This window comes from Bufo bufo, chromosome 5 (assembly GCF_905171765.1).
Source record: "Bufo bufo chromosome 5, aBufBuf1.1, whole genome shotgun sequence".
NCBI lineage: Eukaryota > Metazoa > Chordata > Amphibia > Anura > Bufonidae > Bufo > Bufo bufo.
In genome coordinates this window covers 317,004,205-317,126,100 of record NC_053393.1, presented here as the reverse complement: position 1 = coordinate 317,126,100, position 121,896 = coordinate 317,004,205, and the positions used below count along the sequence as shown (strand labels likewise).

The 121,896-nt window shown below is 43.7% G+C and overlaps 1 protein-coding gene across 1 annotated transcript; it reads left to right on the top strand.

The window, feature by feature from the left end:
- The first annotated feature begins 2,078 nt into the window (after positions 1–2,078).
- TNFRSF11A (TNF receptor superfamily member 11a) lies at positions 2,079–79,543 on the top strand. The gene is made up of 10 exons (XM_040432175.1): positions 2,079–2,234; positions 54,245–54,314; positions 59,232–59,357; positions 69,931–70,074; positions 70,156–70,249; positions 71,726–71,811; positions 73,667–73,771; positions 75,478–75,530; positions 75,795–76,341; positions 78,797–79,543. Exons 1-10 carry the CDS (start codon positions 2,121–2,123, stop codon positions 79,165–79,167), a joined length of 1,710 nt encoding a protein of 569 aa, XP_040288109.1. The 5' UTR covers positions 2,079–2,120; the 3' UTR covers positions 79,168–79,543.
- The last annotated feature ends 42,353 nt before the right edge of the window (positions 79,544–121,896 follow it).

Sequence of the window (121,896 nt, the reverse complement as noted above, 5' to 3'; positions counted from 1 at the left end):
GAAACCTTAGGGTTTAGCAAACCAAACCGTTAGTTTGGCAGAGTGGTTCCACACCCCGCTGCCTATTATATATTCAGGAGCAGTCACATGCGGGATAGACGTGGGGTAGACTTACTACTCCTGAGTGTAGAGAGTATAAGACAGTCTGAAGATTTATCCCAGTGGCTCACAACAATCGATAAACGAATTTAATGAAGGGCTTGACACTTTTGTTTAAATTTACACCACGTATTGGTAGTCTGCGACAGAATTTTGGCACAAAGGGGTAGATTTATTAAAACTGGTGTAAAGAAAAACTGTCTTAGTTGCCCATAGCAACCAATAATTTTCCACCTTTCACTTTTTAGAGCTCCTTTGGAAAATGGAATCTGATTGATTGCTATGGGCAACTAAGACAGTTTTCCTTTACTCCAGTTTGATAAATCTACCCCAAAATGTTGCTTCTTAGGCCATACCCTTATTCCACTAAGCTACACCACCTTGGTGAGCCAGGTGTACTTGACCTTTCTAAAACTTTAAAACAACATATATAGCTGCTTAAAAAAGCTATTAAAATCAGCAAAAAACTGAAAAAATTGCAAATAAGCCCCATAAAACCATTGGGGGAATTTATTGATGATTTTGTATAGTTTTTGGCATTAAAAAAAGCAAATTTATGGGAAAGGTACATTTTGCTCAGAAATGTGTGACTTTTACCCCCTTTATGCCAGGCTGCCCACTTTTTCTAAATACGTGGGCAGGGCATAGGCAGGAAGGATCGGTAACATACCAGAAAACCGATTTCAACTTCTGCCACATGGACCTCCCTCAGCGCACCATAATAATCAAGAGGAGTGTGCCTCTCAATACTTAAACTCCAGTTTTAGTAAATTTCCCCAGAATGTAAAGCCAACCTAACATTTGAATTGAGAGAGAAATGAAAGCGATAGACGCTGACTGCGGACACCTTATAGAATCCAACAATCTGACAGAGGACCTGAGATTCCTGAAAATCACTTCATGACTCCCTATACAAGAGCACATTGCAATTTAAGATCACGGTTGCTATAGGCGATGGCGCTAATTCGGACGTCTTCTATCATCCGACATAGGAATTGAATAATCGAAGCATCTATAACCGGATTATAAGGCTTTGTTCACACAGCAGATTTCAGCAGGGATTCTGCACCAAATAGCATCTGCTCCCATTGTGTTGATGCGGATGCAGATTATTTGTGTGATTATCCAGTCCTGTCCATTCTTGTCACATTTTCCACACGGACCGCACAGGAAAACGTGGCAGGAGTCTGCCTCTGATCTGGCTCCGTTCAGTGGGACTAAACTGCGACCGGGTCCCATTGCAGAAACTGTGGAGCTTTCTGCTGCGGAATACGCATCGGATTTTGATCCTCCGAGTGACTATTGCCTAAAATGGACATACGGAAGCAATTTTCCAGAGTGGTTCCCTAAGGTTTCACGCACACGACCGTCTGTATTTTGCAGTCCGCAAAAAAACGGATCAACAAAAAATACGGATGACGTCAGTGTGCATTCCGCATTTTGCGGAACGAAACAGCTCGGCCATAATAGAACAGTCCTATCCTTGTCCATTATGCGGACAATAATAGGACATTCGGACATAAGAAAACGGAATGCACACGTTTTTTTTTGCCGACTCATTGAAGTGAATGGTTCCGCATACGGTCTGCAAAGAAAACCGGAACGGACACGGAGAGAAAATACGCTTGTGTGCATGAGACCTAAGGTGAGACTCTTCACAGACTCAGTGGCAATGCTTTATAGGAGATGTGTGGCAAATCCCAAATTTGGAGGGTCCAGGGATAGTCATAAAGCAAGGTCAGGGGGCACAGCTGTCAGTAGCAGTGACGCTCATGGTGTCCGGCTCCCGACTGGCTGATGCCAGATTGGACTATTTATTGGGGTCTGCCATACAGAGGGGTCCCAGAACACGCCGCCTGCCTGTGCCTCCGGAGTGCGGGGGCCGGGGTGAGGCGGGGACGGGAGGATGAGGAGGGAGAAGGAAGTGGCCGGAGCTGAGCGCACTCCACACAGCTCCACACGAGCGGCGGCTGCTCCGGGGGAGGCCGGCCACATGTCATGGGCGACGGCGGCCGCCCTCAATGTCACTGCTAATGGTGGGGCGGACAAGGGGAGCAGGACGGAAGATGGAGAGCCTGGTCACCGCTGCCCTGCTGATGGTCGGGGCGCTGTGCTGGGCGCTGCCAGTCAGACAGGTAAGACCCCCGTGCCTGGGTGTGCCCCCCACACTTGTCCTCACCAAGAGCAGGGCTTAGAGCCTCAAGGATCCAGATGATGAGGAGCCAACACAGATCTGCAGGCACTGGCCACCACACATCAGATCAGATATCAGACCAATCTGTCCTACATGGACCACTGCAAGTCAGGTGGCTGGTCTTCTGTCCAATGCTGTCAGGGTGTCCTGGGCGGAAGCCCCTCTCTATCTTCTCAGGGTGGTCTAACTGGACCTTTCACAAAATGAAATCTATAGGGAGAGATTGCAAAAGTAATAGATCCCTATGGTTGTAATGACTTCTTATACAGTGGTGTGTATTCTGTACTGTACCAAGGCTGCCCATTGATAGAATGCCAGGGTGGGAAATGAAACCCCTCGCAGCCCCCTTAGGGGGTCCGGCGTAGCGCCCTGTCAGGGTAACGCAAACTGTGCAGTTCCAGGTTATATAATGGCAGAATGAAGATTAGACACATGTTTTACAAGAAAGCTCAGGCTGCGGAAACTCCCTACATCCTACCATTGTGCAAGGAGCAGGATCTGGCACTTCACGTGTCACCGTGTATACTGTATACTCTACAATTCCCTGTCTGCCCCCACCGTTTTCTAAGAAATGGGAGCCATGGTTTCAGGTTCCCCCTTTTTTGCCGTATTATGACATAACACATCAACTACAGGAGAAGGGTGAGAGCTGTGATGAAACAAAAAGTACCCAAATTATTGTCAGGCAAGTTTCCTTTTAGCATATTAGTCATGGTCCTGCCTTGGTGGCAGCTGGTCTATGGCTTGGTCCGGTGGTGGCTTCTTATGTGTTATGTGCGGTATAGAGGGGTCATGTATCTAGAACATTTGTGCTGCAGATAACCGTACATGTACTGTATGTACATATGTAAGTAAAAAGCATATATAAACTACATACAGGGGATATAAAAAGTCTACACACCCCTGATAAAATGTCAGGTTTCTGTGATGTAAATAAATGAGACAAAGATAAAGCATTTCAGAACTTTTTCCACCTTTAATGTGACCTATAAACTGTACAACTGAATTGAAAAACAAACTGAAATCTTTAAGGTAGAGGGAAGAATTTTTTTAAAAAAATAAAATAATATGGTTGCATAAGTGTGCACACCCTTAAACTAATACTTTGTTGAAGCACCTTTTGATTTTACTTTACTTTTTGGGTATGAGTCTATCAGCATGGCACATTTTGACTTGGCAAGATTTGCCCACTCTTCTTTGCAAAAACACTCCAAATCTGTCAGATTGCGAGGGCATCTCCTGTGCACAGCCCTCTTCAGATCACCCCACAGATTTTCAATCGGATTCAGGTCTGGGCTCTGGCTGGGCCATTCCAAAACGTTAATCTTCTTCTGGTGAAGCCATTCCTTTGTTGATTTGGATGTATGCTTTGGGTCGTTGTCATGCTGAAAGATGAAGTTCCTCTTCATGTTCAGCTTTCTAGCAGAAGCCTGAAGGTTTTGTGCCAATATTGACTGGTATTTGGAACTGTTCATAATTCCCTCTAGCTTAACTAAGGCCCCAGTTCCAGCTGAAGAAAAACAGCCCCTTGGCATGATGCTGCCACCACCATGCTTCACTGTGGGTATGGTGTTCTTATGGTGATGTGCAGTGTTGTTTTTGCGCCAAACATATCTTTTAGAATTATGGCCAAAAAGTTCAACCTTGGTTTCATCATTCCATAACACCTTTTCCCACATGCTTTTGGGAGACTTCAGATGTGTTTTTTCAAAATGTAGCCTGGCTTGGATGTTTTTCTTCGTTAGAAAAGGCTTCCGTCTTGCTACTCTACCCCATAACCCAGACATATGAAGAATACGGCAGATTGTTGTCACATGTACCACACAGCCAGTACTTGCCAGATATTCCTGCTGCTCCTTTATTGTTGCTGTAGGCCTCTTGGTAGCCTCCAGACCAGTTTTCTTCTCATCTTTTTATCAATTTTGGAGGGACGTCCAGTTCTTGGTAATGTCACTGTTGTGCCATATTTTCTCCAGTTGATGATGACTGTCTTCACTGTAGGGATCGACCGATATTGATTTTTTAGGGCCGATACCGATAATTTGTGAACTTTCAGGCCGATAGCCGATAATTTATACCGATATTCTGGGAATTTTCATTTTTGCGGAAAAAAAAAATTCCTACACAAATCTGCTGAAAATTAATATGTTTATTGTTAATGTGTATTTTTTTTGTTTATTGTTAATGTGTATTTTTTTTTTTTTCTTTTTACTAACTTTTAGCCCCCTTAGGGACTAGAACCCTTGTCCTATTCCCCCTGATAGATCTCTATCAGGGTGAATAGGATCTCACACTGTCCCTGCTGCTCTGTGCTTTGTGCACACAGCAGCATGGAGTTTACCATGGCAGCCAGGGCTTCAATAGCATCCTGGCTGCCATGGTAACCGATCGGAGCCCCAGGATTACACTGCTGGGGCTCCAATTGGAGGAGCAGGGGAGAGGGGATCCTGTGGCCACTGCCACCAATGAGTAATACTGGGTGGGGGGGGGGGGCGCACTGCGCCACCAATGTTTTTACTATTGGGATTGGGGTAGGGGGCGCACTGCGCCACCAATGATTACTACTGGGGGGCTTGGGGGGGGGGCGCACTGAGGATGAGCGGTGGCTGCGATCCGTGGCACCTGAGGGGTTAACCACCGCGGACCGCAGCTACCGCTCATAGAGGTCGGGAGCCGGCTATGTGATTCTGCAGCCAGCTCCCGCCTCCTGTATATGAATGAATGAATAAAAGGCTTATCTTCATTGGTGGCGCAGCGGCCACAGCCCCTCCCCTCCTCTTATGTTCTCTCCTCTCATTGGCAGCAGCAGCAGCACAGGGGGAGGGAGACACTGCTTCCTTCTCCCCTGTGCTGCGGAGGGAACACCGAGAGTGCTGAGAGCAGCGCGTTCTGTGTTCCCAATACGTTATCGGTATATCGGCAAAATAGATGCAGATACCGATAACGTTCAAAATCCTCAATATCGGCCGATAATATCGGCCAAACCGATAATCGGTCGATCCCTACTTCACTGTGTTCCATGGTATATCTAATGCCTTGGGAATTCTTTTGTACCCTTCTCCTGACTGATACCTTTAACAATGAGATCCCTCTGATGCTTCGGAAGCTCTCTGTGGACCATGGCTTTTGCTGTGGGATGCGACTAAGAATATTTCAGGAAAGGCCAACTAGAGCAGCTGAACTTTATTGGGGGTTAATCAGAGGCACTTTAAATGATGGCAGGTGTATGCTGACTCCTATTTAACATGATTTTGAATGTGATTGCTTAATTCTGAACACAGCTACATCCCCAGTTATAAGGGGTGCAACCACATTATTTTATTTTTATGCAACCACATTATTTTTTTTTATATTTTTTCTTCCCTCTACCTAAAAGATTTCAGTTTGTTTTTCAATTGAGTGGTACAGTTTATAGGTCACATTGAAGGTGGAAAAAGTTCTGAAATGATTTATCTTTGTCTAATTTTTTTACACCACAGAAACCTGACATTTTAACAGGGGTGTGTAGACTTTTTATATCCACTGTATGTATACATATATATAGATCTGCTAATGCAGATATTCCCAGTATATAAAGCTCAGTTTCGTAGGTATATTGGGCTCTGACAGCAGGAAATGCTCCTACCTACCTGTCCTGGCCGAATTAATATTTATTGCTATGTATGTCGCTGCTGTCCCTTAGGCCCCTTTCACACGAGCGAGTATTCCGCGCGGATGCGATGCGGGAGGTGAACGCATTGCACCCGCACTGAATACTGACCCATTCATTTCTATGGGGCTGTGCACACGAGCGGTGATTTTCACGCATCACTTTTGCGTTGCGTGAAAATCGCAGCATGCTCCTCTTTGTGCGTTTTTCACGTAACGCAGGCCCCATAGAAATGAATGGGGTTGCGTGAAAATCGCAAGCATCCGCAAGCAAGTGCGGATGCGGTGCGATTTTCACGCACGGTTGCTAGGAGACGATCGGGATGGAGACCCGAACCTTATTATTTTCCCTTATAACATGGTTATAAGGGAAAATAATAGCATTCTGAATACAGAATGCATAGTAAAACAGGGCTGGAGGGGTTAAAAAAAAATAAAAAGTCATTTAACTCACCTTTATCCACTTGCTCGCGTAGCCGGCATCTCCGTCTGACTCTTTTACTGTCTAGGACCTGTGGAGAGCATTAACTATAGTTTAAGGACCTGGGATGACGTCACTCCGGTCATCACATGGTACGTCACATGATCTTTTACCATGGTGATTCACCATGGTAAAAGATCATGTGACGTACCATGTGATGACCAGAGTGACGTCATCCCAGGTCCTTAAACTATAGTTAATGCTCTCCACAGGTCCTAGACAGTAAAAGAGTCAGACGGAGATGCCCGGCATCGCGAGCAAGTGGATTAAGGTGAGTTAAATGATTTTTTATTTTTTTTAACCCCCTCCAGCCCTGTTTTACTTAGCATTCTGTATTCAGAATGCTATTATTTTCCCTTATAACCATGTTTAAGGGAAAAATAATACTATTTACAGAACACCGATCCCAAGCCCGAACTTCTGTGAAGAAGTTCGGGTTTGGGTACCAAACACGCACGATTTTTCTCACGCGAGTGCAAAACGCATTACAATGTATTGCACTCGCGCGGAAAAATCGCGGGTGTTCCCGCAACGCACCCGCGCATTTTTCAGCAACGCCCGTGTGAAAGAGGCCTTATAGAGTTTTTGAAGCCAAAGCCAGATATGGATCCTAAAGGGAGCATAAGGGCAGATACTGCCTCACCTCTTATTTTAATCCACTCCCGGTTTTGGCTTCAAAAATGGCATCAGAAAACTGAAATGTGGACACCCAGCCTCCAACCATTGACAGGTGAAGTGAGCAACATTGCTTAGATCATTACAGAGATACCTAATCAAGGGGTTGGATCATTAGGGAGCAGGTACAGTCAGTCTTTGATGGTTGGAAGACAACAATTGGACAGGTGTAAGGATCTGAGCAACAAGGGCTAGGTTTTGATGGAAAGACTAATGGGTAAGAACATCTCCAAAATGGCAGGTCCTGTTGGGGATTCTTGGTGTGCTGTGGTTAGCACCTACCAGAAAGGGTTCAAGAAAGGACAACCAGTGCACTGTCAACAGGGTCGTGGACAGCCTAGGCACAAGTGCACTTGGGGAGAGGAGACTGCCAATGTGGCAAAATTCTCTACTGGCAGTGCCCTCTTTAAGGAGGATAATGTGCACCGGCCACCAGGGTTGACAACCGTTTAGAAATTTCTGGACAGTCCGTAAAAATATGTAACTTTTTTCCTGTGTCTGTGAAAAAAAAAATTGTTGTTTCCGTGATTTTTTGAGGCTGGTGGTACATGGCTAGATTTGTTTTAGTTTTAGTGTAGTATTAATCTATATCATTCATCATGGTTTTCCAATTTGTAAACACATTTGTAAAAATTGTCTGTGATTTTGAGATAATTTGTCCCAAAAAAACGCAACCCTGCCGGCCACACAGCAAACATTTTCCGATTGACTTGTCGTTCATGGTGGGTGTGTTGTTGTTTTGGAGGATAATGCCATCAGTTAAAATGACAATTTTCCGTGATCTCTGGTGTAGTCTGGGCTTCGGGCTGCTGATCTGGAATTCAGCATTAAATGATTTTTCAAATATCCAACATTGACTGAAAAAATCTTACCTCGATCAACATTTGTTGTGTTCGTTCTTGTGACCAGAAAGTCACCAATGGTTGAAAAAAAAAAGGGGCTGAGGGCTCATACACATTGCCATAGCCGTTTCTGCGGTCTGCAATTTGCGGATCCGCAAAACACAGATACCAGCCATTTTGCGGAACGGAACGTCCTGCCACCTATAGAACAGTCCTATCCTTGTCTATAAAGCGGACAAGAATAGGACATGTTCATACATACATACTTTTGCAGCCCCATTGAAGTGAATGCAAAAAATGTGGATTGGATGGGGGCAAAAAGCACAGCCCTAGTTCTGACTTTTCAACCATCTGAAATCTCCAGTGCATGGCCAGCTCTAAGCTGCTCTACAAAGGGGATGACTTTCCATATAAAAGCTTTCTACAGTACAACATAGCAAGGGGTTAACTGTGATCACACCTGATTTTTTCCAGTTTTTGAGCTGAGGTAGGCATTACGTTTTCTTTCCAGTTCATGAACTTAATGGGCAGTATGCCAGTTAATCAGTTTCCATTGTTTATGAAAGGAGGGAACTTGCAGTTGGGTACATCCGGAAGGCTGGGATTTTGGGATTATATCATTTAGTTTATTGAGAAGTGTGTAAATATTAAAGAAGATTTTTCCAGCAGGCATTGGGCAGAGAACATTGTATATTCCCAGTTGTATTGTGGATTACTTAGATTGAAGGTTCACGTATAACTTATTAAGTAAGGGTTAGGAATCAATTAGTGTAGAATTTCGTGATAACATATTTTCTATGCGTGAAGCTTCCTCTGACTTTGACGGCCATATGTTCATCTTCACCGGAGGTTCTAACATCTGAGCCCACGGATTAGTTGCTGCTGTGTCGATGAGATGTTCACATAACTTTTTTACTTTTGAAAAGCGGACAGGACTTAAAAGTTGTGTATGTGACGCGGTGTACCTTGATGAAAATCACAAAGTATGAATACAGAGGTGATTCTCCAGCGCCCTTCCATAAATTTAAAACTGGAAACCATCAAAAATTTCATACCCCCTGTACCGACGGAGGATGCTCTTATTTATGAGAAGAACTGGCATGAATTCTGATAAATCTGCGCCCACTCACACCATGCCCCCATTTCAGAAAGTGGTGAGGGTGGTAGTAAAATGGCATTTGTCCACAAATTGTTGCAGAAATTGTTTTTTTTTTTAAATTTACACCATTTTTGTGGGATGATAAGTCAGATCAAGTGAAGATTTTGTCCCCGTGGATTATGTATTTTATTCACTAAATTTCCTAATAAAATATAAAACAAGCAATAACTATGGATATCAATCATTAAGCAGGTGGTGAAATACAGGGGGGCTTGATCTTCACTGGATCCGATAACTCTGCCCTAGAGTGTGCACAACTCGCAGAAATCGCGTATGCGTTTCGAACCCGAATGGATTCTTAATCATAACATACTGTATAGGAAACACGCTGAACATAGTATTATTTAGGCTAGTTTCACATTGGCGATACAGGTCTCCGGCAGGCTGTTACGGCAGAGAACAGCCTATCGGAGTTCTCTGGATTCGGCATTGCCAGATGTTACCGGAATGCCGTCAGCCCCGTCGACTATAATGGGGTCCCGTGGAGATCCGGACGCTACTCAGCAAATATGGCAGGATTCAATCAGAAAAAGAAAATGCAGCTAATTCTCGGCATTCTATGCTAGAGCAGCCTGCCTGAGAGATGTCCCGCAAATGTGAACGTAGCTTAAAATGATCACAGAGATAGGAAATCCCCTGGGAACACCCCTTCAGGAAATTCGAATTAAATCTGGTGGGCTGGGCAAATACCAGATATAGTAGGATAAAGGCGCGTTCACATCACCGTTAACCCTTGCGTTCTACTGATTTGTCAGAAACATAGAAACATAGAAACATAGAATGTGTCGGCAGATAAGAACCATTTGGCCCATCTAGTCTGCCCAATATACTGAATACTATGGATAGCCCCCGGCCCTATCTTATATGAAGGATGGCCTTATGCCTATCCCATGCATGCTTAAACCCCTTCACTGTATTTGCAGCTACCACTTCTGCAGGAAGGCTATTCCATGCATCCACTACTCTCTCAGTAAAGTAATACTTCCTTATATTACTTTAAACCTTTGCCCCTCTAATTTAAAACTGTGTCCTCTTGTGGTAGTTTTTCTTCTTTTAAATATGCTCTCTTCCTTTACCGAGTTGATTCCCTTTATGTATTTAAAAGTTTCTATCATATCCCCTCTGTCTCTTCTTTCTTCCAAGCTATACATATTAAGGTCCTTTAACCTTTCCTGGTAAGTTTTATCCTGCAATCCATGTACTAGTTTAGTAGCTCTTCTCTGAACTCTCTCTAGAGTATCTATATCCTTCTGGAGATATGGCCTCCAGTACTGCGCACAATACTCCAAGTGAGGTCTCACCAGTGTTCTGTACAGCGGCATAAGCACTTCACTCTTTCTACTGCTTATACCTCTCCCTATACATCCAAGCATTCTGCTGGCATTTCGTGCTGCTCTATTACATTGTCTTCCCACCTTTAAGTCTTCTGAAATAATTACTCCTAAATCCCTTTCCTCAGATACTGAGGTCAGGACTGTGTCAAATATTCTATATTCTGCCCTTGGGTTTTTACGCCCCAGGTGCATTATCTTGCACTTATCCACATTAAATTTCAGTTGCCAGAGTTCTGACCATTCTTCTAGTTTTCCTAAATCCTTTTCCATTTGGCGTTTCCCTCCAGGAACATCAACCCTGTTACATATCTTTGTGTCATCAGCAAAAAGACAAACCTTACCAGCGAGGCCTTTTGCAATATCAGAAGAACAGACAACAAAACAGATCCATTATTTTGAGCATCAGTTATGATCTCTTATGATCAGTTTGGTGTCACTTCCGTCAGAGATCAGTTATTTTTGACTGAAGGAAAAGTCCTGAAAAAAGTACTTTTTCTTCTATTAAAAATAACTGATATCTGACAGACGTGACAAAAACTGATCATAACTGATGCTTAAAATAACGGATCTGTTTTAGGCCTCATGCACACGACCGTTTTTTTTGCGGTCTGCAAAAACGGGTTCCTTTTTTCTGTGATTTTTGTCCGTGGGTCTTCCTTGATTTTTGGAGGATCCACGGACATGAAAAAAAAGTCGTTTTGGTGTCCGCCTGGCCGTGCGGAGCCAAACGGATCCGTCCTGAATTACAATGCAAGTCAATGGGGACGGATCCGTTTGACGTTGACACAATATGGTGCAATTTCAAACGGATCCGTCCCCCATTGACTTTCAATGTAAAGTCAGGAGTTAATATACCATAGGATCAGAGTTTTCTCCAATCCGATGGTATATTTTAACTTGAAGCGTCCCCATCACCATGGGAACGCCTCTATGTTAGAATATACCATCGGATTTGAGTTACATCGTGAAACTCAGATCTGACAGTATATTCTAACACAGAGGCGTTCCCATAGTGATGGGGATGCTTCTAGTTAGAATATACTACAAACTGTGTACATGACTGCCGCCTGCTGCCTGGCAGCACCCGATCTTTTACAGGGGGCTGTGATCAGCGCAATTAACCCTTCAGGTGCCGCACCTGAAGGGGTTAATTGTGCGTATCATAGCCCCCTGTAAGAGATCAGGGGCTGCCAGGCAGCAGGGGGCAGACCCCCCTCCCTCCCCAGTTTGAATATCATTGGTGGCCAGTGTGCGGCCCCCCCCCCTCTATTGTAATATCATTGGTGGCCAGTGTGCGCCCCCCCCCGGCCCCCCCCTCTATTGTAATATCATTGGTGGCCAGTGTGCGGCCTCCGTCGGCCCCCCTCCCCCCCCCTCTATTGTAATTTCAATGGTGGCCAGTGTGCGGCCTCCGTCGGCCCCCCTCCCCCCCTCTATTGTAATTTCAATGGTGGCCAGTGTGCGGCCTCCGTCGGCCCCCCTCCCCCCCTCTATTGTAATTTCATTGGTGGCCAGTGTGCGGCCTCCGTCGGCCCCCCTCCCCACTCTATTGTAATTTCATTGGTGGCCAGTGTGCGGCCCCCCCCGGCCCCCCCTCTATTGTATTAATATCATTGGTGGCCAGTGTGCGCCCCCCCCCCCCTCCGATCATTGGTGGCAGCGGAGATTCCGATCGGAGTCCCAGTTTAATTGCTCTGGGGCTCCGATCGGTAACCATGGCAACCAGGAAGCTACTGCAGGCCTGGTTGCCATGGTTACTTAGCAATATTACAATATTAGAAGCATCATACTTCCTGCTGGCTGCTGCGCTGTCTGTGTCCGGCTGGGAGCTCCTCCTACTGGTAAGTGACAGATCATTAAGCAATGCGCCGCACAGACCTGTCACTTACCAGTAGGAGGAGCTCCCGGCCGGACACAGACAGCGCGCAGCAAGCAGGTAAGTATGATGCTTCTAATATTGTAATATTGCTAAGTAACCATGGCAACCAGGCCTGCAGTAGCGTCCTGGTTGCCATGGTTACCGATCGGAGCCCCAGAGCGATTAAACTGGGACTCCGATCGGAATCTCCGCTGCCACCAATGATCGGGGGGGGGGGGGGAGGCCGCACACTGGCCACCAATGATATTAATACAATAGAGGTGGGGCCGGGGGGGGGGGGGGGGGGCGCATACTGGCCACCAATGATATTACAATAGAGGGAGGGGGGGTGGCCGGGGGAGAGAAGGTGTGTCCAAACTTTTGGTCTGTACTGTATATATATACAGTATATATAGGCATCTAAGCTTCTTTCTCCAAACTCCTTCCCTCATTGGACTTTTGACTTTTCCTATGGCCATTACCTTGAATGAGGCAATATCTAAAGTGTTTTGACACTTACTGTGCGGGTGTCATGCCCTGCTCAGACGATGTGTGGAGGTCTGCCAGATTAGCAGCACGTGTCTAGTCATTTGTTTTGTTTTGGAGTCATAGTAACATAGTACATTCGGCCTGTTATCCTGCAAGTTGATCCAGAGGAAGGCAAAAAAAAAACTGTGAGGTAGAAGCCAATTTTCCTCACTTTAGGGGAATAAAAAATTCCTTCCCGACTCCAATCAGGCAATCAGAATAACTCCCTGGATCAACGACCCCTCTCTAGTAGCTATAGCCTGTAATATTATTACGCTCCAGAAATACATCCAGGCCCCTCTTGAATTCCTTTATTGTACTCACCATCACCACCTCCTCAGGCAGAGAGTTCCATAGTCTCACTGCTCTTACCGTAAAGAATCCTTTTCTATGTTTGTGTACAAACCTTCTTTCCTCCAAACGCAGAGGATGTCCCCTCGTCACAGTCACAGTCCTGGGGATAAATAGATGATGGGATAGATCTCTGTACTGACCCCTGATATATTTATACATAGTAATTAGATCTCCCCTCAGTCGTCTTTTTTCTAACGTGAATAACCCTAATTTTGATAATCTTTCAGGGTACTGTAGTTGCCCCATTCCAGTTATTACTTTAGTTGCCCTCCTCTGGACCCTCTCCAGCTCTGCTATGTCTGCCTTGTTCACTGGAGCCCAGAACTGTACACAGTACTCCATGTGTGGTCTGACTAGCGATTTGTAAAGTAGTAGGAATATGTTCTCATCACGGGCATCTATGCCCCTTTTGATGCAACCCATTATCTTATTGGCCTTGGCAGCAGCTGCCTGACACTGGTTTCTACTGCTTAGTTTGCTGTTTATTAAAATTCCTAGATCCTTTTCCATGTCAGTGTTACCCAGTGTTTTACCATTTAGTATGTACGGGTGACTTGCATTATTCCTTCCCATGTGCATAACCTTACATTTGTCAGTGTTAAACCTCATCTGCCACTTATCTGCCCAAGCCTCCAATCTATCCAGATCCCTCTGTAGCAGTATACTGTCCTCATCAGTGTAAATTACTTTACACAGTTTAGTGTCATCTGCGAAAATTGATATTTTACTATGCAAGCCTTCTACAAGATCATTAATAAATATATTGAAGAGAATAGGGCCCAATACTGACCCCTGAGGTACCCCACTAGTGACAGTGACCCAATCTGAGTATGTACCGTTAATAACCACCCTCTGTTTTCTATCATTGAGTCGTGCTAGATCCGCCTCCCTTCAGGTGCTCTGGGTGGGGAGGTTCGTGGTAGTTTACTTGGATGACATTTTAATTTACTCTCCTGATCTGAAGACCCATCAGGATCATGTGAGACAGGTTTTGACGATTCTTCGGGAGAATAAATTATATGCCAAATTGGAGAAATGTGTGTTTTCTGTGCAGGAGCTTCCGTTTTTGGGATATCTGCTTTCTGACTCTGGTTTTAGTATGGACCCCGAAAAGGTCCGGGCGGTTCTGGAATGGGACCGACCAGAGATTCAGAAAGCTTTGATGCGGTTTTTGGGGTTTACTAATTATTATAGAAAATTTATTTTGAACTATTCTACCATTGTAAGACCTCTGACTGATATGACTAAGAAGGGCGCCGACGTCTCTGTCTGGTCGGATGAGGCATTGCAGGCCTTTTCGACTATTAAGGAGTGTTTTGCGTCTGCTCCCATTCTGGTGCAGCCCGATGTGTCTCAGCCATTCGTGGTGGAGGTTGATGCATCAGAAGTGGGGGTTGGAGCGGTGCTGTCGCAAGTGGGTCCCGTGTGCTTTTTTTTCCAAGAAGCTCTCGGTCGCCGAGAAGAATTAGGATGTGGGAGATAGAGAGTTGCTGGCCATCAAGTTGGCCTTTGAGGAATGGCGTCACTGGTTGGAGGGGGCATCTCACCCTGTTACAGTATATACGGATCATAAGAACTTGGCTTACCTGCAATCTGCCAAGCGTCTGAACCCTAGACAGGCCAGATAGTCACTGTTTTTTACCAGGTTCAATTTTGTGGTTACTTTTCGCTAGGGATTGACCGATATAGATTTTTTAGGGCCGATACCGATAATTTGTGAACTTTCAGGCCGATAGCCGATAATTTATACCGATATTCTGGGTATTTTTATTTTTGAGAAAAAAAAAATTTTCCTACACAAATCTGCTGAAAATTTATATGTTTATTGTTAACGTGTATTATTATTTTTTTTTGTAAATCTTTTTCATTTATACTTAATATATATATATTTTTTTACTAACTTTTAGCCCCCTTAGGGACTAGAATCCTTGTCCTATTCACCCTGATAGAGCTCTATCAGGGTGAATAGGAGCTCACACTGTCCCTGCTGCTCTGTGCTCTGTGTACACAGCAGCATGGAGCTGAACATGGCAGCCAGGGCTTCAATAGCGTCCTGGCTGCCATGGTAACCGATCGGAGGAGCAAGGGAGAGGGGATCCTGTGGCCACTGCCACCAATGATTAATACTGGGGGGGGGGGGCTTGGGTGGGGGGGCGCACTGCACCACCAACGTTTTTACTATTGGGATTGGGATGGGGGTGGGGGGCGCACTGCGCCACCAATGTTTTTACTATTGGGATGGGGGTGGGTTGGCGCACTGCGCCACCAATGAAGATAAGTCTTTCATTAATTCATATACAGGAGGCGGGAGCTGGCTGCAGAATCACATAGCCGGCTCCCGACCTCTCTGAGCGGTAGCTGCGATCCGCGGCACCTAAGGGGTTAACTACCGCGGATCGCAGCTACCGTTCATAGAGGTCGGGAGCCGGCTATGTGATTCTGCAGCCAGCTCCCGCCTCCTGTAAATGAATTAATGAAAGACTTATCTTCATTGGTGGAGCGGTGGCCACAGCCCCGCCTCTCCTCTTGTCCTCTCTCCTCTAATTGGCGGCAGCGGCAGCAGCAGCACAGGGGGAGGGAGACACTGCTTCCTTCTCCTCTGTGCTGCGGAGGGAACACAGAGAGCGCTGAGAGCAGCGCGTTCTGTGTTCCCAATATGTTATCGGTATATCGGCAAAATAGATGCCGATACCGATAACGGTCAAAATCCTCAATATCGGCCGATAATATCGGTAAAACCGATAATCGGTCGATCCCTACTTTTCGCTCTGGGTTTTAAAAACGTCAAGGCGGATGCGTTGTCTCGCAGTTTTCCTGCGGGATGTGATTCAGAGGATCCTGCTCCGATTTTGGCTGATGGGGTGGTGGTCTCCGCTCTGTTCCCCGAATTGGAGATGGAGGTGTTGGGAGCCCAGGAGGGGGCTCCTGGTTCTTGTCCCCCAGGGAGGTTGTTTGTTCCTGAAGGACTGCAATACAAGGTATTCAAGGAACATCACGATACTGTCCCTGCTGGACATCCTGGTGGTAAGTCCACCTGTGACCTTGTGTCCCGGAGGTTCTGGTGGCCCGGGTTACGTAAGAGCATTGAGGATTACGTGGCAGCTTGTGAAACCTGTGCACGGTCAAAGGTTGCTCATACTCGACCGCCTGGTTCACTCCTTCCTTTGTCTATTCCGTCTCGTCCTTGGACGCACTTGTCTATGGACTTTATTACGGATCTGCCGAGTTCCTCCGGGAAAACAGTAATTTTGGTGGTAGTTGACCATTTTAGTAAAATGGCTCACTTTATATCGTTAACTAGTCTGCCTAATGCCAAGACTCTTGCACAGATTTTTGTTGATAATATCGTGAAATTGCATGGTATTCCTTCGGATGTGGTTTCTGATAGGGGCACGCAGTTTGTCTCCAGGTTTTGGAGGGCGTTCTGCTCTCGGCTTGGCATTAAACTTTCGTTCTCTTCGGCTTTTCATCCGCAGTCGAATGGACAGACAGAGCATACTAATCAAAACCTGGAGACCTACTTGAGGTGCTTTGTGGCTGAGAATCAGGAAGACTGGTCCTCATTCTTGTCCCTAGCAGACTTTGCTTTGAATAACCGTAGGCAGGAGTCCACGGGTAAGGCGCCATTTTTTGCCGTATACGGTTTTCATCCTCAGTTTGGTACCTTTTCTGGGACTAGTTCCTCTGGGATGCCAGAGGAGGAGAGATTTTCTTCTGCCTTGTCTTCTATCTGGCGGAGGATCCAAGTGAATTTGGAGAAGATGGGTGAGAGGTATAAGCGAATGGCTGACAAGAGACGTGTGACTGGTCCGGACCTGTGTGTGGGTGATCTGGTGTGGTTGTCCACTAAAAATATTAAACTGAGAGTGCCTTCTTGGAAACTGGGTCCAAGATTTATTGGTCCGTACAAAATATCTGCGGTGATCAATCCAGTAGCGTTTTGGCTGGATCTTCCGCAGACTTGGAGGATCCATGATGTATTCCACAGGTCTTTATTGAAAAAATATGTGAAACCGGTGGAACCATCGCCATTGTTCCCTCCTCCTGTTCTGGTCGATGGAAATTTAGAGTTCGAGATCTCCAGGGTTCTTGACTCTAGAGTTCTTCGGGGTTCCCTTCAGTACCTGGTACACTGGAGGGGATACGGCCCTGAGGAATGGATGTGGGTTCCGGTGCGGGATGTCAGTGCCAGCCGACTGGTTAGGGCTTTTCACAGATCCCACCCGGATAAGGTTGGCCCGGGGTGTCCGGAGGTCACCCGTAGAAGGGGGGGTACTGTCATGCCCTGCTCAGACGATGTGCGGAGGTCTGCCACATTAGCAGCACATGTCTAGTCATTTGTTTTGTTTTGGAGTTGTGCTAGATCCGCCTCCCTTCAGGTGCTCTGGGTGGGGTCGTTGGTTTAAATTACTCTCACTCCCAGGGTTCCGTGCGGGTTATAGCTTCTGTCAGGCTGTGGAAGCAAGGAAGGAAGGATTGGCTGTTCCTGCTATGATAAGATAAGTTGGTTTCTGATTTCTTTAGTTTGCTGTCTAGGCTGTTTGAGTGACGTCTGTCCCCTCCTGGTTCTGAGGGAGCAGGCTGCCCCTTTTCCCCTTTCACCATTTCAGGGATTCTAGGGTATTTTCAGCTCAGGCACGAGGACACATTATTCCCACCATAAGGGTCTGAATGTGGGCTTAGCAGTATAGGGAGAGCTGTTGGGTATTTGCTAGGAGGTGACCTTATCCCCAGCTTCTCGCCTAGAAACTTGTTTGTTTAGTTATCTGTGTATCTTAGATCCTGTCCGCCGTGACAGCGGGTTTGTTCCTTGGATATCTTCTCCCACCCTAATTTTCCATTCACTGATAGTGCACCCTATGTGTGTCACTTTTTTTTTAAATGGATTTCTAATAAAGACATCTGGTTCTAACCTTATGGAGAAGAGTGCTGGAGAACCATGTTCATTACCTCAGGCTTTTATGATGGCCTGCATACTCTATGTACATTAAACCGGTAAGATGCATTTTCATCCTGACAAATAACTCTATCATCATCAAACCTGCTTTCTATCCATGTAATGAGAAATGTGTCCAAAATGTCTACATACATGTGTGCACTGAAGTAAGGATAGCCGTCTTCCCCGGTCCAGGCATACAACCCCTATAGCAGAAATGAGTGTTTTCTTCAGGCAGTTTCCTCAATATGTTTTATAAGATTGGCCCCAGACAAATGTTCCAGCATCATCTTCTTGACCAAGGCAGATGATTTATTACTGAATGTTCATCCACACTCCATGTGATGTCCCAGGAAAAATATTCTACAGTAAAATGTACATTCAGTAAAATGTATCTGTATAGCGCCACCTGCTGTTTGCTGTTTTTCTATTTTCCCTCTCCACCTCAATTAAGTGGACGCACATGCTCAGTTCTATCCTTTATTTGCCACTAGCTGGAGCAGAAAGGGCACACCCTGTGAGAAAGGAAACGTTCCTTGAGCTGTCAGCTGGATATAAATCTAGCAGAGCAATAACTGGGGAGATCTCTGGATCCATGTGAGGTACAGGGCTGGTTCTACCTTTGTTTGAGACAGATTGTCATGTACTATATGATTTATTATTTTCATTTTTTACATTAATCATAAGATAATCCCTTTAAGAGGAGGACGCTTTCTAATAAATGTGTTGCAGCTTGGACTGTGCATGCACCACAAAATGAAATCTTAGGAGGGGGTTTATCAAAATTGGTGTAAAGGAAAACTGGATCAGTTGCCCATAGCAACCAATCATACGGCACCTTTTCCTCCTTTGGGAGATGAAAGGTGGAATCTGAGTGGTTGCTAAGGGCAACTGAGCCAGTTCCTTTACACCAGTTTTGATAAATCTCCCTATATGCCAGCTATGGGATTGCATAGATTTTAGCTATAATTCATGTCAGTTTTCGGGTGTAAATATGATAAATGTGTTGCGTCAAGGACCTTGTAAATTCCCATAAAAAAGCAAAAATTTTATCAAAATTACCTTTGTACTCCAGTTTTGTTGTGCAACTTTTTATAATTTGCCACCATTGACTTCTGTTTCCGTCCATTTTTTTTTTTTTATTAGTTTTGATGTGCACTTTGTATTTTGAAGGCATGATGCCTTGACTTATTGATTCTGAAGTCTTCCTTTATCTGGGAAAAAACTCTCTTCTTGGGGCCATGTCTTCGTTCAGTTAGCCACGTCTAACGGCTCAGTAAGGGTCTATATGTACTCCTGTCTAACATGCAGGCTCATTCTCATTTTTAGACTTGTGCCGGTGGTTTATTAACGCAAATTACTCATCTACAATGAGTGATTCTAGTCATTCAAGGTCTTCATCTACAGTGAGTGATTCTATGATTTTTTCATGTACAGGATCAGAAATAAATATACCATTAGTTAAAACGAAATACACTAACGTGTATGGGGGCCTTAACCCCTTCAGCCACCGTGTCGTACCTGTACCTCATAGTGGCTGAGAGAATGTATGGAGCGGGCTGCTGCTCTGAGCCTGCTCCATACACAGTGGGTGCCAGCTGTATAATATAGCAGGCACTGGGCTGCAATGACCAGAATCTGCGATGACACTGAAACCAGTCATTTAACCCCTTAAATGCCACATTTAATAGTGATTGCGGCATCTGTGAGGTTAGGCAGAGGGATGGGGCTCCCTCTGCCTTCCGATCGGAACCCCCGCTGTGAAATTGTCAGGCTTCGATTGGTTACCGTGACAGCCTTTGGCCTGCTGAAGGTTCCTAGGCCTGACATGGTAATTTTCCTGCTAAGCTGTGCACGAGGCACACCTCAGCAGGTAGAGCGTCAGAATCCCATAAAGCGGTTGTTGCACCTCAGCAAGTGCCATTTATTATGTAGATTTATTATGTACCCTGCAATCCAGCAGCAGTGGCCGTGCTTGTACACTATAGGAAAAAGTACCGGCTTATGTGCACTCCCGCCGTCTCGGCCACCAGAGAGGCTGATGCTTCATCCTATAGTGTGCAAGTACAGCCACCACTTCTGGATTGCAGGGTGGTTGTAACCCCAGCAAATGAGCAGTGTATAATGTGATTGGAAAATGAATCCAGCCAGCAAAGGAGACAATATGGACAATCACAATACATTAGTAAGTGCCTTGTATTTACTTTCTCTACGTGATTATTTGTTGAAGTGTGACAACCCGTTAAAGAGTTGATTGTGATCAGGCCAACTTTTCCATGAAGTCTGTATGTTCCCCTTTGAGTACTCATGGTTCGCAGTATACAGCCCAACCATACTGAAGGTGAATTGGCTTTAGCAGAATTTAGAAGAGGTTCTCAAAACTAGGGCAAAGGAAAAACAGCCATCTCTCATAGTTGGCCCTAGTGTGCATGAGATAACATTATTCGATTTAGTCCGCAATTGCTTTGTTAGTGGTTTATTTCACACTGTAACAATCTGTAATCCTTTCTCATACTGAAACGCTGGAGGAGGAGAAGCGTAATCCCTGGTGTGCCTATTCTGGTAATGTTCAACTACGACCTCCTGGGAAACTGGCAGTGTCTCTCCCGTCATGTCCTTGGCACACGTCTCCGAACCAACATTCTAATACTCCTGAACAGTTTTCAGGCTTGTTTCTTATAAAAGGTAAAATGTCTGGCGTGCGTGGGTGTGAGACCGCTGAGTGCATAGTTCTTAGGAAAACATACATTGTTGCATTTGGGAAGCAATCAAGTAAGCGAGGCAGATGTTTTTTTTCCTGCCCAGGGAACACGTTTTCCTGTTTCCCTGCCACCTATGAACTTCAGCATTTCTTTGGGTGGAGTGCACAATCCTAAAGCTAATGAGCAGATGAGATGTCTTGTGTGATACTAGTGAGCACATAACTAAATGAAATTCTCAGAGATATATGTTATAGGCCTGTGACAGAAAACACTGGTCTAAGTCTAAGGCCTCATGCACACGGCCGTTGTTTTGGTCCGCATCCAAGCCGCAGTTTTGGCGGCCCGGATGCGGACCCGTTCACTTCATGTGCTGTCCGCATCCGTTGCTCCGTTCCGTGGCCCCGCAAAAAAAAAAAAAACATGTCCTATTCTTGTCCGCGCTTTGCGTACAAGAATAGGCAGTTATATTAAAGGCTGTCCGTGCCGTTCTGTAAATTGCGGAACGCACACGGACGCCGTAAATTGCGGACCGCAAAACACACCGGCCGTGTGCATGTAGCCTAAGGCTCTGATCTATGTGACTAATGTTTATGACAGATGCTACGACATTCTGCTAGATCCATCTTGATGGATCACAGTGACTTATACACTGCGTGCAGAATTATTAGGCAAATGAGTATTTTGACCACATCATCCTCTTTATGCATGTTGTCTTACTCCAAGCTGTATAGGCTCGAAAGCCTACTACCAATTAAGCATATTAGGTGATGTGCATCTCTGTAATGAGAAGGGGTGTGGTCTAATGACATCAACACCCTATATTAGGTGTGCATAATTATTAGGCAACTTCCTTTCCTTTGGCAAAATGGGTCAAAAGAAGGACTTGACAGGCTCAGAAAAGTCAAAAATAGTGAGATATCTTGCAGAGGGATGCAGCACTCTTAAAATTGCAAAGCTTCTGAAGCGTGATCATCGAACAATCAAGTGTTTCATTCAAAATAGTCAACAGGGTCGCAAGAAGCGTGTGGAAAAACCAAGGCGCAAAATAACTGCCCATGAACTGAGAAAAGTCAAGCGTGCAGCTGCCAAGATGCCACTTGCCACCAGTTTGGCCATATTTCAGAGCTGCAACATCACTGGAGTGCCCAAAAGCACAAGGTGTGCAAAGCTCAGAGACATGGCCAAGGTAAGAAAGGCTGAAAGACGACCACCACTGAACAAGACACACAAGCTGAAATGTCAAGACTGGGCCAAGAAATATCTCAAGACTGATTTTTCTAAGGTTTTATGGACTGATGAAATGAGAGTGAGTCTTGATGGGCCAGATGGATGGGCCCGTGGCTGGATTGGTAAAGGGCAGAGAGCTCCAGTCCGACTCAGACGCCAGCAAGGTGGAGGTGGAGTACTGGTTTGGGCTGGTATCATGAAAGATGAGCTTGTGGGGCCTTTTCGGATTGAGGATGGAGTCAAGCTCAACTCCCAGTCCTACTGCCAGTTTCTGGAAGACACCTTCTTCAAGCAGTGGTACAGGAAGAAGTCTGCATCCTTCAAGAAAAACATGATTTTCATGCAGGACAATGCTCCATCATACGCGTCCAAGTACTCCACAGCGTGGCTGGCAAGAAAGGGTATAAAAGAAGAAAATCTAATGACATGGCCTCCTTGTTCACCTGATCTGAACCCCATTGAGAACCTGTGGTCCATCATCAAATGTGAGATTTACAAGGAGGGAAAGCAGTACACCTCTCTGAACAGTGTCTGGGAGGCTGTGGTTGCTGCTGCACGCAATGTTGATGGTGAACAGATCAAAACACTGACAGAATCCATGGATGGCAGGCTTTTGAGTGTCCTTGCAAAGAAAGGTGGCTATATTGGTCACTGATTTGTTTTTGTTTTGTTTTTGAATGTCAGAAATGTATATTTGTGAATGTTGAGATGTTATATTGGTTTCACTGGTAAAAATAAATAATTGAAATGGGTATATATTTGTTTTTTGTTAAGTTGCCTAATAATTATGCACAGTAATAGTCACCTGCACACACAGATATCCCCCTAAAATAGCTAAAACTAAAAACAAACTAAAAACTACTTCCAAAAATATTCAGCTTTGATATTAATGAGTTTTTTGGGTTCATTGAGAACATGGTTGTTGTTCAATAATAAAATTAATCCTCAAAAATACAACTTGCCTAATAATTCTGCACTCCCTGTAACAGAGCCTGTGTTGATTATTCTTTCCAGTTTGATGCGTGCTGGCGGTATGTGTTGTACATATGACAGATTTAGAACCGCATAGACGGAAACCGTATCTCAAAGTGAACAGAAACTTGTTGGATAAGAAGAAAATTAAAGTGTGAATGAACGTACTATGAACTTGAACTAAAGCGCAGCATTTCTCAGCATTGAGGACATCATTAGGGTCCATTCACACGTCCGTTTTTTCTTTCCTGATCTGTTCCGTTTTTTCTGGAACAGATCTGGACCCATTCATTTTCAATGGGTCCTGGAAAAAAACGGACAGCACAATGTGTGCTGTCCGTTTCCGTTGTTCCGTTCCGCATGTCCGTTTAAATATAAAACATGTCCTATTCTTTTCCTGAAAAATCGGATCCTGGTACAATACAAAGTCAATGGATCCGCAAAAAACGGATGACATACGGATGTCATTCCGTATGTCATCCGTTTTATACGGAATCCGTTCCTGGAAATTACATTTTAATATTTTTTTTTTATTTTTTTTTTAAAGAAATCCAAACAACTTTATTTGCTTATTGAAATTTATACATGTTTCCGTTTTTTGCGGATCCGCAAAAAACGGATGACATACGGATGACATACGGAAACATTTTCAGGAACAACGGATCCGCAAAAAACGGACAGAAAATCGGATTATAGAAAAATACTGACGTGTGAATGTAGCCTTAAAGGGGTTATACAAACCTGAAAACACCACTCACAATGCCCGGGACCCTCATACAGAGAGTACTTACCTGGTCCCTGACGCCTGTGTCCTCCATGCCTGTCCCTGCATCTCCCCGGCGTGCAGATCACAACATCAGCAGGCCACGATGGTGACCTGCCTCCTCGCGTCATGTGTAACATCATATTGGGAGCCATAATTTTCTAGATAGGGCAGTTCTCAGAGGTGGCATATCAGAGCAATATGTCATCAATGTCACAGATGGGCCAACCTCTTTAAACCTTATGAAGCCAAGTCAGTTTGTGAGCCTGGACTGAGAACATTCATTATAAACTTGAATTACACTGGTTCCTTCAGAATAGTCTTGCTTTTTGAAAGGTGTTGTATCAAACTAAACTTTTACTTCTTTGCACTTTATTCTAGAAGGTTTTTTTTCAGTTACGTCTCCTTTTTGGTGCTTGCAAAACAAATAAGAGGGAATTCTGATGATGTCATATAAAATTGATCTTACAAATGCTGTTTATGTGTCACACAATAAAAGGGGTTATCCAAGGTTTGTAAAAAGTGGGTGTCGATATTTTACATAAGACTAATAGAATATGACCCAGGAAGAGAAGATAACTATATTTGTAAATGATAGCTTGACATGGAACTCCTTCTAGAGCTAGATAAGTATGGTCATGATATGATCTAAACTGTGTTGTATTACTTTAACTATTTTATATACTCCTTGAGGAGAAGAAAATGTATTCTGTACTGACCACTGATGGGTTAGGGTGTCTGTGAAGATGATGTCTTATAATGACTATTGTCTCCCGAAATACAGCAGGATTAGCAGCATGCAGCAAACACTACAGACTACCGTTTCTGTCCATGAACATCAGTGTTCTTCTCCTAAATTAGTAAGCTTCACTGACAGCGATGAAAAGTTATAAAGTAATTGCTGTGCAGTCATGTCCATATTGTATCACGTTTAATTATACTGCTGTGATAAAGACATGTAACTGCTTGTCCATGGTATGAGGGCTTCCTCAGATTTGAGGTCATATGTGTGCCTAAGGGCTCATGCACACAAACGTATTTTTTGTCCATGTCCATTCCATTTTTTTTTAGGTCCGTATGCAGAACCATTCACTTCAATGAGGCCACTATGTCCGTTACGCCAAAAAATTGAATGTATCCTATTGTTGTCCATATTAGGGACAAGGATAGGCCTCATATATTATGGGCTAGCTGTTCCATTCTGCAAAATGCGGAACGCACACGACCAGTATCCGTGTTTTGCGGATCCGCAATTTGTGGTCAACAAAGCAACAACAGTCGTGTGCATGAGCCCTAATGACTCTACCACATCTGCTATTTGTATGATATCTAATAATTGGGTTAGTTGTTTATTGAATCCTATTTTAATGATATACAGTGGGGCAAAAAAGTATTTAGTCAGCCACCAATTGTGCAAGTTCTCCCACTTAAAAAGATGAGAGGCCTGTAATTTTCATCATAGGTATACCTCAACTATGAGAGACATAATGAGAAAAAAAAATCCAGAGAATCACATTGTCTGATTTTTTAAGAATTTATTAGCAAATTATGGTGCAAAATAAGTATTTGGTCAATAACAAAAGTTCATCTCAATACTTTGCTATATACCCTTTGTTGGCAATGACAGAGGTCAAACGTTTTCTGTAAGTCTTCACAAGGTTTTCGCACACTGTTGCTGGTATTTTGTCCCATTCCTCCATGCAGATCTCCTCTAGAGCAGTCATGTTTTGGGGCTGTCGCTGGACAACACGGACTTTCAACTCCCTCCAAAGGTTTTCTATGGGGTTGAGATCAGGATCTTGAAATGCTTCTTACGAAGCCACTCCTTCGTTGCCTGGGCGGTGTGTTTGGGATCATTGTCATACTGAAAGACCCAGCCACGTTTCATCTTCAATGCCCTTGCTGATGGAAGGAGGTTTTCACTCAAAATCTCACGATACATGGCCCCATTCATTCTTTCCTTTACACGGATCAGTCGTCCTGGTCCCTTTGCAGAAAAACAGCCCCAAAGCATGATGTTTCCACCCCCATGCTTCACAGTAGGTATGGTGTTCTTTGGATGCAACTCAGCATTCTTTCTCCTCCAAACACGACGAGTTGAGTTTTTACCAAAAAGTTCTACTTTGGTTTTATCTGACCATATGACATTCTCCCAATCCTCTTCTGGATCATCCAAATGCTCTCTAGCAAACTTCAGACGGGCCCGGACATGTACTAGCTTAAGTAGGGGGACATGTCTGGCACTGCAGGATTTGAGTCCCTGGCGGCGTAATGTGTTACTGATGGTAGCCTTTGTTACTTTGGTCCCAACTCTCTGCAGGTCATTCACTAGGTCTCCCCATGTGGTTCTGGGATTTTTGCTCACCGTTCTTGTGATCATTTTGACCCCACGGGGTGAGATCTTGCGTGGAGCCCCAGATCCAGGGATATTATCAGTGGTCTTGTATGTCTTCCATTTTCTAATAATTGCTCCCACAGTTGATTTCTTCACACCAAGCTGCTTGCCTATTGCAGATTCAGTCTTCCCAGCCTGGTGCAGGTCTACAATTTTGTTTCTGGTGTCCTTCGACAGCTCTTTGGTCTTGGCCATAGTGAAGTTTGGAGTGTGACCGATTGAGGTTGTGGATAGGTGTCTCTTATACTGATAACAAGTTCAAACAGGTGCCATTAAGGCTACTTTCACACCTGCGTTCGGGTGTCCGCTCGTGAGCTCTGTTTGAAGGGGCTCACAAGCGGCCCCGAACGCATCCGTCTGGCCCTAATGCATTCTGAGTGGACGCGGATCCGCTCAGAATGCATCAGTCTCGCGGCGTTCAGCCTCCGCTCCGCTCAGCAAACGGACACCTGAACGCTGCTTGCAGCGTTCGGGTGTCCGCCTGGCCGTGTGGAGGCAAACGGATCCGTCCAGACTTACAATGTAAGTCAATGGGGACGGATCCGTTTGAAGATGACACAATATGGCTCAATCTTCAAACGGATCCGCCCCCATTGACTTTCACTGTAAAGTCTGGACGGATCCGTTCAGGCTACTTTCACACTTAGAATTTTTTCTAAGTTATAATGCAGACGGATCCGTTCTGAACGGATACAAACGTCTGCATTATAGGAGCGGATCCGTTGTTCCGTTTTTTTGTTTCCGTTGTGTTTCCGTTGTGTTTTTCCGTATGGCATATACAGTATACAGTAATTACATAGAAAAAATTGGGCTGGGCATAACATTTTCAATAGATGGTTCCGCAAAAAAGGGAACGGATACGGAAGACATACGGATGCATTTCCGTATGTGTTCAGTTTTTTTTGCGGACCCATTGACTTGAATGGAGCCACGGAACGTGGTTTGCAGGCAATAATAGGACATGTTCTATCTTTCAACGAAACGGAAATACGGAAACAGAATGCATATGGAGTACATTCCGTTTTTTTGGCGTAACCATTGAAATGAATGGTTCCATATACAGACCGTATACGGAACACAAAAAATGGCCCGCAAAATGAAAAAAAAAAAAAAACGGTAGTGTGAAAGAGGCCTAATTCATTAGAAATCCTACAATGTGATTTCCTGTATTCTTTCCCCCCATTCTGTCTCTCATAGTTGAGGTATACCTATGATGAAAATTACAGGCCTCTCTCATCTTTTTAAGTGGGAGAACTTGCACAATTGGTGGCTGACTAAATACTTTTTTGCCCCACTGTATATACAGTATCTATACTGTATATAGTAATATCCCAGCTTTTGAACCTTCTGGATACACACATCTCTCTTAAAACTGGTTAGAGCAGTGTAGGTTTATCACAAGTAGTCCATCTGGCCAAACACCATCAGCATCTCAAAGGCAATAAATATTTGTTAAAGGGGTTTTCAGAGATGTTTATACTGATGACCTATCCTCAGGATAGGTCATTAGTATCTGGTCTGTGAGGGTCCAACACCAATGCACTTGCATTGGAGTCTATTAGGATTTTACTACTTTCCCTATGGAGCCCTAGGAGCTCCATAGGAAAGACTGGGCAGCAGCCTCGTGTCATAGCGGAGGTGGCACACCAGCATTGCGTATTGTTTTTCTGGTTGCTTTAATCTTATTTTGTTTTTTCCTGGTGTATTGTGGATCTACTACTCGAATCATGCTGCACATGTCAGGGATTTATGTACCTGCTTACTTTCATATGGATGGACTTATGTTTGCCTAGATTGATGTACGGAGGAGTTTGGGTTCCTACTTGTTTGTAGGTCTCAACCCCGCTATAATCAATGACACGTGCAGCTGTGATGAGGACCATGAATAGGAAGACAACTTAGAAAGTTTGGGTGTGTATTCTTTTATCACCCTTTTTTTATATATATAAACTGACCGGTGTTGCTGTTGACGACCTCCTGGTTGCCACATATGGAATCCATTTAAAAAAAATGTATATTGTGAATTATTGTCATATATGTTTTAATGAGATTTCAATAAAGATATTTGTTTTTAATATTAAGTGGAGGTGTGGCTTAGTGGTGTTAAGCCTCGTGTCATAGTCAATCTAGGGGCTGCTGCACACAAGCTCCAGCTCCTCCGATCGCCGTACAGGGGAGCCGGAGCATAACCAGTTTTCAGCGTGCTCAGATGCTGTGGTCAGGCTTGGCCATGGCATCTGAGGGGTTAAATGTCCGCAATTGGCATTACCGCCAGTCGCGGACATTAGCCGCGCGTGTCTGCTGTAGGCAGGCACTGGGTTGCTATGGCGCCACTCCGCTTGGGAGCGGGCGCCATCTTTAAAGACCTGACGTGACCTAATAGTACGTCACATGTCGGGAAGGGGTTAAAGAGGACCTTTCACGGGTCCGGACATTATCATATAACTAGAGGGTGTGTAGGGCATACTGATGGCATGTTACAGCACTTACTAGTTTCTCTATGCACCATTCCATTCACCTGCTGTGCCCCCGTATTGGTTTCCAGCCTGGTATGTAAATTCATACCATCGGTCCAGAGAGGAGGGGACGGCCATGTTTCTCAAGGGGCATCTCCCTCTCCCTTAGTTAGTTTTTTTTTCTCCTTGGATGTGATGCTGTCCACTGAGATTAGGCAGCGTTTTAGTCTACCAATGAGAAACTATTATCATTTGATAGAAAATGACCAGGAAGATATTTCACATCCATCGCCCGGTTTCATTGAACATGTACAGTATGAGCAGTTTGACCAACTGTAACAACCAATATGGACTAAAATGTGTATGTCCGTGTCTTTTCAGCAGAGGATTGTTTCAACTTTTATCTATTGTGCATGACCAACTTAAAGGGGTTTTCCGAGATTTTAATACTGATGACCTACAGTGCCTTGCAAAAGTATTCACCCCCCTTGACTTATTTTGGTGGCTCACAACCTGGAATTAACATGGATTGTTTGAGGATTTGCATCATTTAATTTACAGAACATGCCCACAACTTTGAAGATGTTTTTTTTTTTATTGTGAAGCAAACAACAAATAGGACAAAATAACAGAAAAAGTAAATGTGCATAACTATTCACCCCCCTAAAGTCAATACTTTGTAGAGCCACCTTTTGCGGCAATCACAGCGCCAAGTCGCTTTGGCTAAGTCTCTATGAGCTTGCCACATCTTACCGCTGGGATTTTTGCCCATTCCTCCTTGCAAAACTGTTCCAGCTCCTTCAAGTTGGATGGTTTGCGCTTGTGAACAGCAATCTTTAAGTCTGACCTAGGGTTGGGCGATATCAAAAATATTCCAACGATAACGATATTAAGAAATTTATTGTGATAACGATATATATTGCGATAACTGCCCATTTAGAAAAAAAAACACTCAAAACATGTACTTGTGTTTCCTTGTTGCCCCCATACATTATAATGTCTCGTTGATGCCCCCATGCAGTAATATCTCTTAGTTGCCCACCAAGAAAGGGGTCACCGTTCCCACCAAATCTGATGGAGCAGCCGTGCCCCCTGCTGCTCCATTCATTCTCTATGGGAGTGCTGGAGATAGCAGCATCAGCCATCTTCACCGCTCCCACAGAAAATGGGACATCCTAGCGGAAAACCCTGATAAGTGGGTTGTTCAGAGCAGTGGCGGATCCAGAGCCTGGTCTCGGGAGGGGCACTTTCAGATTATTTTCTGTCCGCCGCCACAAAACAATGGTGCTTATAGAACAGACTACACAGTGTAAAGTATACTGTATATTGTGTGGCACAGTGTAGCGGTATACTGTATATTGTGTGGCACAGTGTAGGCTATATGTGTATAACAAACATATTCCACATGAAAATTTACAATTACTTGGCTTGGCCCTTGGGGATCTCGGACACCACTTCCACACTTTGGCCAGGGGCTCGGCGGAGCTGATGTGTTTTATCCTAAAGAGAAAGATTTCATAATAAGGATTTGGAGAAGGGGCAGAGGAATAGCAGAGCAGGGAGAGGCTGGTGCTGCTACTAGGGGGTCATACCATGGGGGAGTAATAAAGCCCACCATAATGCCCCCCCAGTAGTAATAATTCTCCTTATAATGTGACAGTGCAAAAAATACCCCCTTGTAATGCCCCCAGGTGAGCTAATGTCCCCATAGAGCCCCCATAATGTGCCAGTATAAAATACCCCTATATACACCCTGTACAGAATTATTAGGCAAATTAGTATTTTGACCACATCATCCTCTTTATGCATGTTGTCTTACTCCAAGCTGTATAGTCTCGAAAGCCTACTACCAATTAAGCATATTAGGTGATGTGCATCTCTGTAATGAGAAGGGGTGTGGTCTAATGACATCAACACCCTATATCAGGTGTACATAATTATTAGGCAACTTCCTTTCCTTTGGCAAAATGGGTCAAAAGAAGGACTTGACAGGCTCAGAAAAGTCAAAAATAGTGAGATATCTTGCAGAGCGATGCAGCACTCTTAAAATTGCAAAGCTTCTGAAGCGTGATCATCGAACAATCAAGCGTTTCATTCAAAATAGTCAACAGGGTCGCAAGAAGCGTGTGGAAAAACCAAGGCGCAAAATAACTGCCCATGAACTGAGAAAAGTCAAGCGTGCAGCTGTCAAGATGCCACTTGCCACCAGTTTGGCCATATTTCAGAGCTGCAACATCACTGGAGTGCCCAAAAGCACAAGGTGTGCAATACTCAGAGACATGGCCAAGGTAAGAAAGGCTGAAAGACGACCACCACTGAACAAGACACACAAGCTGAAACGTCAAGACTGGGCCAAGAAATATCTCAAGACTGATTTTTCTAAGGTTTTATGGACTGATGAAATGAGAGTGAGTCTTGATGGGCCAGATGGATGGGCCCGTGGCTGGATTGGTAAAGGGCAGAGAGCTCCAGTCCGACTCAGACGCCAGCAAGGTGGAGGTGGAGTACTGGTTTGGGCTGGTATCATCAAAGATGAGCTTGTGGGGCCTTTTCGGGTTGAGGATGGAGTCAAGCTCAACTCCCAGTCCTACTGCCAGTTTCTGGAAGACACCTTCTTCAAGCAGTGGTACAGGAAGAAGTCTGCATCCTTCAAGAAAAACATGATTTTCATGCAGGACAATGCTCCATCACACGCGTCCAAGTACTCCACATCGTGGCTGGCAAGAAAGGGTATAAAAGAAGAAAATCTAATGACATGGCCTCCTTGTTCACCTGATCTGAACCCCATTGAGAACCTGTGGTCCATCATCAAATGTGAGATTTACAAGGAGGGAAAACAGTACACCTCTCTGAACAGTGTCTGGGAGGCTGTGGTTGCTGCTGCACGCAACGTTGATGGTGAACAGATCAAAACACTGACAGAATCCATGGATGGCAGGCTTTTGAGTGTCCTTGCAAAGAAAGGTGGCTATATTGGTCACTGATTTGTTTTTGTTTTGTTTTTGAATGTCAGAAATGTATATTTGTGAATGTTGAGATGTTATATTGGTTTCACTGGTAAAAATAAATAATTGAAATGGGTATATATTAGTTTTTTGTTAAGTTGCGTAATAATTATGCACAGTAATAGTCACCTGCACACACAGATATCCCCCTAAAATAGCTAAAACTAAAAACAAACTAAAAACTACTTCCAAAAATATTCAGCTTTGATATTAATGAGTTTTTTGGGTTCATTGAGAACATGGTTGTTGTTCAATAATAAAATTAATCCTCAAAAATACAACTTTCCTAATAATTCTGCACTCCCTGTAGTGCCCCTAGTAAATGCCCCCATAGTGCTCTACACCCTCCTTCCTCCTAGTGCCCCCCATAATGTACCAGTATAAAATGCTCCAGTAGATGCCCTCAGTGTCCCCCATAATTTGCAAGTATAAAATACCCCTTCTTAGTGCCCCCCGTAGATGACCCCATAGTACTCCTCTCCCCCCTTCCCCATAGTACCCACCATAATGTGTCCCAGTATAAAATTCTACTGTACAGAGCCGCCCATATAAAACACCCCTTCTTTGTGGCCTCAGTAGATGCCCCTATAGTGCCACCAATCATGTGCCAGTATTAACAGCCACCCCATGTGCCAGTATTAACAACAGCCCCCCATGTGCCAGTAATAATAACAGCCCCCCATGTGCCAGTATTAATAACAGCCCCCCATGTGCCAGTATTAATAACAGCCCCCCATGTGCCAGTATTAATAACAGCCCCCCGTGCCAGTATTAATAACAGCCCCCCCTGTGCCAGTATTAATAACAGCCCCCCCGTGCCAGTATTAATAACAGCCCCCCCGTGCCAGTAATAACAGCCCCCCCTGTGCCAGTAATAACAGCCCTCCCCCTGTGCCAGCAATAACAGCCCCCCCTGTGCCAGCAATAACAGCCCCCTCCCCCCCTGTGCCAGTAATAACAGCCCTCCTGTGCCAGTAATAACAGCCCCCCCTCCCCCCCTGTGCCAGTAATAACAGCCCCCCTCCCCCTTTGCCAGTAATAACAGCTCCCCTGTGCGAGTAATAACAGCCCTCTCCCTGTGCCAGTAATAACAACCCCCCTACCCCCCTGTGCCAGTGATAACAGCCCCCCCTCCCCCCCTGTGCCAGTAATAACAGCCCCCCCTCCCCATGTGCCAGTAATAACTGTTCTCAGCCCCGGCCTCTCTGTGCAGCAGCCCACAGAATGCAGTGACTGTTCTCAGCCCCGGCCTTTCTGTGCAGCAACCCCCAGAATGCAGCGACTGTTCTCAGCCCTGACCTCTCTGTGCAGCAGCCCCCAGAGTGCAGTGACTGTTCTCAGCCCTGACCTCTCTGTGCAGCAGCCCACAGAATGCAGTGACTGTTCTCAGCCCCGGCCTTTCTGTGCAGCAACCCCCAGAATGCAGCGACTGTTCTCAGCCCTGACCTCTCTGTGCAGCAGCCCCCAGAGTGCAGTGACTGTTCTCAGCCCTGGCCTTTCTGTGCAGCAGCCCCCAGAATGCAGCGGCTGTTCTCAGCCCCGGCCTCTCTGTGCAGCAGCCCCCAGAGCGCAGCGACTGTTCTCAGCCCTGGCCTGTCTGTGTAGCAGCCCCCAGAGCGCAGTGACTGTTCTCAGCCCCGGCCTCTTTGTCCAGCAGCCCCCAGAGTACAGCGACTTTTCTCAGCCCCCGTCTGTCTGTGTAGCAGCCCCCAGAGCGCAGCAACTGTTCTCAGCCCCAGCCTCTCTGTGCAGCAGCCCCCAGAGTGCAGCGACTGTTCTCAGCCCCGGCCTCTTTGTGCAGCAGTCCCCAGAGTGCAGCGACTGTTCTCAGCCCGGCCTCTCTGTGCAGCAGCCCCCAGAGTGCAGCGACTGTTCTCAGCCCCAGCCTCTCTGTGCAGCAGCCCCCAGAGTGCAGCGACTGTCCTCAGCCCCGGCCTCTCTGTGCAGTAGCCCCCAGAGTGCAGCGACTGTTCTCAACCCCGGCCTCTCTGTGCAGCAGCCACCAGAGTGCAGCGACTGTTATCCAGCGCCGGTCTCCTGGCTCTGGGGGTTTACAGCCACTAGATGCCATTTCTTTGTGACCTAAAAGACTTATACCCCTTGACTAGAGTTGTCACAATATTCAATTTTGGTCCCATAAAAAAGCAATGCAATACTCAATATCACACAAAAGAAAAATTAAATGCCAAAAAAAGTGTGCATTCCGCAATTTATGGAACGTGCGGCCCATAATAGAACAGTCCCATCCTATTTTTTAGGGGAGAAGGAGACTTAAAAAATGGAGATTCGTGTGTACATTTTTTTCCGGTAACAGCGTTAACCACATATTTTTCAATACTTTAATAGTTTGGACTTTTTCGGACATGGCGATACCTAATATATATATATATTTTTAACTTATATATTGTTTTATGTAAATTGCGAAAGGGGGTGATTTAAAATTGTCATGTTTTGCTTTTTTTTTACTTTTTAAAAAAAACTATTAGTCCCCTTATGGGGCTAGAACCTGGGATCTTTTCATCCCTTGTCCTATGCACCCTAATAGAGCTCTGTTAGGGTGAATAGGATATCACATTGTCCCTGCTGCCCTGGGCTTTGTGCACACGGCATCATGGAGATTACCATGGCAGCCATGGATGGCTTCAGTGGCGTCCTGGCTGCCATGGTAACCGATCGGAGCCCTGAGATTTCACTGCTGGGGCTCTGATCAGAAGCTACCACTTCACCACCAATAAGGAGGGGAGGGGACCCTGTGGCCACTGCTACCAATGATTATAATACTGGGGGGCTTGGGTGCACTGCGCCACCAATGATTATATTTTATAATACTGCGGTATGGGGGGTGCACTGCACCACCAATGAATGAAATTAACCCCATAATACAAATATAGACTGTGGGTACCAGCCATATCACACAGCCAGCACTCGGCCTCAATGACAGGGATCCCACCGAACCATGCCAGTTAACCCCTCAGGTGCCACATTTGAGGGGTAAATTGCCTCAGTTCGCGGGATCGCCACTTCCTGTCATTGAGACCGGGTGCCAGGTATGTGATACGGCCGGCACCCGCAGTCTATATTTGTATTGAGGGTAATTCTCATTGATGGCGCAGCGGCCACAGACCCACCCCTCGCCCTCACTATTACCTTCTCATCAGCAGTCTCAGCAGCAGCCGGATCAAAGTGCGTCCTTCTCCACTGTGCCGGCTCTAATGTGCGTCGGAAGTTTTAGAGGCATTCATCCCTGTGACGTGTGTCTGCCCCTATGACGTGACAAAAATAACGGCCATATTGCCGTTTCTTAATACCGCAGTATATCGTTAATACCGGTTTATTATAGATTTTCTATTGGATTGAGATCTGGGCTTTGGCTAGGCCATTCCAACACGTTTACATGTTTCCCCTTAAACCACTCAAGTGTTGCTTTAGCAGTGTGTTTGGGGTCATTGTGCTGCTGGAAGGTGAACCTCCGTCCAAGCCTCAAATCACGCACAGAGTGGGACAGGTTTTGCTCAAGAATATCCCTGTATTTAGCACCATCCTTCTTGCCCTCAACTCTGACCAGTTTCCCAGTCCCGGTGTCACAGATGATGTTGCAGATAGCTGGAACTTATGAATAAACGTCCGGCTGGCTTGATCCCAAACTAAGGAGCATATAGGTGAGCCCTATAAAACCCTAAGAGCTCTCCCTGACTGCTATGCCCATGCAAGGGTCTCAATGGTAGACGATTGCATGCCCACGTACCTAAGACTGTGCGACACCTAAAAACCCTATAATAGTGAGGGGACACGACCACCGGCTCCCTGCACTTAATACGGACAGAGTCAGGGTCACCTAGAATCAAGCCAGCAAGGAAACACAATACATGAAAAGACTTATCTGAGTAAACAGCAGCAGCAACCTCCAGCAGTGAACATTTCATCCAGGAAGTAGTATAAACCGCCAAGTGAGGCAGTATGGGAGGGAATATAAAGGGAGACGATTAGTCTAAATAGGTGACACCTGGGAGAAGGAAAGGAGATGACAAAGTGAAACCAAAACAAAGAACATCATGCAAGAGGTAGAGAAGGACGTCTGCCAGACCTTCTCACAGAACTAGCGGTGACACCCGGCTGCTGAAAAACATCCCCACAGCATGATGCTGCCACCACCTTGTTTCACTGTGGGAATGGTGTTCTTTGGGTAATGTGATATGTTGGGTTTGCGCCAAACATAGCGTTTTCTTTGATGGCCGAAAAGTTCAATTTTAGTCTCATCAGACCAGAGCACCTTCCTCCATACAATTTGGGAGTCTCCCACATGCCTTTTCGCAAACTCACAACGTGCCTTTTTGTTTTTAGCTGAATGTAATGGCTTTCTTCTGGCCACTCTGCCATAAAGCCCAACTCTATGGAGCGTACGGCTTATTGTCATCCTATGTACAGATACTCCAGTCTCTGCTGTGGAACTCTGCAGCTCCTTCAGGGTTACCTTAGGTCTCTGTGCTGCCTCTCTGATTAATGCCCTCCTTGCCCGGTCCGTGAGTTTTGGTGGGCGGCCGTCTCTTGGCAGGTTTGCTGTTGTGCCATGTTCTTTCCATTTGGTTATAATTTGATGGTGCTCCTGGGGATCATCAAAGATTTGGATATTTTTTTATAACCTAACCCTGGCTTGTACTTCTCAACAACATTGTGCCTTACTTGTTTGGAGGGTTCCTTGGTCTTCATGGCAGTGTTTGGTTAGTGATGCCCCTTGCTTAGGTGTTGCAGCCTCTGGGGCCTTTCAAAAAAGGTGTGTATATGTAATGACAGATCATGTGACACTTAGATTGCACACAGGTGGACATCATTTCACTAATTATGTGACTTCTGAAGGTAACTGTTTGCGCCAGAGCTTTTTATGGGCTTCCTAACAAAGGGGGTGAATACATACGCACATGCCAATTTTCTGTTTTCTATTTCTAAACAAGTTTTATTTATATATTTTTCTCATTTCACTTCACCAACTTAGACTATTGTGTTCTGATCCATCACATACAATTCTGATTAACAAAACATTGAACTTAAGGCTGTAATGTAACAAAACACAAAAAAAAGTCAAGGGAGGTGAATACTTTTGCAAGGCACCGTATTCTCTGGATATATCATCAGTATCTGATCGGTGGGGGTCCGACACCCAGGACCCCCGACGATCAGCTGTTTGAGAAGGCAGTAGTGCTGCGTCATTCTCTCTACTTTTCCTAGGCTGAGTAAAGACACCTTCATGTGTCACGTGGCCAAGTTGCAGCTTAGCCTCTTAGAAGTGAATGGGGCTGAGCGTGATACCAAGCACAACCCGCTATACCATATACAACGCTGTGCTTGGTGAGCTGTGAGCCCCACCGATCACATACTGATGACTTATCCTGAGGATAGGTCTTCAGTATAAAAATCTCAGAAAACCCTTTTATGTGTGCACAAAGAACACTGCTCCATCTAAAACTGGAATGTTCCCCACAAAAATGTATCTGATCACTCCTTTAGGGTTCATGCACATGACCGTATGTATTTTGCGGTCCGCAAAAACTGGTCTGCAAAAAATACGGATGACGTCCGTGTGCATTCCGTATTTTGCGGAACAGAACAGCTGGCCCCTAATAGAACAGTCCTATCCTTGTCCGTAATGCGGACAATAATAGGACATGTTCTATTTTTTTGCGGAACGGAAAATCGGACATGCGGAAACGGAATGCACACGGAGTAACTTCCGTTTTTTTTTGCGGAATCATTCAAATGAATGGTTCCACATACGGTCTGACAAAAAAAACGGAATCAGGCACGGAAAAAAAATACGTTCGTGTGCATGAGCCGTTACTCTTAGGACCTGCACTAGTTTTCTTACATGAGGCACATTCTGCCCATTCCCATATTGTTAACTGAGGTTTCACCCCCAGTGTTTACAATGTAAATGATGGTAAATGTGACTGACAGCTTTTCTCTAGCATTGTACACTGTCAGCACAATACCTTTTCAACATTACGGTATGAAGCATATTCAGCAGGTGAGGACTGGTTACAAACGTAGGCCTCATCCACATTTCTGTGCCATTTTAAAATCTGTGAAAAAAATATATCCTTGTTTCATCCGTGAAGATGTCCGTGAAGGATCGGTGCTTGGTCCGTGTGTCCGTTATTAGCCTCCTTGTCATCTGTAATCCACGGATGTTGCTCAGCTGAAAATTAATTTCCAGAGCACAGAGGTCGCAATAACGCACAAGTGTCATAGATGCACAGACACGATTATTCTTTGAAACTTTCACTGCACATTAAGAGCGCCTGCGCGCTATATAGTTTTTGGGAGCGAAGTTCCTGTATTTGACCAGCAGAGGGAGCTGTGCAGCTGGAGATGGGATGTTTGGCGCATTTTTCCAGACAGCACATGTGCAGTGACTTCTTGTAGGCTTTGCTGCGGTCGGTCCCTATGTACAAGTAGCCACTCCTCTTGTATGTTCTCTGCCTGTAATCTCACCTGCATGTTCTCAGTTGATCCATGTTGGAAGTGAAATGATGGCTGTCGAATACATGTGAGTGAGCAGTCACATGTCCTTATTATGACCACATGCAATGTTATATAGGGAGTCTGCAGGCCATTATGTGTGCACATAGGGCATAGTTGCTTGCTCTAGTGAGGCAACTAAAAGGGGGCCTTTAAACTTGGACTGTGTATCACTACAGCTTGGTTATAGTATTTTGTTAACAGTGGGGGTTTTCTAGAACCCTGACAAATCACAAAAAATGAGGCTGTGGTGCAGATCTGCGACTCCTTCAAAGCGTTACTGTACACTCTGGTTTGGGCATTATGTCTAATACTGAACCCCTTAGAGTGCAGTGCCCTGCTTTCTCATCATTAGTAGGGTCCCAATGACTGAACCCTATTGATCCCACAGTTATTTAGTATTATATTTATTTTTATAGCGCTTACATATTGCGCAGCGCCGTACAGACATTGCCGTCTCTCACATCACTGCTTGTTTCCAATTTTTTGTGTGTTGGGGAACTGGAGTACCTGGAGGAAAGCCACACAAATACGAGGGGTAGCATCATGCTTGCCAACTCTCCTAGAATGTCCGAGAAGCTCCCTGAAACAGTGAAGACCTCCCAGATTCACAGATGATTTGACAAATCTCCCAATGGCAGAAGAGTCTCCCAGCACCACCCAGTGACCGACCCTAATTGTGTGTGGCACTGTTATGGAAGTCCTGTGTATGGCTGTGTTATGGCGGCACTGTTATGGAAGCCTTGTTTATGGTGGCACTTTTATGGGAGCCCTGTATATAGCTGTTTCATGGCGGCACTGTTAGGGAAGCCCTGTGTATAGCGGCACTGTTAGGGAAGCCCTGTTTTTGGGGGCACTGTTAGGGAAGTGCTGTGTATAGCGGCACTGTTAGGGAAGCCCTGTGTATAGCAGCACTGTTAGGGAAGCCCTGTGTATGGGGGCACTGTTAGGGAAGCCCTGTGTATAGCAGCACTGTTTGGGAAGCCCTGTGTATAGCGGCACTGTTAGGGAAGCCCTGTTTTTGGGGGCACTGTTAGGGAAGTGCTGTGTATAGCAGCACTGTTAGGGAAGCCCTGTGTATAGCAGCACTGTTAGGGAAGCCCTGTGTATGGGGGCACTGTTAGGGAAGCCCTGTGTATAGCAGCACTGTTAGGGAAGCCCTGTGTATAGCGGCACTGTTAGGGAAGCCCTGTGTATGGGGGCACTGTTAGGGAAGCCCTGTGTATAGCAGCACTGTTAGGGAAGCCCTGTGTATAGCGGCACTGTTAGGGAAGCCCTGTTTTTGGGGGCACTGTTAGGGAAGCTTTGTGTATGGGGGCACTGTTAGGGAAGCCCTGTGTATAGCGGCACTGTTAGGGAAGCCCTGTGTTTGGGGGCACTGTTAGGGAAGCTTTGTGTATGGGGGCACTGTTAGGGAAGCCCTGTGTATAGCGGCACTGTTAGGGAAGCTTTGTGTATGGGGGCACTGTTAGGGAAGCCCTGTGTATAGCGGCACTGTTAGAGAAGCCCTGTGTATAGCGGCACTGTTAGGGAAGCCCTGTGTATGGGGGCACTGTTAGAGAAGCCCTGTGTATAGCGGCACTGTTAGGGAAGCCCTGTGTATAGCGGCACTGTTAGAGAAGCCCTGTGTATAGCGGCACTGTTAGGGAAGCTTTGTGTATGGGGGCACTGTTAGAGAAGCCCTGTGTATAGCGGCACTGTTAGGGAAGCTTTTCGTATGGGGGCAGTGGTCTTATGTTTAGTGTATGACGTCAGATACATTTTATATTGTCTACATTTGCTATTTCTGCATGGAAGACAGTTATAGAGCAGACTAGTAATGGTTCCCTGCATAAATAGCAAACTCCTAATATTATGTTGACATATGTATTTTATATATATGAATTACTGCAACTTTCGTACTCCTCCTCGGCAAAAAATACTCCTCAAAAATGCTAAGAGAACAAAATGTAGTGCGACCTCTGCCAGAGAATCTACTATTAGTCTTCAGTGAAAAACGGACGCACCACGGACACCACACGGATGCCTTCTGTGTTGTGCCAATAGAAGACCGTAACGGATAGGAGCCTCCCTAGCGTCACCTGCGGTGGTAGGGAGGCTCCTCACCGTTGTAGAGGCTCCTCACATTTCTCCAGTTGTTTTTTCATAGGAAATACAATAAAAAGCAAAAAGTACTAGTTAAGGATTAAGATGTAATAAACGTTATCTGTTTTCTGGAGAAGGTGTTTGATTTAATGAAGCACTAACAGGTTCACTAGAATGTTTCCCCTGCTGTTGTGAAACCTGTATGCCAGGACTAGGCTCGTCTCTTGTGGAAATCCTTTATTTAGTAGCGGATGTGGGAGGAAAATTGAAGTTGGCAAGACAGCAGAGAACAGAACGGACATCTGTTTTGCAGCTGGGAAATACAGGACAAATGGAAGCGTTTTGTAGGAAATCAGCCCCTGAAATAGGCTTCTGAAAGTAAGCACATAATCCTCTATACACAAATATACACAGCAACAAAGTGACAAGGCTGAAAAAAGTAATCTGTCCAGTTCAGCCTGTTATCAAGAGGAAGGCAAAATCTACCCTCATGAGGTAGAAGCCACTTTTTCTCATTTCAGGGGAAAAAATTCCTTCCCGACTCCAATCAGGCAATCAGATAACTCCCTGGATCAACGACCCCTCTCTAGTAGCTATAGCCTGTAATATTATTACGCTCTAGAAACACATCCAGGCCCCTCTTGAATTCCTTTATTGTACTCACCATCACCACCTCCTCAGGCAGAGAGTTCCATAGTCTCACTGCTCTTACCGTAAAGAATCCTCTTCTGTGTTGATGTAGAAACCTGAATATTTGTAGATTTTGGGGGAGAATGGGGCGAGCTGCTCTGACTGGTGAACCCAGTCCTCCCATGTTGCGGCTTGGAAAATGAATGGTTACATGCGACTTCTCCCACCATTAACAGCAGTCAGCGGATGGCTTATTGTTAAAGGATTTATCTTTGTGAAACAAACCTTTTTAGAAGAGTTGTCACAACTGCACAAACCATATCCACATTGTTATAGGGCAACCTGGACATTGTAGAAGTCAGCCCCCAACTCCGAATCCCCTCCGTGACCCAGAGTACACATTAGATTGTCCTTCTGTTGGGAGCAGTGTTAGGTCTATACAAGTTCTGAAATGTAAACACGAATGCCATTCATTGTGGTAAATGGTGAAGTGCAGTGATTAACCCCTTCCCGTGTATGCATTTTGGGCCTTAGTCACCATGCAATTTTTGTTCATTTTTTCATAGTCACATTCCAAGAGCTATAACTTTTTTATTTTTCCTTTGATGTAGTCATATGAGAGAATGTTTTTTTGTGGGACAAGTTGTAGTTTTTTACGGCACCATTTTGGCATACACATAGTTAACCATTTTGGTTAGCTATTATTAACTCTTTCTGGTGGGATGTGAAAAAAACTGCAATACTTCCTATGAGATTTTACATTGTAAATTTTGCAACATTCGCTTTGCATCATAAATAATATGATTACTTTATTCTCCTGGTCAGTACAATTACAGCGATACCAAACACATCCCACGACCCATAACGTTTTATTTTTCATTCTGAAGAGCTGTTTAGGGCTTGATTTTTGCATGATAGGTTTTCATTGATACCATTTTGGGGCACATAACACTTTTTCATTGCCTTTTATGCAGTTTTTTTCATGGCAAATAAACATACATTTTTTATGGCGTTGATCATGCATTCTCGCTCATGGGGGTGCCGATGCCTGACAGAGGGAGCCTCCTCCCTCTTAACCACTTAGGTGCTGCAGTCGCTATTGACTGTGTCATCTAAGGAGTTAGGCTGCGTTCACACGGGCGAGATTTCCGCGCGGGTGCAATGCGGTAGGTGAACGCATTGCACCCGCACTGAATCTGGGCCCATTCATTTCAATGGGGCTGTTCAGATGAGCGATGATTTTCACGCATCACTTATGCGTTGCGTGAAAATCGCAGCATGCTCTATATTCTGCGTTTTTCACGCAACGCAGGCCCCATAGAAGTGAATGGGGTTACGTGAAAATCGCAAGCATCCGCAAGCAAGTGCGGATGCGGTGCGATTTTCACGCATGGTTGCTAGGTGACAGTCTATAAACTGTATTATTTTCCCTTATAACATGGTTATAAGGGAAAATAATAGCATTCTGAAAACAGAATGCTTAGTAGGTGATCAATTGAGGGTTAAAAATAAAAATAAAAATTAACTCACCTTCTCCTCTTGTTCGCGTAGTTCTCCCGGTCTTTAGTTCTTTAAAAGATGAACTATGGTCTAAAGGACCTTTGGTGACGTCAGATCACATGCTCCAATCACATGGTACATCACCGCGGTGATGTACCATGTGATTGGAGCATGTGATCTGACGTCACCAAAGGTCCTTTAGACCATAGTTCATCTTTTAAAGAACTAAAGACCGGGAGAACTACGCGAACAAGAGGAGAAGGTGAGTTAATTTTTTTTATTTTTTTTTAACCCTCAATTGATCACCTACTAAGCATTCTGTTTTCAGAATGCTATTATTTTCCCTTATAACCATGTTATAAGGAAAAATAATAACATCTACACAACACCGAACCCAAACCTGAACTTCTGTGAAGAAGTTCGGGTCTGGGTACCACAGTCGGTTTTTTATCACGCGCGTGCAAAACACATTGCACCCGCGCGATAAAAACTGAACATCGGAACGCAATCGCAGTCAAAACTGACTGCAATTGCATTTCTACTCGCGCGGGTTTGCCGCAACACACCGGGACGCATCCGGAACTAATCCGGACACGCTCGTGTGAACCCAGCCTTAGGGCAGGAGCCTGACTGTCATGTGAGAGCCAGGCTCCTGCTCTCTACTTCACAGGAAACCCGTGGAATGCTTATTCCTTAAGCACCCTCCATATACATGCATAAGAAATTTGCTTATGTGAATGCCTCCCTTTTATTTATTTTTTTGTTCACCATACAGCGTATTTCCTACATTGCAGGCTTATTAAAGCGTTTTCCAGGAGTAAAATATTGATCACCTATCCGATATGATATTGATGAGGATCAGTGTTGTACTCCCAGAAAACCCCTTTATGGTACATTAATAGCTCTTTGATATTATTTGATGTACTAAATTACACATTGTAATATTAGCATTGGGTGTAATATGACCGAATTCTCACAAAGCCTGGAAGATGTAAATCACAGATGCAGACTAGGTACATTAGCACACGGCTACACTGAAGTCTAGAGAAGAGCTCCAGATGTTCTGTAGAAGGTTCCTCATATATGGGATATATAGTTTACACTACCCTTTGTGTATTCTCTGATGTACATTACATAAGCAGGTTTAAAGGGATTTTACATCTTACTGTGAAAATGATTGATCGTCCTTCTAGTTAACAGTAACTAGAAAGTGGATTTCTGGCCCCTTTTCATGAGTAAAAAAAAAAAAATAAGGACCAAGAAATACAGCAACCGGGCATGCCACCCGAAGTCTTTACTGGGGAACCCTTTTTGCTTTATCAGAGTTTGCAGTTTTCTTGTATCTTGTAGTGTGGTCTATAGAGTACACTGAAAATAGTTTTTGCTCTGTAGTTTCACCCACAAGGTTTTAACATCCTCATAATCTTAAAGGGGTTGTCTAGAATTACAGCGACAGACTGCAGTTCCTAGCGCCCACCGCAGGAAATGATTGAGGGCCCACCATCTGTTTATACAGGACATGTCAATTTATAAGTAATTTTTATTATCACTGTACATGCAGGACTTATCAGCAAAAGGTTTAACCCTTTCTTCTTGGCAGTCTTCCTTTTTTGTGTTTTCGTTTTTCATTCCCTGCCTTCCTGGAGCCATAACTTTTTACTTTTTCCGTTCACATAGCCGTATCAGGGATTGTTTTTTGCTGGACAAGTTGTACTTTCTAATGGCACCATTTACTATTGCAAAAATTCCAAATGGGGTGGAATTGGAAAAAAAAAACACAGTTTTTGCCTCAGTTCTATGGGTTTTGTTTTTACAACGTTCCCTATGCAGTAAAACTAACTTGTTTCCTTTATTCTACAGGTCAGTACAAATACAGTGATACCACATTGATATAGTTTTCTTGTGTTTTAATAATGAAAAAAAGAAATGCTGGAGGAAAAAAAATTCACTTTGCATCACCATATTCTGACCATAATTTTTTTAATAGTTACGGCAATGGGACTGTGTGAGGGCCTTTTTCTTTGCAGGGTGATCTGTACTTTTTATTAATACCATTTTGGACTGTGTTTTTTATCACTCTATTAAATTTTTTTGGGGAGGTGAAGCCTCCTTAGTGGCCTTTGATGTGCGATCATTAGATCACTTGTCCCCCACACTGCAATGAATTAATATTGCAATATAAGGGACTTGCGCTATTTTCCTAAGGAGCACTGCCACCTGCAGGGCTCAATAGAAACTACTGATCTATTAGCGTGGAACTCTTCAGAGATCCAGACTATTAGACCTATTGCACACGACCGTATGGCTTTTTCAGTGTTTTGCGATCCGTTTTTCACGGATCCGTTGTTCCGTTTTTTGTTTCCGTTGTGTTTCCGTTTCTGTTCCGTTTTTCCGTTCAGTTTTTCCGTATGGCATATACAGTATACAGTAATTACATAGATAAAATTGGGCTGGGCATAACATTTTCAATAGATGGTTCAGCAAAAAACGGAACGGAAACGGAAGACATACGGATGCATTTCCGTATGTGTTCCGTTTTTTTGCGGACCCATTGACTTGAATGGAGCCACGGACTGTGATTTGCGGGCAATAATAGGACATGTTCTATGTTAAAACGGAAAAACGGAAATACGGAAACGGAATGCATACGGAGTACATTCCGTTTTTTTTGCGGACCCATTGAAATGAATGGTTCCATATACGGAGCGTATACGGAACGCAAAAAACGTCCAGTAAACGGGAAAAAAAAACTTCCGTGTGCAATAGGCCTTAGAGAGAACAAATGGCTTCCCCGATCTCCGCACAGGGAAGCCGTTTGGGCCCCGGTAGTGCAGCGACTAGGCAACATCCACCTCAGATGCCGTGGTCATAATTGCAGGCATTAAACCAAAAGAAACCCCCCCAGCAATGGAATCTGCTGTGCTGGCGATCAGGAGCCATCTTTAAAGACCTAGCTTCCGACGTACATGTACAGCAGCCTTCGGGAAAGGGTTAATAGAGGATCAAGTTCATGGGTGGACACAGACTGAAACAGTTTCTGCAAAAGGAGTAACATAGCAGCATGCTCTCTTAAGGACTCGGCACGTGATCCTGTTCGGCCACCCCCCTGCATCTCGCCTCTGTGTTGTCCTTCATTGTGCATCCTGATGAATATCACATGCACAGGTGCAAACATTACAAAACCTCTGCAACAAAAATCACAATGGAGGACATTTACTCATGTCTGAATTGAACAATGTGCACCAAAAAACTGGTGCTAATCTATCTATTATTTAAGGGCTCATGCACATGGCCGTTGCCCTGCCGTGGCCATATTGCGGCCCGCATGAAGGACCCATTCTTGAATGGATCCGCAAACCCGGAGATGCGGTGCGGAAGCACGGATCGGAACCCCACGGAAGCACTACGGAATGCTTCCGTGGTGTTTCTGGCTGTGCCTCTGCAGTGCTAAAAAGTAGTGCATGGACTACTTTTTTGCAGTGTGGATCGCGGACCCCATTCAAGTGAATGGATCCGAGATCCGCATGCGGCTGCCCCACAGTCGGTGCCCGTGCATTGCGGACTGCAATTTGCGGTCCGCAGCATGGGCCCACCTAGCACACGGTCGTGTGCATGAGCCCTAAGACACCTTTTTTCCGGCATTCAGCCATGTAATAGGTGGTATAAGGTACTGTGATAAAGCGAGCACATTTTTACACTGTCTAATGTAAGTTTACACTGTCTATACAATAGTCAGGAGTAATAAATCTGCTGGACACTACATGTAGACGATCCATGAAATCACACAGCAGCGCTGTACTAAGGGAGAAAATAACGCAGGGTCCTCCTGGAAGAAGCTCATGTGTAGATGTTCTGTAGAGTTCCTCATGTATGTATTTTACACTTCGCTATGTGTATTCTCTGATGTACATTACATAAGCAGGTTTAAAGGGATTTTCCATCTTACTGTGGAAATGATTGATCATCCATCTACAGTGTCTTACAAACGTATTCACCCCCTTGACTTTTTCCTCACAACCTGGAATTAACATGGATTGTTTGAGGATTTGCATCATTTAATTTCCAGAACATGAACACAACTTTGAAGATGTTTGTTTTTGTTTATTGTGAAGCAAACAACAAATAGGACAAAATAACAGAAATGGTCAATGTGCAGAACTATTCACCCCCCTAAAGTCAATACTTTGTAGAGCCACCTTTTACAGCAATCACAGCTCCAAGTGGCTTTGGATAAGTCTCTATGAGCTTGCCACATCTTACCGCTGGGATTTTTGCCCATTCCTCCTTGCAAAACTGTTCCAGCTCCTTCAAGTTGGATGGTTTGCGCTTGTGAACAGCAATCTTTAAGTCTGACCACAGATTTTCTATTGGATTGAGATCTGGGCTTTGACTAGGCCATTCCAACACATTTACATGTTTCCCCTTAAACCACTCAAGTGTTGCTTTAGCAGTGTGTTTGGGGTCATTGTCCTGCTGGAAGGTGAACCTCCGTCCTAGCCTCAAATCACGCACAGAGTGGTACAGGTTTTGCTCAAGAATATCCCTGTATTTAGCACCGTCCATCTTTCCCTCAACTCTGACCAGTTTCCCAGTCCCGGTGTCACGGATGATGCTGCCACCACCATGTTTCACTATGGGGATGGTGTTCTTTGGGTGATGTGGTGTGTTGGGTTTGCTCCAGAAATAGCGTTTTCTTTGATGGCCGAAAAGTTCTATTTTAGTCTCATCAGACCGGAGCACCTTCCTCCATACATTTTGGGAGTCTCCCACATGCCTTTTCGCAAACTCACAACGTGCCTTTTTGTTTTTAGCTGAAAGTAATGGCTTTCTTCTGGCCACTCTGCCATAAAGCCCAACTCTATGGAGCGTATGGCTTATTGTCGTCCTATGTACAGATACTCCAGTCTCTGCTGTGGAACTCTGCAACTCCTCCAGGGTTACCTTAGGTCTCTGTGCTGCCTCTCTGATTAATGCCCTCCTTGCCCGGTCCGTGAGTTAATTATGTGACTTCTGAAGGTAATTGGTTGCACCAGAGCTTTTTATGGGCTTCCTAACAAAGGGGGTGAAATACATACGCACATGACAATTTTCTGTTTTCTATTTCTAAACAAGTTTTATTTATATATTTTTCTGATTTCACTTCACCAACTTAGACTATTGTGTTCTGATCCATCACATACAATTCAGATTAACAAAACATTGAACTTAAGGCTGTAATGTAACAAAATGCGAAAAAAGTCAAGGGGGGTTGAATACTTTTGCAAGGCACTGTAGTAAATGGAAGGTGGATTCCTGGCCCCTTGTCATGAGTTAAAAAAAAAAAGGTCCAAGAAATACAGCAACCGGGCATGCCACCCGAAGTCTTTAACTGGGGAACCCTTTTTGCTTTATCAGCATTTGCAGTTTTCTGGAGCATATGGAAAATAGTTTTTTTTTTCTACTTTTCTCTGAATCATTCTTCTGGGAAGCGAAAAGAAAGCGTTGACCCATAGAAGAAAACTGACAGAAAAGCTGATGAGAGTAGTCCTTTCATTATAGGTAACACATTCTGACTTTACCTCCATTTGTTCAGTATGAAGGAGATACGCCCATGTGTCAGTGTGACTTGGAAATACCCTGTTATATGGCTCTCCTCACCTAGTCTGTCACAATTACAGAAACTGCATACCACTGTCAAGGTGGGAAAGAACAGAAAAGGAAACTCCCAAGTTCCTAGTGCAGGGAAATGGTGCGTTTATGTAGAAAAATACCCACACCGCCACATGAGCTCCACCGCTATTCTCCCTTAGTACAGCGCTGCTGTGTGATTTCATGGATCGTCTACATGTAGTGTCCAGCAGATTTATTACTCCTGACTATTGTATAGACAGTGTAAGCTTACATTAGACAGTGTAAAAATGTGCTCGCTTTATCACAGTACCTTATACCACCTATTACATGGCTGAATGCCGGAAAAAAGGTGTCTTAGGGCTCATGCACACGACCCGACCGTGTGCTAGGCGGGCCCATGCACGGGCACCGACTGTGGGGCAGCCGCATGCGGATCTCGGACCCATTCACTTGAATGGGGTCCGCGATCCGCACTGCAAAAAAGTAGTCCATGCACTACTTTTTAGCACTGCAGAGGCACGGCCAGAAACACCACGGAAGCATTCCGTAGTGCTTCCGATCCGTGCTTCCGCACCGCATCTCCGGGTTTGCGGATCCATTCAAGAATGGGTCCGCATCCGTGATGCGGGTTGCACACGGCCAGTGCCCCGTGTATTGCGGACCCGCCGTATGCGGGCCGCAATATGGCCACGGCAGGGCAACGGCCGTGTGCATGAGCCCTTAAATAATAGATAGATTAGCACCAGTTTTTTGGTGCACATTGTTCAATTCAGACATGAGTAAATGTCCTCCATTGTGATTTTTGTTGCAGAGGTTTTGTAATGTTTGCACCTGTGCATGTGATATTCATCAGGATGCACAATGAAGGACAACACAGAGGCGAGATGCAGGGGGGTGGCCGAACAGGATTACGTGCTATTACATGGCTGAATGCCAGAATTTTTTACCAAAATTCCACCATAATTTTGCTGCACAGTGTTGCAACTTAAAGGGATTCTGTCACCACTTTTTACCCTATAGAGATGCGGACATGCACGGCTAGATCGCCGCTATCATGTCCACAATATACCTGTCCCATATATCTGTGTGGTTTTATTGTGTGTAAAAAATGATTTTATATATATGTAAATCAGCCTGGTAAGGCTACGGCGATCTGACTTCGTGAGCAAGGAGGAGATTCCTGGATACAGGGGGTGCTAGGCTCCTTCACAGGGGACGTGGCTTGGCTCCAGAATGGTTAGTGCAGCCCCTTAGGCTCCTTACCAGACTAATTTACATACAAACCGGATTCCAAAAAAGTTGGGACACTATACAAATCGTGAATAAAAACTGAATGCAATGATGTGGAGGTGCCAACTTCTAATATTTTTTTCAGAATAGAACCTAAATCACGGAACAAAAGTTTAAACTGAGAAAATGTACCATTTTAAAGGGAAAAATATGTTGAATCGGAATTTCATGGTGTTAACAAATCCCCAAAAAGTTGGGACAAGGCCATTTTCACCACTGTGTGGCATCTCCCCTTCTTCTTACAACAGTCAATAGACGTCTGGGGACCGAGGAGACCAGTTTCTCAAGTTTAGAAATAGGAATGCTCTCCCATTCTTGTCTAATACAGGCCTCTAACTGTTCAATCGTCTTGGGCCTTCTTTGTTGCACCTTCCTCTTTATGATGCGCCAAATGTTCTCTATAGGTGAAAGATCTGGACTGCAGACTGGCCATTTCAGTACCCGGATCCTTCTCCTACGCAGCCATGATGTTCTGATTGATGCAGAATGTGGTCTGGCATTATCTTGTTGAAAAATGCAGGGTCTTCCCTGAAAGAGATGACGTCTGGATGGGAGCATATGTTGTTCTAGAACCTGAATATATTTTTCTGCATTGATGGTGCCTTTCCAGACATGCAAGCTGCCCATGCCACACGCACTCATGCAACCCCATACCATCAGAGATGCAGGCTTCTGAACTGAGCGTTGATAACAACTTGGGTTGTCCTTGTCCTCTTTGGTCCGGATGACATGGCGTCCCAGATTTCCAAAAAGAACTTTGAATCGTGACTCGTCTGACCACAGAACAGTCTTCCATTTTGCCACACTCCATTTTAAATGATCCCTGGCCCAGTGAAAACGCCTGAGCTTGTGGTTCTTGCTTAGAAATGGCTTCTTCTTTGCACTGTAGAGTTTCAGCTGGCAACGGCGGATGGCACGGTGGATTGTGTTCACTGACAATGGTTTCTGGAAGTATTCCTGAGCCCATTCTGTGATTTCCTTTACAGTAGCATTCCTGTTTGTGGTGCAGTGTCGTTTAAGGGCCCGGAGATCACGGGCATCCAGTATGGTTTTACGGCCTTGACCCTTACGCACAGAGATTGTTCCAGATTCTCTGAATCTTCGGATGATGTTATGCACAGTTGATGATGATAGATGCAAAGTCTTTGCAATTTTTAGCTGGGTAACTCCTTTCTGATATTGCTCCACTATCTTTCTGCGCAACATTGTGGGAATTGGTGATCCTCTACCCATCTTGGCTTCTGAGAGACACTGCCACTCTGAGAAGCTCTTTTTATACCCAATCATGTTGCCAATTGACCTAATTAGTGTTAATTGGTCTTCCAGTTCTTCGTTATGCTCAAATTTACTTTTTCCAGCCTCTTATTGCTACTTGTCCCAACTTTTTGGGGATTTGTTGACACCGTGAATCAACGTATTTTTCCTTTAAAATGATACATTTACTCGGATTAAACGTTTGATCTGTCATCTACGTTCTATTACAAATAAAATATTGACATTTGCCATCTCCACATCATTGCATTCAGTTTTTATTCACAATTTGTTTAGTGTCCCAACTTTTTTGGAATCCGGTTTGTATATATAAAATCTTTTTTTTACACTCAATAAAACCACTCAGAGATATGGAACAGGTGTATTGTGGACATGATAGCGGCGATCTAGCCGTGCATGTCCGCATCTCTATAGGGTAAAAAGAGGTGACAGAATCCCTTTAAGCTAAGTCCATTCCCTTCCATTTCCTGCTAACCCACGCTGGTTGCAGGACAAGTCAGAAAAAAGTGTCTTAAACAATTGATAGATTTGTACCATTTTTTGGTGCAAATTGTTCCAGAATTCAGACATGAGTAAATGTCCTCCATTGTGATTTTCTTTTTGCAGAGGTTTTGTAATGTTTGCATGTGATAGTCATCAGGATGCACATGGAGGAAAATATGGAGGGAAGATTATATGCTAAGTCTTCAAGAGAGCATGCTGCTATGTCAGTCCTTATGTAGAAACGTTTTCAGTCTATGTCCACCTATGAACCTCTATTAACCCTTTCCCGAGGACTTCTGTACATGTACTGTATGTCGGAAGTTGGGTCTTTAAAGATAGCTACCACAGCCGGTTCCAATGCTGGGAGGTTTCTGCTGTTTTAACATCTGAGGTGGCAGTCGCCTAGAGCGCTGCACTCCTGGGGCCCGAACAGCTTCCTGTGCGGAGAACGGGGAAGCTATTTGTTCTCTCTAATAGTCTGGATCTCTGAAGATCAGTAATTCTATTTTTTACTATTTTTTATTTTTTTTCAGTATTAAAACACAAGAAAAACTATATCAAAGTGGTATCGCTGTAATTGTACTGACATGGAGAAGGAAGGGAACAAGTTAGTTTTACTGCATAGGGAATGCCATAAAAACAAAAACTATCAAATTGGCGGAACTGCATTTTTTTCCAATTCCACCCCATTTGGAATTTTTGCAGTAGTAAATGCAATAGTAAATGGTGCCTTTAGAAAGTACAACTATGTGAATGGAAAAATTAAAAAGTTACGGCTCCAGGAAAACAGTGAATGAAAAATTAAAACACAAAAACGGAAGACTGCCAAGGTGAGAAAAGTTTAAATCTTTTGTTGATAAGTCCTGCATGTATACTGATAATAAAAATTATTTATACTATAAGTCGACGTGTCCTGTATACACAGATGGTGGGCCCTCAGAATAATTTCCTCTGGTGGGCACTAGGAACTTCAGTCTGGCACTGTAATTCTAGACAACCCCTTTAAGATTATGAGGATGTTGAAACCTTGTGGGTGAAACTACAGAGGAAGGCCTCATGAACACAGCCGCAGTTTTGGCGGCTTGGATGCGGACCCATTCACTTCAATGGGACCGCAAAAGATGCGGACAGCACTCCGTGTGCTGTTCGCATCCATTGCTCCGTTCCGTGGCCCCGCTAAAAAAATATAACATGTCCTATTCTTGTCCGTGCTTTGCGGACAAAAATAGGCATTTATATTAAAGCCTGTCCGTGCTGTTCCGCAAATTGCGGAACGCTCACTGACGCCATCCGTGTTTTGCGGATCCGCAATTTGCGGACCGCAAAACACACCACGGTCGTGTGCATGAGGCCGAAAAGCAATTTTCTGTGTACTCTATAGACCACACTACATGATACATGATCAGCTTTACAAGGAAATTGAGCAGGCTGCACAGGGTGATAGAGTGGTGATAATAGGGGATTTCAACTATCAAGATATTTACATGATTCCTTGGGTTTATCCCCTTTAAGACATCGTGATTTTTCCCTTTCGTTGCGCTGCTGTCCCAAACCCATACGTTTATTTTTGCATTCACATAGCCATATGAGGACTTTTACTTTCTAATGGCACCATTTAATATTCAACACATTGTAATGGGAAGCAGAAGAAAAATCCAACTGGAGTAGAATTGGAAAAGAACGCAATTCTGCCAATGTATATTCAATAAAGAATTTTCTATGTTTCTATATGGAGGAGCCGTAGTCCAATTTTTTTGTGGATTGAAAATAATGTGGCAGCTTTTGGCTAAAATTGTAATTGTTCCATGTAAATTAGCCTTCACTTGTTACCTTTATTTATTAATAAGAGTGTTTCATTGCATACCCAAAATAGGCAAGCCAAATGTCATAAAAGAGCAAGTAATACTCTCTTTACTGATCCCTTGATGCACCGATTCTGACACTTTTTGGGTTCCCTGTTGGTTTCTACTCCATGGTCCCATTTGACGTAAAATTGTTTACATGAATCGGAAGCCACATACTTTTTAGTTGAATGTGTGGGGAATACATTTTCATTAGACAATGCTCCGTCTGAAAGAGACTTAACAAAACCACAAACAGGACTCTCTGGTAGATAAAACTGATATGAACACATCTGATGATTGATGTAATTTTATAAACATTCTCAAATTGACGTAGAAGTTAAACAAATCTCATTGTTCATGTGACCTTGACTTGCTCATACTACATTTATCTCTTTAGTAAATTGTCTGAATATTTGAAAACCAAGTTGTTTATACTTTGTGTTCTACATTATGTATTAAAGGGATTTTCCAGGACTTCGATATCAATGATGTAACATCGGCTGCTGTGCGCCGCTGTTCCCCCACTTACCACCGTGGTCCCGGGCACCGCGCTCAGCGGTGATCTGTGGCTAGTTCTTCCCATTCACTACTGCAGTCCTGGGCTCTGTCTGTGTGGGTACTGTGGTTCTGGCATCCACTCCACAGTTTCCTCTCAGCCCTGGCCGCAGCATGCTTGCTGTTTGTTTTCTGAAGCACTTCCTTAAGGGCCGGCGCGCGTCACTTCCTTTATGGGTTAGGTCATGTGGCCTCGCTAACCAATCCTAGCCCTCCTGCGCATATATAAGTGGCTCTGCCCCCTTCCCAGATGCCGCAGTGTCAGGGCCCTTGTGCTCTGCTAAGGCTCCTGTTAATCACTTGTGTTCCTGACTCGTATTTGTGTTATTGGATTCTGCTACCCATCTGATCCTTGCCTGCTAGCCTTGACTCTCCTGTTGCCGACCCGGATTGCCTGACCTGTACCTGTGCTGCCTGCCCTGACCTTTCGCCTGTCTGACTACGCCTCTGACTCATCCTTCGGTCCTGCACTGTTGCTCCTGGTAACGATTCCGCCTGCCCGACTACGCCTGTACTTCTTGTACCTTTCCCTGGTACCTCCTGGTCCGCCTGGACCAGCTGCCTCTTGTGCCTATCCTCCTCAAGTGGTAGTGACCTGGTGTTCCCCTCGGGAAAGTCTATCCTCACCATCAGGGTGTGAAGAACTCCCATAGACGTGAATGAAGAGTGCACGTTCTTCCAGGTTTCCCCAAAGATCTGATTATTGAGGGTCACAATAGGGATATGCACTGTGATCAGCTTACTGTCAAGGAACGATTATAACTAAGTGGGTATGGATTGCCTAAAGAGGTGAACCTCTATTATATGCTAACATTTTATCTTGTGTTCCTTCAGAACTCTTTGCAGTGTGATCCAGGGAAGCAGTATGGACATCTTGGACGATGCTGCAATAAATGCCCACCAGGTATGTTTCTAACAATTATTTATTTTCTTTATGGAATAGGGCTTAGTTACCTGGGTTAGACCGTCAGAATGTACATAGAGTAGACCTATCTCAAAGAAGCATCCCGTAAGTGTGTATTACAAGTACATACATAAGCTTTGAACCTCAATCAGTAACGGTCGTGTCAAAAGGCCGGGAGGACTGTACGGATGAAAGACCAATTTACATTTGTAGGTGATAAGTTCAGGATTGCAAAACAAAAAAAAATTAAAAGCTTTAACGTCCAGTTATATGGGGTTCAATATGGAATTTATTCCAAAAATAGTGAATTGTTAAAGATGATAGTAATGTTTTATTTATAATATAGCAGCAACATACGTACTTTAAAGTAACCTTTTGAAGACATGTAGAATGAAGCAAAAAACTTCCAAAATCCTTACCCAAAGATTAAGTATGTATCAATTGGCCCATTGAAAAATAGCTATAAAGTCAACCAAAAGCAAAACTAGGGCACTCTCTAAAATATTCGAAATGATATCACAATTTATGGATGGGTTAAACATCTATACAGGTTTCTTGTTGGTGTTGATGTTTAACCCTTTACTAGCCCTGACTATTCTTCTGTATAAGATAGTTTGGCCATCAGGCCGGCTCTCTTCTTTCCTTGTCATGCTTTTTTATTCTACTAATATTGTAAATTTATAATTGTGATATATTGTTTCTAATATTTTTGTGCTGTCGTTTTGTTTTTGGTTGACTGTAGAGTGAAGTGAATATATATGTGACAAGATCAGATTGTGCATGAGTCATAGACTATGGTTATAGCCAAAATAAAGTTGTGTTATATAGGCCTCCTTTTAGTTTTCATTACAGCGCAGTTTGGGTAGAGCGTTTAACAGAATAGGTGCAGCAAATTGTGATACTTAAAGGGAACCTGTCATCAACTTTATGCTAACCTCACTGAGGGCAGCATAAAATAGTGACAGAAACAGTGGCGTAGCGTGGGTTGCCAGCACCCGGGGTAAGCCAAGTATTGCGTCCCCTCCAACCTGTGGCCATGCCCCTTTTTACAGATAATGTAGTAGATATCACCTGCAGTCCTATGTAACACCACAGATAACACAGTGATGACTCTCTGAGTACAGGTAATGTAGTAGATGGGTGTGAGCCCCCAGAATCCAGAATACGCACAGTGTGACCTGAAGTCTGGGGCCAGGATGCGGCAGGGTGGGCCAAATTCTATATCCACCCTGCCGTCACTACAGAACATACAGGGTAATACAGCGCACCATACCTCTTACATCCAGTCTCCTTTGATGTAGATGTTCTCTTTCCTCATCTTCTCCTTTCAGACCAGACCACCATCTTTCAGCCATTTCTCGTCTCTGCAGTTTAACAAAAGAAAAACCTTAGTTTACTACTTTTCCATCATCCTCCCATCTTCTGGACAAATCATCCTACCACCCCCAATACTGTGCCACTGTGCTCCCCAATACTATACTGCAGAAACAGATAAACCCCCTGATAATAGAAATACCATGCAGATAGTGCCCTTCAATAATTTTTGGCACAGAGTGCCCTAAAATAACTGCGCCCAGCAAATAGTGCCCCTGGCACTAATAGTGTAAACATAACGTCCCCCAAAAATAATTATGGTAAGCTGATACTGTGCCAAGGTGCCCCCACAGTAATAGTGTTCCCAAGAGTCCCACCAATAGGAATAATTCTCTGCTAGAGCACACATGGTAGTAATAGTGCTCCTACAGTGCCCCCAACATATCCCCGCTGTGCCCCAGAAGTAATACTGCTCCCATAGTGCCCATACTAGTAATCATGTTCCCCATAGACCCCCAATAGTAATAAAGCCCACTATAATACCCCTAGTAGTAATAATTCTCTTTATAATGTCACAGTACAAAAAATGTCCCCTATAATGTGTGTCAGTGCAAAAAATACCCCCTTTTAATGCCCCCAGTTGAGCTAATGTCCCCATAGTGCCCCCATAGTGTGCCAGTATAAAATACCCCTATATAGTGCCCCCAGTAAATGCCCCCATAGTGCTCCTCTCCCCCCTTCCTCCTAGTGCCCACCATAATGTACCAATAAAAAATGCCCCATATATAGTGCCCCAGTAGATGCCCTCAGTGTCCCTCATAATTTGCAAGTATAAAATACCCATTCTTAGTGCCCCCCGTAGATGACCCTATAGTACTCCTCTCCCCCTTCCCCATAGTACCCACTAGAGATGAGTGAATTTCATATTTTGAAATTCGCTCACACTTCGTTTGGTGGTAAAAGGTGAATTGCGTTATGGATTCCGTTACCACAGACCATAACGCAATTCTATGATGGAATGCATAACGGAATGCCTTTAGAGGCATTCCGTTATTCATTCCGTCATAATAGAAGTCTATGGGCTGCAAAATGGATCCGTCCCGTTTCCGTTATGCATTCCGTCATAGAATTGCGTTATGGTCCGTAGTAACGGAATCCATAACGCAATTCACCTTTTACCACCAAATGAAGTGTGAACGAATTTCAAAATATGAAATTCGCTCATCTCTAGTACCCACCATAATGTGTCCCAGTATAAAATGCCCCTATACAGAGCCCCCCCATATAAAATACCCCTTCTTTGTGGCCTCTGTAGAAGCCCCCATAGTGTTCCTCTCCCCCCTTTCCCCTTAGTGCCCCCATATAAAATACCCATTTTTTGTGGTCTCAGTAGATGCCCCCATAGTGCCCCCAGTAATGTGCTAGTAAGAACAGCACATCTTCCTTTGAAAGGCATTTACCGCCTTAACATTTCCTTTAAATGTGCTCTTGCTGCCTGTCTGATAAAGATTTTTTGCACATTTGTGTGTGACAGCCAGGTCCCAGGATCCTTAGTTATGACCTCATCTGGCCAGCTGACACTGTCATCACTCACTGTCTGTCAGTGTCGTGTCGCTCAGTCACACACAGGCTGCCGCTGCACTCGGTCCTGAAGTGCCAGCCATCTTCTTCTTAAGTTCTTCTTGCTCCGCAGTGTCTGGAAGGTGGGCGGAGCCTATATCAGTGCGTACTGCCGTGCGCGCCCTGGTGATTCATCAGGGTGCACGCTTCTTTGGCTGACAGTTTACCGCTCCTCGCAGTGCAGCAGAGCGAAAACATTAAGTCAGTGTTTCCAGCGGCCAGCCAGCGCCCCCCTGCAGTCTGGCGCCCGGGGCAACGCCCCCCCCCCCCCCCCCCCACACACACACACACTACGCCACTGGACAGAAATGCAGTGTGTCATTTATGAGCTAAATGTAAGTGGTTGCCGAGAACCAGCATCATAATGATTTCAGCCCAGGCCTTGAAAAGAGTCAAATCTCCCTGAGAAGAGTCCTGGTTATTCATAATCTCCTGCTCTCCCCCCATCTGCTGTCAGTCATCAGCAGGTGGGCAGTGAGAGCAGGATTTTATGAATAACCAGGACTCTTCTCAGGTGGCCATGACTCTTTTCCACTCTTTTAACTTTTAAATCACAGACCGCTGAAATCAACTCACCTGTCTCTACTTTATTCTGCCGTTAGTATGGGCAGCATAAAGTTGATAACAGGTTCCCTTTAAGGATCAGTCATAAGTCATTGAGCAAACAGCACAAGTGAGTAGCTAGATGTAGGATTACCAGGTCCTCTTTAGTAACACCACTGTAATCTAGTTTACACTAATACTCTAATTGGATCTGTCCACACCTCCATAGATTCCGCCGTAGTCTTTTAACGTTACAATAATTATTTGTATTTGTGTAGTTCAGTACCTGAGGATGATAACTAACATGTCAATGTGCCTTGCCAAATAAGAATATTTTAATTCCAAACATGCTTCTTTCATTTATATCTAACCAAAGAGAACAAAATGACCCAATATGTGGACTCTGACGGTGTGTATGGTATCAGGCTAGGCCTACACGGTGGCAATGGTGGCATGACAGCCAGGATCGCAGAGTAGTGGTGATCCCACAGAAAGGAATGGGATCGCAGTGCGAGATGCAAATAATTCAACAATGTCGGATTTTTGGTGACTCGCGCTGCAATCCTATTCATTTCAATTGGATCACTGCTAGTCTGCAATCCTGGCCGCCACCAGTGTCGCTGTGTAGCTCTAGCCTAATGGTGCTATACACTGTATTGCCAGTTCACACAACTGATTACAAACACCTCCTTTGCCTACATTGTCCCTGCAGAACGCACAACTAGTGACAGAAATGTTGGATGGCAATTTCTTCTGCTTATTAAAACTAGTGGTCCTTAACAGCCCCCCGACATATTTCACTAGTATATCGGCATCCTGAGGGGTTGATGGGGTTATTTAGTAGTTACAAAAAGCCCCCATATCTATACATTACATGCATTGACTTCAGGCACTGTGTAATGTGTTTCCCCAGTGATTGTGCTACAGGCATGGGCGGACTGGCCATAGACCCCACAGGGAAATTTCCTGGTTGGCCGATGCCCAAAGGGCTGTCCAAGCCCTCCTCTTGGCCTCCAGCCAGGTAATAAAGATCGGATGCTCTCAGCATTAATTAATGTAGGCAGTATTTTTATGCTGCATTGTGGTATCTGGTTCTGCTGGGGCGGTATTGAGTTCTTCACTACGGTATTGCTGGCCCTGCCTACTTATGTTGCCCCGCCTTCTGTCAATTAAGACCTGCCTACAACATGGGGCCACTTTTAGTTTTTTTTTTACTTTAAGTTCCCAGTCTGCCCCTGGCTTATAGGCATTTGAACACTTGCTAGTGGGTTCATGTGATTTGATTAATTTTACGTAGCTGTTAAGGTAAAGCCCAAGCCATGTTGCTGCCAGGAGCATGAAGCCAGCTGCACCTTTGGGCCATACCCTTATACAGCCATAATGATATCATTATTTTGTATGTTTTATATAGTTACATGTGCTCATATTTATTCAACCTAGGAACACACATGAAAGCAAAATGTACTTCCACTGCAAATACTACGTGCAGTCCCTGCGGCCCTAATGAATACATGAGTGTTTGGAATGAAGATTTAAAGTGCACTCTTCACATGGTTTGTGATCCAGGTAAGTGACGGTTGTCACAGCTCTTTCTTCTGTAACCATCCTGATCAGTGACCGCAGTCTGAGTCTCTGATACTTCTCGCTTCAGGTTTACATTAGTAGCTTAGTTGTGCCCCAGTGTATATTAATTATTGTAAATGCTTTACGTTTTATTTTTTATATTGTTACTGTTGATAATAACATTTTAGGGTAAAGAGTGTTGAAGGGCCTTTTACACGGGGAGATTATCTTGTACAATATCGTCACATCAAGTTGAAGTTCACAATCCTTAGCTATTGCAGACATGTTGCATGATCAAAGAGAAATTGCTTTGTTATCCTTGATTGAATTTTTTATAATAGCCGAAAAATGATCATTTGTTGGAGTGATATCCTCTTCTGCAAACAGGCATGTGGTCTCAAAAGCAATTGAAATTCTGGAAAAAAAAGTTATAGAATATTGTTACATATTAAAAGGGTCTGGGAAATCTCATGGAGTCACAGGAGACTAAAATATAAAATCTTTCTCAAATATATATAATTAGGAAAATAAAGGGACACCTCAGTTGGAAAGGGGTATTTTGTTTTAAACTCAATATTTATAGAAAACTATTTCTACAGAATGTTTGGCCATTTTTTATTTCGGCAGTACTATGCCACTGAAAATGAAACACAAAATGTTGTCCTTCTGTAGCAGTCAGCACAGAGAGATACAACTCCTGTAGAGATAGGGGACCCATTGTCAGTCTATTGCTGAGGAAAGATGCTATCTGAAGGGTAATCCTCAATATAATAGAGATAAGGTAACAGTATGACGGCTCTATTGTTCTCCTGATAGGTCTAGATGACAAAGATGCCCGCAGAAGAGCACTGCACTTATCAGTGTAATGATGCGGCGCTATATCTGAGTCACTCATCCCCCTTCCCTCTCTGGCCACTGTGAAAGTCAATCAAAGTACAAAACGTTCAAACAAAGGAGGAAGGTAAGAGTCAGGACATGGGGTGACATAAAAAAAATTCATATCCAAATAACCATCCACCCATTGTTTGTAAAAAAAATTAAATAATACGTAGAATATTCATTTATAGGCCTTTAATGTGTGATAATTCCTCTTGTATACTCTAGTGATAAAAGCTCAGGCTCTTTTAGAAAATGAGACGACTTCTGCTGAAAATGGGCTCTCCACAGGCAGCAGTGAAGTCTCGCAGTTTTGACTGCTGTAAACTGGAAAGATGGGGGGGGGGCTAGCGAATGCGCAGCAGGTAAACACAGGGAAGACCTGTGCTGCTATCGTACTTACTAGTGAGTGGTTATATCAGTAGCAATGTGAGACCACTTCCTGTGTATTATTGAGCACCAGAAGGAGGAGAAGTCTCAGCGTTCCTGCATAGGATATATGTCCTCCTCTAGCAGAGGACCTTTCATCTTTTTTACTTATAGGAGCTAAATACCTGTACTTGTGGGGTACAGGGTATGCTGCCACATAGTTTTTTTTTTTTAACCTACGCCCCTACTCCCCACTGCGCCCGCCTGAAGTTCTCGCGCTCAGTATGTAAATACTGAGCATCGGAATAGGGAGGAGGAGACGCCAGGGTTTCTCAATGGGCGTCTCTTTCTTCCTGGCTGTGCCGCGATCCAATCACAACAGAGAGCGTCATAGCCAGGGAGAAAAAAACTGGTATTTAGCTCCAAGTAAAACAGATGAAAGGTCTTCTTTAAGCTTTAAGAGGCAGCAGTCTCTGTCTCTTTTAGCTAGGCCTCATAATACACATGTCAATCATATTACATGCCAGGTAAACAACAGTATTCATTATGAAGTAAAGTTCAGGCTCCTGGCAGGAGGTGAGAAGAATTTCTGCTTGAATTGCCTTTCGCTGATTTAATGCCCATGAATGAATTAATTCTTTGGATTTATGACTCACCTTTGGCCTGAATCCAGGCCAGATCTGCACACAGGGTTCCTCTTTACCATTCAGGTAATGTATAGAATGAGCTCACACCATAGTTGGAACCTCCCAGAGATAAAAAGAGGATCTTACTGTACCTCATTTTGACCTTACCCTGCTAAAATGAAAGTAAAACTTGTCCCTATAATGTCTCATATCCGTTTTTGGGGTCCGCAAAACACGCATACCAGCTGTGTGCATCCTGCATTTTCCCCTTCTACAGGTTAAAAACAGACAAAAATAGGACATGTTCTATTTTTTGATTTCAATAGTTTTTATGATTTTTTAAGATAATAAATACCAGGTGATCAAGCCAATGATGAGTGATGTTGACCAAATATAGCTCGGTATAACATTTTTGATACATGAAGGGGAGGGGAGGGTAGGGGGGAGGGAGACATAAGACGAGGGGCAGGAGGGAGGGACATAGGTAACAATAAATAGTATATTGTAATTAAATATAGGGCAGGTGAGAACATAAAACATAAAGTCTCAGGTACAATCACAATTACAATGACATGTTTGTCAAATCGCTGTTGTTCGAGGAGAAGTAGGAAGTCCATAATTCCCAGTTTGACCGGTATTTGTCGATGTTACATTCTTTGTATGCTAGCATTTTCTCGTAAGAACATGTAGTATGGACTCTCGTTAGGATTTCTGCCACAGAGGGAACTTTGGTAGACTTTCAACACTCGGTGATGGCCACTTTGGTGGTCAAGAATAGGAAGGCTACTGGGATTCGGCAATGAGCCGGGATGGAATAGATATCAGAGAAGAATAATGCCCTTAGTGGGGATTAGTTGATATTTACGCCACTAAATTTGGAAGCGAGTGAGAAGATTTCGTCCCATAGATTAGATAAAAGCGGGCATGACCATAATACATGCAAGAGTGTGCCCCTCCGTCCGCACTCCCTCCAGCAAAGGTGAGATGCCTCTGGAAATATTCTGCATAGTTTATCGGGCGTATAATACCATCTAAGGCATGTTTTAACTGCTGCTTCAAGGAGAGCGGTATTATGAAAAGTGTTAGCTATAAATTTGAACATATTCAACCAGTCTATTTCTGGGATATTATTCTGGAGCTCTTTGTCCCATGCTAGGAGGGGTGCGGACTTAGAGAAGGCAGACTTGGAGTTCAATGCCAAATACATTGGTTTGATACCTCTCTTTGTAGAGAGAGGTGTTGGGACAGACCACAATTGCAGTATTTCTCTGTTTTCTACCACTTGATGTGGGGTTTCCATGTTCTATTTTTTATCCATATATTTTGCGGTCCTATTGAAGTAAATGGGGTTGCATCCAATCTGCAAAAAATAAAATGTGCTCCGAAAGTGGACCGAAAATATGGTTGTGTGCATGAGGCCTTATACTGAGAAAGATCATCTGATCTGCTAATGATATGTGTTTGAGAAAAAGTATGATTTCATCTACTGTGACTTTTTGTGTTTTCTCAGGACTAATAAATCCTCTTTAATGTGGTTTTCTGGGACCTGTCATCAACTTTATGCTGACCTCACTGAGGGCAGCATAAAATAGTGACAGAAATGCTGATCCCAGCGGTGTGTCACTCATGAGCTAAACGTAAGTGGTTGCTCAGACCCAGCATCATAATCACTGCAGCCCAGTCCTTGAAAAGAGTCAAATCTCCCTGAGAAGAGTCATGGTTATTCATTATCTCCTGCGATCTCACCCATCTGCTGAAGATTGGCAGTTCTCTCCTAGAGAGAAAGGGAGAAAACTAGGTAGAAGACTGTCAGTCATCAGCAGATGGGCAGGGAGAGCAGGACTTCATGGATAACCATGACTCTTCTCAGGTGGCCGTGACTCTTTTCCAGGCCCAGTCTGCAATGATTGTGATGTTGGTTCTCGGCAACCAGTTACTTTTAACCTATAAATGACAGACCGCTGAAATCAACTCACCTGTCCCCATTAGGGCTCATGCACATGAACATATGTATTTTGCGGAACGGAAATACGGAAACGGAATGCAGACAGAGTAACTTCAGTTTTTTTTGCAGACCCATTGAAATGAACGGTTCTGCATATGGTCCGCAAAAAAAAACGGAACGGACACGGAAAGAAAATACATTCGCGTTGCATGAGCCCTTAAAGAGGATTTTCAGTTCTAAGAAAATAGAAGCGACAGTAGATGAAATTCTAAGACTTTTCTTACATAGAAACATAGAATGTGTCGGCAGATAAGAACCATTTGGCCCATCTAGTCTGCCCAATATACTGAGTACTATGGATAGCCCCTGGCCCTATCTTATATGAAGGATGGCCTTATGCCTATCCCATGCATGCTTAAACTCCTTCACTTCACTGTATTTGCAGCTACCACTTCTGCAGGAAGGCTTTTCCATGCATCCACTACTCTCTCAGTGAAGTAATACTTCCTGATATTACTTTTAAACATTTGCCCCTGTAATTTAAAACTATGTCCTCTTGTAGCGGTTTTTCTTCTTTTAAATATTCTCTCCTCTTTTACCTTGTTGATTCCCTTTATGTATTTAAAAGTTTCTATCATATCCCCTCTGTCTCGTCTTCCTTCCAAGCTATACATGTTAAGGTCCTTTAATCTTTCCTGGTAAGTTTTATCCTGCAATCCATGTACTAGTTTAGTAGCTCTTCTCTGAACTCTCTCCAAAGTATCAATATCCTTCTGGAGATATGGTCTCCAGTACTGAGCACAATACTCCAAATGAGGTCTCACTAGTGCTCTGTAGAGCGGCATGAGCACCTCCCTCTTTCTACTGGTAATGCCTCTCCCTATACACCCAAGCATTCTGCTAGCATTTCCTGCTGCTCTATGACATTGTCTGCCTACCTTTAAGTCTTCTGAAATAATGATCCCTAAATCCCTTTCCTCAGATACTGAGGTTAGCACTGTATCACTGATTTTATATTCTGCTCTTGGGTTTTTACGTCCCAGGTGCATTATCTTGCACTTATCAACATTAAATTTTAGTTGCCAGATTTTTGACCATTCCTCTAGTTTTCCTAAGTCCTTTTCCATTTGGTGTATTCCTCCAGGAACATCAACCCTGTTACAAATCTTTGTGTCATCAGCAAAAAGACACACCTTACCATCGAGGCCTTCTGCAATTTCACTGATAAAGATATTAAACAATATGGGTCCCAGAACAGATCCCTGAGGTACCCCACTGGTAACAAGACCATGGTCTGAATATACTCCATTGACTACAACCCTCTGTTGTCTGTCCCTCAGCCACTGCCTAATCTATTGAACAATATGGGAGTCCAAGCACAGACTGCAATTTATTGATAAGCCTTCTATGTGGGACAGTATCAAAAGCCTTACTAAAGTCCAGATAAGCGATGTCTACTGCACCTCCGCCATCTATTATTTTAGTCACCCAATCAAAAAAATCAATAAGATTAGTTTGACATGATCTCCCTGAAGTAAACCCATGCTGTCTTTCATCTTTCAATCCATGGGACTTTAGATGTTCCACAATCCTCTCCTTAAGTATGGTTTCCATTAATTTCCCCACTATTGATGTCAGGCTTACTGGCCTATAGTTGCCAGATTCCTCCCTACTACCTTTCTTGTGAATGGGCACAACATTTGCCAATTTCCAATCTTCTGGGACGACTCCTGTTGCCAGTGATTGGTTAAATAAATCTGTTAATGGTTTTGCTGGTTCGCAGCTGAGCTCTTTTAATAGCTTTGGGTGTATCCCATCAGGCCCCTGTGACTTATTTGTATTGATTTTAGACAGCTGACTTAGAACCTCTTCCTCTGTAAAGACACATGCATCAAAAGATTCATTAGTCTTCCTTCCTAACTGAGGTCCTTTTCCTTCATTTTCTTTGTAAGAACTGAACAGAAGTATTCATTGAGGCAGTCAGCTAGTTCTTTATCTTCTTCCATATACCTTCCTTCTTTTGTTTTTAATTTGGTAATTCCTTGTTTTAGTTTCCTTTTTTCATTTATGTATCTGAAGAATGTCTTATCGCCTTTTTTCACTGACTGAGCTAATTTCTCTTCTGCCTGTACTTTAGAAGCTTCTTAAATACACTTATTATTAGCAAATCAGATTATATCATTAGCATATTGGGCTATATCGTCAATTGGTACTTGTTTTATTTTTTACTAAATTATCTTCACATGTAAAAGACCCTAAGGCAGTTCTCATATTATTCATTAACACTTTAAATTATTCTTATTAATTACCTACTTAAAGGAAATGTGTAATTAGAAAATGACCTATCATTTAACCCCTTGCCCCTGAAAGCATGTGGGGCCTTAGTGACCAAGCAGTTATTTTTTATCCTCGTATTCAAAGAGCTCTAACTTTTTTTATTTTTCCATCAATGTATTTATTTTATTCACTTATATAGCTGCTATATCCCGCAGCGCTCTACAGACATTAGTGTTAGCCCAGTGGTCCGTGCCGGTGCGGCTGCCCCTAACCGCGGGCACCAGGCTCCCTCTTTTTCCTCCTGCCGCCATGCTGACTAACACGGGCAGCAGGTAGCTTAAGGGCACACGACCGTTGTTTTGCGGATCCGTTGTTCCGTATCTGAGTTTTTTTTTCCTCTGAATGAAGTCCTCTTTCGTTCCGTTATTCCACAAAACATATGGTTTCCGTATGCGATCCGTTTTTTTGCGGATCGGGAACGGAAACAGTAACTTATTAATTGACTTCTTAATCACCAAACACATGAGCAATATGGGCTGGGCATAGCATTTCTACAGTATGGATCCGCAAAATACGGATGAAATACGGATGACATACAGTATTGACATGCACTACTTTTTTGTGGAACGGAAATACGGAAACGGAATGCACACAGAGTACCTTCCGTTGTTTTTGCGGACCCATTGAAGTGAATGGTTCCGCATACGGTCCGCAAAAAAAACTGAACGGAAAGCAAATACGTTCGTGTGCATGAGCCCTAACTATGCTATCTGTGTTCCATGCCAGAGTTTCCTTCCTGCTGGAGACTTGCACTGATGTTTGAGCTTGCATGGGTGTGTCTCTCTTCACCTATGAGGCAGCACATACATGCTCTCTGTCTCACCAGCCTATGGCTGGACTGCAGCAGGTATTTAATGGTGCTTCCTACTACAGGAAGATGCCTGAGCAACCTCATGGTTTTAGCTTGTCTATCTCGCTAATGTGTCTCTCTTGTCTGCTTCGCTATGTACCGGACCTTGCTTTTTGAACTCCTAGACTTTGCCTGTTGCCGCCTGCCTCTGACCTCAGACTTCGTTTATGGACTTTGTTTGTTTACCGCCTGCCTCTGACCTCGGACTTCGCTTACTGACTTAAATTGATTGCCACCTTTCCAGACCCAGAACCTCCTGGTCACGCAAGTCCCCTCGGTGCTTGCACAGAGTACTCTGACCCCTTGGTCAGCTGCCACTGACTGCTCTGGAGTAGCCCCTGGCAACTACCCTAACGGCCCAAGCCTATCCTCACCATCAGAGGCTCTAGTGAAGACCAGGTAGTGGCTTAGGCTACTTTCACACTGCCGTTCAGAGCGGGTCCGTCTGATGTCTTCTCAGACAGATCCGCTCCTATAATGCAGACGTTTGTATCCGTTCAGAACAGATTCGTCTGCATTATAACTTAAAAAAAATTCTAAGTGTGAAAGTAGCCTGAACGGATCCGTCCAGACTTTACATTGAAAGTCAATGGGGGACGGATCCGTTTAAAGATTGAGCCATATTGTGTCATCTTTAAACGGATCCGTCCCCATTGACTTACATTGTAAGTCTGGAAGGATCCGCTTGCCTCCGCACGGCCAGACGGACACCCGTTCAGGTGTCCGCTTGCTGAGCGGAGCGGAGGCTGAACGCCGCCAGACTGATGCATTCTGAGCGGATCCGCGTCCACTCAGAATGCATTAGGGCTGGACGGATGCGTTCGGGGCCGCTTGTGAGCCCCTTCAAACGGAGCTCACGAGCGGACCCCCGAACGCAGGTGTGAAAGTAGCCTTAGTTATGCCCCTCCAGAGTATAGCCAGTCAGTGGCGCAGTGGGTCCACACCCGCTTGCATAACAATTAGCATCACATTGTCCCTAATGGGGCTCACAATTTAAGTTCCCTATCAGTATGTCTTTGGAGTGTGGGAGATATCCAGAGTCAGATTTGAACCTAGGACCCCAGCTTTGCAAGGCACCAGGGCTAACCACTTAGCCGCCATGCCTCCCGTAAGTTGCCTCGCAACTTACAGCACTTATAAGATCTTCTGCTAACATCTTGATGCCAGATACTGTGCCACAGGACATTTTCAGAAGTCTTGTGGAGTCTATATCTCAATGAGTCAGAGCTATTTGGGAGGCCCGAGGGGGACCTACTTAATATTAGGCAGATGGTTTTGATAGTATGGGTGATTGGGGTATATATTAGTCTGTATTCACACTACAGTGTACGTTTGCAATATTCATTGGAGTTATTACCTGTTGTATAGCTTTGATGTATACCACTGTATAGGCATGTAGTGGTATACTCACCTATATTTTTTCATTTAATAAAAAAAAAAGTTGTGAAAAAAAAAATACAATGCAGTGTGTTTTTGTTTTTTTACTGGAGGCCTGTAAATAACAGGGTTGTTAATTATTCAATTTTATACAGCAAAACATGCATAGCAACATATCCCAACTCTTTTGACCTCCATCAGGAGATGGGGGCTTATGGATACGTTTCACATATACGCCAAAAATACAAGGCACATTTAGTGGAATGCGCCCTTATATATTTATGAAAGCAAGAGAGTTTGTGTGCCCGTATCACTTTATCTACTCATACTGTACTAGACGTCATTGAACATCTCATTTACTAGAGAAAATGAGCTGACTGATAAAATTTGGTCTGCCCAGGGCTTTTTTAGGGCCCTTTAATACAAGCAGATATTCAGATCAATTATTGGGAACAAACTTTCCTACAATTGCTTGTTCTTGATAAATAGCTATATAAAGATGCTGCCAGTCACTCGAAAAGTAATGCTCATTTGTCGGGAGATCACATCTTTCATGTGGCACCAAAATCATCTTAAGAGCAGATCGACTTGTATATCATTGACTGTCGCTTGTTCAAGACTGTCATTGCCCCAAGTAAAAGAAGCTCTCTACATTCCTATGTCAGCAATATGGGTTTTGTGCAGTTGGCATGCAGATACAGGACTGTCCTATTCACAGGGCAAAGAGCTACAGTATATTTACCACAGGATTATGTCACACATGGTTTTGTGTTGTGTGTTTTTAGTCCACCATCATTCCCCCCCCCCCCCCAAAAAAAAAAAAAGCCTCAAGAAATCCGTAACTTGCTCATTTTAACACCTGACGTTTTTTAATGCCATTTTTGTTTGCCTAATCTTTTTTTTTTTTTATACCACAGTATGTACCCTCCCCACAAAACTGGAAGTCTGTAAGAGAAAAATGCCATGCAATAAGGGAAAACCATTGACCCCAAAAAAAGACCTCAGGGGTCAAAAATCACTCCTACAAAAAAACTCCTTTTTGCCCTACATTAATTTTTCCCATAGACTTCCATGCAAAATCTGGGGCTGGTATGTTTTGCCTTAACAAAGCTGCAAAAATCACCAAACATAGATTTTTGTAGGGGATAGGTAGATAGAATTGGATGTGTAAAGTGAAAGAGTCAGCATATTATTTAAATACGTTTTTTTTGTTGGAACTTGGTTTTGACTTGTGGCTATGCTGCGGCTTTATCTATACTTAGAGCCTGCTAACTGTGACATGACCCTGGGGAACAATCTGTACACATCTGAGAGATGAGACTAGGCCATTTGAGAAGATTGTTCTGTTGCTGACATGCACATTCCTCTCAGAAATCTTATCCATCTAATTGTTGGTTTCAGGTCAATAAATGGCTCTTATAAAGGTACGGCCACACTGGTCATGTTTCTTCATGTAGTTTTGGAAGCCAAAATCAGAAGTGGATCATAAAAGGAGGGAAAGTATAAAGGACAGATGTGACTTCTCTTTTTATAATTCACTCCTGCTTTTGACTTCTTGAAATGTGTGTTCGTACCCTAATAATAACAATACTGGAGTGCATGGCATTCAGCACATTGGAAAATAACACCTCTTTAGAAGGCCATACACATTAAAGTTGATCAAAATGTATGATTTCAAACCAATAAAATCATTAGTTGGAGGAAATTTGTCAACCAGCCATGTATTAGTCAACTGATGAAATACTAATAAGTAAAAAAAAAAGACAAAAAATACGGCCATGTTTGAAATTCTTGTCTGATAGTTGGACAAAAGATCTTTTGTTCAAAGAAGGATCATTCAAGAAAGATCTTTCATCCATCACCCACTTTCATAGACCATATTGATCACCTGTAATGGCCAATATGGACTAAAATGTCTACAGCTATGTCTGCAAAACGAACGATCACCAGATGATTGTTCCTTCATCTGCTGTTCAATCGTCAGCCAACTTCTATCCAATATGTATGGCCACCTTACCTTCCTAGTATGACATTGATATTAGATATTACACAGTTTAGCAGCTGCTAATTTTTGGAAATATTTTCTAGATTTTGTTTCATCCTCTTGCATCATTTTTACATTTATACTTTTGTGATAAATTAGATCTGTATGAAGTGCAGGTTTACATTGTACATATGGAACTTCTCTTCTGGCAGGGAAAGTTTTACGTGTGACTTTTAATGGGAACAGTACATACCCTCGGGAATGTGAGTGCATTGAAGGATACCACTTTGATACCAAACAAGAAATATGTATGGAGAATGTCAAGTGCCCCCCTGGATCTGGAGTTCAGATACCAGGTAACTATCCTGTGTGATATCAGTGGCTGCCTTTATATTATGGGGAGACATTTCAATAAATATATATTTTTTCCCCTATAGTCCAATCAAATAAAAATACTGTCTGTGTACCATGCCCTGTGGGATATTATACCAACTCTACATCGGCAACAGATGGATGCACCCGCTGGACAAAGTAAGTCACTCACATTGTAGCTGAGTATATCATTATCTAAAAGGTATGTCTTGAAGGGGTTGCAAGCTAACCTAAACCCATGTGCCTGCCTGTACACCCACTCCACAACAGCACGCAAAACAGGAGAGGGGGGGGGGGGGGGCGGACACTGAGGTTAAATAAGTATTTTAAACAAATAGCAACTAATTGATTTTATTTTTTTAAATCCCTTCCAGCCAGTGGGACCTATGAAAGTATCTGTATTTACTGGCTTCCCACTATTTGGTTTTGGCTCCATGGGTCCCGGGTTGTCATCACTGCATGGACAGGGTCACATATGCCCCTGCAGCCAATGACTGGCCTCAGTGGTCATGTGTCCTTAAGCAGCACCCGATCCAGCAGTGACATGCTGCTTGGATTCCTTTAAAAGCTTTATGCACCTACTGTATTTTCACTTTGCTTCATTACATCTTACTGTAAAGAGCTTCTGTGTAGACAAAAGGTCTAGAAGAAAAGGTGTTTATTAAATATAGAAAAAATATAAGTGCCGTTTTGCTTCTTGAAGTTAAACCTTTCAATGTTCCCGCATAGAGACATAATATAGGGTGCCTCCTGTTCAGGAAACCTCTGCCTATGCCACTTACAAAGAGTGGGTCTCATTCTGGCACACCTGGTCCATTCTTGTATTTCCGTGTAGGCCAAATATATGGTCAGATGTGATTTTTCCTGGCGGCAACTTCATGGTCAGCCCATTGCCATCTCATGTTCTATTTCCAAAGGGGTTGTCTTCATTTGCGTTCAAACTACGTTTATGGGGCCAGTTCCATTTTCATATGGGTTAACAATAATAACAACTGGTTATTCTGGTCTCCTTTGCCTAATAGTTGAGTTTAGATTTGGCCGGTCTATCTGCGGGCAGCTCGTAATAGTGACAGGGACACTTCATCAGGTCATATGCTGTACACGTAGTCTTTATTAAAAAATAAAAAAACTATTGGGAAGGTTTATACCATTGTGCTTTGCTAAAGTGTCAGAATAGTATTGCCTATCTGCCAGCAGAGCGCCCCCGTTGCTTTTGGATAGGGCTCCTTGTCTACGTGAGATATCCACATGGAAGATCTGAAATCATCCAATGGGACAGATATGCAATAGAAATGAAAATACATTTTCTCAGCGCTGTGTAATGTTTGCTGGCACATTCTTCTCATTGCAGTCTGTGCCTTTCCTCCTTATTTACTGTTCACTTGAGTCGAATACCGATGTCGTAGAGGTAAAGTAGTGTCTGCATTACTTTTCACCTTTCCTAGGTACACAAGCTTTTTGAGGGCCTTATCTGCTTCAGAGACAAAACAAACTAAACCTGTTTAAGTTTTTTTCATAACTGAGGAAATTCTCCATCAATATTTGAAAGGCCCTTGATCTCCCAGGATGTGGTGACTTTGTGTATGTACCGTAGTGTGTGTTGTAACCTAATAGTGTTTTCTCTGTCTCTTACAGCTGCACAGATCTTGGATTACAAGAGATCGTTCCTGGCTCTAACATGTCTGATGCTTTCTGTGATCGTTACATTGTCCCACAGGATTGTACGTGTCTGATTTTTAAAGTGTAAATTAACCTATTCAGATATACAGTGAGAAAACAATAGTCATTAAGACGTGTGACAAATGATCCCCACATTATTGTCAAATCCTTGGGGGTCCGCAAGCTGGTTTCCCAACTGCTGATGCAAACTATTGGGTTCATGTACCCGTTTTACTGGCGAAATTGATTGATGGGGGTTGTCTTGTGAGACAACCCTTTTGAGGTGGATGTCACCGCCATTCCCTACTGCAGTGCCAACTCCTTAGGACTCAATTTACTCCATGTCCCCTGAAAGAATTGTTAGTGAGGGCTTGAGCACAGTTTCCAGCTAGGAGGACACTCTGCAGGTGTCGTATATAAAATATATAGTTTGGCGTTACACAGGCACACCTGACAACACCTCTGTTGGTTAGGGTGCTGTCACACATTCTGGCTTTCGCTTGCTGCCAGATGCTACAGGTCCCTGCAGGTTACTAATGGAAAATGGTCATTGTGGTTTGTTAAAGGGGTTGGACACTTTCTGGCAACTTGTGACCATCGTGTAGGTAAGTTTAACAATATAGCCTTTGTTGAAAATCTGAGCTATTTTCTATATTTTATAAGGTATGTCCCCTTATTTGCCATGTCCACTCAGAAGTCTTGTCCATAAAATGGCTGCTGACGGAGGATCATGTGACCAGACAAATCACCTCTATGTGATGTCTCCTCCATTCAAATACACTGCACCTACCATCTCTACTTCACTGCTGGGAGTTTACAGCAGGTGTAGTGTGTTTAAATGGAGGAGACTGAGTGATGTGTCAGGTCACATGACCCTCCATCAGTGGCCATCTTATGGACAGGACCTCTATGTGAACAGCACAAAAGATTTGTCTGGCAAACACCACAGAATATCAACAAGGTCTATATTGGCAAGTGCCATATAGTCATCTTACATACACATCAGTCACAAGTAGCCAGAGAGTGACCAACCTCTTTAACGAACTGCAAAGAATTACTACTTCTTTCATTAGTAATTTGTGTGACCTTGCTGCTTTCAGGCATATCTATCTATCTATCTATCTATCATTTTCTGTTTTTCATATGGTGTAGTCATCCCTGTTTCAAAATGGATTCCTTCAGTCTCAATACTGCTAGGAACTCTTAGGCCCCTTTCAAATAGACAACAGGAAAGTCGTCCATGTTCCAGATGAATTTTTTAAGCAGACTGCACATGGGTAGTGTCCATGTGAGGTCCGATTTTTCTGCAGAGCCATTTCTTTGAATGAGTGAGTCTTGTGAGAAAATCGGACAAAATTGAACACGCTGCAGTGTCAATGTACCACCTGAATTGAAAATGGACAGTGTTCAGTCCTGTCCATTTCAAACTCAGACAGGACCCGGACATATTGTACTTCATAATGCTGAACACATATCTGCTGCATTACCACGGACGTCTTTTGTATAATAGGAATAAGTAAGATCATGAACATCTTTGTGTATCTTTGTATTTATTTTACCACTTTTTCACAATGTAAAGCATTTGAATGAAGATGACCAAGGTTTATATGTACCTGTAATGGTTTCCAAAGATTGGCCTGCAAATTAAAGTGTCAAGGGGCTTTATGGGTTAATGAAACCAATCCAGTAGTAGTATCCAAACCAGCTTCATGGCTTCCGGTAGTACCAGACAGATCCATTGTACAACAGATACTGATGGATCACATCATTCTGCAGCAGTCCGAAAGCTTTACAAACTTGATGGAAAAGAATCTTGTATTAATGTGAACAGAACCTGATTTGTTAAGTATTTTAGTGTTTGATTTTGTATTGTTACTTATTGTTCTAATGTAACTGTTATTTGCTTTCTTTATGTAGTGACAAAGGTGGTAATCCTAATTATTTTCCCTATTGTGGCATCAGGGATTGTGATATGCATCATCTATGCTGTGTGCCATAGGAAGAAATTCAGTGCACTCATAGGTATTACACCTCTTAGCATCAGTTACATGTCGAGTGAAGGACTGCTTAATTTATTACCATAAATGTTCACTTCTTCTGTTCCCCATAAAATAACTGACTCCCTACAACGCACAAAACTGTGATTGCTATGGAAAAGACGGCTTAAAATAACAGGCCCAGATTTAATAAAAAATGCAATTTGGCTCATCTAGCTTTTCTACACTTTTTTCTGACAAGCCTGACAAGGGGTGGGGCTTAGAGGAAATGGGTGGAGCCATGGGCAGATTGGAAAAAATAACTAAAAGGCCCCATGTAGGGGGGTCCAAATTAGAAGGTAGGGCAGGGACAGCAGAAGTAGACGGGACCTTCAGTACTATAGTATAGCACAAAATATCACCTCAACGGAACCAAATAGCACAGTGCAGCACAATATACTACCTCCTTCAGCACAAGACGGGTATACAGTTGAGTTCAGGAAAGTACCTGTGGCAGTTGGCCAGGTGTATAAGTACCTGATGCGCCAAGAATTAATAAATCGGCTCACCAGAATATTTCCATGTAGGGTCTTCGGCCTGTCTGCCTCTGGGTGATGCTTCATAATATGGGGGAATGCCTAAGATGCACCAAATCTGTGCCACAGTTCTGGTGTAAAAGTCTGTCTCATAGTAAGCAAAACAATAGTTGGTATAGCGTCAAAGAAAAGTGTTTATCACTGCACAAGATTTAAGATCCAGCGTGAGCCCCTGTGATTAATCTGTGCAGGTTTAGACAGCCGGTCTAACATCTTTAGGATTAGTAAATCTGGGCCACCATGATTCTTCAGTTTAATAGTAAATACAATAGAACCTGCCACCAAGAAAAATGGTACCCCACGTTAATGGTGCCTATATAATTGTACCGCCAGAATTCCCTTAATACTCTTAATATTTCCATAAGAGTGGCCTCATAAATAGCACCAACAGGATGCCTTCATTAACAGTGACATCCATGAACCTGAAGGCTTAAAGGGGTTTTCCGAGATTGTTTTCACTCATGACTAGGGATGAGCAAACTTGTGTTTTCAAGTTTGGCGTACAAGGTTCGGGTTATCTAAGAATTCCGTTATGGATTCCACTACCACGGACCATAAGTTATGGTCCCTGGTATCGGAATCCATAACTGAACTCTTAGACAACCCGAACCTTGTACGCCAAACTTGAAAACACAAGTTCACTCAACACAACTCATGACCTATACTGAGGATAGGTCACCAGTATCTGATCAGTGGGTGTCCGACGCACGGGACCCCCTCCAATCAGCTATTAGCGAAGGCAGTGGTGCTCCTGTAAGCTTTTCCTAGGCCAAGTGACGGCATGTTTATTGATCACAAGGCCCATTCAAGTGAATGGGGCTGAGCTGCAATACCAAGCACAGTCGCTATACAATGTATGGCTCTGTGCTTGGTGTAAGAAGGTAGCGGCACTCACAGGAGCACCGCTGCCTTCTCAAAACAGCTGATCGGCAGGGGTCCCAGGTGTTGGACCCCCACTGATCAGATACTGATGACCTACCCAGAGGATAGGTCATCAGTAAAAAAAATCTCTGAAAACCCTTTTAAGACTTCAGCTGTGGCAGTGTGAGCTGGACATTGTACTCCTGAAACCTCAGCATCCTTTGTTCGAGTTCAACAAATATCAGAAACTGAGTTACTGAGCTTGGAATTAACCTACATTTTTTTGGATTTTCAGCACAACTTCAGGATTGGCTACGGCAAAGTTGTGACCAAGAACATGAATCTCAGGTACGATGCACTTTGCCTCAGCAGTTAGTATATAGTATGTCCTGTGGTTGAGTTCTGGTTCATGGATGAAGTGTCATATCTGTTGACTACTAGTGTCGATTATTTATAGTGAGCAAGGAACATGCAAAAATTGTCTTCTACTGTTCATTATGTAAGTCATCTCGTTCAAGAACCAGTCACCACATGAAAATTGTTCCATCATTTGGATTAGCAAAACTTATGCATCTGCTCAAGTCATTCCTATGTACAATTTTTATATTTTAGTTAAAAACACCATTCAGTGACCAGGGCGAGGATTGCATACACAAAGCCTATGCTTTTTCAGAGGAATGCAGTCTTCTAAAAGAATCAGTGGTTCCCCAGGGCAGAATGATTCCAACAGAAAATGAATACATGGACCCGAGAGGATCACCTGAACCTGAGAATGAGAGTATGGTTGCACGTATGGGCTCAACATCGGATAGTGAAATTGGCTCTCCAGGAACATTTCTTGGCTTTTCAGATACCAGTTCAGACAGACTGCTGTCTCCTTCACAGGAAGAAGGCGTCAGTATTCCTCTGTATTCCCACCATCATTGTGGTCAGTCTGCCAAAGAAATTCAGGACAACTCTGCCAGAGATCCTGTGGATAATGTGTGCGGACATTATGCCTCTCAGCACACGTTTCATGTATTCTCACAGGCAGCACATCCTACCCCAGAGAGAAGCGATGGAGAGGAGCCATGTTCTTGCTGCACTGACAGGCAGTTTTCAAGAAATGGGAGTAGTGCCAGCAGCACCCCTACTACAGATATCCCACCACCTTCATCAGGTGAGATACAATGAAAAATGACATTATTTCTGATTCTGTCCATAATGAACTGTCATTAACCTTTTTCCCCATAGATTTAAAATTAGTCCAGATGCCTTTTTTAGGCTACTTTCACACTGGCGTTTCTGGGTCCGCTTGTGAGATCCGTTTCAGTGCTCTCACAAGGGGCCCGAAACGGATCAGTTAAGCCCCAATGCATTCTGAATGGATAAGGATCCGTTCAGAATGCATCAGTTTGGCTGCGTTTGGTCTCTGTTGCGTTTTTTAGACGGTCACTAAAACTCATCTTGCAGCATTTTGGTGACCGTCTGACTATGCGGAGCCTAACGGATCCGTCAATGGGGACGGACACAATATGTTGCAATTGAAAACGGATCCGTCCCCCATTGAATTTAAATGTAAGTCAAGACAGAATCCGTTTTGACTTAGACTTTTTTTTTATGAATAATGCAAATGGATCCGTTATTAACGGATACAAGCGTTTGCATTTTTTGTGCGGATCCGTCTGTGCATATACAAGACGGATCCGCACAAAACGCGAGTGTGAAAGTAGCCTCAAAGGGGTTGTCCGAGCTGAACCCGGACATACCCTTATTATCACCCAGGCAGTCCCCCTGAGGCTAGCATCGGAGCATCTCATGCTCCAATGCGCTCCCTTGCCCTGCGCTAAATCACGAAACTTCCGCCCGGCAGTGTGTTCAGTGACGTCACCGGCTCTGATGGGCGGGCTTTAGAGCTGCCCTAGCCGTTTTACTGGCTAGGGCAGCGCTAAATCCCGCCCATTAGTGCCGGTGACGTCACCGGGGTTCCTGACAGCCCCATGGAGAGCCCCGATACGTCACCGGAACTCCAAAAAATGCCTTTGCCCTGCGCGATTTAGCGCAGGGCAAAGGAGAGCATCGGAGCATGAACTGCTCCAATGCTCCTGTCAGGGGGGCTGCCGTGGTGAAAATGGAGGGATGTCCGGCTCTGAACCCGGACAACCCCTTTAATAGTCTAAATGGCATGCAGCGCTATCTATCAAAAGAGCAAAAGAAAGCTAATAAGAAAGAACTTACAGTAGGCTAGGGTGAACAGAGCTTGAAGGGGTTTTATAATAATATTCTGCAGCACTTTACAATCAGAGGGTTCATGTACCAACAGAATCATAGATCATATAATGTATATGGGAATAAGTGAATAAAACATGGTCATGCATGCATACCACTTCTCCATTCTCATGGGGATGTCTCCGGTGATCAAATATTTGTCTCTTATCCATGGCTACGTATGGACTTTTCTTAAAGAGATTGGCCACTTTCTGGTTAGTGTTGACTAGTGTGTTTGTGAGATAAATATATGTGGCACTTTCTAATATAGCCTTTGTTGAATTTTGACACAATTTTCTAGATTTAATAAGGTATACTCCCTCGTTTGCAAAGTATTTTGTGCTGTCCACACAGAGGTCCTGTCCACAAGATGGCTGCTGATGGAGGGTTATGTAATCCAGCATATAACCTCGATGTGATGTCTTCTTCATTCAGACACACTGCACCTGCACTAAACTCCCAACAGATCAAAGTACAGATGGCAGGTGCAGTGTATAGAATTGGAGGAGACATCACATGTAGGTGATTTGCGGGATCACATGATCCTCCATCATCGGCCATCTTATGGACAGGACCTCTGTGTGGACAGCACAAAAGATATTGTAAATATGGGGGCATCCCTTATTAAATCTAGAAAATGGTGCAGAATTTCAACAAAGGATATGTTAGTAAGTGCCATATAATGATCTCACAAACACACTGGTCAACAGTAACCAGAAAGTGGCCTACCCCTTTAAGGCTGGCCATAACACTACATAGTCGTTCAGCTGACAGCTGTCCCTTCAGACCTCCACTCCCTGTAATGGAAACTTGGCTTGGCTGAGCATGCACATGTTCTTAATAGGGAGAGGGGACTAAACCACTGCCAGACACCTTTTGCAGCTTTTCTCCACAAGAGCAAGTAGAAATCCAACTGCCCAATCCTTTATTTCTCCGGCATCTACGGTTGGGAAAGACTCAGGAGGCCTCCATACACACTAGATCGTCAGCTGGTCTCTTGTCAGAATTGGCAGGTTTGGCTGCATTAATGTAATATGTATGACCAGCTTTAGGCCTGTCTCAAGAACAGGGACCTGAAGTGAATGGAGAGCAAGCTGCTCTATGTGTGTACACCACTCCATTCACCGCTATAGGACTTAAAAGGGCATTGGCTTGTCCATTTTCAGTAGACCCATAGCGGTGAGTGTAGGAGTGGCAGCGCATGCGCACTTACTCACCATTCACTGCTGTAGAACTTAAGGACAGAGCTAAAGTTATGGACTAATAAATCTTTTTTGTCACAATTGTCATGGATTTACTGAACCATGCCTATTCTTTATGCGGGAAATGCAGTAAAACGGCTACTGATAGTTATTTTCTCGCCATAGGAAATCATAACACAACAGTTCTTTCAACTGCTCCTGTAATGAACATTAAAACAGATCTTGTTGTCGTGTACTATAATGCAAGCTCCCAAGACACCCACACAGCGACAGAAAACGAGGACACCACGAGGAGGCCAATGCAGGAGGAGAACCAGAGCCATTACGACAGCTTTGTGGCCAACACTCAGTCCCCCAGGTACACAGATATCCCCTGCTCTTCAGTGGCAGATACAGACACAAAAATGTTTGCCGATGAGTTGATGAGCCCTAGCTGCCTGGACACGTTTAGTCAAGATCACCCCAATATCTTTTTCTCTCCAAATACAAACGTTGTACCTGTGCAAGAAGAAGGAAAGCCAGAATTTTATCTTTAATGTCAGTTATTTCATGTGGAATCTGTACTGTCAGCAATGTTGTTTATCAGGAGCTTCAGGAAAGCTTGGAAGGCTGGCTTGGAATGAACATCAACCAGGATAAGATTTTCCAAACTTTTTTTTTAAAACTTTTTAAACTTTCTACTACTTTAAATGTCTGACGTCTGTCTGGTGCTTATTTTCCAATGTCATGTATTTATCTGTGTTGTGACCTTGGAAGGGGAATTTGTACACTATATCACTTTTACCAAGCTTTATCTTTTAAGGGCTCTTTACACAGGCTGAGAGTCCTCCAGATAATCGTGAACAAGCGTTCATAGGAATGCTCATTAGCGATTATTTGGTGCCCCCGATGAACCAGATGAACGAGAGAAACGTTCATTCATCGTCTAATAGATAATTTGTGCAGACACAAAAATAGTCATTTGCTGGCAGCAGATCGTGCTGCTGCCGGCAAACAACAAGTCTGTATGGGGACGAAGGATGGCATTAGCGAACGCTTAATGGTCTCCTCCACTGACGAGCAGGCCCTTGCTGGAAAGGACTGCTTCCTGACAGTCACAGGCTGTATCTTCCCATCTAAAGGGACCTTAAGGCCTCTTAGGCCCCCTTCACACGTCCACAAAAGGGTCCGCGGAACGGGTGCGGACCCATTCATTCTCTATGAGCCCGGACGTGAAGCAGAGAGCACACTATGTGCTCTCCGCATCTGCAGAGCGCGGCCCCGAACTTCCGATCCGCAGACCCGCAAAAGATAGAACATGTCCTATTCTTGTCCGCAGCTGCGGACAAGAATAGGCATTTCTATAGGGGGTGCCGGCCGGGTGTGTTGCGGATCCTTACACTGTGTTTTCCATCCTTGTGCTATCCACATTTTTTGCAGATAGCACACTGACCCATTTATTTCTATGGGGCCATGCACACATCTGTATTTTTGACGGATCTGTGTGGCCGATCTGCAAATTATAGAACATGTCATATCTTGGTCCGCATTGCAGATGGGACTAGTCCTTTCTGTTTATGAGAGTGAGAAACATACGGAATGCACACGGAAGATATCCATATTTTGTGGATCCGTTGTTTGCAGACCAAAATATGGACACAGCCATGTGCATTAGCGTGGGTTTTCCAAAACCAGGAACGGATCATAAATGGAGAACGCGTGTACGGTAAATTAAAGGCCAAGTCTTCTCCTGTTTTTGAATCCACTCCTGGCTTTGCCATTAAAAACTGCATGGAAAAACCTGAATGTGGAAACCCAGCCTAAAACCACAACAAGATAAATGTTCTCATGCCTATTCAGCGCATTGGTAATTAAGTGTATTCACGTTATCTTTCATGATTACAATCTATTGTGCCTTGATAAGTAAAATGTGATTACCGGTAGATTGTGCACTCCGGATTTTAAAATGTGAAATCCAAGATGAAAATTAGTATGGAAATTATCTGTTCTATGTGGATTACAACAAAATCTGCAGGTCAAATGTAAAGTAAGAGCATCCATTTGGCACACATTTTTTTCCTGCATATGATACAGTAATTTAATCTCCTATTCTATACAACATAAAAAGTCAATTAACAGACATAATCAAAATTTATGTCATACAGTTGCATTTGGTTGTCCCTTAAAGGGAGCCTGTCAACATGAAAATGTGAAGTAAACTGCAGGCAGCATGTTATAGAACAGGAGGAGCTGAGCAGATTGATATGTAGTTTTATGGGGAAAGATTCAGTAAAACTTGTATTTCAGTCATTTAAATTTCTGCTCATTCTGGGCTTTGAAGTCCAGGAGGCGGTCCTATCAGTGACTGACAGCTATGTGTACACACAGTCATATAGGGGGGAGGCTGCTCAGCTCCTCCTGCTCTATAACATGGTGCCTGCAGCCCAAACACCATGTTCAATGCGACAGGTTCCCTTTAACTATATTCTACTAACTTGGTGTGAATTATATATATATTTATATGTATATACAGTACAGACCAAACGTTTGGACACACCTCAAGAGAATGCCAAGAGTGTGCAAAGCAGTAATCAAAGCAAAAGGTGGCTACTTTGAAGAACCTAGAATATGACATATTTTCAGTTGTTTCACACTTGTTTGTTATGTATATAATTCCACATGTGTTAATTCATAGTTTTGATGCCTTCAGTGTGAATCTACAATTTTCATAGTCATGAAAATAAAGAAAACTCTTTGAATGAGAAGGTGTGTCCAAACTTTTGGTCTGTACTGTATATTGCAGTAGCAATTTTGGGATTAGATCCTGTTATGTCAGATTAGGAAAGCCTTCTAACAGTTTGGTTTGGGAAAGGTTTTACTGATCTCACAGAATGCAGAATGGAAACTGGTTCTTTCCGCCTTAAATATATAACTCATGCACAGGTTTTTCTTTTGGCTACTATTTTTGTTGAGTATAACTATATTCAGTATACTATAATAGTATACTATTTTGTGTATAAGATTTATTCTTCTGTTTTACATCACTGAGAATAACTATGACAGTGATTCATGTACGGGCATTGCTCTATATACAGATTATAGGAAACAGTAATGTAATGGGGCCTGTTCAAGATGTGTATATGTTTTCTCAACTCTATTTTTATTGAAAGGATTTAAAGGGAACAAGACAAAAGTACCAAAGCACCAACAGTGCTGAGGAATGCCACATAGGGGCATTGCATGAATAACTGGCAATGTAGCCAGCAGTAATGAAGACTTATACAGGGTGGCCCATGAAAAAGTAGACCGTCTCCAATATTTCCAAATCAAATTGCCTGATAGTAAATCTGTTTTAGTTGCCCATAGCAACCAATCAGAGCTCAGCTTTCAGTTCCTTCAGGGCTCTGAAAAAATTAAAGCTGAATTCTGATTGGTTGCTATGGGCAACTAAGATAGCTTTACTATTAGGCAGTTTGGTTTGGAGATATTGGAGGTGGGCTACCTTTTCGTGGGCTACCCTGTAGAAAGAGACAAACATAAAAAACCTAAAGCAATAGGAAGGTGCCATTTGTTTAAGAAAAATATTTTTCTGTTATCTTTATACTATATATACTTTGTATCCCCTCTGCTACAGGAAATGATGTCAGGGTTTCCATAGCAGTAAACCTAGTGCAGAGGACCACAGCACCATAATCAGGCACAGTGCTAGGATTGGGCTGTAATTGGCAGTTTTATTAAGGCTAGATCCTAAGGCGGCAGAAGCTATACTGTTCTCATGACAACTCTTCCTGTTCTGATTTCCGATGGTTCCCTGTATTGGTTTTCAAATTAGCAGAGTAAGCCAGCCAATAGGTGGTGTAACAGGTTTATCATCCAGCACCAGCCACTGAGACTGCTGAAGCTTACACTGTCTACATCTTGTTAAGGGCCCGAATCCGCCATATAATCACTGACAGTGTAAAAGTGCTGCCGATTACCCGATGAACGAGTGAAACGCTCATTCATCGGGTAATAGATCATTTATGCTGTCACAATAATCGTTGTTTTCTGGCAGCAGATCGTGTCAGTATGGAGAAGAGCGATAGAATTAGCGATCGCTCCTCCCCATACTGTGGAGGCGATCGCTGCATACAAATGCAGCGCTCTCCTCTGCTGACGAGAATGCTTCCTTCCTGACACTCGCCTGCTGTATCATCCCGTGTAAAGGGACTTATAGTAAATCTACCCCATTCCACACATGTACAGACATGGGGGTTGTACATATTGATGTGAATACTGATTTGGAGACACACTAGGGGCTTTATGATACAGTTGACCGAAGCCGTCTTCTGCGGTCCCACAGACTTTGAATGGAGGGGCATTGTGTATGTTTTATGTTTGACCACCGCACCCTTCAAACGGAGAACAGAGGACTCCCATTCTCATGATTGGTTGAGGTCTCAGCGGTCAGACCCCCACCAATCAGACAATTATCATCTATCCTCTCTATGGTTGGCTGTGTATAGGTGATCATTTTCAGTCTTTAAAGGGAGTCTGTCACCAACCTGACCGGTTTTAATCCGATCACATAGTTCAGTGGAACACAAAGACATGACACAGATGTTACCTTTGTTTCGTTTTTCAGATCATCCAAATTGCCCAAAAAGTCGTTTTTATGATATGCTAATGAGCCGTCGCAAGTGCCCAGGGGCGGAGAGTTTGCTGAAAGTGCCCAAGTTCCCCTGCCTCATTCGCGCCTAACTCCGCCCCTCAGTAAGCTCAGGCCAGCTCTGTGACATCATATATCCCTATAGGCCGTTCGCGCATCGCTGCCGGGCATGCGCAGTGTTCTGCCCACAGTGGGAAGAGGCACAGAGATATGCAGTGCGCATGCGCCAGTTACTGGCGTAAAATCGGCGCATGCGCACTGCATATCTGTGCCCCTGCGATGCACGAACGGCCTATAGGGAAATATGATGTCACAGAGCCACAGGGCTGGCCTGAGCTTACTGAGGGGCGGAGTTAGGCAGGGGAAATTGGGCACTTTCAGCAAACTCTCCGCCCCTGGGCACTTGCGACGGCTCATTAGCATATCATAAACGACTTTTTGGGCGATTTGGATAATCTGAAAAACGAAACAAAGGTAACATCTGTGTCATGTCTTTGTGTCCCACTGAACTATGTGATTGGTTTAAAACCGGTCAGGTTGGTGACAGACTCCCTTTAACCCCTTTAATAACTGATTCAGACGACAGCACACAGGCCATAGAAGTACGTGGTGCAATTCACACCTCGGTTTTTCTGCATGGACCCTACTTCAGTGCGTGTCTCACAGAACAAGGAAACAATTATCTCCAGTGGTCATAAGGTGCATGTCCTAGGTGGATGTACAGACCTTACTGCGTATGTGCAACACAGAGAATCTTTAATTTGGCATTCCTGAATCTCGCCTAAGTGTTGATATGTGCTACTTGTCTGTTATATCTGTCTCCCATCAAAATGAATGAGAACCAAAGTTGCGGTCAGCTGTCACGTAAATGATGCAACTCAATGCTTTTCTATGGGCTCTTCTAGGGGAACAAACCCTATTTAGTACTCGTGCACAGACCGTTTAATGCACTGTAGGTTCCATAAAAAAAACTAAATCGACCCTGTCACTTTTTATTTTATGTAAATATATACAAAAATATTTATTTGTGCTGTGTTCGTGTGCTATAGGTGGTGGTCACTAAATATACCCTGTCAAGCTGCCATTCCTCAGTTGGATAGGTCCTGTTCACACCATGGTTATCATGGCTGTCAGAATAATACAAAAAAAATACAAGCCTTCACTGTGGTGTACTCACAGGGTGTCCTTTTCCATACAGATTTTTTTGTACTTTGCTCTATAAAATAATAGTTGCATATAGTTTTTGCATATTACACATTTTTCATGAGTTTACTTGTTTGCCTTAAACTTGAGGAGTTAATGACCTTAAGGGCTCATGCACATGAACGTATTTTCTTTCCGTGATTCATTCCTTTTTTTTTTGCGGACCTTATACGGAACCATCCATTTCAATGGGTTTGCAAAAAAAAACTGAAGTTACTTTGTGTGCATTCCATTTCCATACGTCCATATTTCCATTCCACAAAAATGTCCGCATTACGGACAAGGATAGGACTGTTCTATTAGGGGCCAGCTGTTCTGTTCCACAAGATAAGGAATGCACATGGATGTCATCCGTATTTTTTGCGGATCAGTTTTTTGCAGACAGCAAAATACACACGGTCATGTGCATGAGCCCTAAAGTTGTTATGATTTTGTGCTCATGCACACGACCGTATGTATTTTGCGGTCCGCAAAAAAAAGGAACTGCAAAAAATATGGATGATATCCGTGTGCATTCTCTATTTTGCAGAATGGAACAGCTGGCCACTAATAGAAAAGTACTATCCTTGTCCGTGATGCGGACAATAAAAGGACACATTCTATATTTTTTGCGGAACAGACATACGGACATACAGAAACGGAATGCACACTTGTTTTTTTTTACGGAGCCATTAAAATGAATGGTTCCGCATACGGTCTGCAAAAAAAAACGGAACGGACATGGAAAGAAAATACGGTTGTGTGCATGAGCCCTTTAGCTTATACCCTATCCACCAGATAGGGGATAAGTATCTGATCGGCGGGAGTCTGACTGCTGGGATCCCTACTGAAGAGAAGAACGGGGTCCTGTGTCCCCCCTGTATGAGGAGCAGAGCTGTGGTCAAACGTGTGCTACCACTCCGTTCATCTCTGTGGGACTGGCAGAAATAGCTGAGATGCTTCTCTTCAGCATTCACATAGAGATGAATGGAGCGGCAGCATACGTGCTTCACCGCTGCTCAGTTCATATGGGGCAACACAGGACCACAGTTATGGAGGTCGCAGTGGATTGGCATAAGTTCTAAATGTATCAAAGTTATATAAGTTGTTTATTGACCGTGCTATGTAAATATGAGGAATTGTAAATATTTTGCTTTTGTAATTACTCAGGGAATTATGATACAGAATTAAACTATAAGAAAAACCCATGTGATGTTCTTTTCTGTACTCCTTAGGGGTTACTGAATAATTCCCCAGAAAATATCTTGGAGCATGAGTAGTGCAGTGCGCTGATATCCAGTAACAAGAATCCCCGTTGGTCTCTTTTACAATTCTCTGTTTTCTATTAGTGGGCCTTTCCAGGGCGGATTAAGTGCATGATAGGCCTGGGGCTGTCTACTCAACTTGGGCCCCTCCTTTCATTTTAGTTTAGTTTTTTTTTTTGTATGAAGAGGCTGCTGTGCTTTGTGAGCACCACAGTCTCTTCCTAGACCATATGACCTCTCTAAAAAATACCCCAAATTGGCTCCTAAACTGAAAAATTTGGTCGCCAAATTTAAAATACATATAATTATAATAAAAAAGACTACATCCAGGGACTTCTCCTGTCATGTTTGACCCAGACCGCCATGACAAATTCTTTCAGCCGCATCTCGTCTCTACAGAGTTTGTTACACAGACACGTTAGATTTCTCAATTTTTCCATCAACCTCCCCATCCTGGTGTCCCAACAATGCCATCCTGCTACCACTCCCAATACTGTGCCCGTTGTAATGCCCCAGAAACTATACTGCTGAAAAAAATAGTGACCCCAATAGACATAATTGGGGTAATTTATCAAACTGGTGTAAAGTAGAACTGGATTTCCAAAGGAGCTGTCAAAAATGAAAGGTGGAATCTGATTGGTTGCTATGGGCACCAGTTTGATAAATTGCCCCAGATGTCCCTACAGTGTCTACAGCAGTTATAATGTCCCCTAGAGTGCCCCCGGTAATAATTATAACACCCTATATTGTGCTCCAGGTAATAATCCCTGTATAGTGTCCCCAAAACGAATGTCCCCTAATATGTCCCTGTAGTAGAAATGCCCGTACAGTGCCTCCCCAATAGCAACGTCCCCCACACTGCCCCCATATAGTAATTTCCCCCACACTGCCCCCACACAGTAATCCCCCATATAGTAATTTGACCTAAACAGTAATTTCCCCCACATAGTAATTTCCACCACACTGCCCCATATAGTAATTTGCCCCCACACAGTAATTTCCACCACACTGCCCCATATAGTAATTTGCCCCTCCCCCATAGTAATTTCTACCACACTGCCCCACACAGTAATTTCTTCCACACTGCCCCCATATAGTAATTTCCCCCACACTGCCCCCACACAGTAATCCCCCATATAGTAATTTGACCTAAACAGTAATTTCCCCCACATAGTAATTTCCACCACACTGCCCCATATAGTAATTTGCCCCCACACAGTAATTTCCACCACACTGCCCCATATAGTAATTTGCCCCTCCCCCATAGTAATTTCTACCACACTGCCCCACACAGTAATTTCTTCCACACTGCACCCATATAGTAATTTTCCCCCACACTGCCCCACATAGTAATTTGCCCCCACACAATAATTTCCCCCACACCATCCCCACGTAGTAATCCCTCCCATAATAATTTGCCCCACATAGTAATCTCCCCCATAATAATTTTCTCCCAAATAGTAGTTTGCCCTTACACAGCCAGCCCCAATATAGTAATCTTCCCCCACACAGGCAGCCCCAATATAGTAATCTGCCCCCACACAGCCAGCCCCAATATAGTAATCTGCCCCACACAGCCAGCCCCAATATAGTAATCTGCCCCCACACAGCCAGCCCCAATATAGTAATCTGCCCCCACACAGCCAGCCCCAATATAGTAATCTGCCCCCACACAGCCAGCCCCAATATAGTAATCTGCCCCCACACAGCCAGCCCCAATATAGTAATCTGCCCCCACACAGCCAGCCCCAATATAGTAATCTGCCCCCACACAGCCAGCCCCAATATAGTAATCTGCCCCCACACAGCCAGCCCCAATATAGTAATCTGCCCCCACACAGCCAGCCCCAATATAGTAATCTGCCCCCACACAGCCAGCCCCAATATAGTAATCTGCCCCCACACAGCCAGCCCCAATATAGTAATATGTCCCCGATGTACTGTCCCTTCACTAATATGTCCTCCTGTGGCCCCCCCCCCCCCCAAGTCCCCCAAAGTTGGCATATAAAAAAAAAGCAAAATACTCTGTCCAGGGGCGCGATGGCAAGCACGCACACGTCACTGTGCTGTGTCCTGGCACAGGTGGGCAATGATGTCATTACGCCCGCCTGCAGCGGGATTTCACTACTGCATAGGCCTCAGGCCTACTAGGCCTGAAATACAATATAAAAGAAATTAGTCACCAGTCCGCAACAATGCTGTGCTGCAGGTCCGAAAAGTGTTGTGGGATCAATCACGTTTAAACAGGTAAAAATATAGAGTTCGGACCGCGCATATCATCAAGGTCAGTATGCAAACAATTTTTCTTTCTTCCTTCTCCCTTTTGACAGAGAACCAAGGGCTGCAAATACCCTTTTGTATGGATATCCTGCAACTGATAAAAGTTTAAAATAGTGTAAGTCCGTATGATTAGGTGACCTGCACTGCACAGATTATACTTACACAGCGCTATGTCAACCAAGGCGTGTATATAATCCCTCTGTAGCTTGCTGCTCTTATTTTAGCGGAGATCCACGTTCTCATGCAGTACCGCAGGATCTGCACACGGACTTAATTCAGATATACCCCAGGTGAATCTGCTGTGTTTTCTTTCGATTTCTTTTCCTAGAGATTTCTGTGAATAAAAGTGGCTTCTGCAATAGTGAAGCTCCGTTGGTGTTTGATTAAAAATTTTTTATTTGCACATACTCACAAACACGCTCTTTAAAATTGGCATTTAAAAATCCCAGCGTCTTAAACTTTTGCCCGACCCGGGTTTCACTCCTTGAGCTTCGTCAGGGGCACACTTCATCTATCCCTCCCCCTTCTTTTTATTTGATAGGCTGGAGTTAATCAAGCATCAGATGTGCTACTCCAGACAACTTGCCTAGTGCTACTTTAACCCTATACTTATATCACCTAATCCTCAGGAGAAAAAACGGATGCTATTAGGTCCCAATTCACATGGACATAATTTTACTGTCAGTTTTATATTCTAATTTAGCACAGCTTGCAGGTCAAAGTCTACATTCAGACCTCCTGGTTGTAATGTACCTAAATCATATATCCACTTACTCTCTTTTTTGTTAATTTTTTCCAAAAAGCTTCCTCCCCTCCAGTGGTTTTGTACAGATTCTACCCCCATAAACTTTAGACCTTCTGGATTTTTTGGGTGATATTTTTTATAATGAGCCGATACACCATGACTTTCAAGTCCTTTTTTGATGTTTCTTATGTGCTCCTGCACACGGACCTTGAGAGGTCTAATTGTCCGTCCTACATACTGGAGGCCACAAAGATACTCCAGTACATATACAACCCCTTTACTGTAGCATGTCATCTTACGAAACAGTTAGAACCAGTGGGTGAGATGACATGCTCCACCGCCAGATATAGGGGTTATTAAAGGGGTTCTTTCACTTCAGCAAATAGCATTTATTATGTAGAGAAAGTTAATATAAGGCACATACTAATGTATTGGTATTATCCATATTGCTACCTTTGCTGGCTGGATTCATTTTTCTATCACATTATTCACAGTTTGTTTCCATGGTTACGACCACCCTGCAATCCTGCAGCACCAGCCTACATGAGTTCCCACGGTCCCAGTCACCAGAGAGGCTGGCAGTTTTTCCTATAGTGTGCAAGCACGACCACCACTGATGGATTTCAGAGTATAATGTGATGGAAAAATGAACCCAGCTAGCAAAGGAACCAATATGGATAATAGCAATACCTGAGTAAGTGGCTTGTATTAACTTTCTCTACATAATAAATGCCACTTGCGGAAGCGACAAAACCCTTAGGATACCGGAGGTTTTTTTTTGTTTTTGCGTTTTAATTTTTCTTCCCCTTTTTTCCGTTACGCCATTCGCCGTATTGGATTTTTATTTATAGATTTTAATATTATGGGCGTTTTCGGTCGCGGTGATACCCAGGATGTTTATATTTATTGTTATTTCGTTGTTTTTTTTTTATTATACGGAAAGGGGGGTGATTTAATTATTAATTTTTTTTATATATATTTTTTAACATTTTTAAATTTTTTATCATCATTTTGAGGCTCATATTGATGATTTAGAATTTTTAATTTTGATCTTTTAGCGATTTAAAAAAAAAATTCAATTTCTTTGCATTTTGCTCATTTCTTATGTTGGCCTGCTATCTGGTGGCCAAAATAAGAATTGCAGCAATAATGCTCTGAATTTCTTCGTAGGGATTCGGAGCATTCAGCGCATGTACTGAAGTCCCGTTTCTGGGTTTTTGCGCATTCAGATGCCGTGATCTCACTTAATCACGGCATCTAAAGCATTTAATTACTGCGATCGTCATTATTGCACGCGTGAGCGGGCTTCATGCTTGCACAGCGCTACCAGCGCCGTACATGTACGGCGCTCGTAGCAAAAGGGTTAAGACCGGAATCTAAAATGCCAGTCTTAATAAATGACCCCCTATGTTTTTTTCCTCTGTTTCTATGCTTTTTTAAGCTCTGTGCTGGCACCAAGAGCAGGAGTCCAATGTATTCATGAGTTACTCCTCCTGCTGTGCCCTGCTGTGATTTAATTTCTCCCATATCACACTCCTGCACCCATTGTAACATAGCAAGTACCCTGTACATAAATCGTTGAGCACTATTCCTGCACTAAGCTATTACATAGTGCCCTCAGAAAAGGCAACATTGTCTTTCTGATGGGATTCCTTTAAAGGGAATCTGTCACCTGGTTTGACCATATAAGGCTACTTTCACACCTGCGTTAGGTGCGGATCCGTCTGCATTCTATGTAAAAAAAAGTCTAAGTCTAATTGTTAGTCAGACGGATCCATCCTCATTGACTTATTGTAAGTCAGGACGGATCCGTTTGGCTCCGCACGGCCAGGCGGACACCAAAACGCTGCAAGCTGCGTTTTGGTGTCCGCCTCCAGAGTGGAATGGAGGCGGAACGGAGCCAAACTGATGCATTCTGAACGGATCTGCATCCATTCAGAATGCATTGGGGATAAACTGATCCGTTTGGGGCCGCTTGGGAGAGCCTTGAAACAGATCTCACAGGCGGACACCGAAACGCTGGTGTGAAAGTAGCCTTAAGCTGTCACCATTGCCATGTTTAATAAAATAGCTTATTTCCTGCAGTGGTTTTCTTTCTTATATTCATGCTTTCATTTTGCTAAAAAAACGATCTTTGTATTATGCAAATGAACCCTGAAGGTGCCCAGAGGGGCGTTATTCTTCACCCTCTGACCCCAGTAACGCCCCCCTGCAGTGCCTAGCCGGCCTTAGTTTAGAGCCCAAGCACGCCTCCTCGCTATGTAGTATCATCCCATAGCCTAGTTTAACGGTGCTGCCCCCTCTGCTACGTCAGCTAATTCATTCAAGCCACGCACCTGGAATCTTCAGTTCGTCCGGCTGAAATCTCGAGCAGGCACAGTACCGCCTACTGCCTGCACCTGTGCGATCCAATAGCTCCTGAGGGCAACAGCGATAAGACGACGACACTGGGCTCGGCGCCTGCCCAGTGACACTTTTGAGGCTGTTGCCCTCAGGAGCAGTTGGATGGCGCAGGCAGTAGGCGGTACTGCGCCTGCGCAAGATTTCAGATGGACGAATTGAAGATTCCAGGTGCGTGGCTTGAATGAATTAGCTGACGTAGCAGAGGGGCGGCACCGCTAAACTAGGCTATGGGATGATACTACATAGCGAGGAGGCGTGCTTGGGCTCTAAACTAAGGCCGGCTAGGCACTGCAGGGGGGCGTTACTGGGCTCTGAGGGTGATCAATAATGCCCCTCTGGGCACCTTCAGGGTTCATTTGCACAATACAAAAATCACTTTTTTAGCAAAATGAAAGCATGAATATAAGAAAGAAAACCACTGCAGGAAATAAGGTATTTTATTAAACATGGCAATGGTGACCGCTTAATATGGTCAAACCAGCTGACAGATTCCCTTTAAGGCCTCTTGCACACGACCTTATTGTTTTTTCAGTATTTTGCCAAATGGAACAGCTGGCCCCTGATAGAACAGTACTATCCTTGTCCGTTATGCAGACAATAATAGGACATGTTCTATCTTTGAATGGAACTGAAATACGGAAACAGAAGACATACGTTTTTTTTTTTTTTGCGGATCCATTAAAATGAATGGTTCCGTATACGGTCCATATACAGAACGCAAAAAAAAACGGAACGGAAACGGAAAAAAAAAAGTTAGTGTTCAAGAGGCACAAGGATAGTACTGTTCTTTCGGGGGCCAGCTGTTCCGTTCCGCAAAAAACGGAATGCACACGGACGTCATCCGTATTTTTTACGGATCAGTTTTTTGCGGACCGCAAAATACTGAAAAAGTCATACGGTCATGTGCAAGAGGCCTAAAGCAAAGCATTTAATGCTTGATGGTAAGGAGTACTTAGACCAAATGCACGTCTAGGAAAATCTACACCGCTATCGCAAACACTAAATTGATGGCAAAAGAACACTTTCCATATGTGTGCGCTGTACGTTTTCCACTGGAAGTTGTAAATCTTTAGAACCCAGTCTGGTGTCTGTAGACCACTGCAGAAAAGAAATGATAAAGCAACCTAGAATGTAATTACTAGACACATTGCCAAAAAGATTTTCCCACAATACAGAGAGCATTCCAAGTTTGTTGTTCCCATGCAAAACATGTATCATGGGAAATATAGGCAGGGTAAGCATCGGCCCCTGATGACTGCCTCTTCCTACTCCTGTAATGAAATATTATATATATTTAATTACATTTCATTAACCTGTGGTTTCATTGGCACAACAGACTTTCCCACATTATGCACTGTCTTGTCCAGTTTCTAGATGCATTGGTTTGTTAGACCTTCACTCATTCTTTACATATGTGAATCATTCGTTAATATCATTAATGGATCAATAAAAGTATCACCAAATGTTAATAAATCCGTCTGATTTGGTAAAAATAGTAATAATGAACAGAGAAGAGTTTCCACCAAAAGCTTAAGAGGAGTGTGCAAACATACTCCCCTGCCTGATTTGAAATTGGGTATGGAGAGAATCTACTGCAAACTTGGTGGGACAGTTACCAAAGCAAACAGCTGATGTCCAGTGAGTATTTTGCTAGGATCCCATTAAAGGGGTTCTTTGGGAATTAAGAAAATGAAAATACTTAAATATATTCCCAAATACCTTTCTTGAGTTTTAATGGCTTGGTGTGTCTGGGCAGCAATCATTAGGAGATGTAAAATGGCCATCCTCCTATTAGTACACACAAAACCAGTCCTAATTACACAGCAAGTTACCTCACAACACTAAGCTAAAGAGATGCCTCAGCCTATTCTCTGCTCTTTTGTCCCCATACATTGTCATTGGGTATAAAAAACGTAACTGAACAGAACGCAATGCTCCAAAATGCATTCCATTACATTCTCATACTGGAGAGCAAAACGCAGCATGCTGCGGTTTGCTTTCTGTCCTGGGATCCGGAGCAAGACGGATCCATCATGACCCACAATGCAAGTCAATGGGGACAGATCCGTTTTCTCTGACACAATAGAAAACTGATCTGTCCCCCATTGTCTTTCAATGGAGTTCATGACGGATCCATCTTGGGTATGTTAAAGATAATACAACCGGATCCGTTCATAATGGATGCAGATGATTGTATTATCAGTAACAGAAGCGTTTTTGTTGAACCCCTATAATGACCCCCCTATCTGGGCCCTTCATATAGGTTACCCCACTCCATGACACCCACATTGCTTCTGATTGCTGCTGTCATGGCCTTGGTGTTGTGCGCGTGACACGTTGACGTGCATGCTGTTTGCCAGGGGCAATGCATTGTTGTCAGGTTGTATGTGCTTTGCTCCCCTTCTCCTGGTTCCTCCCCTGTCTGGTGCTTGAGGGGTTATTTTCCTGGCTAGGTGTGACCACTAGGGTTTTATCTCCTGTGGCTCCCTGGCTGGAGTCAGTTGTACTTCAGCTGTCATTGGTGCTGGTCCAGGGTGTTCTATCTGCCCAGTCCTTGAGGGCCACCTGGAGGGACATTGATGTCTCCAGCGGTCTTCCTTATGTATCCTCTATGTTCCCTACCTTACCTGTGTTGATGTTGAGTGTGGGTTTATGTTCAGGGTGTGGTGTACATCTTGTTGTTGTTTCATGTCTGGTCAGCTGGTGTTTTATGTCCGGCATGAATGCAAGGCATTTCCCTGTCTGTTGTACCTCCGGAAGGGGGTCTGAGGGTTCCCCGGAGAGGGAACCAAAAGTCAAGTCAGTGAGCTGTTGCTGGAGTGCTGGTTCCTTTGTGTGTCAGTACATACTGAGTCCGGTATGGTGTTCGGATTGCAGTACATTTGCATGGGTTCCAGTTCTCCTTGGTGTGTCTTCTGTTGTGCCGTCCAGCAGCAGCGGCAGGTAAGTTACCATGTATTCCGGGGTTCTTGGTTCAGTGGTTATTCCCGCCACTGGATACTTACCTGCCGTTCCACTTGGCTTTTCTCTGCTTCTAGGCCGATTGAGACTCCTGTTCATCCATGTCTTGGAAGAACAGGTCGTCTCTCCCCTGCTCCTATGTGAGGGATTATCTATGTTTCTATGGTGACGCTAGGGAGGTTTGTCCCCTTCGCGGCCTACTATTGGCTGCTCCCCCTGTCGTTGGATGTCTTGATCCGCACGACGGGGAGATGCAACGGTGGCCGTCCGCGGATCTGAAGTGACGTGTGTGCTGGGCAGCGGGCTAAGTATAACCTTCATGAGGGGCCCAGGCATTAGGGGGGTATTATAGGGGTTGGATAACCCCTTTAACCACCTCAGCCCCCAGTGCTTAAACACCCTGAAAGACCAGGCCACTTTTTACACTTCTGACCTACACTACTTTCACCGTTTATTGCTCGGTCATGCAACTTACCACCCAAATGAATTTTACCTCCTTTTCTTCTCACTAATAGAGCTTTCATTTGGTGGTATTTCATTGCTGCTGACATTTTTACTTTTTTTGTTATTAATCGAAATTTAACGATTTTTTTGCAAAAAAATGAAATTTTTCACTTTCAGTTGTAAAATTTTGCAAAAAAAACGACATCCATATATAAATTTTGCTCTAAATGTATTGTTCTACATGTCTTTGATAAAAAAAAAAATGTTTGGGTAAAAAAAAAAATGGTTTGGGTAAAAGTTATAGCGTTTACAAACTATGGTACAAAAATGTGAATTTCCGCTTTTTGAAGCAGCTCTGACTTTCTGAACACCTGTCATGTTTCCTGAGGTTCTACAATGCCCAGACAGTACAAACACCCCACAAATTACCCCATTTCTGAAAGTAGACACCCTAAGGTATTCGCTGATGGGCATAGTGAGTTCATAGAACTTTTTATTTTTTGTCACAAGTTAGCGGAAAATGATGATTTTTTTTTTATTTTTATTTTTTTCTTACAAAGTCTCATATTCCACTAACTTGTGACAAAAAATAAAAACTTCCATGAACTCACTATACCCATCAGCGAATACCTTGGGGTGTCTTCTTTCCAAAATGGGGTCACTTGTGGGGTAGTTATACTGCCCTGGCATTCTAGGGGCCCAAATGTATGGTAAGGAGTTTGAAATCAAATTCTGTAAAAAATGACCAGTGAAATCCGAAAGGTGCTCTTTGGAATATGGGCCCCTTTGCCCACCTAGGCTGCAAAAAAGTGTCACACATCTGGTATCTCCGTATTCAGGAGAAGTTGGGGAATGTGTTTTGGGGTGTCATTTTACATATACCCATGCTGGGTGAGATAAATATCTTGGTCAAATGCCAACTTTGTATAAAAAAATGGGAAAAGTTGTCTTTTGCCAAGATATTTCTCTCACCCAGCATGGGTATATGTAAAATGACACCCCAAAACACATTCCCCAACTTCTCCTGAATACGGAGATACCAGATGTGTGACACTTTTTTGCAGCCTAGGTGGGCAAAGGGGCCCATATTCCAAAGAGCACCTTTCGGATTTCACTGGTCATTTTTTACAGAATTTGATTTCAAACTCCTTACCACACATTTGGGCCCCTAGAATGCCAGGGCAGTATAACTACCCCACAAGTGACCCCATTTTGGAAATAAGACACCCCAAGGTATTCGCTGATGGGCATAGTGAGTTCATGGAAGTTTTTATTTTTTGTCACAAGTTAGTGGAATATGAGACTTTGTAAGGAAAAAAAAAAAAAAAAAAACATCATTTTCCACTAACTTGTGACAAAAAATTCTAGGAACTTGCCATGCCCCTCACGGAGTACCTTGGGGTGTCTTCTTTCCAAAATGGGGTCACTTGTGGGGTAGTTATACTGCCCTGGCATTTTCCAGGGGCCCTAATGTGTTGTAAGTAGGTAAATGACCTGTGAAATCCGAAAGGTGCTCTTTGGAATGTGGGCCCCTTTGCCCACCTAGGCTGCAAAAAAGTGCCACACATGTGGTATCGCCGTATTCAGGAGAAGTTGGGGAATGTGTTTTGGGGTGTCATTTTACATATACCCATGCTGGGTGAGATAAATATCTTGGTCAAATGCCAACTTTGTATAAAAAAATGGGAAAAGTTGTCTTTTGCCAAGATATTTCTCTCACCCAGCATGGGTATATGTAAAATGACACCCCAAAACACATTCCCCAACTTCTCCTGAGTACGGAGATACCAGATGTGTGACACTTTTTTGCAGCCTAGATGCGCAAAGGGGCCCACATTCCTTTTATGAGGGCATTTTTAGACATTTGGATCCCAGACTTCTTCTCACGCTTTAGGGCCCCTAGAATGCCAGGGCAGTATAAATACCCCACATGTGACCCCATTTTGGAAAGAAGACACCCCAAGGTATTCAATGAGGGGCATGGCGAGTTCATAGAAATTTATTTTTTTTGGCACAAGTTAGCGGAAATTGATTTTATTTATTTTTTTCTCACAAAGTCTCCCTTTCCGCTAACTTGGGACAAAAATTTAAATCTTTCATGGACTCAATATGCCCCTCACGGAATACCTGGGGGTGTCTTCTTTCCGAAATGGGGTCACATGTGGGGTATTTATACTGCCCTGGCATTCTAGGGGCCCTAAAGCGTGAGAAGAAGTCTGGAATATAAATGTCTAAAAAATTTTACGCATTTGGATTCCGTGAGGGGTATGGTGAGTTCATGTGAGATTTAATTTTTTGACACAAGTTAGTGGAATATGAGACTTTGTAAGAAAAAAATAATAATTTCCGCTAACTTGGGCCAAAAAAATGTCTGAATGGAGCCTTACAGAGGGGTGATCAATGACAGGGGGGTGATCAATGACAGGGGGGTGATCAGGGAGTCTATATGGGGTGATCACCCCCCTGTCATTGATCACCCCCCTATAAGGCTCCATTCAGATGTCCGTATGTGTTTTGCGGATCCGATCCATGTATCCGTGGATCCGTAAAAATCCTACGGACATCTGAATGCAGCCTGACAGGGGGGGTGATCAATGACAGGGGGGGTAATCAATGACAGGGGGGTGATCAGGGAGTCTATATGGGGTGATCACCACAGTCATTGATCACGCCCCTGTAAGGCTCCATTCAGACGTCCGTATGCGTTTTGCGGATCCGATCCATCTATCAGTGGATCCGTAAAAATCATGCGGACATCTGAATGGAGCTTTACAGGGGTGTGATAAATGACAGGGGGGTAATCAATGACAGGGGGGTGATCAGGGAGTCTATATGGGGTGATCACCACAGTCATTGATCACGCCCCTGTAAGGCTTTATTCAGACGTCCGTATGCGTTTTGCGGATCCGATCCATCTATCAGTGGATCCGTAAAAATCATGCGGACATCTGAATGGATCTTACAGGGGGGTAATCAATGACAGGGGGGTGATCAGGGAGTCTATATGGGGTGATCACCACAGTCATTGATCACGCCCCTGTAAGGCTCCATTCAGATGTCCGTATGCGTTTTGCGGATCCGATCCATCTATCAGTGGATCCGTAAAAATCATGCGGACATCTGAATGGAGCTTTACAGGGGGGTGATCAATGACAGGGGGGTAATCAATGACAGGGGGATGATCAGGGAGTCTATATGGGGTGATCAGGGGTGATCAAGGGTGAATAAGGGGTTAATAAGTGACAGGGGGGGGGGTGTAGTGTAGTGGTGCTTGGTGCAACATATTACTGAGCTGCCTGTGTCCTCTGGTGGTCGATCCAAACAAAGGGGACCACCAGAGGACCAGGTAGCAGGTATATTAGACGCTGTTATCAAAACAGCGTCTAATATACCTGTTAGGGGTTAAAAAAATCACATCTCCAGCCTGCCAGCGAACGATCGCCGCTGGCAGGCTGGAGATCAACTCTCTTACCTTCCGTTCCTGTGAGCGCGCGCGCCTGTGTGCGCACGTTCACAGGAAATCCCGGCTAACGCGAGATGACGCGTATATGCGTCGCTGAGCGCAGGACTGCCACCTCCGGAACGCGAATCTGCGTTAGGCGGTCCGGAGGTGGTTAAAGGGGTTGTCCAACTTATTTTTTTGTTCTTTCTATGTTCATAACTGGGCAAATGAAACAGCTTTCCAATTAACTCACTTTATTTGCAGTGCCTGGTTTATCAGATTTGACTGAGGGTCACATGACCTGTGATGTCAGCTTCTCTCCCTGCTCTGATAATGTTAGTTTACAAGCCTGTAAATGAGATGGCCACGCCCCCTTCACTGCCGGTTGTCTGCTCTATCCTAGGATTCTTAACCCCTTCAGCTGCACAGACTGGCTAGCTGCAGCAGGCAGTGAGGAGACAATTCTGGGCACAGGAGCTGACATACTAGAGAGAGCATTGCACAAGAAGGTAGGGGAAAGATCCTGTGTGTATTAGCAGTGTCATTATACAGCTGGGACTTGTAGTTCTACACTTACAAGTTGCTGTTGATTCTCTCAGCAGGCAGACATATCACTCAGGAACCAACCAAAGAAGAAAAACCAATAACCCCATTGAAAAATATATGTAGTTTATTAAGACAAAAAATAATAAATATAGAATAACACGAAGGCACAAGGTAAAAGGGGATGAGACGTCCCGTGTAGCGGAACCGTGAACCCCCACCCTCACATATACCAGACTAACAAGGAAAAGTGTCATAAAACACTAAGTGTAGAACCGCATATTAATGGCAGAACTGTAGATTCGCCCAGAGTGACATATAAGCATATGTATTGCACACATGTGAAAGATCAATAAGGTCACACGTAACAGACTTGCCCACCACTGGTAACATTAGTGGCCATCACGTAAATACAGACAGCCAAATCACATCACTGAATACGGGTGAAACAAGAGTGGTATGTGTAAGCAATGACACTACAATAACATACTAGACATGTATAAAGCAAGACATAAATTACCAGAGCTGCACCTCGACGCGCGTTTCGCACCTCCTGACGAAGCCTTTCTCGGCGAAACGTGCGTCGAGGTGCAGCTCTGGTCATACACCATGTGTTCCCGCATATCATGGGTAATTTATGTCTTGTTTTATATATGTCTATTATGTTATTGTAGTGTCATTGCTTACACATACCACTCTTGTTTCACCCATATTCAGTGATGTGATTTGGCTGTCTGTATTTACGTGATGGCCACTAATGTTACCAGTGGTGGGCAAGTGTGTTATGTGTGACCTTATTGATCTTTCACATGTGTGCAATACATATGCTTATATGTTACTCTGGGCGAATCTAAAGTTCTCCCACTAATATGCGGTTCTACACTTAGTGTTTTATGACACTTTTCCTTGTTAGTCTGGTATATGTGAGGGTGGGGGTTCACGGTCCCGCTACACGGGGCGTCCCATCCCCTTTTACCTTGTGCCTTCGTGTTATTCTATATTTATTATTTTTTGTCTTAATAAACTACATATATTTTATATGAGTGTTCTCTCATTTTTCAATGGGGTTATTGGTTTTTCTTCTTTGGTTGGTTCCAGTATATTATACTAGACCCCGGTGTATTTTTTACACCTTATTAGAGTTTTTCTTATAGGTTGTCAGACATAACACTCAGGGCAGCTCTTGTATCCACTCCCTTAGCAGTTTTATTATACAGCTGGGACTTGTAGTCCTACACATACAACATGCTTCTGAGTCTCCCAGCAGACAGACATGTCACTCAGGGCAGCTTTTGTATTCACTCCCTTTGCAGAGCAGGGGGAGGGGCAGAGATTGTTTTTATTGCATGCAAACAAAGGGCCAGAAAAGAACCAGGGAAATGAGGAAATATGTATTTTTATTTTTTTTGCATAAAACTTGCTTAGTTTTTTTCATAATTCGGACAACCCCTTTAAGTATTTTTATTTTCTTAATTCCCGGACAATCCCTTTAATTAATAAAAAGGATCCATACACAACACACGCTGGTCATCAGAAGGTTGCATTGGCAACTCTTCTGCCCAGCATGTAACTATGTCTCTCAATTTCCAATATCAAATTAGGTAAAAGAGCATGCCTGGGCAACCCCTTTAAAATGTCCCTATACTAGTAAATCAGAATACAGCGAGTGGTTTAGATAGAACATCTAGGGCCAGCGGCATATTCTCATTGCTGCACTACAACTTGCCTATGTCACGGGGAGGGGATAGGTACGGTGCAAACTGACTCCACCCACTCCTCTGTCCCTGCCTACTTGCCCTTACCCATCCTAGGAAACGGAGCACAACTGGGCGGCGATCCCTAACCTGCGTAAGTGCAGAGTGACAAATAAACAGACAAACAAAGAGAGGTCGGACAAGCAAGGTCAAAACCAGGAGATCAAGGTGGTACCAGGGAGAAGGCAAGGACAAGTCAAAAGGTCAAGCAGAAGTCAAATACCAGGAGAAGCAAAAGTACAAAAGGATCTAGCAAGAGGCGTAGTCAGGTAAAGCCAAAATACAAATACAAGTTAGACGCCAACCGAATATTCACAAGGAATAGGACCTTAATCATAGGCAACCTGTGGCTAGCAGGCTGCCTGTGATTAAGGTCCTATCCCTTGTGAATATTCGGTTAGCGTCAGACATCTGACTTGTATTTGTCCTCCTGCAAACTGCTAAGCGCTGAGTGTCCAGTTCAGCGCTCAGACTTTTCGTCAAATTTACAGGAGCAGAGGACGCCAGCCACGCTCAGGAGGCATGTGCGGCTGGGTCCTCTCTGCCCCCGTTGCCTTGGAGACGACGCAGAGCACGTCCTCACTGCAAAGTTATCGCAGGACGCCGGCAGCCCCGAAGGGAAGGAGCGCGAAGCCTAACTACCTCTTCAGTTTAAACTTCTATTGGTAGTAGTAGAGAAGGCAAGAGTTAATAGGCAACTAAACCATCCCAATACACACAGAACCTTATTTTCAAATAGTTTTAGATATGGACTTGCAGCAAGAGACTACAGAACCATGGCCTCAAGACCATGTGGCACTAGGTGTGTCACAGGTGTAATAGGGGAGAACACCAAAAGACAACAAGAAGGAAGGGTAAAGACACTAGGCCTCACCGCTAGGAAAGTAAAGGGTCACCACCTATAAAACCCTGCTCCTGGCCCTACCTCCTATCCGTATGGGCACCTCTCGATGGTAGAGATGCCCATACACAGGAACCTAGAAAACCCTGGTAACCCTCGGATGCCCTAAAGGTAATGACAGGGCAGAGACAACCCGTTTCTTCCCTGGTGAAGGAACCAGCGTCTCGCTGAGGCCTAGTAAACAACCGGAGGGGGGGGGGATACAAAACACAACAAGTGGAACACTTAACTTCTGAGGATGATGGATGAACAGGACTTCAACACGAACCACACTCCAGCTCTTCCAAAACCAAATTAAGCTATCCAGAGCAAGGAGTGATGGGTAAAGTCAGACTAAATATGGATGGGCAAAGGTCACATGATCCACACCTGAACAGGAGGTGTGGACATACCAGCAACACATAGACAAAGTGAAACCAAAAGAGGCTGTCAGATCACTAATGTGCAGATAATCTTTCAGACCTTCTAAGACCTGTCACAGGAGTGACAAGGTGACTATCCACACAGGCCACTTAGAGGAGACATAAGAAGCTGATGTTTTCTATAGCGCACTCTTGGGCTTTGTTGTATAGATTGGGACATTTTGAGATGCAGCCATCTCATTGTCATTTCAAAATGGACAAGTTAAAGAGGTTTTCTAAGACTTTGATAATGGAAAAATGGAAAAAAAAGCAGAACTTAAAAGGAATCGTCTGGGTTCAGAGCTGAATCCAAACATAACCCCTTCTTCACCCAGGCAACCCTTTGGGCTTTTTCAGCAGATCCGGTGACGTACCGGGTCTCACCATGGGAATACTACGCGGAGGCTTCTGCCTAGTAGTGAGCCCGATGATATCACTGGCACTAATGGCCGGACTTTAGCACTGCCCTAGCCTGAAATGCTCCGATGCTCCACTCAGAGGGGCTGTATGGGTGAAAAAGGGGGTACGTCCGGGTTCAGCTCTGAACCCGGACAACCCCTTTAAACTGTTCAACATCTGGCATAAATAATGTACCATTATTTTATAGGTCAGTATGATTACAGCCATAACAAATACGTGTAGATTTTTTAATGTTTTACTACGTACTGTATGATAAAAGCATTTAAAGAAAATTATGTTTTGTTTGGTTATATTCTAAGAGCCATAACTAAAAACAGATACATATTTTATCGATTTAGCCATATTTCAGCTTTTTTTGCAGGAGCTTCATGCACACAGCCGTGTCTGTATTGCGGCCTACGAACCCTGGATCTGCAAAATATGGACAATTTCTGGGTGCTATCCATGTTTTTCTAACTTTCAATATTAGAACTTCAATACGGACAATCATAGGACATGTTCTGTAATTTGCGGAACGGACACGTGGAGACAGAATGCAAATGTATCATATCTGTGGATCGTATATATGGTGTAAGGGATCACTTTCTCTCAGGGGGGGTCGCAATCACAGACGTCTCGTCAGAAAACGGATTTACAGTTCAAATGATGCTTTATTTTGGCACCAGCACAAACACATACATAATGAAATAAACTCCTGCTCATCTGGGCTCTAACTAACACAAAGTTCTTTTCCCTGTCTCACCTCTAAGCACAGCTTATACACAGGGTCTCAGGCTCCAAACCTTAGCAGGTCCACTCATCAAACACAAGTCCATACAGGGAAGAGATCCGGGTACACACAGCCACGTGGCCCCTCATCCCTCCTGGCCGAGACCACCCAGAGCCTCTGCCTGACTCTGTTTCCAAGTCCTCTCTTCCCCGACTGACACACAGAGGGATGGTTTTATCCCTCCTTGATTACAGCAGGCCTCACCTGCGATAACCTCAGGTTAGGGGAAAACATGCCCCGGAATGGGGGTGGACTGGGAAGGTCCCACTACCAAACCTACCTTTCCAGTCCAAATAAAATCCAGCCCTTGTACTTAAACAAAATAGTTTCAGCAACTATCAGCGCCATCTTTCTGGGTTTTACTTATCTCACCCAGTTGAGGAACCTGGGTGAGATATACACGCCTTCCAGGACTTTTACCGTGCACATTACCATATATCCCCCCCCCCCCCCCACACTCTTCTTCAGACCGGAGGTCTGGGCATTTCTCCACATCATACCATGCCCTCTGGAAGGTGTGGCCAGTGTCACATTTTTTCCTTTATTCTGCCACACCTAGGCCAGCAGAGCTCGGTTTGTAGATAATGCCTAAGGGACTCTGTTGCCCATCTAATGGCCAGATCCTCTCTTTCTACTCTTTCATGAGTGACAATGATGCACTACCGCACTCTTTGTATCCCTATTTCATCAAAAGATTGCATCTTTATTTTTTCTTTACTCACAGCGTTTTGATTTGGGTTTCTGGAACTTCTTTCAGAAGATATTTTTTCCCAAATGACATGCTCTCCTTTTAACTTCTCTGGCTCTTGCACATGCTCAAGCCCTTTCTTCGAATTCGTGATATTTCGTGAATATTTGGGCGAATATTCGCCATATATTCGCGAATTCGAGAAATCGTTATCTCCAGTCATTATTTTCTTGATTGCGGAAATCGGCAATTGAAAAATTTGCGATAAAAATTTGCATTACGAAAATTCGCAATCAACACTACTCCTAAAGTCAAAGATATTTCAGCCTTCTCATTAGCCCACAAGCTAGAAGCAGGGAGGGATCATGTGTACTGATTAAAAAAAAATCTCGAATAGTTGAAATTACGAATATACACTCACCTAAAGAATTATTAGGAACACCTGTTCTATTTCTCATTAATGCAATTATCTAGTCAACCAATCACATGGCAGTTGCTTCAATGCATTTAGGGGTGTGGTCCTGGTCAAGACAATCTCCTGAACTCCAAACTGAATGTCAGAATGGGAAAGAAAGGTGATTTAAGCAATTTTGAGCGCGGCATGGTTGTTGGTGCCAGACGGGCCAGTCTGAGTATTTCACAATCTGCTCAGTTACTGGGATTTTCACGCACAACCATTTCTAGGGTTTACAAAGAATGGTGTGAAAAGGGAAAAACATCCAGTATGCGGCAGTCCTGTGGGCAAAAATGCCTTGTGGATGCTAGAGGTCAGAGGAGAATGGGCCGACTGATTCAAGCTGATAGAAGAGCAACGTTGACTGAAATAACCACTCGTTACAACCGAGGTATGCAGCAAAGCATTTGTGAAGCCACAACACGCACAACCTTGAGGCGGATGGGCTACAACAGCAGAAGACCCCACTGGGTACCACTCATCTCCACTACAAATAGGAAAAAGAGGCTACAATTTGCACGAGCTCACCAAAATTGGACTGTTGAAGACTGGAAAAATGTTGCCTGGTCTGATGAGTCTCGATTTCTGTTGAGACATTCAAATGGTAGAGTCCGAATTTGGCGTAAACAGAATGAGAACATGTATCCATCCTCTGATGGCTACTTCCAGCAGGATAATGCACCATGTCACAAAGCTCGAATCATTTCAAATTGGTTTCTTGAACATGACAATGAGTTCACTGTACTAAAATGGCCCCCACAGTCACCAGATCTCAACCCAATAGAGCATCTTTGGGATGTGGTGGAACGGGAGCTTCGTGCCCTGGATGTGCATCCCTCAAATCTCCATCAACTGCAAGATGCTATCCTATCAATATGGGCCAACATTTCTAAAGAATGCTATCAGCACCTTGTTGAATCAATGCCACGTAGAATTAAGGCAGTTCTGAAGGCAAAAGGGGGTCCAACACCGTATTAGTATGGTGTTCCTAATAATTCTTTAGGTGAGTGTATATCACTATATTCAAAATATTCGCAAATTCTCAAAGTGCCAATATTCACGATAAAAATTAGCAATTCGAATATTCGGGAACACTACTCTTGACGGAACTGTTCACACAGTTGCTTCCAGCCATGGTCGTGTCCAGCCAATTTCTCCTTTAGTTTGTGGAGCTCCTTCAGCAAAGCATTCTTGCCCCCGCTCGCTTCTTTTAAATGCATCTAGTTCACTTCTTTCTTGACAGTTTTTATAGCATTTCTGCTTTCAGATTTGCTAGTTCTGAAACGATCAGAAGATCCATTTCCACGCTTTTCCTTCTCTTCAGCAATGGTTTCCTCAGGTTTGGCGGCAGTTTTAGAGTCCTCTGCTTCTTCAGTGGCTTTTTCCCCTCCTCAGACTCTCCTTCAGCCTCTTCTTTGGGCTTTGCAGCATCTGAGGATTTCTCCCACTCCAACTCATTGGCCTTAGCTTGTTCAGCCTTGATCTCTTTGGAGTCTCCATTCTCTTTGATAGTCTTTTCATCCTTCTCGGACATGGTATTATATACTTGTACTCTTAAAGAAGACCTTTCACCGATTATGACAATGTGAACTAAGTATACAGACATGGAGAGCGGCGCCCGGGGATGTCACTGCACTTACTATTATCCCTGGGCGCCGCTCCGTTCTCCCGCTATGCCCTCTGGTATCTTCGGTCACAAAGTTATGGTAGGCGGAGTCTGCCCTTGTTCTGCTGTAGCGCTGGCCAATCGCATTGCAGAGCTCACAGCCTGGGAGAAAAGAACCTCCCAGGCTGTGAGCTCTGCGCTGCGATTGGCCTACAGCAGAACAAGGGCAGACCCAGCCTACCATAACTTAGTGACTGAAATCTCTGCCTACTATAACTTACTGAGTGAAGATACCGGAGGGCATAACGGGAGAACGGAGCGGCGCCCAGGGATAATAGTAAGTGCAGTGAGATCCCTGGGCGCCGCTCTCCATGTCTGTATACTTAGTTCACATTGTCATAATCGGTGAAAGGTCCTCTTTATGTCCTCCTTTTGTTTCTCATCGAGATTGGAGGCACTGGGGACATTGGGGTCCTTATCAGACTCTTCATCTTCCTCTTCTGGCCTTCCCTCCAGAGGTATTTAAGCAAAACTTCGTGGCACTCTGCCGTCTGTTTGCCGCTGGAAGTCGGGTTCCCACCCCGTAACAGTAAGAATATAAAACTCCAGCAAATTGCGTTGCAAAAGGGATTTCTTTAATAGATATTTGCGGCTGTGTACAGTTTGTGACGTTTCGGCCACACTTTGGCCTTCATCAGACTACAGCAAGAAAGAAAAATATATACAATAAATAATGTGATCACATCTAACATATAGATATATACATAATGTACCATGGCAAGTAACATGGAAGGGCAATAATTAGAGTCCAAAGGGTTCTGTAGTCTTGTCCGCCTGTCAATCAATGGCTCGACATATCCTCATAACAATCACTTAGATAAATGTCCTTGGTGCAGGTACTGTGGTTAGGTCCCATCGTAGTAATATCTCAGTTGAAAACATGTTAAGAGGTATAATATCCAGAGAAAGAGATCCATAGTGTATTGGGATAATCCATGGGCATTAGTAGTCTTACCACAGTGGAGAGACGCATTATCATGACAATACAATATAGTCACCAAGGGAAGCTAGGGCTATAAATCACTAAATTGGAATGGGACCCAGGTATATGGAGCAGCAGTGGATAGGTCCATGGGTGAATGAGAGGGATAGGTGGAGGGGGGGGGGGGGAAGGGGCAGGCAATAAGGTGAAAATGATCACAGAGTATGATATTAGACCATTTGTAACATGTACCTGAGATACAAGGGGGATATAAATAAAGTCACAAAAATGGTATGCCTGGCTGTCCCTCAAGTATTAAATAAGGTCTTCCCTCCAGAGGGTCACCCAGGACTTTTTTGAGCACTTTGTGTCTACTACAGTTTTCTGTGCTTCTTTGGAGCCTTTAATCTTCTGCTCCTCTTCTTGTAAGGACTGAATCTGGAAGTCTTTCGTCACAGTGTCTTTAGATACCTGGGTAACATACAAATCCCAGCCGTTCTTCAGCATGGCTACTTCATCTTTCAACTTCTCAATGGCACAGTCTTTTTCCACCAGAGTTGCTTGCTGGCTGCACTGAGCTCTTTGCTGCTCCACCTTTATGGTTTCCACGCACACCCGCAGCTCCTTCATCTGTTTCTCCAGCTGCTGTACCCGTTCAGCGTGAGCTTCCTTCATAGATCTCAGCAACGACTCCTTCTCACGAGCCAGCCGGTCTAGCTTCACATGTTTTCTCTGAAATTTCTCCTCTTGCTTTTTCATCTGATGCTGCAATGACGTTAGCTTCTTTTCCACTTATTTTATTCGTGCATCTTTTACTTCTGATAGCTCCTTTATTTCAAACTCTTTTATCTTTAGAGCTTCTTGCAGTCTTTGGTTGGTGGACTTGGCTTTCTGAATTGTTTCTGTGCCTTTCAGTTACATTTCCCTCATAACTTCCAACTTTTTTGTCAGTAACTTCATCTTGAGTTCATGGGAAAGAACCACAGTGTTCATCTCATCGAGATGCAGATGAAATTCATGCACACGTTTCTTCATTTCACCTTCAAACCTCAAAGACAATTCCTGTCTATGCAGGCTCAGGGTCTCCTTGTACCTCCTCAATTTTCCTTTCCAGCTGACGCTTCACGTTTTCATAATCTTCTCGAAGACGATCAATGTCGCTATTTTTCAAGGCTTATCTGCTCTAGATCCAGCTGGTGCTCCTTCATCCTGCGCTGGTAATGGCTCTGGAGATCATCATACTTCTTCTCTCTCAGGACCTCCTGCCGATGTTTCTCGATCGTTATCTTTTAATCGCTGATCTCAGATTGCTTTGTGTTCTCCAGTTGCTCTGTGAGGACCGCTAGTCCCTTCTCTTGCGTATCCAAGGACTGTGTGGAGAGAGAGAAAGCATGCTCACGTTTGCAGCTGTATGGATATGCCAGGCCCAGCTGGTAGCGAGTCTCTGCTAGCAGTCGGTCATGTTAATCTACACAATGGGTGTCAAACATGCAGCCCGCAATGAATATCTTTGCGGCCCGGCAAAGATGCAGCATCGCAGACTGCTATGTATGAGCCGGGAGAGAGGAGGGGCTGGAGTCCGTAACTAGGGGCGGGCCCCGCCGCTCACCAAAGTATTTATAAACGTGAATCCTTATCCTGTTATTAAGTTGAACTAACGCTGCGCTCTCCCATGTTCCCATGTTCCCCTGTATCCCCATAGCACTTACTTAAGCTTCAATAGCAGGCAGAGCGGACGGCAGCAGTAACGTCACTCACTGACGTCGAGCCCCTGCTCCGCCCACTTTATGAATGAAGCAGGCGGAGCAGACGCGCGACGTCAGTGAGTGACGTTACTGGTGCCGTCCGCTCTGCCTGCTATGGAAGCGTGTTCGTAAGTGCTGTGGGGATACAGGGGAACATGGGAACATGGGAGAGCGCAGCGTTAGTTCAACTTAATAACAGGATAAGGATTCACGTTTATAAATACTTTGTTGAGCGGCGGGGCCCGGTGTATTGGGGGACACTGTTATGAGGGGGATCTGTGGATGACATATAGCAGTGTCATCCACAGATCCCCCCCATAACAGTTCCATCCACAGATCCCCCCACCTCATAACAATGCCATCCACAGATATCCCACCCCATAGCAGTACCATCCACAGATATCCCACCCCATAACAGTTCCATCCACAGATCCCCCACCTCATAACAATGCCATCCACAGATCCCCCATAACAGCACCATCCACAGATCCCCCACCCCATAACAATGCCATCCACAGATCCCCCCACCCCATAACAATGCCATCCACAGATATCCCACCCCATAGCAGTACCATCTACAGATCCCCCATAACAGTGCCATCCACAGATCCCCCATAACAGTGCCATCCACAGATCCCCCATAACAGTGCCATCCACAGATCCCCATAACAGTATTGAAATCAAAGATATGTCTTGATTCAATTCTCGACATTCTTTTAATATGATCTCCGCCCCTCCAGTCTGTTTCTACCCTTTCAAGAGCTGAAAAAGTAAGTCCCTTTGGATTTTGGTTATGTGTGGTTTTGAAGTGGTTTGACAAAGTATGTTTTTCATAACCCTTCTTTATGTTCGAAATATGTTCGGCTATACGGACTTTAAGTTGTCTTTTAGTTCTCCCCACATATTGTCTTTTGCAGGGGCATTGTATAATGTAAATAACGCTGTTAGAGTTACACGTAAGGAAGTCTTTGATCGTGTGTTCATGAGTGTTTGTCATGGATTTTACTATAGATGTTTTTTTGGGGAATGTAGTGTTCTTACACCCCATACATTTACCGCACCGAAAAAAACCTGTGGTATTTGTCCATTCTTGTATGGACACACCTACTTTGTTTTTATTTCTTTTTGGAATTGTAGGTGCTACCATTAGTGCTAGATTTGGTGCTTTAGTGAAAGTGATCTGAGGAAATTGAGGAATTAAGTGACCTATTACTTTATCTTTATTTATAAAGTGCCAATGCTTATTGATTATATACCTCACTTTTTTGTGGTGGGTATTGAAAGGTAAAATAATTCTTGTGTTTCCATCTTTCTGTTCCTTTTTAGTTTTTATATCGAAAAAAGACTTTCGATCCATTTGTCTGACTGTATCTATAGCTGTCTCCAAAATTTTTACAGGATATTGTTTTTCCAGAAAATGGTCTTTCAATGTTACAGCCTCTTCCTCAAAGTCCTCTAATTTTGAACAATTTCTCCTAATCTGCCTAAACTGTCCTATTGGTATGTTTAGGAGCCATTGGTGTAAATGACAGCTATTATATAAAATATAGCTGTTTTTTGAGGTTGGCTTGCGGTATGTATTACAGACTAATTTATTCTCTTCTATTTTAATTTGCAAGTCCAAGAATTCAACCATCGATTGGCTAGTCTTCCCTGCAAACCGTAAGTTACAATCATTTTTATTGATATCCTCCAGAAATTTGTCCAATGATTCCTGATCACCTTTCCATATGAAGAGGACATCATCTATGTACCTCTTCCAGAGCACCAGGCTTGTCCCCAGCTTGGGATCAATAGTTTTTCGCTCCCAATTCGCCATAAATAAATTGGCGTAGCTGGGGGCAAACCTGGTGCCCATGGCAGTGCCACATATCTGCAGATATACAGTTGCAAGAAAAAGTATGTGAACCCTTTGAAATGATATGGATTTCTGCACAAATTGTTCATAAAATGTGATCTGATCTTCAGCTAAGTCACAAAAAATAGACAATCACAGTCTGCTGAAAACTAATAACACACAAAGAATAAAATGTTACCATGTTTTTATTGAACACACCATGTAAACGTTCACAGAGCAGGTGGAAAAAGTATGTGAACCCTTGGATTTAATAACTGGTTGAACCTCCTTTGGCAGCAATAACTTCAACCAAACATTTCCTGTAGTTGCAGATCAGACGTGCACAACGGTCAGGAGTAATTCTTGACCATTTCTATGTACAGAACTCTTTCAGTTCAGCAATATTCTTGGGATGTCTGGTGTGAATCTCTTTCTTGAGGTCATGCCACAGCATCTCAATTGGGTTGAGGTCAGGACTCTGACTGGGCCACTACAGAAGGCGTATTTTCTTCTGGTTAAGCCATTCTGTTGTTGATTTACTTCTATGCTTTGGGCCGTTGTCCAGTTGCAACACCCATCTTCTGTTGAGCTTCAGCTGGTGGACAGATGGCCTTAAGTTCTCCTGCAAAATGTCTTGATAAACTTGGGAATTCATTTTTCCTTTGATGATAGCATTCTGTCCAGGCCCTGACGCAGCAAAGCAGCCCCAAACCATGATGCCCCCACCACCATACTTCACAGTTGGGATGAGGTGTTGATGTTGGTGTGCTGTGCCTCTTTTTCTCCACACATAGTGTTGTGTGTTTCTTCCAAACAACTTAACTTTGGTTTCATCTGTCCACAGAATATTTTGCCAGTACTGCTGTGGAACATTCAGGTGCTCTTGTGCAACTTGTAAACGTGCAGCAATGTTTTTTTTTGGACAGCAGTGGCTTCCTCTGCGGTATTCTCTTATGATATCCATTCTTGTTTAGTGTTTTACGTATTATAGATTCGCTAACAGGGATGTTAGCATATGCCAGAGACTTTTGTAAGTCTTTAGCTGACACTCTAGGATTCATCTTCACCTCATTGAGCAGTCTGCGCTGTCCTCTTGCAGTCATCTTTACAGGACGACCACTCCTAGGTAGAGCAGCAGCAGTGCTGAACTTTCTCCATTTATAGACAATTTGTCTTACCGTGGACTGATGAACAGCAAGGCTTTAGGAGATACTTTTATAACCCTTTCCAGCTTTATGCAAGTCAGCAATTCTTAATAGTAAGTCTTCTGAGAGATCTTTTGTGCGAGACATCATTCACATCAGGCAATGCTTTTTGTGAAAAGCAAACCCAGAACTGGTGTGTGTTTTTTATAGGGCAGGGCAGCTGTAACCAACACCTCCAATCTCATCTCATTGATTGGACTCCAGTTGGCTGAAACCTCACTCCAATTAGCTCTTGGAGATGTCATTAGTCTAGGGGTTCACATACTTTTTCCATCTGCACTGTGAATGTTTACATGGTGTGTTCAATAAAAACATGGTAACATTTAATTCTTTGTGTGTTATTAGTTTGAGCAGACTGTGATTGTCTTGTGTTGTGACTAAGATGAAGATCAGATCACATTTTATGACCAATTTGTGCAGAAATCCATATCATTCCAAAGGGTTCACATACTTTTTCTTGCAACTGTATATCTGAATTAAACCAGAAATAATTGTGGTCCAAAATATATTGTGTAACTGTCTGCAGATATTGAATCTGTTCCATGGGTAATTGGTTGTTTTCTTGTAATTGTTGTCCCATAGCTTCTATACCCTGTTTGTGATTTATCACTGTATATAGGGACTGTACATCTAGTGTCCCTATAATCCAATCAGGATTATACTGCAATTTTTCTATTGTTTGTATTATAGAAGTTGTGTCTTTTATATAAGATCCAATTGTTTTGACTACTGGCTGTAACAATTTGTCTATATAGTGTGAGAGGTTTGCTGTAAGAGAGCCTATGCCGGAAATTAATGGCCGTCCTGGCGGATTTATCGGGTCTTTGTGCAGTTTAGGAATGCAATAAAATACTGGCAATCTACATTAGCTATTGGTAATATAATGGTATTCCTGTTGGGATAGAATCCCTGATCTCTGACCTTCTTCACATAGATTTATTAGTTGTTTGTGGAACTCTGTAGTGGGGTCAGTACGTAAACGTTTGTACGTAGTTGTATCAGATAATTGTCTGGCACACTCTTTGTTATAATTGTCCACATCCCACACTACAATAGCTCCACCCTTATCAGCTGGACGTATTATTATTTTCTGGTCTTATTTCTGGTATTATTTCCTAATATCAAATTCCACTGCTTGTCTAAAGGCTATCATTTCTTCACTAGTCTCTTGACGTGGGTATTTTACCGATTTACTTTTTACGTCCGTATGTACATATTTCCTTCCCTCTATTGGGTTTACTCCATTCATTATTGGGTTCTTAATGAAATATTTCTTTAGACATAGCTTCCTAATATATTTTTCTATGCCTATTAATGTATCAAACTTATTTAGTTGATTTGAGGGCGCAAATTTAAGACCTTTATTTAATAAGTGAATCTGTGAGGGAGGTAGAATGGACGTGCTCAGGTTTACAATTGCATCTGAATCCTTCAATTGTAGTGATTGTTGTGCTTTCTTCTGTTTGAGTCCTCTACGTAATTTCCTTTTTCATGTCTTTGTGATTTGTATTGGTGTCTCTGTGTGTTCTGGGGTTCCTCGTGTCGTGTTCTCGGTTGTGGTGTCTTGTATTGTTGGTGAGACTTGTGATAATATTGATCCCGACTGGTATCCCTGTGTTGTAAATTGTATCGGTGTATTGGGGACTCTTTTTGTGTTGGATATGGCTGTGGTGATCGTCTTGGTGTTTTCTGTCGTGATCTTACTTTGTGGTGAGGTGGAGTTTGGTCTAAAAAATGGTTCTCTGTGAATATTTCATATCTATTGGAGGTTGGTATACTAAATTCTCCTTGGTCTATATTATGGGCTACCTCTGATTCTGTAGTTAATTTTGTGTATTGATTATTAGTCTTTTTCTGTATTTGTTTCTTCGGCTCCTTTTTTGCATTCCGAATTTTCTTACTTTTTTTAGAAATTATATCATATTCAATCTTGTCAATATTTTTACAAACCATCTTTCTTGCCATAATTTGTATTCTTCGTTTTTTGGGTAAACACACAGAGACACCAATACAAATCACAAAGACACGAAAAAGGAAATTACGTAGAGGACTCAAACAGAAGAAAGCACAACAATCACTACAATTGAAGGATTCAGATGCAATTGTAAACCTGAGCACGTCCATTCTCACTCCCTCACAGATTCACTTATTAAATAAAGGTCTTAAATTTGCGCCCTCAAATCAACTAAATAAGTTTGATACATTAATAGGCATAGAAAAATATATTAGGAAGCTATGTCTAAAGAAATATTTAATTAAGAACCCAATAATGTAAATAATGATTGAACTGTAAGAACCCAATAATGAATGGAGTAAACCCAATAGAGGGAAGGAAATATGTACATATGGACGTAAAAAGTAAATCAGTAAAATACCCACGTCAAGAGACTAGTGAAGAAATGATAGCCTTTAGACAAGCAGTGGAATTTGATATTAGGAAAATAAAAATAAGTAAGAATAGAGAAAATAATTTATCAAAAACAGAGATACAGGCAATAAAACAATTACAAAAAGACCAGAAAATAATAATACGTCCAGCTGATAAGGGTGGAGCTATTGTAGTGTGGGATGTGGACAATTATAACAAAGAGTGTGCCAGACAATTATCTGATACAACTACGTACAAACGTTTACGTACTGACCCCACTACAGAGTTCCACAAACAACTAATAAATCTATGTGAAGAAGGTCAATGTAGATTGCCAGTATTTTATTGCATTCCTAAACTGCACAAAGACCCGATAAATCCGCCAGGACGGCCAATAATTTCCGGCATAGGCTCTCTTACAGCAAACCTCTCACACTATATAGACAAATTGTTACAGCCAGTAGTCAAAACAATTGGATCTTATATAAAAGACACAACTTCTATAATACAAACAATAGAAAAATTGCAGTATAATCCTGATTGGATTATAGGGACACTAGATGTACAGTCCCTATATACAGTGATAAATCACAAACAGGGTATAGAAGCTATGGGACAACAATTACAAGAAAACAACCAATTACCCATGGAACAGATTCAATATCTGCAGACAGTTACACAATATATTTTGGACCACAATTATTTCTGGTTTAATTCAGATATATATCTGCAGATATGCGGCACTGCCATGGGCACCAGGTTTGCCCACAGCTACGCCAATTTATTTATGGCGAATTGGGAGCGAAAAACTATTGATCCCAAGCTGGGGACAAGCCTGGTGCTCTGGAAGAGGTACATAGATGATGTCCTCTTCATATGGAAAGGTGATCAGGAATCATTGGACAAATTTTTGGAGGATATCAATAAAAATGATTGTAACTTACGGTTTGCAGGGAAGACTAGCCAATCGATGGTTGAATTCTTGGACTTGCAAATTAAAATAGAAGAGAATAAATTAGTCTGTAATACATACCGCAAGCCAACCTCAAAAAACAGCTATATTTTATATAATAGCTGTCATTTACCCCAATGGCTCCTAAACATACCAATAGGACAGTTTAGGCGGATTAGGAGAAATTGTTCAAAATTAGAGGACTTTGAGGAAGAGGCTGTAACATTGAAAGACCATTTTCTGGAAAAACAATATCCTGTAAAAATTTTGGAGACAGCTATAGATACAGTCAGACAAATGGATCGAAAGTCTTTTTTCGATATAAAAACTAAAAAGGAACAGAAAGATGGAAACACAAGAATTATTTTACCTTTCAATACCCACCACAAAAAAGTGAGGTATATAATCAATAAGCATTGGCACTTTATAAATAAAGATAAAGTAATAGGTCACTTAATTCCTCAATTTCCTCAGATCACTTTCACTAAAGCACCAAATCTAGCACTAATGGTAGCACCTACAATTCCAAAAAGAAATAAAAACAAAGTAGGTGTGTCCATACAAGAATGGACAAATACCACAGGTTTTTTTCGGTGCGGTAAATGTATGGGGTGTAAGAACACTACATTCCCCAAAAAAACATCTATAGTAAAATCCATGACAAACACTCATGAACACACGATCAAAGACTTCCTTACGTGTAACTCTAACAGCGTTATTTACATTATACAATGCCCCTGCAAAAGACAATATGTGGGGAGAACTAAAAGACAACTTAAAGTCCGTATAGCCGAACATATTTCGAACATAAAGAAGGGTTATGAAAAACATACTTTGTCAAACCACTTCAAAACCACACATAACCAAAATCCAAAGGGACTTACTTTTTCAGCTCTTGAAAGGGTAGAAACAGACTGGAGGGGCGGAGATCATATTAAAAGAATGTCGAGAATTGAATCAAGACATATCTTTGATTTCAATACCCTATTACCAGCGGGACTAAATGCAGAAATAGAAATATATGGGTTCCTGTGATTTGTTTGGGTGGGGGGCTCCTCACCAGGGAGTGATCCGTGAGTTACTAAAGTTCTCCGGGTCCTCCCCTGGTGAGTAGCCTTCCCACTTCGTACCTCACTCCGTACCTCACTCCGAAATTTTGCTTTCATTTGGAAGAAATTGTATACAAATATATCATTTTAATATCTTTTTCCAAATGTGGAAAATCCAATTCGTAATTAATATAACAAATATAGTTGTTTCGACATAATTACATATATTTATATATTTTTTATATATTTATTGTATAGAATCATTGTATGTCTGTAGGATTTAAAAGAATGCCCAGCAGTATTAATATGGATAGAGAATTGAAATATAGCGCAAACGCAATATGAACATTTACCGCATCACATAAAAACCGCAGATTTACCGCATATCGGGCGGCGTATATATTTTCACCCTCTATCCACTGCTCTGCATTATTAACACTATAAAATATGGAATCTATATGGTATAGACTCTGAGTTAGTTTATATTCAAGCATTTATAAACGTAGATAAATGTGATTCTGATTGATATATTCATGACACTAGTTTTTCAGATTTAATTCAAATATTTTATTATATATTTGTAATATAAGGTGATATATATATATATATATATATATATATATACTCATAGTGATTTAATATACTTTTTAATATAAGAAATAAATGTTTTTTTAAATAACTAAAAATATACAGCTTGTCATCATGAACCTTAAAAGGAAATCCACGTCACTTCCTAGACACAGCATAACTCAATTAATTACACCTGTGTAGGTATATAAAGACAGATCATTCCCATGGGAAATTCAGCCACTGAAGGAGTCGTAGCCCACTCCGAAACGCGTATGGTAATTAATCCCATGAGACAAAAGTACAGGACCAGAGGAGAATAAGCGCTTCAAGAAAGGGATCGGTGAATTTGTGTTTCGTTACAAAGAAAAGCTGGATACTTGTCATTCCTCGCTGAGATCCTTCCCCCTGGTGAAAACCAACTCTGCGTACTACGAACAAACAGCGCAGAAGGTATTTGTTCCCAGGTGATCTCCAAGACAATACAGCTACATATAACCACCGAGGATCCCGAAAAATTTTCACCATTTCTGCAGCAAGTAAAAAACCACACCATACCACAGCCTATAAAGACCTTCACTACATGTGGGACGCCACGAGTGATATAACAAAACCGGCATCACCCAGAACAGTGAGTAAAAACTATTCCGGTTCATTTCTGCAACTAGGCAGCGACTTATTTAGCGGTATTACTGCGATTAGGAGAAGTGGCAACTAAACCACAAAAGATATAAGTGACTATCTTTCAAACAACCATATCCGATTATCGGATTGAATCTTCCATGTACATTATCCTCTCCTGGGACATCATTTGGGTCAATTAACCCTCAGGAGAGACTGCTATATATAAGATTTCGTTTATAATCCAGCAGACCATACCTTTGATGACTGCGTTTTAGGAATTTTATAGTAATAATTTTAGTCTATGTGTTTTAGTAAGTTTTAACACTATATGTCACAACAATTAACACTATATGTCACAACGATTAAGAAATAAATATTTTTATACCAACTCTCCGTGTGGTATCAAGTGGTGGTGTGCCCTACTATTTTACATTTTTTCCTTAATCAGGTTCATGTCCTGAACCCGCTCAGGCTCTATTTCATGTGCCTGGTTCACGTTGTATTTCACAACACCTTTATCAACACTGCACATGAGCTCGCTAACAATAGAACACTGTGGAGACTGGTTATCTGCACCTGATACGTGTGGTACACCTTCTAACACTGCCACATTTTCCCGCACATTTCCAACAGTGGGTTCCCCCAGCTGTGTGTTCTCAACATTAATTAGCATTTCTAAATCACATATACCTTTACCAGCAGGGGGAGCTTCTTCCTTGATCACACCCTGGGGGGTGTCATCATCATCATCACATGGCCTCACATTTTCATTAGACATTTCTGTTAACATGACATGTTCACTTTGCACCTTATCTGCACCATTGTTTTCAATGGTCATTTCACTTAAACCATTGTGCTCAATGTGCATCTCCCTCACACCTTCATTTAAAGTGATAGGCACAAGTTCTGCAGAAGTGTCTCCATTTCCCCACAACTCACAGAACCCGGGGAAATCACGGCACAACATTACATCATGCATGAGCGTGTTTGCAACTCCAAGTTCATAAGTTCTAGTTCCCACTGGAGTCTCACACTCAGTGAGAGCCACAGGATAGTTCTTGCTATCCCCATGAATGTCCAGCATTTTGTCCAACACATAGTCCCCAGCTACCAAGCTGGCATGTACCAGGCTCTCCTCGCTCCCTGCATCCAGCAATGCTTGGACTGGACTGCCATCCACCACAATGTCACACATTTTTGTTGCAGTCTCTAGTCCCGGTGTCTTAACACCTACTGGCTCAGCACATAGCGACTGCCGTCGGCTCACATCACAGTTCATGGCTTCTGAGGTACCAGGGCAGGGTCAGCAACATGCCCAACCTCCAGAGCCTTGCTCACTTTGTCTGCTACACAAGCAATAACAGGAACTGTCACTTTGTCTGCTACACAAGCAATAACAGGAACGCTCTTACCCATTGACGTCACAGATTCGGCACTCCCGGGAGATGAGGGTGCTCCAGGAACATCTCCACCAAAGTCATTATCCTTCTGGATCTTAGGAACCTCCGGCTCTTGGTTCCTGGTGCCACTATCACATGCAGACTCCTCAAGGTAGTGGTTGCCATGGAAAACGCCTTGGCCTTGAATTCAGTTTTTTTCCGGACTGTGAGTCACACACTCTGAAGACTTTTTCTCGGATTCTGCAGCCGCACGATATGAAGCACTTTCTCCACTCCATAGCTGCCAAAACAATGGAAAGTCTTTGTCCAGCACAAATTCCACTTTCAGGGTCTCACATTTCAAGAGCTCCGATTGCACAGACCCATAGTCATTTACAAAGGTCAGAGACACAGTGGTCATGGGCGTCCGCAGGGAGGGGCAAGGGGGGGCAAGTGCCCCCCCCTGGCCCGCCACAAACTAACCCTACTACTATTTTGTTGCGGTCGGCGGGCGGCCGCCGGCTGACTAGCAGCGCTGAGTGAAAGCGCACGCCCGGCCTGAAAGAGTGAGGAGGGGGCGGGGCCCGCGGCCTCCCTGAGCTCCGCTGCCTGGCCTGTCTAGACTCTGCAGTAGCTGCTGGAGCGTGCCGCAGGCTCGCAGCTGCCGCACAGGCACGTCTTCACGTGATGTTGCCACTGAGCCTGAGCTCCGCCCCCAGAGAGAAGGAGCGACGAGCGAGCGCGGCGCATCAAGGGTCAAGGGCCTGCCTGTCACAGTCACTCCCTGAGCCAAGTTCGGTTCCAAGTTTCCTATTCCAACAGTCACAGAAGTAATGTTATTACAGGTATTTATATTTGGTACAAAGAAAAAGAAAGATAACAACAAGTGGATGGATCATGGTGGATCCCATGTCTGCCACTGGCCCATGAGATGGTCTGGAGTGGGATAAATGTGCCGGGGGGGGGGGGGGAGAGATGTGCTGCTGCCAGCCCACTGGCCCATGGATTGGAGTGGGAGAAAGGAGGCGACAGAAGGAGAGATGTGCTGCTGCCATATGGCACTGGCCCATGGAGGGGAGAAATGTGCCATGGGGCTGGGGGTGGGGGGTGGGGAGAGAGATGTGCTGCTGCCAAGTGCCACTGGCCCATGGAGTGGGAGAAATGGGGGGGGGGGGGGAGAGAGATGTGCTGCTGCCAACAGTGCCAAGTGGCCACTGGCCCATGGAGTGGTAGAAATGTGCTATGTGGGGGGGGGGGGGGAGAGATGTGCTGCTGCCACTGGCCCATGGAGTGGTAGAAATGTGCTATGTGGGGGGGGGGGAGATGTGCTGCTGCCACTGGCCCATGGAGGGGGATAAATGTGCCATTCGGGGGGGGGGGGGGGGTGGAGGGTGGGAAGTGTGCTGCCATGATGGAGGGGGGGAGAATAATGTGACGCGAAGGGGGTGATGTAAAAAGAAGGGGGTGACGTGACATGGAGGGGGAGAAATGTGACATTAAGGCCGGGCCCCGGGGGGCATCATTGGGGGCACTTTTTAGTGGCACATTATTAGATTGCACTATGGGGTCACTTCTTACTGGCACATTATTGGGGGGCACTATGGGGGCACTTCTTGCCAATACATTATTGGTGGGCACTATAGGGGCATCTACTGAGGGCGAGGCTACAAAGAAGTGGTATGTTATATGGGGGCTCTGTACAGTAGTATTTTATACTGGGACACATTATGGTGAGTACTATGGGGAAGGGGGAGAGGAATACTATGGGGTCATCTACGGGGGGCACTAAGAAGGGGTATTTTATGCTTGCAAATTATGGGGGACACTGAGAGCATCTACTGGGGCACTATATAGGGGCATTTTATACTGGTACATTATGGGGGCACTAGGCGGAAGGGGGGAGAGGAGCACTATGCAGCATTTACTGGGGGCACTATATAGGGGTATTTTATACTGGCACATTATGGGGGCACTATGGGGACATTAGCTCAACTGGGGGCATTACAAGGGGGTATTTTTTGCACTGTCACATTATAAGGAGAATTATTTCTACTGGGGGGGCATTATGGTGGGCTTTATTACTCCCGCATGGTATGAGCCCCCTAGTAGCAGTGCCAGCCTCTCCCTGTTCTGCTATCCCTCTGCCCCTTCTCCAAATCCTTATTATGAAATCTTTCTCATTAGGATAAAACCCATCAGCTCCGCCGAGCCCCCGGCCAAGTGTGGAAGTGGTGTCCGAGATCCCCAAAGGTCAAGTCAAGTAACTGTAAGTTTTCATGTAAAATATATTTATGTTATACACATATAGCCTACACTGTGCCCCACAATATACAGTTTCTTCTGTATGAACGTCCACAAATTAAATCTCCAAACTGATTGATGAACCACATGAGTTGGCCAGCCACAATTAAACCTATTATTGTTTTTATTGATGACAGTACTCCCTGAGTGTTAGGTGTGGGGTGACCAGGCGGTATATGAAGGGGCAATACTGGTATTATATGGACAGCAGATATGGCATCCTCTGGGCAGTACTGTCTATGGTCAATTCATCCTTCACAAGCACCCTGACTGCCACCTGCTTGGCTATCAGTGAGTGACAGTCAGTCAGTGTCACAGTGTGACTACTGAGTCACTCCCTGACCCTGAGTGTTAGGTGTGGGGTGAGTCACTGATAGCCAAGCAGCAGGCAGTGAAGTGCCATGAGAGCCAGGCCAAGCAGGTGGCAGTCAGGGTGCTGGTGAAGGATGACCATAGACTGTACTGCCCAGAGGATGCCATCTCTGCTGTCTATATACCAGGCAGTATTTCCCCTTCAATCATATACCGCCTGCCCGCCTGGTCAGGGTGACCAGGCAGACAGGCGGTAATACTGCTGGTAGGCCTGGTATTCTGCAGACCATCTGCTTGTAAGTTACATATGACAAAAGCCTGGAAGCGTTCAGGTACAGAACACAACATTTCATTTGTTGGCGACAAAATGCAAATTAACATATTGTTGAATGCTGAGACTATAACAAAGGGGGCAAAAATAATATAGAATTAATAGACATTCAAGTAAAATAAGAAGAATTGGTCTTTCCTTTTGTGGTGGCTTCCTATTTTAATGTTTAGTCCCTGTACACAAACGGGGTTCCGTTCCACCCTCTTATATCTGCAGTTAGGCTTCATACACGTGCCCGTTTCAATGTCAATAAAATTATGCCCCCCCCTGGAAAAATTTCTGCGGACGCCCATGACAGTGGTATCTGCCTCTGGCCCCCTCTTCATAAAGTCCAGAGTTTCGGTCATGACCCGAGACACTTGTTGGCGGGAATCTAGCATGACCCACACCTGGCTTCCCCCAATCACCAACTCGCGAGATCTCTCAAATGTTTTGTCACGTGTCCTGATCAAACCATCCTCCATTGCTTAGTCCTCCAGCTGGCAACACTCCCAGCAATACTTTGTTGCACCTCATGGGCTCCACTAAGCCGCAACAACTTCCACATAGGAATTCCCAAAAAAATGTTTTTTCCCCCCTACAGATCAGTCTATTCTACTGGGGTTTCTGGCCCTTTAAGCTCTACACAGCAATTCCTTGCAAACACAGTAAAAGTGTCCAGAATAGCACGAGCAACAGCTTCACCGGACAAACAGGCTTCTGGCCGTTTAACTCCAACACTGTAGCAA

Excerpts from the sequence above, each read along its gene's own strand:
- TNFRSF11A (XM_040432175.1), top strand. The coding sequence starts at position 2,121 with ATGTCACTGCTAATGGTGGGGCGGACAAGGGGAGCAGGACGGAAGATG. Across the intron at positions 59,358-69,930 it reads TCACATGGTTTGTGATCCAG|GGAAAGTTTTACGTGTGACT; the intron begins GTAAGTGACGGT and ends CTCTTCTGGCAG. Across the intron at positions 73,772-75,477 it reads GAAATTCAGTGCACTCATAG|CACAACTTCAGGATTGGCTA; the intron begins GTATTACACCTC and ends TTGGATTTTCAG.